Below are 128,696 nucleotides of genomic sequence, written 5' to 3'. Positions count from 1 at the left end.
TGTTGGGGGCAAACCAGGGGTCACTCATGTTTACCTAGTATATGTCCCAGGCAGGTATATCCATACACTTCAGTGTCATAAGAAGTGTCCATTGTAATAAGTTCACCCCAGTGTGTATACAGCATACATACAAATGTCTGTGTCTCTGTGGTTACAGACTACAAGCCAACCCTGTGTACTCTGACCCTACAGTCATAAGTTACCCCCCTCTATTTCTCTTCTGAGGACAGTAAGAAAGGAAACAAGTGGAATATGACTTCTGGATCAGACTACGCATGGTTTGGTTGTAGTCTGTAACCATGGAGACACATGGGTCTGTATAGGAGCTGTAGACACAAAACGGTAGTAGATTTTCTTACCTGCCCTATCTACAATTAACGCTCTCATACATCAGGCCACAGCCTGCAAATAGGATAAGCAAAGAAGCAACTCTATAAAAATATGATACTCTCCTGTCTGCTTATATTCACATTTTACCCACAGGGAGCAGCAAAGGCTTACATAGAGCAGAGGGGTCTATAACAAACAATACAAATAAATCTCCCTGATATTATAATTTATTCATTTTTTTTTTATAAATATCACAATGTTCTGGAGGAGAGAGGAGAAACCTAACACCCTTGTCATGCCATGTAATTACACTCTTGTACATAAGGGGCAGTAGTAGTTATATTCCTGTACATAGGGGGCAGTATTATAGTAGTTATATTCTTGTACATAGGAGCAGTATTATAGTAGTTATATTCTTGTACATAGCAGCAGTATTATAGTAGTTATATTCTTGTACATAGGAGTAGTATTATAGTAGTTATATTCTTGTATATAGGAGTAGTATTATAGTAGTTATATTCTTGTACATAGGAGTAGTATTATAGTAGTTATATTCTTGTACATAGGAGCAGTATTATAGTAGTTATATTCTTGTACATAGGAGTAGTATTATAGTAGTTATATTCTTGTACATAGGAGTAGTATTATAGTAGTTATATTCTTGTACATAGGAGCAGTATTATAGTAGTTATATTCTTGTACATAGGAGTAGTATTGTAGTTATATTCTTGTACATAGGAGGTAGTATTATAGTAGTTATATTCTTGTACATGGGAGTAGTATTATAGTAGTTATATTCTTGTACATAGGAGCAGTATTATAGTAGTTATATTCCTGTACATAGGGGGCAGTATTATAGTAGTTTTATTCTTGTACATAGGAGCAGTATTATAGTAGTTATATTCTTGTACATAGGGGGCAGTATTATAGTAGTTATATTCTTGTACATAGGAGTAGTATTATAGTAGTTATATTCTTGTACATAGGAGCAGTATTATAGTAGTTATATTCCTGTACATAGGGGGCAGTATTATAGTAGTTTTATTCTTGTACATAGGAGGTAGTATTATAGTAGTTATATTCCTGGGCATAGGGGGCAGTATTATAGTAGTTATATTCTTGTACATAGGGGGCAGTATTATAGTAGTTATATTCTTGTACATAGGAGTAGTATTATAGTAGTTATATTCTTGTACATAGGAGTAGTATTATAGTAGTTATATTCTTGTACATAGGAGCAGTATTATAGTAGTTATATTCTTGTACATAGGAGCAGTATTATAGTAGTTATATTCTTGTACATAGGAGCAGTATTATAGTAGTTATATTCCTGTACATAGGAGCAGTATTATAGTAGTTATATTCCTGTACATAGGGGGCAGTATTATAGTAGTTTTATTCTTGTACATAGGAGGTAGTATTATAGTAGTTATATTCCTGTGCATAGGGGGCAGTATTATAGTAGTTATATTCTTGTACATAGGAGCAGTATTATAGTAGTTATATTCTTGTACATAGGAGCAGTATTATAGTAGTTATATTCTTGTACATAGGGGGTAGTATTATAGTAGTTATATTCTTGTATATAGGAGCAGTATTATAGTAGTTATATTCTTGTACATAGGGGCAGTATTATAGTAGTTATATTCTGTACATAGGAGCAGTATTATAGTAGTTATATTCTTGTATATAGGAGCAGTATTATAGTAGTTATATTCTTGTACATAGGGGCAGTATTATAGTAGTTATATTCTTATACATAGGAGTAGTATTATAGTAGTTATATTCTTGTACATAGGGGCAATATTATAGTAGTTATATTCTTGTACATAGGGGCAGTATTATAGTAGTTATATTCTTGTATGTACTGTAGGTGCAGTATTATAAAAATTATATTTTTGTAGATAGGAAGCAGTATTATAATAGTTATATTCTTGTACATAGGAGCAATTATAGTAGTTATATTATGGTACATAGTAGGCAGTATTCCAGTAGACATAATCTTGTACATAGGGGGCAGTATTTTAGTAATATTCTTGTACATAATAAGCAGTAGTTGTTACTCACTTGCATACAGAGGGCATTATTTTAGTAGTTATATTGTTGTATATAGTGAGCAGTATTATAGTAGTTACATTATTGTACATAGGAGCAGTATTATAGTAGTTATATTCTTGTACATAGGAGGTAGTATTATAGTAGTTATATTCTTGTACATAGGAGCAGTATTATAGTAGTTATATTCTTGTACATAGCAGCAGTATTATAGTAGTTATATTCTTGTACATAGGAGTAGTATTATAGTAGTTATATTCTTGTATATAGGAGTAGTATTATAGTAGTTATATTCTTGTACATAGGAGTAGTATTATAGTAGTTATATTCTTGTACATAGGAGCAGTATTATAGTAGTTATATTCTTGTACATAGGAGTAGTATTATAGTAGTTATATTCTTGTACATAGGAGTAGTATTATAGTAGTTATATTCTTGTACATAGGAGTAGTATTATAGTAGTTATATTCTTGTACATAGGAGTAGTATTATAGTAGTTATATTCTTGTACATAGGGGGTAGTATTATAGTAGTTATATTCTTGTATATAGGAGCAGTATTATAGTAGTTATATTCTTGTATATAGGGGCAGTATTATAGTAGTTATATTCTGTACATAGGAGTAGTATTATAGTAGTTATATTCTTGTACATAGGAGCAGTATTATAGTAGTTATATTCTTGTACATAGGGGCAGTATTATAGTAGTTATATTCTGTACATAGGAGTAGTATTATAGTAGTTATATTCTTGTACATAGGAGCAGTATTATAGTAGTTATATTCTTGTACATAGGAGTAGTATTATAGTAGTTATATTCTTGTACATAGGAGCAGTATTATAGTAGTTATATTCTTGTACATAGGAGTAGTATTGTAGTTATATTCTTGTACATAGGAGGTAGTATTATAGTAGTTATATTCTTGTACATGGGAGTAGTATTATAGTAGTTATATTCTTGTACATAGGAGCAGTATTATAGTAGTTATATTCCTGTACATAGGGGGCAGTATTATAGTAGTTTTATTCTTGTACATAGGAGCAGTATTATAGTAGTTATATTCTTGTACATAGGGGGCAGTATTATAGTAGTTATATTCTTGTACATAGGAGTAGTATTATAGTAGTTATATTCTTGTACATAGGAGCAGTATTATAGTAGTTATATTCCTGTACATAGGGGGCAGTATTATAGTAGTTTTATTCTTGTACATAGGAGGTAGTATTATAGTAGTTATATTCCTGGGCATAGGGGGCAGTATTATAGTAGTTATATTCTTGTACATAGGGGGCAGTATTATAGTAGTTATATTCTTGTACATAGGAGTAGTATTATAGTAGTTATATTCTTGTACATAGGAGTAGTATTATAGTAGTTATATTCTTGTACATAGGAGCAGTATTATAGTAGTTATATTCTTGTACATAGGAGCAGTATTATAGTAGTTATATTCTTGTACATAGGAGCAGTATTATAGTAGTTATATTCCTGTACATAGGAGCAGTATTATAGTAGTTATATTCCTGTACATAGGGGGCAGTATTATAGTAGTTTTATTCTTGTACATAGGAGGTAGTATTATAGTAGTTATATTCCTGTGCATAGGGGGCAGTATTATAGTAGTTATATTCTTGTACATAGGAGCAGTATTATAGTAGTTATATTCTTGTACATAGGAGCAGTATTATAGTAGTTATATTCTTGTACATAGGGGGTAGTATTATAGTAGTTATATTCTTGTATATAGGAGCAGTATTATAGTAGTTATATTCTTGTACATAGGGGCAGTATTATAGTAGTTATATTCTGTACATAGGAGCAGTATTATAGTAGTTATATTCTTGTATATAGGAGCAGTATTATAGTAGTTATATTCTTGTACATAGGGGCAGTATTATAGTAGTTATATTCTTATACATAGGAGTAGTATTATAGTAGTTATATTCTTGTACATAGGGGCAATATTATAGTAGTTATATTCTTGTACATAGGGGCAGTATTATAGTAGTTATATTCTTGTATGTACTGTAGGTGCAGTATTATAAAAATTATATTTTTGTAGATAGGAAGCAGTATTATAATAGTTATATTCTTGTACATAGGAGCAATTATAGTAGTTATATTATGGTACATAGTAGGCAGTATTCCGGTAGACATAATCTTGTACATAGGGGGCAGTATTTTAGTAATATTCTTGTACATAATAAGCAGTAGTTGTTACTCACTTGCATACAGAGGGCATTATTTTAGTAGTTATATTGTTGTATATAGTGAGCAGTATTATAGTAGTTACATTATTGTACATAGGAGCAGTATTATAGTAGTTATATTCTTGTACATAGGAGCAGTATTATAGTAGTTATATGCTTGTACATAGGAGGCAGTATTATAGTAGTTATATTCTTGTACATAGGAGCAGTATTATAATAGTTATATGCTTGTACATAGGAGCAGTATTATAGTAGTTATATTCTTGTACATAGGAGTAGTATTATAGTAGTTATATTCTTGTACATAGGAGTAGTATTATAATAGTTATATTATTGTACATAAGAAGCAGTATTATAATAGTTATATTCTTGTAAATAGGAGCAGTATTATAGTAGTTATATTCTTGTACATAGGAGCAGTATTATAGGAGTTATATTCTTGTACATAGGAGCAGTATTATAGGAGTTATATTCTCGTACATAGGAGGTAGTATTATAGTAGTTATATTCGTGTACATAGGGGCAGTATTATATTAGTTATATTCTTGTACATAGGAGCAGTATTATAGCAGTTATATTCTTGTACATAGGAGCAGTATTATAGTAGTTATATTCTTGTACATAGGGGCGGTATTATAGTAGTTATATTCTTGTACATAGGGGCAGTATTATATTAGTTATATTCTTGTACATAGGAGGCAGTATTATATTAGTTATATTCTTGTACATAGGAGTAGTATTATAGTAGTTATATTCTTGTACATAGGAGCAGTATTATAGCAGTTATATTCTTATACATAGGAGGTAGTATTATATTAGTTCTATTCTTGTACATAGGAATAGTATTATAGTAGTTATATTCTTGTATATAGGGGCAGTAGTGTAATATTATAGCAGTTTTGGTCTTATATGTATTTGGTATTATAGGGCATGACTCGATGTAGCTTATTCTTTGGTTCAGATTATTGGGTCCCCATCAGTCATAAGAACACGGTCACACTTTCCCTATATGAATGAAGGGTTGTTTGCCCATATGATCACCACTTTACTCACTTTTATGGGACTGATGAAAAACACTTATGTATATTAATAGTGTAATAACCCCTTTAATAAAAGAGTCCCCTCCATACGCCTCTGTCCTATACAATAGGTAGGAACACAGGACTAACAATAAAATGAATAACATATATCTACAGTAATAAGGAGGAGACCTGTGCAGGCTTACACCATTTGTGGAGACCAGGATTGGGTCCCTGCCTCTCTAGGGGCCCCAGAGCAGCCACATGGATATCCTCTATGGTACATAATGCCAATATTGGCCATTATAACTTAAAGTCAACTTCACAAACCAATATGGATTTCCTATACTATGAATCAATATAGTCCTGGAAAGTCCAGGAAAACCCCTTTAAAGTTGGATTGCAGAACCCTCAAAATCATGAGTATGTGCCCTTACCACTTAGAAAGATGCAGGTATATTACTTTCATAAAATATTTTATAGTTTATCTCTATGACACTGCTCCAAATCTCCTGCTTTTGGCTTGTTATAGTCATAATAAAATTCAGAACGCCACCACTAGGTGGTGCTCGCCATGTACCAATTTATATAACTCTCATTGAGTTCAATGCAGTGTGCTCCCTCTAGTGGTGGTTGTAGGAGGACAAAGTTTTATCCTTAATCTCTAGGGCTATGCAGGGGATTTGGAGCTTTGTGTCAACTTCAACCACTCTCAAGGTATATTAAAAATAAATAATTGGAGAATTTTCAATATTATGTTTTATAAAGAAAAATCAAGTTTCATTGTAGAAAATCTGAAAATATTGAATATTTTTGTATTTAAATTTTTTTTTCCATAGGAAATAACATAAATTTTGTGGAAATGCAATTCGACCTGGAGTCCCCACATAGGAATATATTGTGTTTAATGTACCCGGGTGACCCTGACCCCTGACCCTCCACCTCTAGTGACTGGGATGTTGTAGTACAAGTAGCCCCATGTACATCAGATTCAGAAAGGACAGTATACGATTGTTCCGTCATCATCTCCGATAAGATGTGTTTGTAAATAGCGCCGCCCTCTCCTGCCAGCGCCACCGCCAAATCCGATATGACTGGCAGCCGGGGGTTTATAATTTTTAATAAATTTCCAATAGGGTCTGCAGCATCGCACGGGCATTTTTAGCATTTTTATGAATGTGATAGATCTATCACCTCCAGGATGTTTCCACTGTCATTTTTATTGCTGTAAACAGATGTGGTTTTTGCATCAAATAAAGGCAGATTTCAGAAACCTCGTGTCCTTTCCGTCACATTGTGTCGTCGTATCGGTCATCGTTCACTTTGGGACAAGTTGCTGTTTGCTCACAGACCTATTCATCATATATGGAACATCAAATAGAAAACAAATGCAAACTTCTACAGCAGCCATTCCCAACCGAGAGCCGCAACAGTCCTGGCGGCATGTACCCTTTAAACTATGGATGCCGAAGTAATTGAATAGCGGGAAGGTTTTAGTGATGTCTGCTCAAGACATGATGCATCGAGTCTCAGAAAAGAAGCAGGAGGACGTCAGAGGCCGGGGACGGGCAAGTGGGGCTCGTTTCTTATTTATACAACCAGTGGTTAACCTAGCCTCTCTGCTGTCTGAGGCGGATGATCAAAAGACGCCCCCACCCCCTTCCCGACTAAATACAGAGGGGGGAGGGTGATGTTCATCTTTTGATCGTCCGACTCAGGCAGCGGGGTGGGGGATCTAGTGGTAACATTACAGTGAATACAATCATAATAATAATAATAATAAATGTTATTTATATAGCGCCAACATATTCCGCAGCACTGTACAATTTGTAGGGTTCAGCAATATTTTGTGGAGTAATACAGATGTCTTCCCACATTTCCCGTCTTCTTTTCCCTTCCCGTCTTCCAGCTGTGACTTGACTCTGTAAAGTTTGAAACACAGACATCTTTGACTCCTCACTTCTTCAAAGTGGCCCCTGCAGCCTATATTATGCCAGACAGTGGCACAATAGACTGTGGGGCATAATAGAGGTTGAATGGGGGGGTCGCTGTGGGGCATAACAGAGGTTACAGGGGCCACAATGGACCCTGCAACCTCTATTATGCCCCACAGTTGCCCACACAACTATTATGCCCCACTGTGGCCCACCCATGAACTATTATTATACTTAGGGGTCTTTTCAGACCCCCAAGTATAATAATCAGAGGCCATGGGGAGGTGAGGGAACATAATAAACAGTTTTACTCACCTCTCCGAGATCCGATGTTAATCCTAGCAGGCTTCAGGCCTGCGTTAGCAGTACCATACAGGCCCGAAGCCTGTGCTAGTAGTAACAGGCTGTTACTGCTAGGACAGGTTTCGGGCATGTATGGTACTGCTAGCAAAGGCTTTGGGCCTGTATGATAATGTCCCAGACGTCTGGGGCATTATCATACGGGCTCAAAGCCTGTGCTAGCAGTAACAGCCTGTTACCATACAGGCCCAAAGCCTGTGCTAGCAGTAACAGGCTGTTACTACTACCACAGGCTTTGGGCCTGTATGGTACTGCTAGGGCAGGCTTCAGGCCTGTATGGTAATGTCCCAGACCATGTGACATCTGGGACATTATCATATAGGCCCGAAGCCTGCTAGGATTAACATCGGATCTCGGAGAGGTGAGTAAAACTGGGGCTCCGATTATTATACTTTTTTCCATGAGGCCACAATTACTTGACTGGAGGCCACTGGAGGACATTATTAGGTGCTTTGGGGCCAGTGCAGGACAATATTTCTTGTCTGGGGCCACTATTACTTTACTGGAGGACATTATTAGTTGCCCAGGGGACACTAGGGAGTATTACTCCTTGTCTGAGAGTTACCGGGGGACATGATGGCGACTGGGGAACATTATCAGATGTTTGGGGCCCATTGGGGAATAGTATTATGTGTCTGGGGCCCCTTGGGAACATTATTATGTATCTGAGGGTCATTGGGGAGCATAACTGTGTGTTGGGCCCCTAAGGGAGCTTTGGAATGGTAAAAGCTAAATTTTTGTAGGTGTTGGGTTTAAAGTATAGGATGTGTATCTTTGAGGATGTATTCACATGATGCAGTTCCAATTGCATCAAAACTGCAATGGGAAAATGCATGCAGCTTTGATTTAGTTTTTGGTGAGGTTTTCTAAATTTACAATTGGAACAAATTTATGTTCCAGCTGAAATTCAAAAACTGTGCTAAAAAAAACAATGTTTTTTTTATTGTTGTCTTTTGGTAAAAATTATTTGGTAGGGGTGCCTCAAGTCTGAAAAGGTTGGGAAACGCTGCTCTATAGGTTAGTGAGCCAGATTCTCAAATTATGTAATATTGAGTAACTACCACTAGATGGCGACCCCTACTGTTAGATAGGAGAGACCATACTGGTAGTCCTATAATATGTGGCTCATTCATCACACATACAGTCAGTCTGCCCTCTTGTGGTAGTCTTTTATTATTACAACTTCATTGACAGAAGTGATATTGACAGCACTGACCATGTAGGGACATAACTTGAGGCGCTGCAGAGGGTACAGTTGCCCCCAGGCCCAGCCTTTAGGAGCTTTTCCCCATATAAAGACACCAGTACTATAAACAATAAGTTATAGTTGGGATGGAACAGATTTTGCACTGGTGCCCCGGAGCCTCATGTTACACTTCTGTTTTCAAGGTCCCACAGACGTCATATAAGATTTTCATGAATCCATTCACAAACTCTATACATCCATATACAGCTCCCCCTAGAGGTGGCCATAAGCAGCCAGAATTTTATCATCCATCATCTGTGCAAAACTAAACTTTTTACGATGTTCTAGCATTAAATCTAAGAAATCATTAAAAATTAACAATATCTTCATTGTACATGAAAATTGAACAAATGACATCAACTAACATAGTATGGCACCACCTGGTGTTCAGCGTGTATAAAATGTGTATGGCAACTTAATTGTGGAGTGATCGTGGATGCACATGCTCAGTCACCTCCCCACGCCCGGGTCTATGTATAGCTATCCTCTGTATTTTGCAGGGCAGCCATTAGGAATTTATGGGATCATTCCTTATAAATGGAGGAATGTAAAACACAGTCTTACATAATGACTGCAGAAATTTTTCTCTTGTCCTGGCCAGATATTCCCCCTCTAGAACATTCAGGGGTTAAGTATAAGGAAATAAGAGTATTGAAGGGGTTTTCCAGGCCCCAAATTGAGTTTTTACACTGATGACACAGAATAGTAATCCTATCCATCCATATGTGATCTGTGGGAATCTGACACCCGGAACCTGCACAGATCAGCTGTTGCAGCCGAAACCTTTTACTGGACTGGCAATGTGTACAGGTTAGGGTGGTACTACAATTCCCTGGACACACTGCTATACAGTGGACGGGGCTGCTGTGCTGATCTTATTATTTGTATAGGAGCGGTGCTGCCCCCTAGCAACTTCTGGTGCCCCCTCTGATCATCCATTTACAGCAGCCCACGTGAATGGGAGCTGAACTGCAGTAACCTGGTCCAGCCACTACACAATGAATGGAGCTATCTGCATCTAGCGCCGTCCATATTTAGATGCCGCTGCCAAACACTGCCAATATTCATCATGGCCAGGCGCCTTTACCAGTAATATCTGTCCAATGTATCTATACCATAGGCCTTGGCACCCCAGGATCAGGGGTGGTAGGTATGGGATTGTGTGGGTGCCCCAATCCTGCCTGATCTTGCCACTTGCTTTGAAAATTCTTCTCTGGTTGCAATAAGCAAAGTCGGCCACTAGATGGAGTCAGAGTACTGAGTGATCTGCTAGTGACACTAAATTCTCTGTTATCAGCCAGAGCTTTTCTATCAACAGGTTAATGAATAATCTCACTGGGATAAATTTTGGGGCTCAGTAAAGTAATAATTATTAAAAAGTAATATATATAATATAAATCAGTTCTCCATGCATTGACTTCCTGCTCAGCAGGGCTGCAGTGTACAGCATGGCGGACAGAGCCGCAGTCTATTCCTCTGAAAAGACATTAGGTGGATATCTGACAGTAAACAATGTGTCTAAGCTGTAGTCGCTGACTCTAGTTGTCCCCTATGGGCGCTGCGACATATCCCCTCTATTTATATAGCATCAGACTTCATAGAGCACAGATCACATTCTGCTTCCAAACAGACTGCGCAGAACAGATCCCGAAAAAAAACGAGTCACAATTCGCACACCATCTGCACGACACCCACGTGTAGCGACGTGTGACAGCTGCACAGAGAATACGCCGCTCCAACGTCAGACTCCTGGTGAGATTTTACAGATTTAATTATTGATGCAATGTCAATCTAAACATGGAGAAAACCGCCAGGAGCGCGGGGTGGGGGACGGCTCTTTAATGGGTATAGCATTTAGGACAAGAAACGTCCACTATGATGTCATAGGATTTCACGGGTGGTTTAAACCCTAGAGCAGGGCCGGTAAAGATTTGTCCCCTTGAGGGTGCCGCCTGGTTTGGGCCTTAAAGGGCTTTTCTGGGATTTATTCATTGATGACTTATCAATATGTGGCACCGATCAGCGGATTGAAGAGACAGTAAGGTTCAGGCGATCGCTGCAGCGTCTTCACTGAATACCAAGCACAGCGCCTGACACTGTTTAATGGCTGTGCTCGGTATTACATCTCAGTCCTACTGACTTCCATGGACATGACATCATTGGCACAGAGAAGAGGCCAAGGCACGTATGAGCACAGATCGGCTGGGGTCCCAGATGTCAGACCCCTGCCCTGCCCTGCGGACAGGTGACATCCCAATTCTTTTCCTTTGGCCTGAGCGGTCACGTGGCAAGGACTTCTGCGGGGACACCGGAGCAGCGGGGACAGGTGAGTATGTTTTCTTTTTTTACCTTCCCCATCTCCTGCCACAATAGTCATTTATTTTTAGGGTTTTTTTTTTTTTTTTACCCCTTTCCCTGCACTGTCTAAATGATATAATAACAATCACGGCAGGACCGTATGAAATAGCGTTTGACATGTGTTACTACTTTTGCGCAGTGCAACCGTCTTTTTTTGTAGGAGTATAAAGGTGTCGGCTCTAGAGGCCTCGACTAGGCCCGATTGCTATGGAAACCCATTGGCACCCCCTTCAGAGATTCTTCTCCCTCTCCACTCAGATGCTGCAGTCACTGCTGACACCTGCTGGTAGGGCGCGGACATAGCACCTGAGACCACCAACTCTGCAGTATACTTTTGGGGCACTTTTCTTTAAATACTAGGTACTAGAGATGAGCGAGTACCGTTCGGATCAGCCGATCCGAACAGCACGCTCCATAGAAATGAATGGATGCACCTGGTACTTCCGCTTTGACGGCGGCCGGCCGCTTAACCCCCCGCGTGCCGGCTACGTCCATTCATTTCTACGCGAGCGTGCTGTTCGGATCGGCTGATCCGCACAGTACTCGCTCATCTCTACTAGGTACCAAAGTAGGAAGGAGTTAAAGATAGTGGTACGTGGAGTATAGGCCCAACGCCTGAGGCTGCACTACTGAGGGATTCTGATATATATATATATATATATATATATATATATATATATATATACATATTATACACACACACACACACACGTAAATAGATACATATACAGTATATATACACTCACCGGCCACTTTATTAGGTACACCATGCTAGTAACGGGTTGGACCCCCTTTTGCCTTCAGAACTGCCTCAATTCTTCGTGGCATAGATACAACAAGGTGCTGGAAGCATTCCTCAGAGATTTTGGTCCATATTGACATGATGGCATCACACAGTTGCCGCAGATTTGTCGGCTGCACATCCATGATGCGACTCTCCCGTTCCACCACATCCCAAAGATGCTCCTCTATTGGATTGAGATCTGGTGACTGTGGAGGCCATTGGAGTACAGTGAACTCATTGTCATGTTCAAGAAACCAGTCTGAGATGATTCCAGCTTTATGACATGGCATTGCATTATCCTGCTGAAAGTAGCCATCAGATGTTGGGTACATTGTGGTCATAAAGGGATGGACATGGTCAGCAACAATTCTCAGGTAGGCTTTGGCGTTGCAACGATGCTCAATTGGTACCAAGGGGCCCAAAGAGTGCCAAGAAAATATTCCCCACACCATGACACCACCACCACCAGCCTGAACCGTTACCGATACAAGGCAGGATGGATCCATGCTTTCATGTTGTTGACGCCAAATTCTGACCCTACCATCCGAATGTCGCAGCAGAAATCGAGACTCATCAGACCAGGCAACGTTTTTCCAATCTTCAATTGTCCAATTTCGATGAGCTTGTGCAAATTGTAGCCTCAGTTTCCTGTTCTTAGCTGAAAGGAGTGGCACCCGGTGTGGTCTTCTGCTGCTGTAGCCCATCTGTAGCCTCAAAGTTGGACGTACTGTGCGGCGTTCAGAGATGCTCTTCTGGCTACCTTGGTTGTAACGGGTGGCTATTTGAGTCACTGTTGCCTTTCTATCAGCTCGAACCAGTCTGGCCATTCTCCTCTGACCTCTGGCATCAACAACGCATTTCCGCCCACAGAACTGCCGCTCACTGGATGTTTTTTCTTTTTCGGACCATTCTCTGTAAACCCTAGAGATGGTTGTGCGTGAAAATCCCAGTAGATCAGCAGTTTCTGAAATACTCAGACCAGCCCTTCTGGCACCAACAACCATGCCACGTTCAAAGGCACTCAAATCACCTTTCTTCCCCCCCATACTGATGCTCGGTATGAACTGCAGGAGATTGTCTTGACCATGTCTACATGCCTAAATGCACTGAGTTGCCGCCATGTGATTGGCTGATTAGAAATTAAGTGTTAACGAGCAGTTGGACAGGTGTACCTAATAAAGTGGCCGGTGAGTGTGTATATATATATATATATATATATGTAAATAGATACATATACAGTATATATATATATATATATATATATATATATATACACACTTTATGAGGATACGGCCATATTTGTTAGCACCACAGCACAATCTGGTGCGCTCCTCCGTCCGCATTCCCTTCTGACACACACCCAGAATCAGACTACACAGGAGTTCTTGTAGTCTGTTACCATGGAGACACCAGGACTATTTTCTTCATTTTTTTTTATTTCACTTTATATGCATTATATCAATAAAACTGTTTTTTTTGCATACATTGTAGACACTCCCTATATAACCAGCCATGTGTAGTCAGGTGCTGGGTCTGTGTTGCTTTGACCATATATTGGACTGCGCAATTCTTATCTCCACAATTCAAGGACACGCTGACTGCTGGCAAAAACTGCGACTATATTTCAGGGTCATTGTGGGAGCGGCGCGTTCCCAGCGCTTTTGGGTGATACTGAAATTCGCTGCTGGACTCCATGATGGACCTTTTACATATTTAGCTATTTCTTAGTTCTGTTTATGGGAAAGCTGGGTGACAAGCAATATGGTCCACACTGAGTATCCCCAAGGGGTTGTCATCCAGAAAGTCTATGGATATATACTATTGTAGATTTGCCTTTCAGGATTCTGGGAAAGCTGAGGAACACGTCCTGTATGGTGTAACAGTGGCCAAAAATGGCAGATCACATAGATCAAAATTGCAAGGTTCACATCATCAGAACGATCCAGCAGACGTTATCTGTTTCCGGGAAAGCTGGGTAAAAACAAATGAACAAGCCAAAGAAGTTGTCACCCAGATTTCCCAGACACCAGAATGGCAGATGAACCTAATGATATAGGAGCAGCAGAAGAAAGTGTAGATGGATTTGTCATTCAGCTCTTAGGAAAGCTGGGTGATGTAACAGAAAGTCCAGTATAAACCACTCGCTCCAGCGGATCAGAAAGCAGGAATCTTTATTAGATATTTCGCGTTGATATATCACATTCATGAGCTCACGTCTGGCAGGAGACACGTCAGTAACATTGCATTGTCATTGCGTTAATTTCTATCATATACACAGTATTGCCCTAGAGATCCCCGATCCCTGCGCTGTCCTAATGGCCCCCCAGGTGATCCCTATGACAGAGGGGGTCCCACTGCACCCCTGAATTATAATGTAATCTGCACCAGTACAGTCTGGAATGTCAATGAATGAGAATACAAATACAGGACTGCCTCTCCCAGAAACAGCGCCACTCTCATCCATAGGCTATATCTGGTATTGCAGCCATACTTGGAAGCTATGCGGAAATGTCTGGGAAAAATAGTCGACCCTGAAAGAGGTGTCAAATTCTCCAGAGCCCTCCGTCCTGACAACATAAATCTTGTATAGATTCAGTATTTATACAGGGGGTCAAATTTAGGGTCTGGATTTATTTAGGGGTCTGTATTAGTTTAGTAGTCTGGTCTGGGGTCTGTATTAGTTTAAGGGTCTGGTCTGGGGTCTGTATTAGTTTAGAGGTTTGGTCTGGGGTCTGTATTAGTTTAGGATGTCTATTCTGGGGTCTGTATAAGTGTGGTATTCTGGTCTGGGTTCTGTATTAGTTTATGGGTCTGGTCTGGGGTCTGCATTAGTTTAGGGGTCTGGTCTGAGGTCTGTATTAGTTTAGGGGTCTGGGGTCTGTATTAGTTTATGGGTCTGGTCTGGGGTCTGTATTAGTTTAAGGGTCTGGTTTGGTCTGTATTAGTTTAGGGGTCTGGTCTGGGGTCAGTATTAGTTTAGGGATCTGGTCTGGGGTCTGTATTAGTTTAGGGGCCTGCATTAGTTTAGGGGTCTGGTCTGGGGTCTGTATTAGTTTAGGGGTCTGGTCTGGGGTCTGTATTAGTTTAGGGGTCTGGTCTGGGTTCTGTATTAGTTTATGGGTCTGGTTTGGGTTCTGTATTAGTTTATGGGTCTGGTTTGGGTTCTGTATTAGTTTATGGGTCTGGTCTGGGGTCTGCATTAGTTTAGGGGTCTGGTCTTGGTCTGTATTAGTTTAAGGGTCTGGTCTTGGTCTGTATTAGTTTAGGGGTCTGGTCTGGGGTCTGTATTAGTTTAGGGGTCTGGTCTGGGGTCTGTATTAGTTTAGGGGCCTGGTCTGGGGTCTGCATTAGTTTAGGGGTCTGGTCTTGGTCTGTATTAGTTTAAGGGTCTGGTCTTGGTCTGTATTAGTTTAGGGGTCTGGTCTGGGGTCTGTATTAGTTTAGGGGCCTGGTCTGAGGTCTGTATTAGTTTAGGGGTCTGGTGTGGGGTCTGTATTAGTTTAGGGGTCTGGTCTGGGTTCTGTATTAGTTTATGGGTCTGGTCTGGGGTCTGCATTAGTTTAGGGGTCTGGTCTGGGGTCTGCATTAGTTTAGGGACTTGGTATTCGGATAGGGAGTTTGGCCTGAGGTCTGTTTTAGTTTAGGGGTCTAGTCTGGGGGTCTGTATTAGTTTTGGGGTCTCAATCTATAGAGGTATTAGTTTAGGGGTCTGGGTTCTAGATTAGGGGCCTGGTCGGGAGTCTGTATTAATACAGGAACCTGAAATAGTTTAGCTCTTAGGTCTTTATTTTGTTACAGGGCCTGTGTGTCTGTATCCATTTTGGGTCTAGTCTGGGGGTCTTATTCACTAAAGTGCCCTTAATACTGTTGATTCATGGTTGGGGCGTTGTCCTACGCCTCGGCCCTCTTCACACATCCCTTAATACATCACCTATCGGTATTCGTCTAAAAAATTGGCAAACACGATGGCAGCCAACACTATTCACTAAACTATGGCAATACCACATACAGCCAGTGGACTAAAGTGGCGCTGTTCCAGGAAACGAGCAATCCCATTTTTCTATTCTCATATAACCCCCTTGAAAGTTGCTTATAAACAGTAGAGCGGCCATTTTGTGGGTAGTGACAGTAATGACGGGGATGCAGCATGGGGGCATCAGTGAGGTATAATAGAGCTCAGGCCTCAGTGATATTACCGGTCTGTGGTACTTTTATAGGTTGCGGGTCCCAAAATGGCTGCCGACTCCATAGTAAGACATGCCTGAGGAAGTGATATACTATATATCAGGGAATTAGCAGAGAGTTCCCTATTAACCCCTTGCGCTGGTTAGTTTATTGCAGGTCATTACCAATAGTTATGCAAAATATTGAATATATCTAATTTACAAAAAAATTTCAATATTACGGGCAAATATAGCTTTAAAGGGAACCCATCCCCAGGTCCCGATATACGCTTACTACTCCTTATGGATACCCTATAGGACAGTCACGCTAAACCTACTCCTAAAGGGCCAATCAGAGAGCACGTAAAATTTCGCCAACAAAAACTGGGTCCCTAAATGAGGTCACATGACACATCCTTATAGCCCCGACTCTGTAAACACAAGAATGGTCTTGCTTGTGAAGATTGGGGCTCAATGCAACACAGGTTGGCAAGGGGCCATTTAGTTAAAGGGAATGTATCACCAAATTTTTTTAAACCAGTGAAATCGATCATTTTTTTTCCGATTTGTTTTGATTTTCCAATTGTAGATTATTTATTGTATGGGGGCGGCCATCTTGCCTGAGCCTCTCCTCTATTCTGTCTTTTAAGGACCAGTCGTGGCCATAGGAAGCAATAGTCCGGAGCCGACTCATTGAGGTCTATGGGAGACATGCTTAGTGCAGGGAGGGGGGAGGAGATAAGCTGTGACATCATCCATTGTCAGTAGTGATGTAATGATGGCTTACTCCTGTTATCTTCTGTCATAATACTGTCTGTGATGTAAATGAGGTGACTGCTGCAAAGAAAACCCCTACAGAATTGGCATGTAGCAGTATATTATTAGGCTTAGCAGTCAGAGTGAAAATTGCACAATTTAGTAATTTTTTTGCAAAATAGATGATGACGTGGAAAATTAATACAATATATGAAAGATTCTATAACACCGAAACTGGGTTTAAAAAAAAATAAGTGATTTTCTGGAGACTGATTCCCTTTTGGTTCTGGTGATCATATCGGGACCCGGGGATAATGAAATCTAAGTACACAGATGATTTTTTGAGTAATTTCTGTTGCCTGAGTAGGAGGAGTCTAAGACAAGTCTGTGCAGCATGTGCAGAAGGATTGGGGGAGGGGGACCGATGACACTTTATGGTAGGCCTTTTAAGGTTACTGACTGCACAGATAGAGCGGTTGTCACAGAATTAAACCGAGAATTTAACTCAAGATATTTTGGTCCCAGCAGCAAAAAGTAGGACTTGGTTGACAGAACTACAAGTTAAACTTTAATGAGAGACTGATGTCAATAGGTCTGCCTTAAATTGCCATTTAAAGGGAGTGTGACCAGAATCTAACATATCAAACTAGCCCCGCAGATAGATCAGTTTGGGCCCCCTGACTCAAACGGTGCTTTCCCCTTGTAAATGGCATCCTCCATTATCAAGATATAGTCATTTTTTCAATATGTAAATAAGCTCTTTGGAGCAATGGCGGCACCCTTGTTGGTTGCAAAAACAGCTGTAACTCAGCAACGGAGGCAGCGATTCGCAAGGGGAAAACACTGTTCGACTCTAGTGACCCTAAGCTATCCATCTGCGGTCTGGGTTGATATGACGGTTTCTGGTGACACACTACCTTTAAGAGGCCCTCTACTCCATAGGAGACCATTGCTATAAATTACACTGGATAAAAGGGGCTCCTTTTTCAGATTTTGTGATGGGGTCAAACTACCCCGCAGTTCACAGCAGACTGCTGGAAAATTACCTGAGGTTACGGAGGCTACAAAGAGGATGATGAGGGTAAACGAGGATAGTCCGGCACTTATACCCAGCCAGCGACATGCGGGTGATGCAGAATTTTGCACCGACTGCAGTAAAGTCCATCAGCTGTTAGTGAAACCGAGAACGATGGGGTAATCTAATCAGAGAGGACACGGCGTCCCCCCAGACAGCGCTCCTTCCCTAAGTCAGGGGATTTATGGTGGCTTTTTATAGCTTATTTCTACACCTAGATGAAACCTTAGTATCCAGTTTACGAAATTTCTCCCACCCGTGCAGTCAACAGGAACCGGTCCTCACCAGGAAACTTTCTAGTAACTATATTGGAAAGTGCACGTCTGTCTGCCAGTACATGACGAGGTTATACTGGGCGCTATCCCTGTCCCTCACAGCGAATGTGACATCACACAATCTCACATTATGACATAACTCAATGCCATTTGAGTTCCAAAAACCGCTACTATAGGGACCGCGTCACAGAAATGCGCCAAAAAACTGGGGTTAGATAGTCATATGGTGTGATCTAGGAGTCACTATGTTTTTTTACATGATGTACAGACAGAGGGCAAGCAGCCCTATAGGTTAAGGCTTCCTCCCCAGGTCAATGGGCCATTTTTGGCGACATTGCAACGCCGTTGGTAGCCTGCACCGTAATAAGACATACAGGTCTAGAACACATGAAGGATCACGGGGTAGTTGAGGCAATTCTCCTGTGTAACATTACGGTATGGGTGGGAGACAAGAAGTAAAGGCCCGAGTTACATGGCACAGGCATTAATAAGCGATCTCTGCATCACAATCCTTCTATCTATATGTAGTGTAAGATTACCAAAAAATATGACTTTTCTTATTGCATTGCCCTTAACATCTTAAAGGGGTTGCACAGGATTAACAAAACATGGCCGCTTTCCTCCAAAAACAGCACCACATCTGTCCAAGGGTTGTGTTGCAGCTCCACTGTAAATGAGAGAGTGATGTAATTCCAGATACAAGACAGGTGTGGTGCGGTTTTTGAAAAAATATCGTGTTTTTTCAATTTTAGATAATCCCTTTAAATGTAAAAAAAAACACCTTTAATTGTAGCATCTACACTAGGCATTTGGTTATGGGCGCAGGTGATCGATGCCTTCACTTGATTACCCAGTAAATTGTCATGGGGTGTGAACGGAAAGTTGCGGTTTTTTTGCGATCCCTTGAGATTAATACATAAATCCATCTGAATTTTTCGCAGGTTTGTACCACAAACCAAAACACAGCACCAGATGTAACACGTGAATTATAAGGTAACAGTGGTATAATGCAAGTTGTCAAATAAAACACTCATATATATATATATATATATATATATATATATATATATACAACGTTTTGGCTTATGAGTAAAGCAATGATTGATCCCGCCCCCGAGGAACTCATTTAACAACATCGTCCATTTCTTTGTTAATAAAGTTTAGCGAAATAAGCAAAGTAAACGGTCCATGCAGCGATGTTCTATGGGATACCCTCTAAGGGATGGAATCAGTGCACGGAACATTTTTGCCAAGTAGGTGGAGGGCTTGTTTCAACAAACTTTATTTACAAAAAAAAAAAATAGACAATTGAAACTTAGAGAGTTTTAAATAAAAATTTACAACTTCTCGCAGGGAAAAGCCACATAAAATATTCATGGATGGGGTAAACTCCTTGCTTTGCTGATCTTGTACGGATTCTGTGTTCTCCATTCAATACTAAAGCAAATTTCTGATTTCTCCAGTCGTTCCTAAAGCAAACTCCCAACATTGTTGCCACTTATAGAGCAGTGCAATGTGGGAGTTTAGTTAGGTCACATGTCTGACCACAGGGCGGAGCTAAATTGATGTCTGTTGCTAAGGGCAACCGGAGGAATTTTTGAACGTGGATGGAGAAAACAAGGTAAAATTACTCAAAATCGGTACAAAAACGGTAAAGCAAATTCAACTTTTTTTCTTATGTAGGTTGTGAGCCCCGTACATTATACATCCCCATCGGTAGGGGAGGAAATCCACCCAAACACGGGGAGCACATACAAACTCCTTGCAGATGTTGTTCCTGGTGGGATTCGAACCCAGGACTCCAGCCCTGCAAGGCTGCAGTGCTAACCACTGAGCCGCCGTGTTGCCCCCTACAAATAAAACTTTTTATGTAGATTTATACTGTGAAAGTTTCTTATAAAAGTAGAATCGCACTATTAATAATCCCGCAAGTAAAAGTCACCGAGCGCAAGAGCTATATACTGGTTAACGTAGAAGTCCACGTTGCTTCATACACCTATGTTACAAGCATCCAATCCTACAGGCCGGACACGGTTTAATGCAGTTTTTGCCTTTTCATATATACGGTAATTCACAGTTCTACAGAAACACAACTGAAAAAAAATAAAATAAAATTCTACACAAAAACATAAAGGAAAAATTCTCTGAACACAGAAAAAAAAATTTATGATGATTGCACCAAAGTTATATCCTAAACACTAAAATCTAGAAATGATATACTGAGTGTATATATAGCTATATAGAAAACAGGTCACATCCTGAAAAAATTTTTGGAAATTTTTGCACTATGTAAAAAGTATGGATATAAAAGAAAGAGAACGAGGTTAAAAAGACAAAAAGTTCATTCGGTCCATCCTTCTATGAACTGGCGTGAGGCATTAAAACTCATTTTTCTAATTAAAGGGGTATTCCTACTTTAAGGATAGGAAAGGAGTCTGACCCCTCCCCACTAACATCTATGGAACGACCCAGTAGGTGAACCCGCAAGGGATTTATGGCCTATCCTTGAAAGAGGAACACTCCGTTAAAGAGCAATTCCAGTCTTAAAGGGTTAGAAAAATATAATTTAAGGGGCACTCCTATTTTAAGGATATGACTGGAGTCCAGCCCTCTCCACAAAAAAAAAAATTCACACTTAGCAGGCATTTTATGGCCTATCCTTGAGATAGGAGTACTCCTTTAAAGAGCAATTCCAGTCTTAAAGGAATTGTTCAGGAATAGAAAAACATGGCTGCCTACTTTCAAACACAGTGTGTGTGGCATCACCGCTTAGCCCCATGCACTTAAATGGAGCCGAGGTGCAATAATGGAAACAACCTGTGGACAAGTGTTTCCCAACTAAAAAAGCAGCCATGTTTTTCTACACCTGGACAACCCCTTTAACTGATTAAATGAAAATCAATATTCTTAAAGGGTCACAAATTTTTCATTTTTGTTAAACAAACTTTGCATACCTCAATAGTACACATGAATAGATGAAACTTTGTAATATAGTCTATTAGAGAAAAATGTTTCATTCTCCATGTATTTGAATGTTTTCATCCTCCCACCTTCTAACCTGACATTCACTCTGAAATCTCTGCTGAATATGGATCGCTTAAAGTCTGACAGACTGCAGTTCACAGAGGTATTGGATTACAGTTCACAACAGAAGGTTATAGAGAAGGGAGGGGAACAGAAGCCCGGTGAAAGAGGGAAAACATGGGCATAGAAAGTTCTGCAGCTAGATAGAAACTTCCTATCTCACCCCAAATGCTTTTAGGAAGTTTTTATCTCACCCCAAATGCTTTTTAGGAAGTTTCTATCTCACCCCAAATGCTTTTTTCACATCCGTACAGGTCAGTAGTTCTCTATAATGTTCTATTTGAATCTGCTGCAGCTTTTGAGTGACAGACAGATTTATTGAGCAGAATCTCCTCTATTTACTGTGTGCAGTATATGGGAGACATCATAGCAGCCAATCTCCAACCGCCAGCTCAGTGAGAACCGAAAACAAAAGATGGAGCCTGCAGAGGGGAAAACTACTTCCACTTGCAGAATACAAATCATACAATGGCGAAATGTAGTGTTAGACCTCATGTACAGACACTATAGCATCGAGTTATGCAAAGATTGTCAAAAAGTTAGACGAGTATTACATAAAACAGTACAGTAATAAAAAAAAAAAATCAGGTTTTATGAATACTAAAATTTTTATTGTGAATGTTCACCCTATCTAGATGTAAGAGGGAACTTAGATTTCTCATTATTCTGGGAGGAGCTTTCTACTGTGCTCACTGGCGCCCCCTGTTGATTGATACAAATAATGGCAAGCGGCGCAGGAAGAGGGAAGAGTCAACTCCTCTCAAATCTATTGAGTCCTTGTCCTGACAACCTAAATACCATTACCAAGCACTGGGCATCTAGAATAATACTGCCCCCTATATGCAGGAATCTAACTTGAATAATACTGCCCCTTATGCCAATATATGGACATAAGTAAACTTCCTTTGGCTGGAATTGCTCTTTAAATGGGGTGACGTGACTGGTAGTGAGTAGGGGGTTTATTGATGAGAATACCCTCGATGTCTCACCCTACGTGATGAATCGCCTATCTTACAGGAGACCGCGTCCTGTATGAGACGTATGATATCATCTGTACTGCTTAAAGGGGTTGTCCAGGATGGGACATGCAGAAACAGCACCACATCTGTCCACAGGCTGTGTTAGGTATTGCAGGCCAGCTCCATTAAAGTAATAGCGGCTGAGCTGCAATACTACACACAAACCTGCGGATAGGTGTGGAGCTGTTTTTAGAAGAATGTAGCCATGTTTTTCCAATCCTGGACAACCCCTTGAATCCTCCACCCCCCTACATTTAGACAGGAAAAATCAGGGGGTTATTAAAAACTCCCAACTAATGCTGTTAAAGTGTTGACGCCATCAATGCTTAGACATTGGACTGAAGACCCCACCTTGGGTAACGTGAGATTTTAGGTCATGTGGCACCAGCGGGGCATGCTATCACCAGTAGCCGGACATCCCCCGAGGAGCCTCCAAATCAATGCTCTAAACATATTTAGGTACAGTAATTGTGTTATCCCTACTTTCCAGGACAGCCCCAATATCCCCAGACAAGTCCCTGCAGAGTCGTCTCATGGGTTTACAGTATAAGCTACATCTCATAACCTCCAAACTGGCCAAAAACAGCACCAGATTGTTATAGATAGTGGTCATAGTATAGCGAGGAGGTCACCCACTCTAACCAGGACTGACTGTTGGGGTCAGATCAATACTTATCCAGGCCGATACCGTAGCGTACGGACTGAGGGTTCCTTTATATAAATATACAGCGTGTATAGCCCGTACATATTCAGGGTGCCCTGGGTGTGGACCATACAGCCAAACCGAGCCCTCCGGAATACATAATATACGTTATAAGATGTGCATGAAATACAAGGACATAGTGTCGAAAAAGCTTCACATAGACCCAGCCTCAAGCAATGCAAAGAAGAGCGGGAACCCTCTCGATGACCATCCCTGGCATCTGTCATTGTAGCCACATCGACCATAAAACCATATTTATAGGGCACCAGCGAAGCAGACGTCACTGCTTCAAAGAAGCAAAATCACGATCAATGCACTGGAGACGAATAGATCCCCGGGGGAAAATGTACCCACTTTGCCAAACTAGTCAAGGATTCGGTTTTTTTTTACTTCTTCTTCCTATAATCGTCTTCATCCCTGCACTCCACGGCCGAAAGGGAGATCAACATCTGGGCCGCGTAATAGGTCGCCATTATGATGGTTCTGGAGCAGGGGACGGGAAAGCAGAATTTGTTGACCGCAATGGTCAGGTCAGACACTACAAAGAGCACGGCGCCAATACAGGCCGATAGTTTCGTCCAAGTCCAGAGGTCATTGCACAGCTGTACGCCGGCAATGGCGCGCCAGGCCATGAAGGCGATGAGAGCTGCATAGACGGCCACCAAATAGGTGAAAGGACCCGAGAGATAAGAGTACAATAAAGAGTAAAAAATGCTGGATATTAGAGCCATCACGGCACCAGTCCGAAGGTCCAATGGCTTCATGCCGAATGCAGAGGAATACAGGATGTGTGTGATGGCGAACATCAGCAAACCTATGAATTGAAGAGAAGAAAGGGTTAAAAGAGCATGTAAACACTGGAGTATATAGAGCACAATATGACTTTACACAGCATGACTCCTCTAAATAAGAACCGACTGGCGATCATCTGATTGCTGGCGATCTGGCAGCTGGAGGTAGCTACAGAGTTTAGTGGCCACTGCTGGAGAATTGTGGTACTGCATGCTGTTTGTGGAAATTCATGACTGAACATGTAATACATGGCCATGCTGAGTCCTCCAGAGCAGAAGCTGCTCTTTACACAGGGTCTTCACCCTAAAAATTCCATATGGTCAGAGGTCGCCCTACTGGACAAAGTATATTATTAAGTTGTATACAATTATTAGACCTTATTTGCATAAACCTGGATCATCTCAATAATCTGCATCTTCATTAAAGACAAAAAGGATTCATTTATATATATTTTTGCAGAAAATGAACTTTTTGTATCCCATTGTATAAAACCAATTACATTATAATTACTAATTATAACATCCAAAAATAACTCCTGATCTGTATTACCCCCGATACTGTCAGCAATAATAATAAAAAAAATTCATTAAAAAAATTTACGCACCCACTCAGAGATTAAGAGAGAAACGTATTGTAATGTAAGTGGGGGAGGGGCAGATTTATAAGGCCCTCTATATACAAGAGCGGGCACAGAAGCCGCACAGAGGCTGCCAGCAATTATATTTCCCAAAGTCCATTCACACCCCTAAATGGGTGCAGAGGGGAAAAAATCGTGAGAAAGGGATTTACTGTCTGAGACTAGTGAATGAGGCTTTTGTGGCATCCAGACTATAGGGCTATGTGCAATGCAAATCTCCGAGGACTGCACAGGACGACACCGAGCTCACCAGGAGGACGATGAGACAAAAGATCAAATCCCAAATATGTCATATACGCTCTATGGGAGACCCCCTCCACTGAGCGGGTTTATTCTCCACTTCTTTTTCATACAAGAATCCATTTCGGACCCCAGAACAGTGCCACACCGGTCCAATGGTTGTATCCGGTGTTGCAGCTCAGCTACACTGAAGTGACTGGGGCAGAGCTGCAATCCCGCACATAACCTCTGAATAGGTGTGGCGCTATTTCCAATCCTGTACAAGAATAAAAGCAGAAGAGTTTAAGGTAAATTGTGAACATCCCCATGGCTGCTCTTCTTGGCACTGTTAGCAGTATAGGGTGCCAAGAATCGCTCGTATTCTGTCAATGAAGAGAGCAGTGGGGCTGAGGCAATGTTATGGCGGCTATTAAAATAGCCCTTCTCATTGCCGTCAGGCTAAAAAAAATAGCTTTATTCGTCTGTGGTGCCGGGAAAAGCAGCCATAGGACTGTTACTAATTTGGGTGACCAACACTCAGTGTATTTCTATAAAGTTGGGTAATGTACTTTTGCCCCCTACAAGGGTAGGTTAGAATATGGGCAGTGTGGTCCGTGGCCTCCCAAAGTGCCCAAATATTTGCTGCACATGGCGGTTATGTAGTGGCAGTTGCCACAAATTCCTTCAGATTTGCACAAATTTGTGCAAGGCCCCTTACTAGAGAAGAACCTGCACACAAGTGGTCACATGACCATATACATGCAGGTCCAGAAGTAAGAGGGCACAACTGGCTAAGTCACAGCTGTAGGGAAGTGTCCTGAATGGAGAATAGGTTAAGGTCTGGTTTTGGGCTGTATTTAGGTGTGTGATCTGGGGGTTCAGTTTGGGGTTGGTCTCACCTGGGGTCCGTATTTATGTAGAGATCTGTTCTTGGATCTGTATTTGCTTAGGGGGTGTTTTGGGAACAGCTCGGGCCTATAGTCTATGTAATCCTGCACAAGGATTGTTTTTTTCACTACTTAGTCCCAGGGTTTTTATAATCCCCCACCCCCAATTCCAGAGACCCCCCCATGAGACTGTGATAACTGATCACCCCAAAGTCACCGGAGACTTTTTATCAAAAATTTGCAAGATTTGCATCATCAGAACCTTACTGGGAATTGAGCAACGACCCCCCTAGAGCGCGATCCTAGAACAGGGTGGGGTGTATATTAACCAAAATCTGCCTGGCTGATAACAGGAAGTGACCGCTTGCACAAAGCAAATCTAGAAAAATAAAGGATGTTTTTGGGACGTGTCAAGGAGAGTAAAGTTCACATTCTGCAGGGTATTACATACTGCGGCCGGCTGATGATAGTGGCAGCCATTATACGGAGGTCACAGGAGCTGAAGAATAACTGGAGGTTTAGTTCATGTCGGCAGAGGAGCGCGCCCGCGTACAATAGGCCTTTGCCGTGCTTCACTCACCATGAACAAAGTAACCCTGTTCCTGCCAGATCAGGAAGGCATCGCCCACCGCCGAGAATATTAATCCTGCAAAGATCCGCTTGGCACTGCGATGGCTGACTAGGAAATTGACCCCGTGGGCCAAAAGGAAAACCCACAAGCAGAATATAGGGAGACACTTGATCAGGGCGCTGAACCAGGACGGGCTGGAGGTCGGTAACCACAAGACAAAGTACACGCAAGTGGCCTTGAAGAACGGGACCAGCTTCGGGCCCTCACACTTGACCTGAGAGAAGAAAGAAAAAAAATCATGTCAGATCTCAAGATGTGGGATCGATAATATGCTGGTGACCCTGCTGCTTCTACTCGTTCCTTAAGCTCAGCACACTCTTCCCCTGAAATACTCTGTGCTGCTTCTTCCACATGATCAGCACATATTCCTCTCCTAAAATACTCTGTGCTGCTTGGGACCTTATTCCTTCTACTTTGTATCTCATAAGACCAATTCATTATTTTCCTGAAATACACTGTGCTGCTGGAGACCCATCCCTAACTACTATGTAACTTTGAGCCTCCCTTCCATTGTTCTCCCTAAATACTCTGCGCTGCTGGTGACTGTTCTTCTTCCTGATCTCCACATTACCCTGCCTATAACATGTCACATGTGATTCTCCCCTCACTAATATCATTGTCCGCTATGAGCACACTTCTATCCTGAAATACTCTGTGCTGCTGCAATTCCTAACATACATTTGGTATGACATGCATACATCTTGGAGACACATAAGCCCGCATAGCCGCTGTAGACACAAAACGGTGGTAAATCTTTACTAAAAACTATTTGCAAAGTTGCTTCTTTTTCCGCTCTAGATGCATTGCAGCAACTGAAAAAAATGGTTGCGAATGTGTACATGGCTTTAACTTGATCCTACAAAGACACAGCCCACCCAGTCTGCAGACCCCATCAATAAAGTTCAGCTACAGAAGGCAGACAGAGCATTGCGCCCCCCAGCCCCCATCACTGGCGGACACAGACGCTCTGTGCACTCGGGATGAATCCTGCTGACGCGATTAATAATTGATTATAGGCACAAATGTCATAATGCATCTGACTGGCCCTCAGCGGGATCAATATCTGCTGTCTGTGCCATCCCAACACTACAGAATCATCCACAATAACATCACAATGAAACGCTCAATGTCAGGCTACAATAATAGCGGCTTTACACCAAGCCAGGTGACTATTTCTATACAGGCTCTATTAAAGGGGATGAATACTTATGAAAACAACATTTGTAATGCTCCACTACATCTGACATAAAGAATGAAGTGATGTTGTGAATAGTCTTGGCTAAATATTCCGTATTGTTTTATGTATACAGCTCCTACACAGATCTATATGTCTCCTTGGTTTCAGACTACAAACAAACCCGGTGTAGTCAGGTCCTGCCGTCACATGTTACTAACTTCCATCTGTCTTCTCTTCCATCATAAAACAAGGATAACATATGACTGAAGGCTCAGACTGCACACAGGGTATATGTGTAGTCTGTTACAATGGAGACATATACATTCATAGAAGCTGTATACACTAAACTGTACATTTCTAATCCAGTCTTTGTAACATTGTTTCATTTACAGATAGAACAAAGCACTGAATTAGATGCAAAAGTCTCCATGCCCTATAGAGGACTAAGGACAGCCGGGTAGGTAGGCGAATGTGGCCATATTACTCTCCGTACAACCTCCAAGGTGCGTTGGGCCACCATTACACTTCTATAGGCCCTACTGTATCTCCCATTTCATACATGGTATGTACCAAGGGATCAGGATGTCGTATACTAGAGATTATTCCTCCCCCAAAGCTTTGCCATATGGCAGCACGTCCGGCAGCAGGGAGCTACAGGCACTCCGTGTGCCTCCATACAGCAGCCTGCACACGGCAAAACCTAGACTGCAGACACCTAGGCTACTTAGGGTCACTTCCCCCACAACGCAGACACTCGGCTATGGTCCTAAATGCCTTGTCTGCCTTATTATTCTATTTTTAGCCCCTCGTCCACTTTAATGACCCTTTTACTGATATTTTTGCATTCTTCGCTCCTGGGATTCTGATACTTAACATTCCTTCTGCTCTAATCCCCTGACACTTACTCACAGGGTCCCAGGAGACACTTTTGTCCCGATACGCCATCTCGGGTGACGCTGGGTAGACTAAATTCTCAGACCGTGGAAAGGGGAGGGGCTTATTGGGTGAGGGGTGGAGTTTGGAGATGGTATACTTTTGTTAAGCTATGTCCGTTGTTCTGATTTATCGTTTCCCAGACTGACAGATTCCTAAGCATTCCCAAGAGCTCTGCTTTCTGTCACTGAATGGGAAGCTAAAAACCTTCACGAACCTATTACATCTCACAGCTGAAGGTTTGTTCCAATAGTAGCCTGTCTACATAATCCTTTGTAAGTAATCCCATCAGTTGCATAAGACTACGGTCACACGAGTGATTAAAATCTGATGTGTATTTTCGTCTCAGAGATCCAAGCCTGTCTATTTTTGGCGGCGCGATTGCAAACTAATCGACGTGGTACAATGCGGCGCCATGTGGAAACTTTGCTATGCTTTTAAACAGGTTACAAAAATCAAAATCGTATGCATAGGATGGAGATTTAGGCTCTGAATCTATCTGAAAACCAACACATGTGAACATACCCCCAAGGGTAAGTCCACATTAGTGGTCAAAGTGAAAATCGCAGAAAGTGACGTGGAAAATTCTTTAAAATATCATAAAAAAATTCTTAAAAATAGGTTTCAAAAACAGGTGTTTTTCTGATGAAACATTCCCTTTTCCGTGTAACTGACTTTCCTTGTGCCCAGCTGTGTCTGGATGGGGTCCAAGCTCCTGAAGTTTCCTCCTGATAAGCAGAACCAGTTCCCCGAGAGCTCAGACAATTCTAAGAAGATCGCGGCTGCCGCAGGCGCTGGGGTGTGAGGCCGGCTACTTCCTATGATATTGCTCCTGACTGCAGAGCCCACGACTAATATGTAACCTCTAGCCCCACTCATGCCCCTTTGGCGTCACTCAATCCCACCCAGTCCCGTTGAGCCCCCTAAACTTTATAATGCACCTTTAGTGACCCCATACAGTATATTGTCACCCAAGTGGCCGTCACACGGTGTAATGTCCCCAAAGAAAACAATGCTTCTTCACTGTGGCCCCCACACAGTATAATACTCCCTCATTGTGGTCCCCCCCACAATATAATGCTCCCTCATGACAGCAAGAGTGACAACCACAACCCCCGCTATCACAACAGTCCCAGTGGCCCTCACAGTGTGTTGTGTTCCAGGGCCACACAGCAAGAACATCACTTTATCACTTTCTCTACATTTCTGGTAAATGTACTGCAGGCAAGTCCGGAGCTGATGAAAACCACAAATCGGTGCTGTAATTCTCTACGTCTGACATGATGGCGCCGTGTGTCTCCACAATGTGCTATAGCTCTGCATTAATACTGCAGTGGGCCACGGAAACCGACAAACCACAAGAAGTGCACAAAGAAATAAACTATTAGATCCCAAATCTTCCGAGAATATAAAGAAAGTCCAGTATTATAGGAAGATTGTACTAGAAGAAACTCTGCTCATCTATCTGTCTCATATCCAGTGGCGTAACTACCGGGAAACAGCAGAGGCAGCTGCCACAGGGCACGGGATATTAGGGGGCCCGGTGACAGCCGCTACTGCTGCGGGTTTTTTTTAAATAGGCCATTACCGGCTGGAGTTACTCCAGCCAGTAACGAGCCCTACTTACTTACTGATCCTGGCAGGGGACGGGATCGGTAAGTGACACCGTGGGCCCCGCAAACATCATTATTATACTCAGGGGTCTTTTCAGACCCCCGAGTATAATGATCAGAGGCAGTGTTACTTACCTCTCCACGCTCCACAAAGGCTTCGGGGCCTACTTGCGTGACGTCTCAGATGTCACATGACCAGGGCCTGTGTCAAAAAAAAGTCAAAAATGCTGCCTCAGCCTTAGGCCATATTCACATAACCTTTCAGTTTTTCGCTGTCCGGTCCCAACAGCGCCCCGGGTCTTTTTTGGCAGATTGCATGTGACCGCAGAGGCCAATCATCGGTGTAAGGAAAGGACGCGGAACATCACTAGCGGACATCACAGGTTCCTATTCTTAGGCCGCTCACATGCGGCAGGGACTTCCCCCGGGGGGCGCTATGGGGACCAGACAGCGGCCCGAGCACTGGAAATCCTGCCGCAATCATAAAATATTCTGGACAACTCCTTTAACATTCGTGAAAAAACATCTGGTTCAGTCCGTTGATGCGCATTTAGGGGCTTATTCACAAGACTTTTTCAAATGGCCTTCAGCCCATGAATATCTATGGGTCGGTTCACATGGCTACCTTTATGTCTGTCAACGCCTTGTGTCGTGTTTATTTGAAGCCTACAGTGGTGACATAACTTTGGACAACCCTCCCTCCACCAAAGCTATCATGGCCACGTAGGCTGGAGCGAAACCGTATCCAGTTCTGTCACAACCATACCCCTGACGGTGACAACACCAGTCTCTACGGTTCACCGCATGGTCAGAATTCGATAGGGGCAGATTTGTGGCTGTTTATGTGAAAAGGGCCCACATTGTCGATATGGAGTTCTTGGTATCATTGTAACGGTTATGGTGTAACATTGTCCGAAACAGCAAAAATTTTTTTATTGAAAGCACAATTGACATATTTTTAAATAAAATTTTTGCATAAAACAAAATTGTGATTTTTTTACCCAAATATGTTTTGGACTATTTTCTCTATAATTAGTATCGACGATCTGGGCCCTTTTCACGTAAACAGCCACATTTATTAAAATGGGCGAAAACCCCCTCCCTGAGGAGCGTTGGCGCTATACACGGGGTATACATGAGGTCGAGCTGCCGCCAGACCAGGATGAACCAGTTATTACGGTCACTTGTATCATCAGAACGCGTATTATGGGGTTGCAGGTTGCAGACATTATCCCCCCACCTGATACCCATAATCCCCATCTGACATAGGAAAATCACATCCGGACAACTGATGGATTTATAAGGTTGTATAAGGCTTCTTAAAGGAGAAGCGTCATCATACAGCTTATCACATACAGATCCGGCGGCGGCGGCTGAGATTGCGTTTTATAATCCTTTTCCCGTTATCTATATAATGGTGTTAGTCATAGAGTAAATCACATCATCGGTCACAAGTCTTTATCACCACAGGAAGGGACATTTAGAACTGCATTTACATGGCCGTCCTGTATCTCGTATCCTAGGTTTGCCTGTAAAAACATCATCATAATATACGTCAATGGAGAATTTCTATAAAAAAAAATACCAACCTGCAAGTCTCGTGTCTGGCCTAAGTGGGGAGGCTGACTGATGAGAATATCTACCTTCTCCGCTCACAGGGATTGTCTCAGCTGGGTGTGTTAGGAATCGCAAGGCTCCAGCTGCTGCAGAAGCGCCTAGTAAATGGCCCAAACCATTACAATAAGCAACTGCTTCAGAACCTCATAGTACGTGGCCAGGAATGTTATAATAACCAGCTGCTGCGGAACCTCATAATACACCACACATCTGCTGCAGAACCTACACAGACCTACAGCTGTAGAATCTCATAATACACTGTTCACCTGGTGCAGAAAACTACCTGCTGCAGAACCTACACAGACCTAGAGCTACAGAACCTCATAATACAGCACACATCTGCTGCAGAACCTACACAGACCTACAGCTGCAGAATCTCATAATACCCTGCACAAAAAGCTGCAGAATCTCATAATGCACTGTCCACCTGGTGCAGAAAAATACAGACCTCATAATGCACTGAATACATGCTGCAGAACCTCATAATACAGTCTACCTGCTGCAGAACTTACACAGACCTACAGCTGCAGAACCTCATAATACACTATCCACCTGCTGCAGAACCTCATGATACAATGCACGCCTGCTGCAGAACCTACACAGACCTACAGCTGCAGAACCTCATAATACACTATCCACCTGCTGCAGAACCTCATGATACAATGCACGCCTGCTGCAGAACCTACACAGACCTACAGCTGCAGAACCTCATAATACAGTCTACCTGCTGCAGAACCTACACAGACCTACAGCTGCAGAATCTCATAATACACTATCCACCTGCTGCAGAACCTCATTATACAATGCACGCCTGCTGCAGAACCTCATAATACAGTCTACCTGCTGCAGAACCTACACAGACCTACAGCTGCAGAATCTCATAATGCACTACCCACCTGCTGCAGAACCTCATTATACAATGCACGCCTGCTGCAGAACCTCATAATACAGTCTACCTGCTGCAGAACCTACACAGACCTACAGCTGCAGAATCTCATAATGCACTATCCACCTGCTGCAGAACCTCATAATAAACCTGATGCAGCACCTACACAGACCTACTGATGCAGTACCTCTTAATTCACCGCATATGTGCAGCAGAACGTCATAATGCACTGCACACCTGCTGCAAATCTCATAATACAGTCTACCTACTGCAGAACCTACACAGACCTACAGCTGCAGAACCTCATAATACACTATCCACTTGCTGCAGAACATCATAATGCACATCCTAACTAATTCCAACAACCAGAATACATACAGTACATACACCCCACTTATCTAGTTTGGATCTAATTCCGGTTCGGCCTAAAAACCTTTAGGCTAAGGCCCCATGGTGCAGAAACACAACTTTTTTTGTTGCAAATTTTGCTGCGGTTTTTTGAGCCAGAACCAAGAGTGGCTACAAGAGGAATGGGAAATATTTAGGAAGTTCTTATACTTCTACCTTGTGTTCAGTCTACTCCTGGCTTTGGCTCAAAAAAAACTGCAGCAAAACCTGCAACAAAAAAAGCCACTTTTCTGCAACATGCAGCTTTAGCCTTACAACCGCACTGCGTGAACCTGATATAATACTGCTGCACAGTGCAGACATGACACGCCACCGCTGCCTTTGCATTTCTGGAAATGCTCTCAATGTCCTCAATGTCTTAAAGCCAAAGAGTCCAATGATGCAGAGGACTGTGAAGATGCAATGATCAGACTCGCGGCCCGCACCGTTATTACAATTATTGCTATTAAGTCCGAAACTTTTCGCAGTGTTGATTAATAGAAACATCCTGAAAATCTCCGCCATCTCCCCCCCGACTAACACCCCCTTTATGCAGATGCCGAGGCACGTAATATTCCGTGCACAATCATTCAGAGCCTTGTGAAAGGAAGGGGCGCTATAAATCTGGCCGGCAATGTTTCATCCAGGCTGAATAAATAGATACAAAGAAAGTAATGCACAAAATGTACCGCACGTAACGGCAGTAAGGGCCACAAATCACCGCGCAATATACGGCTGATGGAAGAACGGCTGCAATGCAGAAGAGTAAAGTGAGGCGAACATATCAGGAGATGCAGTGAAGACGCCACTGGAGTAGCAGAGTACAGAGCTTGTTCATAAGGGTATGTTCACACGGGACAGATATACTTCCGATTTTTTTAGATGAGAAATCCTCTACAAAACACAATATGCAACGAATTTTGCTGCAAATAACAGGTCTTTTGCTTAGTAAATCAAGTCCTGTATGGGCGAACCCTTAGGCTAAGGTTTCTCGTTGCAGAAATGCAGCTTTTGGGGGGATGAGGGGAGGATGGGGGTCCATATATTGGACCCCTCCAATTACATATTGATGACCTATCCTAAGGACATGTGGGGGTGGGAAAGGGGATGTGGTTGGCAAGCTCTGGACCCCCCCCCCTTCTTTATGCATCCCAAAATCCCAGGACCACAAAGAGATGGGGCCTTTACAAATTTGGAAAATTCTCAGGGAAAATAAGGTGTGGCTTAAATAAGGGGGTGGTGCTTAAAGGAGGGGTCTCCTCTCTATAAACCAAAATGGGAAGTCAGTTTGTAAGATTTCTATGTCCACCTTGTACTACTACATGTTTCCTACAGAGGAGCAATCCACAAAATCCTAATAGACTGTGTTATACTTAGTTCAGGGCCCGAGGAGGCGGAGCAGGACTGAGACTTAAAGGGTTCGTTCTGTCATCATAACAATTTATCTCCTATCTGTAATGTGTCTGATCACCGCTGGAATACCCTCCAATCACAAGTGACCCTTTAATAAAGCTCCGCCCCCTAAATCAAAATGGAGAACTTTAGGACCCAGATTTCCTTTGCAGTGTTTCTTTTTTTTTAATCTTTATCTTAATTCTGGGTGTCCCTTTAAAAAAAATAATGGCCGCTTCTTCTATAAATAGTGACAGGCGTCTAGTTTATACTATTTATGTCCAAGGTTAAAAAAGAAATATGAGGGGTCAAAAAGACTCTGGAAACTGTTAACCCTGAACAGACCAGGCTCGCTGGTGCGGTTTTATGATTGGCGCCTGCTGTTTGGTATAACACATGAGTACCATGGTCCGTGTTCTCCGAGACATAAGTATTAGACCCCCCATTTTCTGCGGACAGGACGTATCACGTCCAAAATCCAATCCAACCGGTGGCTAGCCATCTATTCAAAACTACAACTCCCAGCATGCCCTGACCATCAAAGAGCATGCTGGGAGTTGTGGTTTTAGAACAGCTGGAGAGTCCCAGGTTCGAGATACAAAAGGTTATTGCATCTGTTCCTGGGAAAGCTGGGTAAAAATCCAATATGGCCTCCATTACAGTTTTCATATATTTGCCACCCAACCCGTTCCTGTGTATGACCAGACCTGTGACCATTCAGGTATGTAGGAAAGCTGGGTGAAAGCTTTAATGCTGACTATAATATATAATCCTACTTTTTCAATGTTGTAAAGCAGAAGAGAATTTTTAATAACTTCATAGAAGAAAAAGTAAGAATTTAATATGTGTGAATGTTAATCCGGGGAGAATGTAAAATATAAATCCGCCATTGTGTCAGCGGAAAACTGTACAATTGTCAAGTCATGACACGTCTAGGACAAAAGACCGCGACTTGCGACAAATCCCTACCCATGGGACCCCCAGCAGTCATAAGAATGGGGATCTACAAGTTCCCCCGAGCGCCCCATGAGAATGCAGTGTTGTTACATATGCTCGGCCTGGCTGCATTCACTCTCAAGCGACTATCTGTGGCCGTACCATAGAAGTCAATGGAGCATTCATGTCAAGTGGGGCACTTGCGGGCCCCTGCTCTCGTGATCAATGGGGTCCCAGCAGTCAGACCCTCATAAACCAGGCATTGATTCCAACTAAAGTGATGGATTTCTGACAAATGATGTGTCAAATTCACGACAACTTGCGGGTCATAACGCAACAATATTTACCATTGCAACCTTGCAATCTTATATTGGGCAAGCACAAATCGCTGGGCGCCCCTAGCCATAAAATGCCCTCACTGAGGTCAATATTACCTGCGTATGCAAATAGCTCGCCCTAGTGGTGGCTACAAATAGACACAATCTGTAGCAGGGCACAAGTTTTGCTATGGGTCCCTGTGATTTCTGTGTACACCCCAAGCTTCGGGATATCCGGAATGGCACCAGCATCTGTATTGACCTGCATGTCCTTTGGTGCCTACAAGTTTTCTGACTTCCTTCTATCCTCCAAAAACCTACTGGGGAGTAAAAGGGGTTTTCCAGGCTTAATAATTGCTGATGTATCCATACAATATCCCCTCAATTAAAGATCAGGAGTCCGACACTGGGACCGCTACAGATCAGCTGTATACCAAGCACAGCGCCGTACAGTGTCTAGTGGCTGTATCTAGTATTACAGCTCATCCCCATTCACTTGGGAAGTGATCAGGCCATATGACCAATGAACGTAACATTGACTAGTGCTCCAATGTTTAGGGTGTAGGACCCCCAAGGATCTTCGATTATAATGCCCCAGAAAACCCAATCTTAATGCATGACACATAGGAGTGGATTAGAGTGTAAGCTCCTGGGTACAGGGCCCAATGTGACATGAGTCTGTGTACAGCGCTGCAGAATATGTTGGAGCTATACCAGAAAATGAATAATACATGGGCTTCCTCATTTCACATTGGAAATTTGCAGGAGTATAAACCACAAGCACATGACAGCGTTCCGGCAGCGGCGCTTTTTCTTCTCTCCTGCAAATGTTCTCTAACTAATGACAAGCAGGGATTTATTGAGGCGAGCCGGCCCCGCACCAGGCGCAGATATTAATTCACTCTAATGTAGAGCGGGATTGATCCGGGTAAATTAATATTGGCACAATGATCCAGACAGCTCTTCAGATTACCCAGCCACAACCGGTGCCAGCAGCAGGGGGAGATAAGCGGGGGAGGGGGCAGGATAAGCCAACCAACCCACCCCTCCCCATTTACCACCACGATGCAGCCCTGGCATGGACATCAGATGAAAACCCCGGTCACACTGTCCATTATACGACGGCTATTATTACTATTCGCTGCAGTCCTGCGGCACGCTCGGCTTGGCACATTGTCACAGACCGAGCGCACAGCGCAGGATAAGTTGTTTGTCTTCGATGCAGTAGGGAATAGGTAGGAAGAGGAGGATGAGGGGCAAGCGCAGCGCTGCAGGATCTGTGTCAGGAGTCGGCTCCGAGCACTATATTGTCATTAAGTTAATGCATCCCATTGCGAGAATCTATTTAGAATGGAATCATAGCTGGAAAATGGGACGCGTCTGCGGCGGAGAGCGAGGGCTTTATTTAAAGAACAGGTCTAGCGCGACACGGCGACATTTAAGTAGCAGTGAAATCCACGATGAGGATAATTTAAAAGCATTAAAAAAAAGTTGCTCGAGATCACAAAAATTCAGTTCTTGCAAACACCTAAAAGCCACCTACGAGTCCCTGAAATGGTGCAAACTTATGGCCGATGGGAGCCACAGACTAAACTCAAGTGCCAACACTGTCCATACAATGTTCTTGGAGGATACAGGGTTGAATTTTTGTATACTGTAGTTGGGATCAAAATATATCGCCAAACCCACTGCTCGCGTTTGGTGGAGGATGGAAATTGGTCTGGGCTGCCATATAGTGCCCTCATAAATAGTAATGCTTCTAGAAGATAAGACGCCCCGTAATATGGCACCCAAGGTTGGGGTTTCTTTAAATTTTTGAATTGACCCCTAAAAGTCACATAGGGTGCAGTTTTAATAATGGCGGCCAATGGAAGCCATAGACTAAGATCATACTAACATCAAGCACTGACCATTGGTGGGATCCACTATTTATCAAATGGATCCCATTCTTGGGGTAAAAACATATCAGCCATGTTTCATATTTACGGCTGGTCCCATTGCCCACACTTAGTGGAGCCCAGAGAACGGTCTTGGGTCTAATGTACATATAATAAGTGTGCCGCCATATAGCGCCCTCATAAGGAGTAATGCTTCTAGACACACTGCATAATGGACCCCAATGGAATATGGTAGTTTTTGTTCCACAACAGCTGAAGCATAAGGAGATACAATATGGCACCCAAGACTCCTCAGGATGAATACGACAACTCTGTCTACTTGCAGAGTTAGTATACGGCTTTTTATATGGGATCTTGGTTCTCGTGCAGGAACTTTGTGGTATATATAAACTTCCTGTTTCGGCAAGGCGGTGGGCCTAGCCATAAAGTGAGAGTGCAGCCTCTTGCATACAGCCATACTGTAGTTCTGTAATAAAGTGCCATTTTGTTCTATAGGTCATTACTACACGTGTGACTTGAGAAAAAGAGGTTCTGCAGCTGCTCATGTTTGTATCTTAAAGAATAATACACCCTAGCTATAAATTATAAGGAATTTTAAGATTTATTTTCTTTTTTCAGCTGTGATCCAGTCTCATAACCACCAAACGTTAGGGGGAGGGGGGGGGGGGGACATACCACATGTGCGTTAGATTCAGCTGGCCAATGGCCCAGCCAGAAAGCTGACCGGTATATATCTGTATACAATGAGATGCCTCTCTATATACAGTAGTAATATGCTAAAGCGCCAGGGCAGCAGTTCATCCATTACAACAGCCTGAGTTTCCTCTAGCTGTTGTAATGTGGCATGCAGTAAGTGCCATAGTCGAAGGCCGGGAGGGAGGGGAGGATGTCTGCAGGGTGAGAGCAGATCAGGAATCTTACAGTGAGGTCTCAGTACCGTCCACTGATGTTTTATTCTGGGATGAGGTAGGGGTGTAATTGTCTTTGCAGCTTGATGGGGTCTGAGATTCAGTTCACTGCACACAAAGTACATGTATGTATATAAACGTGTGTATGTAAGTAAATGTGTGTACATAAAGTATAATGTATATGTAAATAATGTGTTTAAAGGGGTTGTACCAAGTTTTGATCCTCTATTGATAGAAGAAGGGACCAGGTTAGAATTGTGGGAATCCAACCATTGGCACCCCAACAACCCTGAGAAAAGGGGTCTGGTTCTCTCATCCTGATGGAACGGCAGGCTGAGCATGCTACATAGTATTCCCTTCGTTCTCTATGGGTGCGCCAGACATAGCTGAGATCTGTATTAGAGAACAAATGGATCAGCAGGGTGCATGCTCAGACTGCCGCTCCATCAGAATGGGAGAATCGGACCCTTGTTCTAGGGATTGGTGGGGGTTTCAGCGGTCAGACTCCCTTCTACCATGGAGTTACTCCCCATCCTATCGATCAGGGATAACTTCAAAGTGCCGGGCAATCCCTTTAATATGTACATGGATGGGTAATGTGTATACATACTGTGTAATGTGTATATGGTATGTGTATTTATAGGTAAGTAGAAGTCGGTGTAATGTGTAAAAGAGCATATCTGCTTGTGTGTACTTTGTATACATTTCTATAATGTGTATATATGTGGGTGTGTACAATATAAATGCCTGTGTATATAGAGCCATGATGGAAGGGGGGCCCAGACACACATCCTGCACAGGGCCCCTATGTTGTCAATGTTGGCCCCTGCAAAGCTTCATCAGCTCATGGACATGGTGTCGCTACAGTCTCGTATTATAGACCCATACGGTGCCATAGACTTATGAACAAAGCAGACCCAACCTTTCTATTTTGGCAGCACTGCCTGACTATCATGCATATGTGGGTGCGCCAGCTCAGATATTTGGGGGAACAAAGGTCACACCAGCTGGTTTTCAACATACCCAATCCTTTGCTCTTGTGGGTCATACTCCAGCACCGGAGACATCCGCCAGCAGCCTACACCACGCTCCCTACTGAGAACACATGCATGCTCAGAGGAGCCGGGGTCTCATGTGTATGGTTGGCTGAGAGCCATTGAAGGTGTATGGGCACCTATAAGCTCTCCATGAACATCATATGGTGTCTCCACGAGGGATTGTATTCCTCCCTAAGCACAATGCGGATACTGTGTTATGGATCCTCAATGATATTACAGAAGGTCCCAGGACGTCAGCTGACAGCCAGCAAACAAGCCTCGCTCACAGATATTATGCAATCTATGGGTACTGGTCTTTATGTAGGGGATGTCAGATCGCAGATCTAAAAATAAAGCGCTTATATGGGATGTTATATATAAGTAAGTTAATAGGTACAATGTGTCACTGCCTGGTAGAACATTTCTTTGTTGTCAATATGCAAGCTGCCTGGCAGTGATGGGGTTAAAAATCTGTGGGTGACAGCAGAGGGTAGGCAGCGGATCTGCACGTAATGATCACAGTGTATTGGTAGATATTGGGGTCAAATCGATAATATCATTAAAACAAATAAGGGGCCCTATGATAGGGAACAAAATACAATAGTGGCGGAGAGGCTTTGATTTGGAGATTTAGCAGCACCAAAATATCATCCAGTATACAATAGTGATGGTGGTTATGATTTGGGGGTGTCATACCCCCCACTACAGATGGAGAAGCTCCATTGTATCATACAGTATACACTAATGATGGTTATAATTTGGGGGTGTTGGACCCTCCACTACAGATAGAGCAGCATTACATTATCATGCAGTATACACTGGTGGTGCCAATTGTGATTTGGGGGAGTCAGACCCCCCTCTATAGATGGAGCAGCTCCATAGTATCATACAGTATACACTAGAGATCATGGAGATTATGAATTGGGGATGTCGGACCTCTTTTCCCCAGTAAAGATGGAGGCGCATTACATTATCATACAGTATACACTAGTGATAGTTATGATTTGGGGGTGTCGGACCCCCGATTACAGTAGGAGCAGCCCTACATTATCATACAGTGTACACTAGTGGTGGTTATCATTTGGGGGTGTCAGGCCCCCCCCCCCACTACAGGAGGAGCAGCCCCACATTATCACACAGTATACACTGGCGATGGTTATGATTTGGGGGTGTCGGACCCCCCATTACAGTAGGAGCAGCCCCACATTATCATACAGTATACACTAGTGATGGTTATGATTTGGGGGTGTTGGACCCCCCATTACAGTAGGAGCAGCCCCACATTATCATACAGTATACACTAGTGATGGTTATGATTTGGGGGTGTCAGCCCCCCACTACAGATGGAGCAGCCTCACATTATCATACAGTATACACTAGTGATGGCTCTGATTTGGGGGTGTCGGACCCCCGATTACAGACGGAGCAGCCTCACATTATCATACAGTGTACACTAGTGATGGTTCTGATTTGGGGGTGTCGGACCCCCGATTACAGATGGAGCAGCCTCACATTATCATACACTGTACACTAGTGATGGCTATGATTTGGGGGTGTCGGACCCCCCAATTACAGATGGAGCTGCCTCACATTATCATACAGTATACACTAGTGATGGTTATGATTTGGGGGTATCGGACCCCCCACTACAGAAGGAGCAGCCCCATATTATCATACAGTATACACTGGCGATGGTTCTGATTTGGGGGTGTCAGCCCCCCCACTACAGATGCAGCAGCCCCACATTATCATACAGTATACACTAGTGATGGTTATGATTTGGGGGTGTCAGCCCCCCCACTACAGATGCAGCAGCCCCACATTATCATACAGTATACACTAGTGATGGTTATGATTTGGGGGTGTCGGACCCCCACTACAGAAGGAGCAGCCCTACATTATCATACAGTATACACAAGTGATGGTTATGATTTGGGGGTGTCGGACCCCCACTACAGAAGGAGCAGCCCCATATTATCATACAGTATACACTGGCGATGGTTATGATTTGGGGGTGTCAGCCCCCCCACTACAGAAGGAGCAGCCCCATATTATCACACAGTATACACTAGTGATGGTTATGATTTGGGGGTGTCAGACCCCCCACTACAGAAGGAGCAGCCCCACATTATTATACAGTATACACAAATGATGGTTATGATTTTGGGGTGTCAGCCCCCCCCCCCCACTACAGATGCAGCAGCCCCATATTATCACACAGTATACACTAGTGATGGTTATGATTTGGGGGTGTCAGCCCCCCCCCCCCCCCCCACTACAGATGCAGCAGCCCCATATTATCACACAGTATACACTAGTGATGGTTATGATTTGGGGGTGTCAGACCCCCCCCACTACAGAAGGAGCAGCCCCACATTATTATACAGTATACACAAGTGATGGTTATGATTTTGGGGTGTCAGCCCCCCGACTACAGCCGGAGCCGCAGCACACATGAACCTGAGTCACGTGTCCCGTGTTTTCATCTTGTGACACAATACACAACAGTGGGAGGATTTCGCACAACCTGCTCCTCATGTAAACACAGCAGATGTGGCCGTGCAGGGTGAGGGCTCCTGGAGACAACACAACCTGACAAGATGTCAGTGCACAACACTAATCCTATATACAATATGTGCCCGGCAGGCAGGACATGGCATGGACCGATGTGCCAGCTCTGCCAGCCATACTCACCACAGTCACCGGCGACACCATGGCTGCAGCGCTGGATCCCCTCCTAGTCGGTCCCTTCCCGGGGATCCCTCCAGATCAGCGCTACAATGTATCACTGCGATCACCGCTGATTGTTATTGTATCTTCTTTCAGAATGCTGTGACGTCACGGAGGGGCGGGGCTAGGTCTCACTGTGAGGGGCGGAGCTTGTTGCCTGCTCTCAGGTCTCCAGCTGCAGAGCCCTGGCTTTAACCCCTGCTGTTCCACAGGCCTGGCCGACAGCTGCTGCTGCTCCAGCTGGCACAGCTGCCTCAATGGTGAGGACTGAGAACTGCAGCAGACGATAAGAACCTGCTCACTGATACAAAGATAAGAAATAACAGGTGTAGAAAAACATGGCAAACAGCGCCACACCTGTGCACAGGTTTTGTTTAGTATTGCAATCCACTTCCACTGGAATTAATGGTGCTAAGCTGCATTACCACACACAATCTTTAGACAGGTGGAAGTAAGCCGCCATGTTTTCTAGTCCTTGAAATTACCTTTAAGACCAGGGTTATAAATAAGCTATTATGGCTGCTTTAATTTAAAGGAGTTCTACCAAGTTTTGTCACAGTCCCCTGTCAATAGGATAGAACTTTATGTTTGGTGTTGGTCCAACTTCCTAAGAACTAGGGTCAGGCCAAGCATGGGCCCACTGCCGCTCCCATAGAGTGCTCCATCAGGACAGGAGAAGCAGACCCCGTTTTTGGGATCAGGGGGTCCGACTGTTGGAAGAGAACGAACTAAGTATCAGGCACAGGGTGGCCTGCAGCTCCATCAGGAGGGGAGAACTGGAACAACATTCTCAGGCTCAGTGGGGGTCCCAGTGGTTAGACCCCCCCCCTTCTCCTATCAATAGAGAATAACTTCTAAATATGGTTCACCCCCTTTAAGACACTCAATCTTTTCATTTTCTCTGCTTGAAGTGGATGAAGAAAGTCACAAGCGTCTTGAGTATTGAGCATGCCCGCAGCCGCCCCAAAATCTATGGGACTCATGGGATAGTGATGTGCAGAGATGTTTCCATCAACTCCATAGACGGATGAATGATGAGCAAATAATATGACGCGCTCCTTTAAGGTGATTCTTACTCTCCTGTTACAGCTGTTCATGTTACTGTAAATTTATTATCTTATTATATTTGCTTTTGAGCTTTTTATTGATGTTTTCTCGCGTCATCTTATTAATATTTTATAGTTGTTTTTCTCTGTGAGCTAAATGTTTATTACAGATACAGATGGAAGAAGTGTATACAAAGAGGTGATACAGTATATAGGTGTAATATTTATTGTCAAACTGTGTAACTATGTTGGATAAATAATTATACCACTGTACATACATTACATTACTTATCCTGGACTCTGTATGCAGAATTTTGCTATTCGATACTTTGTAGGTTTTCTTTAGTTTGTTACTGTTTTATATATTGTAAAATTTTCTTCTGTTTTTTCTTCAATAAAAATCAAATTTAAAATAAATACATTACTTATCCTGTACTGATCCTGAGTTACATCCTGTATTATACTCCAGAGCTGTGCTCACTATTCTGTTGGTACAGTCACTGTGTACATACATTACATTACTTATCCTGTACTGATCCTGAGTTACATCCTGTATTATACTCCAGAGCTGCGCTCACTATTCTGCTGGTGCAGTCACTGTGTACATACATTACATTACTTATCCTGTACTGATCCTGAGTTACATCCTGTATTATACTCCAGAGCTGCGCTCACTATTCTGCTGGTGCAGTCACTGTGTACATACATTACATTACTTACCCTGTACTGATCCTGAGTTACATCCTGTATTATACTCCAGAGCTGCACTCACTATTCTGCTGGTACAGTCACTGTGTACATACATTACATTACTTATCCTGTACTGATCCTGAGTTACATCCTGTATTATACTCCAGAGCTGCACTCACTATTCTGCTGGTACAGTCACTGTGTACATACATTACATTACTTATCCTGTACTGATCCTGAGTTACATCCTGTATTATACTCCAGAGCTGCGCTCACTATTCTGCTGGTGCAGTCATTGTGTACATACATTACATTACTTACCCTGTACTGATCCTGAGTTACATCCTGTATTATACTCCAGAGCTGCGCTCACTATTCTGCTGGTGCAGTCATTGTGTACATACATTACATTACTTATCCTGTATTATACTCCAGAGCTGCACTCACTATTCTGCTGGTGCAGTCACTGTGTACATACATTACATTACCCAGTCTGTAGCATTCCCGTATACACACAATAGGTTGAAGAATTAGCCAAAGGGTGTTAAATGGTCGGGGATGTTCTTCTAGACTGGAAGGCAAAATCCAGAACCATAATGGGGGTCTTTTTTAATCATGGGTATGGGGTCTCCACTCCTCTGTATACACTGCTGCCATCTTGGTTTGATTCATAATGTAAAATGGAATTAGTTTATGGGACCAAGTAACAAGACAGATTGCTAACAGACAAAGAGCAGACACAAGACCCCCCTCACTGTATACAGCAGCCTCAGCACCTCTTATATACAGTACACATCAGCATTATTGACCGGGACATGAATTGATGATTGGTAGGATGGGGGGAGGTCACTCCAGTCTAAAAATATCCGTCCTTCAGTCTGTGTTCCTGATCAAAAACACTTTAATATTATGGCCTGTTTGTCCTTGTACAAAGCGCAATGTGTCAGGCTGTGCTGATGGGCTGCAAGACTGCCAGCAAAAAGGGAGCCGGTGTTTACATTTAAAGGGGCACGACACTTTAGCAGGTTATTCCAAGGATGGGGTATCAATATACGACACTCAGGACCCCCACTCATCAGCTTTTTCAAGAGGTAATGGTGCTTACAAGTGTTACAACCTCATCATCAGTCACATAGTACAGCAGCAGCTCAGTCCCATTCAAATGAATGGGGCTGAGCTGCAATACTGAACAGTACCACTACAATATGTATGGCGCTGTGCTTGGTATTAAGTGAAGAGGCAGCAGCGCTCACCCAAACCCTGTGACCTCTTCATCCAGCTTGGTGTCAAATCCCATATACTGTAGGTACTTCCTGGAAAACCCCTTTTAAAAAAGGAGATGTTAGTGATGAGCGCCCCCTATCAGCGGATATAGAGAACTGTAAGGAAGATGCTCACAACAAGGACTAAGTTCCCTCCATAGACTTTCATGCACCAGGGCCCACCATTGGTGTTTGCAGATTTGCACTTTGACTACAGGTCATGTTCTATAGCGTCATATCCATCATTGTATCAGTCATGTGACGTTCCTTTAATAACCCTATACCTACAAGTTGTAAGGTCGCCCTTGGGTAGAGCTGCATCCTAATGTGAATTCTCATCAATGTGTGATGACTGCAGAAAATGAGCCCATTATGTGGCAGCAAGTGCCCTCAGAGCAGCATTCAGCTGTAATACAATCCTCCGCTGTCTCCTTCATCCACTGCTACCTTCATTGTTGTACAGAACGAATAGTCCCCGACACAGCACAGTCTAATTCTAGACCGCAGAGACTCTGTCACCATGCATGGGACATGGAGGAACAAAGCAATAATCATGACGAGCAGGGGCGCACTTAGCCATAAAATAACCCAGGCAATCGAATGGGGCCCCAGGGATCACAGGGGCCCACAGAATTGGGTTGTGTTATAGTTTACTTTATTGGAACAGGTAGCCGCCAATATTTACCCTCCGATCCCCATTCCTATCCAGGGTGGCCACTTTGGCTCTAGCTGGGTATTGTATACTAATTCCGTCATGTGACATCCAGCTGTTATTCTGCATCAATCAAGGGGTCAATATACTGTGCGTGGGCCAATAGAGGGGGACAAATTACTGTGCAGGAGCCAGTAAAGGAGGTATTACAGTATATTGTTTGGGGACCAACATGAGGGCATTATACTGTTTAGGGGCCAATGTAATTCCTGGGAACTGATAAGAGGGCATTATACTATATGGGGGCAACAAACTGCATGGGAGTCAATGGGGACACATTCCCTTTAAGTGATGATTCCCTTTAAGTCTGTCACCAGGTCTCCTTTAATGGCTGGCGTTGTTGATACTTTTTTACATACATTGTGACAACGCTTTACATTCCCAGACAAGCTGCAACATACAGATTACGCAGGAGAAGACAAAGCGACAGCACAAGTGTTGGTTATTGTTTACAACCCCTCACCCCTCTGACTCTCAGGGAGGGGGGGAGGATTTTTAAGGAACCCTTTACAGGCCTGAATTTGCATCGTGCGAACGATTTACAGTGAAGTCAATAGTCAGCATTGTATCCGGGATTTGCCTACTAAGCCTTTTGTGATTCCCTAAAGACAAAAATAAAATCTACCTTTCAGTCGTTCCAATAATTTTTATAGGGATGGAAATCCAGCTTTATTTTTCGTCTAGGCAGTCGGCCGGTCCGTATCTATGGGGTCAAATGTTCCCTAATGCGTGACTTGATGCATACAAAGTGTGTCTTCCTTTCTACAATGGAAATGTTACTTTTACCTACAGCACACCCGCAGGGAGAAAAGGGTATTGCAGAAGAGTTGTGAAAACATTTCTATTTTGGCAAGAACCATGCTGGAGGTGGCCCCTGGGTTTAGGCCATAGATCAAAAAGCACTTTATGGTCGCTGGGTACCATCAACTAGCCACAATAGCAGGATAGGGCACCATCAACTACCCACAATACATCAGTGATGACTAGTGGGAGGATAGTGGATGAGGGTCAGGTTATGGATGATGCATGAACGAACTGGTTTGTTACAAAACTGGGTTTGGCCGAGCCTCAAATTTTGGGGTTCGTCCACTCATGAATCCTTATACTTGCATCATTATTAGAGGGGCTACACATGGTGCCCAGCACAGCTGATGGATACCCTGCAGCTACCCCTTGCGCCTGATACCGAGCTGTCACTGTAGCCGCTGCGGGTTGCGATAACCTCTCCCTCACTAACCTACTAAGGTTGAGTTTCACCAGATGCGAGAGCGGAGGCTCGAGGACTTATCAGGCCATCGCCAGATTCCTCCCTCCCCGGGACACGGGCTCGTGGATTAAATGGATGAAAAGTATTCATTATTCACGATGTTCCAGGTCACCAATCGCTCATCTTAAAAATACTTCTGTACTTTGTGGCGCAGGAAAGAGAAGACTATATATAGCGGAGGAGGATGAATATATTACAATCAATAGTGAGATAAAGTGCTGTGGGGCTTAAAAGCTCAGCCGCGGGGCCTGATGGGTAAGGGCATTGGAAATCACAATCATTAGGAACTCTTATTTATTTATGGGGGGTCCGCTGGTTCCCTGGACCACCTCTTGGCCTGCTTTGAACTCTTGTGGTCAGTCCGCAAGGAGGAACTGCACCGACTGCGTAACGCAAAGGTAGTCATACAAAGTCTAGGGCTATATGGCTCAAGGATGCAACACCTTCACTAATGCAACTTAATAGACTCAAACTGCGACCCAGAAGGTGCTGAGACTGTGACTTCTAGAAGTAAAAAAATCCAGCGTTGCTTGATCTCTACAGCTAGAAGTTGCAGCATCTTCAGGGTCAAAGCTCAATTCTCTTACATCAGTCTTTGGTCGCACAACAGAAGTCACAGTCAATATCGTTGTGTAATCCTAGACTCACCCCATGCGATATTTCAACTACTGGGATAACTTAAGAGAGGCCCCAAGACTCTAGAGCAGGAGTCAGCGACCTTTGGCACAACAGCTGCTGTGAAACTACAACTCCCAGCATGCTCCAGTCACAATGATGCATGCTGGGAGTTGTAGCGTCACAGCAACTGGGGTGCCGAAGGTTGAGGATCCACACAAGCAGGACTTTTCTCTCTGCATTTTTTGGGCAGAAACCCGGTGGGCTTCACAAATGCCCTGTGTGAATACATCTCTCTATTAACTTCCCTGGGACTACCTGAGACTGTCAATCTGTAAACCCCATAAAAGAGAATGGAGCAATGGCTGATCACGTGCACAACTGCTCTATTCACATGGGGCACTTGCAGACTCCCCGTTTTTGCAACTTACTCGCTATCCTGTGGATAGGCGATAAATATCATCAATAGGAACAAATTAATGAAAAAATTCTAAATATCTGCTGCCACCACTAGAGGGAGCTAATAAGTTTACTATATAGTGTGTTAGCATCAGGTTCAATATATAAACAACATGCAGTAAGCTCCCCTATGATGTAACTGAATACATAGAGTAACTGAATACAATTCATGACCTATCTGACACCTGGGACCCCTGCGGATCAGCTATTTGAAGGGGCTGTGACACCCTTGCTAATTCCTTACCATCTCACAGTATACTTTATGTGCTGTGACCCCTTCACTGTATACCTGTATACCTTATGATTTATGACCCCTTCACTATATACTTTACGTGCTGTGACCCCTTAACTGTATATCTTACAAGCTGTGACCCCTTCACTGTATACCTTACAAGCTATGACCCCCTTTACTGTATACCTTACGTGCTGTGACTTCTTCACTATATATCTTACTTGCTGTGACCCCTTCACTGTATACCTTACGTGTTGTGACCCCTTCACTATATATAAGATAAGAGATAAGATAATCCTTTAATAGTCCCACAATGTGGAAACTTCACATCTTACTTGCTGTGAGCTCGTCACTGTATACCTTGCGTGCTGTGACCCCTTCACTATATATAAGAGTCCCACAATGTGGAAACTTCATATCTTACTTGCTGTGACCTTGTCACTGTATACCTTACAAGCAGTGTCCAATAAGCATAGGGCCTATGTCCTTGTGATCACAATGTTGTACATAATTCTTTGGGAACTGTACCTTGCAGGTGACTTACATTTACATGATTTTGCATTAAGGAGTTAAACTATGAGCCTCGCCTGGCCGGACGCAGGTGACTCCATTGTGTGCACGGTGCTGCAGATTATGTCTGATCTTTCTGCTTAAATTTCTTTAATGATGGACTCCATGGGCAGTCGGCAGGTTTGAGGTTCAGCGGGCGGTCATGACTTCGCAGGGGGCAGAAGTTGCGCAGTAAGTGTTGACAAGACGCCTGTAAACATAATTAGAGCTCAGGGAGAAGGTTTTCTTGTCTTTAAGGTGACATTACAACAAGACAAGTAACAGAACCTATGTACGCCAACGCATGGGGATGACCCATGAATAAGTCATAGAGATCGGTGACTTTTTGTTCTGTTCTGAAAAGATCTGTCATCGCTGAAGGGTTCGTGCCAATAAGATGCCCCGTGTAAAGCGTAACAAAGGGCATAGAGGGTCAACCGGCTGCATTCAAGGGAACACCATTTTGGTCTTTAACTTCATATGGGTTTGCACTGATTAGATTCTTAAAGGGGTTTCCAGTTCTTTTTTTTTTTTGTCCTCAGGATTAGCCACCAAAAAATGATCAGTGGACCCCTGTGATCAGCTGTATGACAGGGTTGTAATAGTGAGAGAGCTGTGACCTCTTCACTTTGTACATCATGGCCGTGCAATGTAATTACAGCCGTGTCCCATAGAAGTAAATCAGACAAGGCTGTAATTACATTGCATGGCGCATAAGGTATACAATGAAGGTGTAACTGTATGTAAGATATATAGTGAAGGGGTCACAGCTCATAAGGTATACAGTAAAGGGGTCGCAGCACGTAAGGTATACAGTGAAGGGGTCAAAGCACATAAGATATACAATAAAGGTGTAACTGTATGTAAGATATATAGTGAAGGAGTCACAGCACATAAGGTATACAGTAAAGGGGTCACAGCACATAAGGTATACAGTGAAGGGGTCACAGCACAGAAGGTATACAGTGAAGGGGTCACAGCACATAAGGTATACATTAAAGGTGTAACTTTATGTAAGGTATATAATGAAGGGGTCACTGATCAGCTGCTCTTAGACAAGGCCATGTTTACCATCTTCCAAGTGTGCCTGACATTACCCTATTGTACATTTGGTAGGTTAGCCAGAAGTAAAGGATAGAGAGAAGGAAGTATGGCTGCAGGACTGTAGACATCTTTGCCTTCTCCTTATAGTTTGTTACAATGTATCAGTGCAGGTATCAGTCTGACATCCGGGCAGTTTAGATCACACAGGACATCTAGTATTCTGAGCATCTTGCCTCTTGCCATACAATTCCTTTGTGCTTGCATCACTGACCCTAATATCATGAGTCAATATGAGAGATTTTCACCCCAGCAAATATCCAGGGCATAAGGCGTAGAGCGTAGAGCCCTGGACATTGGCTTCTCTAATAAGTGCTGTCCCCGCGGGCTCATGGGCCATTGTTAGTCATTGCCTTTATTCATTTGCTATACCGGTAATCTCCAGGGCCGGACACTACATGCCGAAGCGATGGAACAAAGAACACGAGGTTCTGAGACGTGACCGATGCCGAAAGAGCCAGTCCCATAGGGAGTCCTGGCCTCGAGTCCTCCATCTGGTAGGACATTCTGTAATTTTCAGGCCTGTCAAGTGGAACGACCATAAATTACTCATCTGATTCATGTAAAGTCTTAGAGAGAACTCAGCAGAAGGCAAAAAGTAGAAAAGAATATATGTAATCTGTGCATTGTATCTATTAGTGAACGAAAACTTTTCCTGACTTGCAATGTCTCATAGCTGAAGGGTTGTTACAATTGTATCCAGTTTAGACAATCCGTTCTGGATTTAAAGGAGTTTTCCAGCAATGGACAGACCCGACCAACCAGATACTGATGACCTATAATCTGGATAGGTAAGTCATTAGTATCAATTACCTTCAGGTTCTGGACAACCCCTTTAACATTCAGCATTAGTCACTGTGATAAATCTGATACATTTACATACAACTGTAGCGAAACCTCAGCTGTGAACACAAACTGACAGTGTCGAGTTTTCCATCTGCTTCCTATTGTACAGTGAGCGGTGCGACCTGTCCATGGTGCTGAGACAGGTGATGACTTATCCTTTCATCACATTGTCCACATCACTGCAGACAGTCAGTAAGGCCTTGTACACACAACCGAGGGCGCAGCAAAGTGGGTGCTGATCCCCCGTCAGACGGCACATTCGATCTTGGGCATGGGGCCTAAGGCTCCGTTCACACCCACAGTATGTTTTCTGTTTATAATGGCTACCACAATGCAATTCATTTTACTATCAGAGCTTGATTGATCCTACCGAGATATAATCTAGCCCCTCAAGTTGCTTGCCTTGCAGATAAATAGGTGAGGGTGCCCAGAATCAGCATGAACCCAGCCCTACAGATAGATAGGTTACTGTCACCGGACCCCAGCCCTGCAGATAGATAGGTTAGTGTCACCAGACCCAGTATATCACCCCAGCCCTGCAGATAGATAGGTTAGTGTCACCGGACCCCAGCCCTGCAGATAGATAGGTTAGTGTCACCAGACCCAGTATATCACCCCAGCCCTGCAGATAGATAGGTTAGTGTCACCAGATCCAGCATATCACCCCAGCTCTGAAGATAGATAGGTTAGTGTCACCAGATCCAGCATATTACCCCAGCCCTGCAGATAGATAGGTTAGTGTCACCAGAACCAGCATATCACCCCAGCTCTGAAGATAGATAGGTTAGTGTCACCAGATCCAGCATATTACCCCAGCCCTGCAGATAGATAGGTTACTGTCACCAGAACCAGTATATCACCCCAGCCCTGAAGATAGATAGGTTACTGTCACCAGACCCAGTATATCATCCCAGCCCTGCAGATAGATAGGTTACTGTCACCAGAACCAGCATATCACCCCAGTCCTGCAGATAGATAGGTTAGTGTCACCAGATCCAGCATATTACCCCAGCCCTGCAGATAGATAGGTTACTGTCACCAGATCCAGCATATCACCCCAGTCCTGCAGATAGATAGGTTAGTGTCACCAGAACCAGCATATCACCCCAGCCCTGCAGATAGATATGCTAGTTCAGGTGATCCGAACCTATCACCCTACATGCAGACAGATAGGTTAGTGTGACCTGAATTAAACTTTGTTTTCCTCTTTTAAATTCCTGCCGCCATTGCAAAAAAAATCTGTTTTTGTCAATATGTTAATGAGCTCTTAGCAATGGCATTGTCTTAGTTGCTCCAAACAGCTCATTTGCATAGTGACAAACACAGCAATTTCTCGGCAACAGAGGCAGTGATTCACAAGAGGAAAACACCCTCTGATTCAGGGGATCCTAACCTATCTATCTGCAGGGCTGGGGTGATCTGTTGGTTCTGGTGACACTAACCTATCTATTTGCAGGGCTGGGGGATATGTTGGTTCTGGTGACACTAACCTATCTATCTGCAGGGCTGGGGGATATGTTGGGTCTGGTAACTCTAACCTATCTATCTGCAGGACTGGGGTGATATGCTGGGTCTGGTGACAGTAACCTATCTATCTGCAGGGCTGGGGTGATATGCTGGTTCTGGAGACACTAACCTATCTATCTGCAGGGCTGGGGTGATATGCTGGCTCTGGTGACACTAACCTATCTATCTGCAGGGCTGGGGTGATATGTTGGTTCTGGTGACACTAACCTATCTATCTGCAGGACTAGGGTGATATGCTGGTTCTGGTAACACTAACCTATGTATCTGCAGGGCTGGGGTGATATGCTGGTTCTGGTGACAGTAACCTATCTATCTGCAGGGCTGGGGTGATATGCTGGCTCTGGTGACACTAACCTATCTATCTGCAGGGCTGGGGTGATCTGTTGGTTCTGGTGACACTAACCTATCTATCTGCAGGGCTGGGGGATATGTTGGGTCTGGTAACTCTAACCTATCTATCTGCAGGGCTGGGGTGATATGCTGGGTCTGGTGACAGTAACCTATCTATCTGCAGGGCTGGGGTGATATGCTGGTTCTGGTGACAGTAACCTATCTATCTGCAGGCTGGGGTGATATGCTGGCTCTGGTGACACTAACCTATCTATCTTCAGGGCTGGGGTGATATGCTGGTCCTGGTGACACTAACCTATCTATCTGCAGGGCTGGGGTGATATGCTGGTTCTGGTGACACTAACCTATCTATCTGCAGGGCTGGGGTGATATGCTGGGTCTGGTGACAGTAACCTATCTATCTGCAGGGCTGGGGTGATATGCTGGCTCTGGTGACACTAACCTATCTATCTGCAGGGCTGGGGTGATCTGTTGGTTCTGGTGACACTAACCTATCTATCTGCAGGGCTGGGGGATATGTTGGGTCTGGTAACTCTAACCTATCTATCTGCAGGGCTGGGGTGATATGCTGGGTCTGGTGACAGTAACCTATCTATCTGCAGGGCTGGGGTGATATGCTGGTTCTGGTGACAGTAACCTATCTATCTGCAGGCTGGGGTGATATGCTGGTTCTGGAGACACTAACCTATCTATCTGCAGGGCTGGGGTGATATGCTGGCTCTGGTGACACTAACCTATCTATCTGCAGGGCTGGGGTGATATGTTGGTTCTGGTGACACTAACCTATCTATCTGCAGGACTAGGGTGATATGCTGGTTCTGGTAACACTAACCTATGTATCTGCAGGGCTGGGGTGATATGCTGGTTCTGGTGACAGTAACCTATCTATCTGCAGGGCTGGGGTGATATGCTGGCTCTGGTGACACTAACCTATCTATCTGCAGGGCTGGGGTGATCTGTTGGTTCTGGTGACACTAACCTATCTATCTGCAGGGCTGGGGGATATGTTGGGTCTGGTAACTCTAACCTATCTATCTGCAGGGCTGGGGTGATATGCTGGGTCTGGTGACAGTAACCTATCTATCTGCAGGGCTGGGGTGATATGCTGGTTCTGGTGACAGTAACCTATCTATCTGCAGGCTGGGGTGATATGCTGGCTCTGGTGACACTAACCTATCTATCTTCAGGGCTGGGGTGATATGCTGGTCCTGGTGACACTAACCTATCTATCTGCAGGGCTGGGGTGATATGCTGGTTCTGGTGACACTAACCTATCTATCTGCAGGGCTGGGGTGATATGCTGGTTCTGCTAAAAGACACAGAGAAGAGGTGACACTTTTCAGCTCCTTTATTATCAGTTCGGTGGGCACCATTGTTATCTCATCTTCCTATCTGGAATTGCAGCTGCTCATAACATTATAGCATCACATCCATTTACAGACAGGTAAAGCCGGGGCAAAAACTATGGTTGTGTTGGGATATAACACTGCATTGCGGAGCAGCCCTGGAGTCTGAGAAGTTATATCTAAGGGAATAAAAGCAATATCCACAATGGGTCGTAAATGAAGGAGCAGATGGTCTGGAGGAGGTAGGAGCAGGTGAAGGTCTGGAGATACCTGCAAAGCCCAGCAATTCCCCTGCTCTGTGTAGTACATTAGAGGTGACAAGGTCACAAGGGCGTCCATATGCCTGGACCAGAATGCAGACGTTCGCTTTACACCTTCTCATTTACCGGTTCTCAGCATTTCGTGCTTTTGTATATAATTTTGCTCAGGGACGACAAACCTCCAGAGGTCAAGAAAGACATGAGTGCGAATGAATCTGTTTATTATATCACATTATATATTTGATTATTTTAGAATTTCTATGATTAAAGGGGTTGTCCAGGACCTGAAGGGAATTGATACTGATAGCCTGTCCTGTGGATAGGTCATCAGTACCAGATTGGTCAGACTCCAACACCCAGACTCTGTTTCAATCTGTAAAACACCTTTCTAAACTGGAGAAATCCTTTAAGATGTCGGATATACATGTCTATAATGTGTATTGCCCATTAAGAATCCATATACTGGTCCGTTCTTAAGCGAATTAACCCCTATAGGGCCCGTTTTAGTCTCTTGTAAGGGAATAGAAAAATGTGGCCGCTTTCTCACAAAAACAGCACCACACCTGTCCACAGGCTGTACATGGTATTGCAACCCAGTTCAATGACTGCAATGCCAGATACAACCCCTATAGAAGAGTGGAGATGTTTCTAGAAGTGAGCAGCCAGGCTGGAGCGATGAACTCTGAGTGTAGAGGGTATTTCTGGGGCAGTGACCTGCAGTGATCCCCATTGTGTCCGCACGATTCGCAGCGCTGGGTTATCATTGTGTTGTGGGTTTTCTAGCACAGAGGATCATGTGCTGCTGAGTTAGACGACTGACTCTGCAACTCGCCATCAGCGGCTATCGGGGGGTGAGGAGGGAAGAAAGGCTTGTGGTGAGGACAGAAGTGTCTCATGTCGGCCCCATCCTGCTGAATCAGCTCCTAGCCCCACAATACAATGACACGCAGGGTGGCGGTTACTTCATGACACCCCATCGGGAACCAGAACACCCACATGTAAGGCTTTCTGCTGTGGGGAAGTCAAAAAACATGGTGCACTACAATGCACAACCCCAACCCAAATCTGAACTGTTAGCCCTGTCTTAAAGGGATCCTATCATTCAGAAGCATGTCGGAATAGCCTTAAGAAAGGATATTCGTCTCCTACCTTTAGATGTCTTCTCTGCGCTGCCGTTCCGTAGAAATTCTGTTTTTTGCTGGTATGCAAATGAGTTCCACAGGCCACAAGAAAATGGCTGCTTACTTACTTGTGGGTGAAGTTTTAAAATCAAGGCAAGTCGGACAATTCAGGATTGTTGGCAAGGCCTGAGAGAGAGTGCTGAATAAAACTGTCAACACCTGCAGTCGCCATTAGGGGGAGCTGCCTGTATCTGTGTATAGATCTCCCATTATACCTGTATAGATATATATGCAGTGACAGCAAGTTATACCTACACAACTAATATATTGATGGCTTATGGTCAACATCCAGGAACCCCAAAATGAGCTGGTTGAAGGCTGCAGTGTTCAGGTGCCATGTCATTAAATACCATTTACAGTGCCTTACATTGAACAGTGGCAGTGCCATGGCTGTGGCAGCTGACTTGAATGGGACTGAGCTGCTGATGTGCCATGTGACATCACCAGCACAAGCACAGGGTAGAGGCCGCACTCTCTTCTAAAAGGTGATGGGCAGAGGGTCCTGTGTGTCAAATATTGATGACTGATCCTAAGGATACATCCTTGTGTAAGTCCTGGAAAACCCCTTTAAGCTGAAAGTCCGCAGAGGTGAAAAGCGCTGCGGGAAAAAACGTGATGTGTTTCCGCAACGGTTATTCTTGCAGCGCCATGTGTGGCCTTAGCCCTAAGCCATAACACATTTGGGGAATCCCTCAGTGGGGCCCTTTGTGATTTTCACCCTGGGGCCTTACTATTTCTGTGCACACCACTGACCCCTGAGTATCTTCCCTCATAAAGATGGCTGATACCAGACAATACCGGTTCTGCTGACTTACAGAAGACGCTGATCTAGCTAGGGTTTGCAGGAAGAAACCGCAGAGATGGACGGAGCAGAAGTTCATTGACCTTCCTCTTCTGGGCACGTGAGGCGACCAAGTGTCCCTGCTGATTCAGCAATTGGTTATATATATTATAAAAATATATATATTTTTTTTTTATTTATATTTATTTATTTATTAAAATGTAGATTGGGAGCCCCATACAGTGATCACAATGTACATTTTGTTTTTTCTTCCTATCAGTAGGTCTTTGTAGAATGGGAGGAAATCCACACAAACACAGGGAGAACATACTAACTCCTTGCAGATGTTGTCCCTGGCGGGATTCAAGCCCAGGACTCCAGCGCTGCAAGATTGCAGTGCTAACCACTGAGGCACCGTGTTGCTCCTCCACCTCCCCCCAATTTCATCCCCCCCCCCCCCAGCATTTGTTGGCTGTGGAAGGAAAGGGTTAATAAATAAAGCCCATAAGCAATTGTATGGCAGCTTGTGAGTAGGGAAAGTTTGTTTGTGACCTGAGCGCCCTCTGCTGTCAGAATAAATTACTGCACACAAAGATCGCTGTTGTGTTACTATATTGTTACAATGTTTACAATTAAACTGTAATTATTTATATAATTGTATCCCAGAAAATGTTCCCTCATTTCTGTCTCCACCCCCATCACAAGACAACTTACTATGTATAAAGGCTACCCTGTAGGGTTGAGCCGATTTTGAGATTTCAAGATCGAATTTAAAATCCGATTTCTGATCATTTTCCAGGCGATCCCGATCGTGAAATTTGCTCGATCGCCGATCGGAATCCGATCTTTTCCAATCCCGATCCCTCAACCCCAGTCAATGCTTCTCTATGGGAAAAGTCACTTTTAGGGTTGAGCCGATCTTGAGATAACCTTGATCCCGCTGGAAAAGATCGGGATCGGAATTCCGATCACGATCGTGAAATTTACTCGATCGCCGATCGGAATCTGATCTTTTCCGATCCCGATCGCTCAAACCTACTATCCTATCTATATATCCTATCTGTTCCAGTTTACCTGCCTTACTTACAGATTCTGTCACATGGACAATGGACACCTCAGCAGAACCTAGAAGTCAGCAGGATCCATCAGATGTCATAGGGCGTCCATGACGTGATAGATCCGACACTGCACCGTGGTTAACATCATAAATAATGTTAAAGGGATTGTCTCATTAGGATCACCCAGGTCCATTTGCCTTAAAGGGGCTGTGTGGAAGATAGGTCATCAGTTGGGGCCCCTGGAGTTCTGTTGAGCATTGTGGACCCTTCATTGAATACCAACCATGGCATTGTACATTGTAGAGTGGCTGTTCCTGCTATTTCAGTTCAGTCCCATTCACTTGAATGGGGCTGAGCTGCTGTTGTATCATGTGACCAATAAACGTGACTTCATCAGCACAAGGAAGAGGCCATCATGTTTTCAAACAGCTGATCAGTGGAGGTCCCGACTGATCACATATTGCTCACCTGTCCTAAGGATAAGTCATCAATATAACTCCCAGAAAACCTGTTTTCCCTGGCAGATTGCCCGTCACCAGGAGTCTGACATCTTCTTACTGCTCCCTTCCCACTGAAAACACATATACGCTTACTGAGCTCAGTGTGCATGTGTATGGGGGAGTCAGAAGGAACAGCTGTCCGCCAAACAATCTACTTGTAAAAAGCTATTAGAGGTGTATGGCACCATTATACTAGGTATGTGTATGGCACCATTATACTAGGTATGTGTATGGCACCATTATACTAGGTATGTGTATGGCACCATTATACTAGGTATGTGTATGGCACCATTATACTAGGTATGTGTATGGCACCATTATACTAGGTATGTGTATGGCACCATTATACTAGGTATGTGTATGACACCATTATACTAAGTATGGGTATGGCACCTTTATGCTAGGTATGTGTATGGCACCATTATACTAGGCATGTGTATGGCACCATTATACTAGGCATGTGTATGGCACCATTATACTAGGCATGTGTATGGCACCATTATACTAGGTATGTGTATGGCACCATTATACTAGGTATGTGTATGGCACCATTATACTAAGTATGGGTATGGCACCATTATACTAGGCATGTGTATGGCACCATTATACTAGGTATGTGTATGGCACCATTATACTAAGTATGGGTATGGCACCATTATACTAGGCATGTGTATGGCACCATTATACTAGGTATGTGTATGGCACCATTATACTAGGTATGTGTATGGCACCATTATACTAAGTATGGGTATGGCACCATTATGCTAGGTATGTGTATGGCACCATTATACTAGGCATGTGTATGGCACCATTATACTAGGTATGTGTATGGCACCATTATACTAGGTTCACACCTGCATAGTTGAGAAACAGATCCTATGATGGACATAAGCGAAGCCTGAGGGACTCCATTGACTATAATGTGGTTTGTCGCGTGTCTTTCTGAATGAAGACCCCAATGCGGGGTAAACCCAGCCTTAGGGCCCCTTCACATGGCGTAAGCGCACCGCTCATTTAGACACGTATACACGTGTCCGAGCGTGGCACTTCAAAACAGAGCCCATTGATTTCAATGGGAAGCGCGCGTATATCGGCATATACGCACGCTTCTCATTGAAATCAATGGGCTCTGTTTTGAAGTGCCACGCTCGGACACGTGTATACGCGTCTAAATGAGCGGCGCGCTTACGCCCTTACACACTGTCTACCAATAAGTATTTGGACACCCATGCAAATTTAGATATCTGCGGTCATGATGTACGTCACGCCTTCCACCATTAAATAGGAAACAGCATTGGCGTTAGTCACATGCAAGATGCCACGAAGTGCAGAGTTGTCCGATTTCGAGAAAGGGGTAATTGTGGGGACCACAGAAATGGTCGATCCTTAAGGGACATTACAAGCGAACTGAATTACCCAAAATCAACAGTGGCCTATGTGATTACGAAGTGGGAGGTGAACGGTGATTGTCAGAATGAACCCTAGTTGGCAGACCCCCGAAACTGGGAGATAGAGACCGACGAGTGCTGGCCAGAGAAACGGCACCCAACCGATGGCTCACATACACCAGGAGTGTCACCAGGCATCCGGGAGTATTGTGTCGCTCAATACCATCTGTAAGGAAGCATCTGCTGGGGGCTACCAACTATTATATAGGAAGAAATGTTGTTTTTCCATTCTACTACAGTTAGACAGTGTATGCCTCCATTGCTCCTATGTAAGTGCACAAAACCAAAATCAGGATAAGCAACAAATAAAATCCTGAGAATCTACAACTCCCACCATACCAGACCCGGATGAAGCCTGGTTATGTATCTGACACGACGTCTCTGGCACTCATAGTGTTAAATGTGGGATTAACATTAAAAACTGGTTGTTCTCCTTTAATAAGCAGCAGCGCATATAAAGTGTCTGGGTGTGAGGCCGGAGACGCGGTTACTCACAGCTCTGTCACTCTGCATTTTTGTTGTTTTCCAAACAAAAGAGAGATCATCAAAAACTTGGGTACCCGAGGGGTGGTACACGAGTTCCCATGGGGCTGTGGAGGTAGTGAGAAGGGGGCGCCATGTTTGTTGGCAATGACTCCTGCAGGACGACTATCAGAAAGTATCGGTGCTGTCCTATGTGTTCTCATTCCCCATGCAGATAACCGGGAGAACTGTCTGAAAGCTTCTATATAGTCAGTGAGATATTACTACATTTACTGTACGGTACCAGCAGGGGGCAGAAGAAGATAATTCAGTAGCAGTGATTGGGAACACTATAGATGGTCATATATTTCCAAAATGCGGAATTGGTAGGTTCAGCAGACCTCAGTGTAATGTATATCCCTGCATGGACGTTTCACGGACGAACCCAGCATTAGCGTACCTTGCCCTACTCCAAAAGAAGTGGTCTGACATTTTTTTTTTTATAGTGCTGTTAAAGAGGTCAAGGATATTTTAAAAATTTCACTCGCCTCTCCCCAGTCCTGTGTGTTCAGTGGTCACTGCCAATCACTGGTGACCTCCTCACAAATGGCACATGACAGCTGTTTGTGAATAGGTCTGAGGCCTGAGGTTACCTGGCACAAACAGAACAACACTGATGACATCAGCGGGGAGCCCCGTAAACCGAACACTAGACCTGCTGATGTGCAGAAACAATCCCTATAATAAACCGGCCGGCCCCTATATGTGTATACTATGGCTTTATGTGTATGGTATACAGACAAAGCCCATGCACACAGGGGAATCCGAACAGGAAAATCCAGTCCGTACATCTCTGTTTAGGGACCCAGACTCACTAGATCATGGTCATCAGTGATGCTAGGAATCCCCGTCTCCCCGCAGCCCTAGTGTTCTGTACTGTATATAGTATAGGACTGTGATGGCGAACCTATGGCATGGGTGCCTGAGGTGGCACTCAGAGCCCTGTCTTTGGGCACCCATCCGTGGAGCACATTATACTGTGTGGGGACCACTGTGCAGCAGATTATAATGTGTGGGGGCCACTGTGCAGCAGATTATACTGTGTGGGGACCACTGTGCAGCAGATTATAATGTGTGGGGGCCACTGTGCAGCAGATTATACTGTGTGGGGACCACTGTGCAGCAGATTATACTGTGTGGGGACCACTGTGCAACAGATTATACTGCGTGGGGGCCACTGTGCAGCAGATTATACTGTGTGGGGGTCACTGTGCAGCAGATTATACTGTGTGGGGACCACTGTGCAGCAGATTATACTGTGTGGGGACCACTGTGGAGCAGATTATAATGTTTGGGGGCCACTGTGGAGCTGATTGTACTGTGTGAGGGTTACTGTGAAGCAGATTGTACTGTGTGGGGGTCACAGTGGAACATAAAGCTCTATAAAGCCCCATTCGTATGACCATATTTTGCAGGTCTGTAATTGTGTGCAATAGTGAATTCGCACATTATTAAGGTTACATTGCCATGTTGGCACTTTGTGATAAATTTGAGGGTTTTGGGTTGCAGTTTGGGCACTCAGTCTCTAAAAGGTTCGCCATCACTGGTATAGGACAATAGGCCTGTAGTGAGCCAGGGACTCCTGCCATTATAAATCACTACCATCCAGGAAGCCCAGGTCGGGAAATCCGACTGGATTTTCCAGTTTGGATTCCTCTGTGTGCATGGGGCCTTACTATAGCAATTCCTCAGCACTTAATAAAAGAGTAGGGTTACATGAACACGAACATGTGCCACATACTGGTCTATTTAAGGCTAATGGGCATCCATGTGACATCTGTGTTCTCCACTGACCTGTACACTTCAAGGAATGAGCCTGGAACGCAAAGCGGGAAGCCATACAACCCGTCCTGAGTTTTTATAGCTTACTCCACATAGTGTGCCACTATAAGTTTCACATGTTAGGCCACACCAAGTCCTTGCCCAAGTACACCCAAAGTATTCTTCTACCACTCCAGGGACAATAAATAGTAGTCTGCCTGATCCTGTACCCACCTAGTATGGGCACGGCCTAGAGGGGCTTGTATGAGGTGTTCGGGGATGTATTTCAATCTGCATTACAGGTGTAACCTGCTACAAGACCTAAGACCCTATTACATGGATCAATTATGAGCAACGTTCTCTAGATGTACCGTGACCACCAGACAGCCCTGCAAGACCTGCAGTGTGAGGGAGGAGATGCTAGGCAAGGAGTTGGGACTGATTATATATCTTAAGAGATCTATTCCAATTGCAACAAGTTTTCCCCAATCTATAGGATGTGTCAGATCAGTGGGGGTCAGGAGAAGAGTTTTGTCCCCTGTTCTGAATGTACTGAAGGGCAGACCGGTAAGCACACCACTCCATTCATTTCAATGGGTGTGCCGGAGATAGCCGAAGTACAGCGCTCAACTATCTCCAGCACCCATTGAACTGAATTGAGGGGTGTCCACATGGGCCCAACCAATAATCCATTCAGATCAGGGACATAACTCCCCTGTTCTACTGATCAGTGGTGAGCAGAGCCCCAAAATCTGTAAGTTATCCCCTATTCAAAGAACTTAATAGGGGAATACCCTTTAGGTTAAGGCCCCATGTAGCTGTCCAAAGCAAAAAAAAACACTGCAGGAAAAACTGCGGCAGCAACCCACGTCTGATTTTCCAGCAGTACTTTTCACAAAAAGTAAAACAGAAAACCTTCTGCGCACTTTCTGCTTCCATTATACTTATGGGGAAACCGCCTGCATTTCCGTAAGTAGAATTGACATGCTGTGATTTACAAAACCACAACGGTTTTGGAAATCACAGCATTTCCGCTGTATGTATTTTTCTGCAATCCACTTTGCAGTGAGTGTAAAACGTTGCGGTGCTTACGCCAAGTGAGGCTCCGACCTTTACGGGTTTGTCTTTATGAAAGAGACTCTTTTCGTTAGCGCCAATTCACAGATATTATCCAGGTGCATGTCTGCCCCACATTCAGGATAAGACCACACGGCCACTTTGACAACGACTCTTCGCAATGAGAAAAGATCGCCACATCGGACTCAACAGAATGGAGTCACATTGTGATCCTGAGGGTGTTGCGACTGCGACTACTACTGCACACTGCTTAGATTTTTTGCAACGAGAAGTCATAGCACCTTTGAGTCGCAACTAGAGATGAGCGAACACTGTTCGGATCAGCTGTTCCGAACAGCACGCTCCCATAGAAATGAATGGAAGCAGCTGGCACGTACACTTTGCCGGCGGCTGGTCGCTTAACCCCCCGCGTGCCGGCTATGTCCATTCATTTCTATGGGAGCGTGCTGTTCGGAACGGCTGTGCTGAACAGTGTTCGCTCATCTCTAGTCGCAATGTGACTTCATTCACTTACGACGTTGAATAAAGGGTGTCGCGCTGATCTTGAGTCGCCATGTTACCTTATACTTATTAGTGTTGAGCGAATAGTATTCGTCAAACACATCGCTCCCATAGGAATACACACATTCCTATGGGAGCGAGGTATTCGATGAATACTATTCGAATATTATTCACGCAGCACTCATCCTTATCTACATGGGAACTGTAATGGCGGCCATATTGGTTGTCACGCCGATTTCCCATAAACCTATATAAATCATAACTCTGTATGCGTAAAGAAGAAAGTAGGAGATGGAAGAAAACTGTTCGGAGTCCATCTTTAAAGCCCTATGGAAACTAATCCGTGCGTTCTTACAGGTTGCGATGGGCAACCCCAATCTTCATTTTTCCTAGTTTTTAAAAAAAATCCTGAATATTTTTCTATTTGGGCTCAGTATTCACCTGTCCTCATACCAGAACTACAGTTTTTTTTTTTTTTTTTTTTTTACTTTTCTCCCTCTCAGTCTCAGCAACTTCCGCCAGAGCGGGTCACGTGACCCAGAGCTGCTGGCAGACATGGCGTCGCGAAAGCTTCAAGTTGGGGCGGACGTGACGTAGGCGGCCGCTCATGACGTCAGAGAAGTGGGCGTCCTGTAGTAGTTTCTGGCAGTGTTGTGCGTCACTCCTCAGAGCGGAGTCTCTCGTCCCGCCCCGGACAGCGGCTGCTGGGCTCCGGCCGGGATATCCCCCCTGTCTCTGACCCGACACCTCACCCTGCGGGCCGACATGGATTTTATGAACGTGCTGAAGGTGGCGGCTTCTAAGCAGGGTGCTGATGGCGTCGCGGTAAGTGTGGGGAGGCAGAGGGCGCTGTATGGGGATGGGGGGGTTTGCAACAGCTGAGTGTCATCTGGTGGGGGAGGGGGGACTTGTGGTCAGTAGAGAAAGTAGGGAGGTGGTCACACGCTGCGGCTTTTTTAGTGGCTAGAAGTTGGTTTCTGGTGTGTTTTGGGGCTGTGGGCTTCTTTTGTACGTGAGGGGCAACATATGGGGGTCAGGTGTGGCTGATATTTCACACCATCCTCTGTTTAGGCCTCACCTATATGACGGTATTATATACTGAGGTTGTAATAAGTCTCCTATACTGTCATGTTGTCCGCGGCGGCCAACCACCTACCGGACCTTGGTGTTGTCTAACTACAACTCCCAGCATGCCCTGGCGTTGGCCGGCGCTGACCCCTGCCCTACTGCATGCCCTATGCCACCCTGGGCACATCCTGCGTCGCACAGCTCTGCCAACCAGAACTATAGGAGGGACATTGTATCCAGCACAGAAGTAACAGCTGTGACATTGTAACCGTTTGCTTTTCTATATGCAGTCGCAGCAGAGCATGATGGGATAGGAATGATGGGGGTAGTGATCCGGGGCCCTGACACAGGGGTGTAAGGGTATATTCACACTGTCAGGTTATATCATGTGCATTTAGACTAAGCACAAGTCGCAGTTGTCTGTAACTCTCTTCTCTTGTTATAATCCAGACCAGAACTACATGAAAAACAACCCGCACGTGTGAATACAGCCTTATAATGCGGCGGCGGATGCTTTGCTGCTGGTGTAATGGTGACTGCACGGCGCAGTAATGTGTCCTGTCTCTTTAATACTACACGAGGATCGCTGTGTGGAGGGGGAGGGGACGCTGCTTCGTCAGCAGCTGACTCTCCATATCATCTGCCGTCTCCGTACAACCTGTTGTTAGCACCAGCCACCGCCGCAGCCTGGGTTATTTTCAGCTGCGCCCTGCCACAAGGCGTGCGGTACGGTACTAGAGTTGTGCTGTTGTAATACAGCGCCGATGGAAATCTGTGCACAATTGGGGTAACAACAAGTTGCGCGAAAGTCGTACAACTAAAATATGTCTGACTTGGTCACTTTGGAGTCAGGCAGATATTTTATACGGAGTCTTGGGCGAGTTGGTGACTTTGGGCGCAACTTCCGTTACATAGCTAAAGATCGCCGTGTTAACCTGTGACTAATAAAAGTGAATGGCGTTGCACTGTGACCCCCGATGGTGCTGCGAATTCTAGATTGTGCGCTGCTTTACTTTCCTCCTGTTGCTTGCAAGACACACAACTAAAATATACGTCCGACTTACTGTCACTCTAGAGTTGCGCAAATACTGTGGCTTCAGCTCTGGCTACACGGCGACTTTGACTGCACCTTCCGTTGTGTGATTATAAAGATTGCCACTCCTTCACTAATGTATGTGAATTGTTCGCCCCCCCCCCCTCCCCCCATGAACTCTATTCACTAACCCCTTGTTCACATCTGTGTTGGTTTTCCGTCTGGGGGGAGTCCGCATAGGGACCCCCAGAACGGAATATCAAACGCAAGTGCTGTGCAGTAAAAGCACACGGACCCCATAGACTATAATGGGGTCCGTGTGCTTGTCGCCAGATCTCTGCAGGGATCGTGCGGACAGGATAATAGTTCACAAAATACTTTCCTGTCCGCATGATTCGTGCGGCAAGCACACGGACCCCATTATAGTCTATGCTCACTGCTTTCAATTGCGTTTGGTATTCCATTCGGGGGGTCCCTATGCCGACTCCCCCGGACAGAATACCAACGCAGATGTGAACGAAGGGTAACATTAGACGACCAATAAAGAGGCTGCCACTCATTTGCACCATATTTTAGGGCACATCTTGTGGCTACCATGGTCCAATCCAATGCGAAGGTTGATAGCTGCGGGGATTGCCCTTAATTTCAGCACCGATATCTCTCCGTTATCAGAAGGGCTGAACTGTAAGGAAGGCCCCACCCCGACTGTATAAGGCTATGGGGAGACATGGGTGCTGAAATTAAGGGCACCGATATCTCCAGTTCCAGGGCCCATTCCGGGAAAGCCAACAATGCACTGAATTCAGCACACTGTCATCTTTCTAGCCGTATATAATACCGCATGTCTATGAAGATATTAAAGGTTCTCCGTGTGCCAAATTGGAACGGTTTTTGCAATTCACAGCATTGTCAACTCTATCTACAGAAACTCTGGAGGTTTCCCTATAGGTATAATTGAAGCCGAAAGTCCGCAGAGGAAACCTGCGCACGTTCTGAGAATATCGATGCAACAAATAAAAAATGCATTGCATCTCCTGTAGTGCTTTTTGGCTTGTCACGCTGTGTCGGGCTCTAGGACCTTTCATGTCCTCAGGCATATGCGGTTTTATATACTAGAAAGCAGACAGTGCACTTTCCCATTGTGTCCCCTGTTGCTGATGAGATCAGTGCCATAATCTCGGCACCGATCTCTCCCCTCAGTCTGAAGGGCGTTCATGACGGTCTAGCATCATCACTGGGCTTTGAGGAGACTATTCTTCTCCTACCTTTAGATGTCTTCTCCGGGCTGCCATTCAGTATATAATTTGGTTTTCAGCAGTATGCAAATGAGTTCTCTCGCAGCACTGGGGACGTCCCCAATGCTGCCAGAGAACTCTCCAGCGCCGCTTCCATCTTCTTCAGGAATGGGTCTTCTTCCAGGGCTTGGCTTCAAACTTCTAGGATAGGGAAAAGCCAACTGCGCATGCCTGCCGGCCACAAGAAAATGGCCGCTTACAATACTGTGCAAGTGGTCATTTTCTTGTGGCCAGCAGGCATGTGCAGTCGACTTTGCTCGAGGCCTAGAAGTTTGAAGCCAACCCCCGGAAGAAGAAGACCTTGTTCCTGAAGATGTAGGCGGCGCTGGAGAGTTCTCTCACAGCATTGGGGACGCAGTGCTGTTTGAACGCTGGGGCCCGACCCCAGTGCTGCGAGAGAACTCATTTGCATACTGACGAAAACCAGATTATATACCGAACGGCGGTGTGGAGAAGACATCTAAAGGTAGGAGACGAATAGCCTTTCTTAACGCTATTCCTACGTGTTAGGGACAAAAAATTGACTTAATGATGGGATCCCTTTAACAGCACCGATATTGCGATCAGTATATAAAACCACATCTGCATGATAGCACCTCAGCCATCAAAACTACCTGCGCTTGTTGCTCATGGAGGGTGGGGGCTAGAGAGAAAATTCCAACTGTGTCGGAATCAGTGGAGCAGATCCCAGTAACAGATATTAAGAACTGGAATTGGAGGAGATGGTGAAAGTGCTCATGACTGTATTTATTTCCGTATATATTATCCACCATTATGGATTTCCCTTCTGTGGCGCCGTCTACACCTCTGTGATTTTTTTTCCTGGACTACAAGCAGCAGGTTCTGTTCCCGTCTTTTTTTGCAGATTGTTCTCATCTACGCCTCGCCCTTAGGTGCCTTTCACGGATGGATTTTCTGGTGATCTCATAAATTCCAGTGAGATTTGGCAGTACTTTCTTCATGATCATTTCCACCTACTCGTCTAACCCTAAAGTGTGACCCCGGCCCCAGCTGTACATGTTGTTCCCTTTAAGTTTTACACTTGAGCGAACTCCTTTCCGTTGAGAGGAAGGTGCGGGTGTACAGAGTGAGCAGAGCCCAGTTTGTTGAATTGTTGGTGGTGTGTTTGTTCCTCAGCTGGCATGCACAAGGGGGTGATTTGATGGGTAAAGCCGCCCCCTTGTGTACCCTGGCCGGCCTACACTCTCCTAAATGATGAACAGCAGCGGCTTAATGGTTGCTGACCTCCCCTCCAAAGAGCACTTTATCACTACTGATGGACACATTCCCTCCCGTGTATTCTCCATTCCTTCGCTTGGTGCTGGAATGCTCTGACATGGTGCAGGGTAGTCCTGGGAGCAGAGGCGGAATCCTAAACATACTCGCCCCTCACTCTCTAGGCCAGGGATCTGCAACCTTCAGCTGTTGTGCAACTACACTTCCCAGCATGCACACTGACTTGAAGTGACTGGAGCATGCTGGGAGTTGTAGTCTTACAATAACTTGTGTGCTAAAGGTTGCTGAACCCTGCCTTGGCCACGTACAGTGTGGGGGAGGCCATGCTGGGACATTATAATATATGGGGGAACTAATAGGGTCTAATGTCTAGGTATACTTATGGACCATTATACTATGTAAGGGGTACTAATGGGTTCCCACCTCCCCTAAACCTCCTCTGGAATATCATACATGCATTGCTGAGTTGCACAACATTAATGCTTATTCACATGACGGTTCTCTGGCCATGTGCTTACCGTTGTATTAAAGGGATCCTATCATTGGATACCCTTTTTTCCCTCCCTAACACTTAGAAATAGTCTTAAGAAAGTCTATTCTTCTCCTACCTTTAGATGTCTTCTAAGCGCTGTCGATCGGTAGAAATCTGGGTTTTCTTCGGTATGCAAATAAGTTCTCTTGCAGCACTGGGGGTGTCCCCAATGCTGCGAGAGAACACTCCAGCGCTGCCTCCATCTTCTTCTGGAGTGCCCTCTCCCTGTGTCATCTTCTGTCCTGGGTTTCAATCTTCTAGGCCTCGGGCAGAGCCTAGGCGCATGCCCGGGCCACAAGAAAATGGCCGCTTACACCAGCTTACTGTGTAAGCGGCCATTTTCTTGTGGCCCGGGCATGCACATTTGGCTCTGCCCGAGGCCTAGAAGATTAAAACCCAGGACAGAAGATGACACAGGGAGAGGGCGCTCCAGAAGAAGATGGAGGCAGCGCTGGAGTGTTCTCTCGCAGCATTAGGGACACCCCCAGTGCTGCAAGAGAACTTATTTGCATACTGAAGAAAACTCTGATTTCTACCGAATGACAGCGCGGAGAAGACATCTAAAGGTAGGAGAAGAATAGACTTTCTTAAGGCTATTCCTACGTGTTAGGGAGAAAAAAAGGGTATCCAATGATGGGATCCCTTTAACAGATTACCCTCGGGTGAACACTTGGCCGTAAACAAAGTTCTTATTCACAGCCGAGTGCTCGCCACGTTTATGCGAATAAGCTTTCAAACAGAGTTTTAAAGAGGCCAAATCCTGATTTCAGATCCTAGAAGTGGTGGCTGGGGGTGTCGCGGTCTAGTATTTAGTCTTAGGGGTTTCACCGCGTGTTATATGTGAGACGCGAGTGCAGTGGGTTATAAGTGCAACGTTACTCTCGGTCTAGTCATCTCGCAAGCGAGCTCGAGGAAATCCCTGATCAGCGGCAGATGAAGTTTCTACAGGCCGGCGGTGAGCTGAGATCTCCAGAGGATTGTTCAGACCTAGGATGTGCCTGTAAGCTGCTCCATCTTGTATGGAGTGTTCCTCGGGACTCCCTGTCCGCCATGTCTCTTTATCTGTTTTCGGAATTTCACGTATGTGCTAATGAGGTTACCCTCCGGTGCGTTGGCATCGCGCCTGACTGTTTCACCCAAGCACTGGAATTCTTTAACCCCTTATTGACTTGCGCCGTCATTTCTAGTGGACTTTAAAGATGGCGTCTGCTCAGGGGAGACCCAGTGGCAATGCCCTAGGGTCTTAGAATCAGATCTTACCTGTGCACATAGTTGGTATGTTCCTTATTCCCCCCCTTCCCTTGTATTTGGCGAGTCCTCCTGGATGCCAAAAACATATCAGTGCATTAATTAGTTTCCGGTGCAATTGGGCTCCAGTGTGTACTTGGGATTGGGAATTGATATTCTAAGGTCCTTTGGGGACAGGGACTGATGACGGCCTTTGTACAGCGCTGCAGCACATGTTGGTGTTCTATAAGCTACCTAATAGACCCTGGCTGTTGGCAATGAATGTGTTAAGGCCCGTGCCCGCCATGATTGCTGTGTGGCTGTGTGTATTGTGCCAGCGCTGATGACAGAGTTTCATCATCACCACAGCAACAGATGTGTCCCCCACGGAGCAGAATTCACCCCTGTAGCAATCGGAGCATTGCTCTTCCTCCAGCTGTAGCTATGGCCCGTATTTTAGGTCACCCTGGGGGATCCCTGATCTGCTGGACCTGACCTGATGTCATATGTTATAGACTAGATCAGACCCCATGCACATGAGCAGAAAATCCAATCCAGGCCTGGACTCCTTGCATCAAAGTGAACAGCGATATTCGGAGTCCCTGCCCCGCGACTCTGCCGTCCTGTACTATATACAATATGGGGGAGCCGCGGCCAGGCAGGGATTTCTAGTGTGTACATCGCAACCAGGCAGGGAGTCCAGATTTCCGAATTGAGTTCGGTCCAGCCAACGTATAGACTGGATTTCATGATTCCTCTGTGTGCACGGGCTCCTAATCTGTAATATGGTTCCTCCATTGACTTCACCACGCTGTAAAAACTATAGTCATTTTTCATAGAGGATTCCTTGAACTACTGCCACAAATATTGCCCATTTTTTACCTAATTTTCTACGCCGCAGGTTGTGTCCGCAAAGGACATTTTCACACGCACAGAATTGTGTAAGAATCCATTGATGTTTTACGTGTTACATGTTTCTTACCAAACTAACATAACTGCGGAAAGCACAATTGTGTGTGTGAATAGCGCCCAAGGCTGTCAAGTCATGACCCATGTGACAACGTTGTTACAGAATCTTTATATTCTGCTTCGTCCCTATTTTAATGTTTTGTTTTTTTTATCCTTTACAGAAGAGGTACAGCTTGGCGGTTGGACCCCCCAAGAAAGATCCAAAAGTCAAAGGGGTGCACTCAGCTGCCGTCCAGGCTTTTCTGCGGCGCAAGGAGGAGGAGATGCGGAAGAAAGGTATCAGATTTATGTAGTCTGTCTAAAAGCTGAAAAGGTTTTGCACATGTCGTCTCCTCCTAAAAATAGCGCCACACCTGTGCATGGGTCACAAGTGGTATTGCAGTGCAGTTTCACCTTAAGTGGAGCTCAGCTGCAATACCAGCATATGGACAGATGGGGCACTGTTTCTGGAAGAAAAGAGTCATGTTTTCCTAATCCTAAACATTTCTTTTAGTAGATTAAAGGGATTCTACCATTAAAACCTCTTTTTTTTGTGGATAAGACGTCAGAATAGCCTTTACAAAGGCTATTCGTCTCTTACCTTTAGATGTGATCTCCGCCGCGCCGTTCCTTAGAAATACCGGTTTTTACCAGTATGTAAATTAGTTCTCTGGCAGCGATGGGGGCGGGCCACAGCTCTGAAAATGCGATGGGGGCGTCTCTACTGCTGCTCGAGAACACGATCCTGCGACCCCTCTATCTTCGGCTGGATCCTCCCCTTCTCTGTCGTCTTCCTCCTGCGTCACCTCCTGCGCGGTTGACTCTGCCAGTGAGACACCAGCGAATGCCGGCCGGCGGACATTTTTGGGAGGCCGCTCCTGCATTGAATTACAAGATCAAGAGCGGCCTCCCAAAAATGTCCGCCGGCCGGCATGCGCAGTCGGCTCTACTAGTGTCTCACTGGCAGAGCCAACAGCGCAGGTGTCGGAGGTGACGCAGGAGGAAGACGACAGAGAAAGGGAGGATCCAGCCGAGAATAGAGTCGTCGCATGATCGTGTTCTTGAGCTGCAGCGGGGACGCCCCCATCGCTGTGAGAGAACTAATTTACATACCGGTAAAAACCAGTATTTCTAAGGAACAGCGCAGCGGAGATCACATCTAAAAGTAAGAGACGAATAGCCTTTGTAAAGGCTATTCCGACGACTTATCTACAAAAAAAGAGGTTTTTATTGTAGAATTCCTTTAAACTGGGCTGTCATTCCCATCTTGAATGGATTTCTGCTATGCTCAATCTCATGTACCAGGCGTCGCTGTGTATTAGATATCGAGTCGGTCTACTGTTAAGGATAAAGATATTGTCGTCATTTCCCTCTTACCAGAAACTTGCCAGTAATAAAAAATTCATTAAGTTGGTTCTTATCTGGATCACCAATGCTGGACCACAAGAACAGATAAAAGCGTGACCATGACTGATCCCAAGGGAACCCACTGACTATAATGGGGTCCATTGGGTGTCCAATATTTAGCAGACATCACCGAATGATTCAGGCTTGCAGGATTTTTTGTTCGGGATTTCTCAGACTCGACGCAAATGTGACTTCATCACAGATATGAATGTTGCTTCCAAATATAACAGGATTGCGCCATTACAGAGCTGTACATGTACCAGGGATGAGTCCGACAAGGGCACAGGACTCTTCATACTTGGCTAGTATGAAGACATGAGTTCCCCTTAAAGGGAATCTACAACCCCCAAAATCTCTTCTAAACTCCTGCCAGGGTGTTATGACGTAGCGAACCAAACTTTTATAGGTCAAAGTTCAAGATTAACTTGTAATCTTTGTTCGGTGCGCTTATCTTGTGGCCGTGTCTGTCAGAATACCCGTTTTCGTCTGCATTTGCTGCCTGGAAAAAAAACCGTAAATGCAGAAGTGACTCGGCCTGATTACGGACGCACCATGTATGGGGGAGGGGTGGGAGTTATTACAGTGGATGTTGGAAAGATAAATATGACTTCCATTAACCAAACATCAGTGGTGACATCACCTGAAGTGTGTACTTTAGGTGAGGCGCTGGTGTCTGCCCCAGGTTCTGATGACTTCCTACAAGGAATAACACTGGCAATGGCACAGATGTTCGGGTGCAATAAACTTTTATCTCTTTAGCTATTAGAAAAGGTGACCTTTCCTCTCATATAGAGACGTGGGCTGTAGCTGTGGCATATCGGCGACTCCGGGTGCGCCCTGGCAGACTCCGGGTGTCATGCTGTGAGTTGTAGTTGTGCAGCAGGTTGCACAGCATTGGCCTCACATATAATGATGCAATGAGGGGTAAATGTTGCTTATCGGCTCCTTTTAAGGTAAGTTCACACAGTTTTTTGGACCGAAATTTGAGGTGGAGGCCGTCTCAGGTTCCGGTCCAAAATACGGTTAACTGCGACTGCAGTGCATCGGCATTCAGTCGCGCACTCCGCTCCGGATTTGGCCGAAATGAATGGGCCTAGTCGGGAGGAGGGAGTGTCGAGGCGAATCCACCTGAAAGAATGAGCATCTCTCTTCTAGAACTGACCGGCTCCCATTGATTTCAATGGGAGCCATCTTTTTGGCCAGGATTTTGAGGTGGATATGGCCTCATAATCCTGACCAAAAAAAACCTCTGCATGCACTTACTCTTAGTCGGTTCATCATGGGGAGTATTGGGAGTCGGACCACTACGATCTGTTATTGATGGGCATGTAGAGCCCCTTTACCCTGAGTGTACAGATCAGATAGTTGTCCGCTTCTGTTGTTGTGGACAATGTGGATGACAAGCCTTAGTATTAATGCACCATGGAGTCCTATATTAATTGAGGTCCAATACAAGTGAAAGAAAGTTGACTTCATTTCTTTTTTTTTTTTGTGTGTTCTAGAGCTGGAAGAGAAGAGAAAAAAGGAAGATCTGTTGGCGAAGCGCAAAGAACTGAAACATGACAAGAAAGCAAGAGCAATGGCCTCCAGGACGAAGGACAACTTCAGGGGCTACAATGGGGTTCCAGTGGAAGACAAACCCAGGAAGAGATCGAGCTCCAAAATGGACCAAAGCGACGATAATGAGAACGACGACTACTTAGTAGAAGAAGAAATGTACGAATATTCCCAGAGCGAGTCCGAGCCGGAGGTGGAAGAACCTCCTCCGCCACCGCCACCATCAAAAAAACCAAAGCTTTCCAATGTGAAGAAACCGGCACCTCCGGCAGCCATGAACTTCAACGATCTGCTGCGGCTGGCAGAGAAAAAACAATACGAACCAGTGGAAATTGTTAAAAAAATCGTGAAAAAGAACGATGAGCGACCAAGAACCGCCGAAGAGCTCCGAGAAATCGAGTTCTTGGAACGGAAAAACCATAAACCTTCAAAAACCAATGGCCAAATTGTAAAAGTTAGCAAAAGCTCTTCAGAGAAACATTCCTCCTCTAAGGGAAGTTATTCCGAAGATAAGAAGCTCAAGAGCAGCAGCTCCACCTCGAAAAGTAGTCACCACGACAAAGCCAGGAGCGGAGAGAATGGGACAGTTAAAAAACATTCTGATACCAAGCACAAATCGGAGAAACACTTGTCCGGCTCCCATAGTGCGAAGGTTTCTTCCAAACCTTCATCAAATAAAGAACCTGGTGCTAAACATTCTTCATCTTCCAGACCAGATATGAACGGAAATGTGAATGGAAAACTTCATGGAAGTTCCCGACCCAGTAGCACAAGTTCTACGAAGTTGTCTGGAGCACCCGGGAAGCCACCAGTAGGCACCGGGACAAGTTCCATGCGGCCGTCTGGTGGTTCTAGCTCTTCAAGGCCTTCTGGTGGTTCTAGCTCCTCACAACCTTCTGGTGGTTCTAGCTCCTCACGGCCGTCTGGTGGTTCTAGCTCCTCACGACCGTCTGGTGGTTCTAGCGCCTCACGACCGTCTGGTGGTTCTAGCGCCTCACGACCGTCTGGTGATTCTAGTTCCTCACGGCCATCTGGTGGTTCTAGCTCCTCACGGCCATCTGGTGGTTCTAGCTCCTCACGGCCTTCTGGAGCACCCACATCTAATTCTGGACGGCCATCTGGTGGGTCTGTTACACCCTCTGCCCGGCCAACAAGTAGTTCCAGCTCCTCCAAACCTTCCGGCAGCTCTGGCTCTGTCCGCCCCTCTGGAAGTTCTGCTCGACCTTCTAGCGGGACTGGGTCAAGCAAACCTCACAGCAGCTCTGGGTCATCACGTCCAAGCAGCTCTGGACACTTGACCAGCGGCTCAGGTTCTGCACGTCCATCCAACACGTCTGGATCTAGTCGTCCGACCTCGAGTAACCCCTTATCAAATAGTAAACCCAAAAGTACCCCATCAGGAAAAGAAGGGTCATCAATGCGACCAAATGGAGGACCTATGTTGAGTTCATCTAAACTTGCAGCTAATTCTGGCCCCGGGAGGCCGGGCAGTCAGCTGGCTATGGGACCTGGGTCAAAGCCCAAATGTACTGTTGTGTCTGAAACCATTTCATCCAAAAACTTTGTTCCTAAATCTGGTAATGGACCTGTAAATGGCATGAGACCTGGTGCGGTAAATGGCGTCAGACCGGGACAAGTGAATGGAATGAGACCTGGACCTCCACCGGGGCACAGACCAATGGCTCGCCCTCCAGGTACTCATGGGTTAAATTTTGTATTTGGTAATACTTTGTGAATGTCTATGTTCACCTGCATCGATTCCATGGTTGTAGGTGTCCCTCAATAATAGGTGTTTGAGCCCCCCATCCCACTGGTCACATATTGGTGACCTATTCTCAGGATGTGGTCATCTATATGAGTCCTGGGTAACCTCTTGTGGCATTGGAGACCCCCACGATTGCTGAAATTCAGGGACAGTAGCGCTCGACTGAGCCCCTTCAACTCTCAAAGTGCTTTGTTCCTTTTGATGGGGGTCTCAGCACTTGGACCCCGCTGTTCCTTGATATGTCGTGTGGAAGTCACGTCCTGTCTTTAGACACCTGGGACCCCCTCAGATCAGCTGCTCTGGGACAGTGTGGCTCCTACTAATGTTGACCTGTCAGTGGCCACACTGCTCACTCACCTTACAAAATATAGCAGCGGCCTCAATGTAGTGTATGGGGCAGCACCACAGTACCTAAATCCGCTACTAGACTTTGTACACTGATCTGCCGGGGTCCTGGGTGTTTGACCCTCACATATCTATCCTAAGGACAGGTCATCAATATTATAAAGTGGGTATCCATGCTTTAGATGGCTGGTCGTACGCTTATCTGGCTGACTGATAGTCCACCTGTATACAAGTAAACTCAATGGGGAGGGGAATAAGCTGCTTCCAGAAACTTTTGTTAGAGGACAAAGGATCGGACATGTTGAAGTCCAACATGACTGATCTTTCTACGGCAGAGTTAGGGCACCCACATACACATAAGGTGGTCTTCCGGTATGTATGGACACGATGACAGTGATGCTCTTTACATGTCTGAGGTGCTATGTGGCATTATGAAGGGGTATGATGTACTAGAGGGGAGCTTAACGGGGGTCTTCAGGCCAAATAATTGATGACCTATCCTCAGTTAAAGATGAGCTGGGATTACCCAACGTGCTCTCTGCCGATCAGCTCATTGTATAGTGGCTGTGTTTGGTCAGGCCATTCACTTGAATGGGACTGAGGTGCACAGGCCCCTTCAATACATAGTATAAAGGATAGACTTGTCGTGTTTCCGATCTTCACAAGCCGAACCTCTGTGCTTAGTGATTCGTCTCTTTGCAGGTCCCCCTCTGCCCCCCATAACCAGCTCCTACAAGAGAAGAATCGATGATGACGAGGAGGAGTACGATTCTGAAATGGATGACTTCATCGATGACGGCGGAGAATCTCAAGACGAGATTTCAAAACACATCCGTGAAATATTTGGCTATGACAGGTCGAGGTAAGCGAAGGCCGTCTGCTCTGGGCTACGGGTTGGGGTCTTACTGTGCCTCCTCAGGCATGGCGAAGATCTGTTGCTGTGCAGGCCTGTGGATGCGGCTGTGTGCACATTAGGTCAAAGGTTCTGTTTGTCTTGAGGTTCAGCCATCGTGTTCTGTCGTCTCCAGGTATAAAGACGAGAGCGACTATGCCCTGCGATACATGGAGAGCAGCTTCAGGGAACAGCAGAAGGAAGAAGCGCGGAGGTAAGTCCACCTGACACCAGAGACAATAGCCAGTCGTCACATTCATGTTCATGGTGGGCGGGGCAGGATAGTCTGCGGTAATGTCTTTTGCTTTGCCAGGGGTAAGGGGCATTTTGGTGTGCACGTCTGCTGTAATGGCTGGGATTGGAGGAAGGTTTGATCCTGGTTATTTAACCTATTGATTGCTGCAGTCAAAAGTTGCCACAGCATGAGACCCTGCAAGAAGTGAAAAAATAAAAGGGTCCTGCAGGGAGGGTCTCCGTACCCTCGCCCCCTCTATGATCAAATATGGGTGAGCTGTCCATAGTAACCATACTATCAGATATAATGGTGTGCGCAGGACAACGCTAGACTGGCAATGAAGGGGTTAGTATAAATCGCAGAAAGCCATAGAACTCCTTTTCCAATGCTGCAACATTAAAGGGGATGTCCCATTGTTAAAGATCATATTCATTAAAAAATGAGCAACGTTTGCCATTTACATGCCGTTAAAACATTTGCTTAGTATGGCGCCACCTGGTGATTACCATATAGCAATGTGCACGTCCACCTAACTGCTGAGTGCTGTGGACGCACATGCTCAGTCACTCATCTCGGAGCAAGGTCGCAGCAGGACACTCAGGTACAGGCCAAGTCTGTACAGTAGGTGGCGGTATAGCTATGCAGGGAAAGTAAGGAGGGGCCATATTGTCAGCTGTCACCGACCGATTCCTATTTCTGACCTCTTGTCTTTTCTCGCAGCCTGCGGTTAGGTATACAAGAAGACCTGGAAGAGATGAAACGCGAAGAGGAGGAATTAAAGAGAAAAGCAAAACTGGAAAAAGCCAGTAAAAAGCCGAAAAACCGATAGCACTGGCTTATAACCCGACAGACATTGTCACATCAGCCCACTACAGCGCAGTTCTCTGCCCTACCACCTGGTGGTGACTGGAGCCCAAACGCAAAGGGAGTTTATCCATTTATTTGCAAAAAAATATATATCTATATATATAATGAATTATCAGATCATTTTAACAGTCTAGATAGAAACTTCTGGAATATTTTAGTTGTCAGAGTTTTTTCGACTTTTTTGCTACAGTATCGCAGGTGAAAACTGGATCTGCCGAACACCCAGGACACGGTGAAGAGCTTGGTTTCTATTTTCTTTTATAAGTATATTAGATATGGATCTTGTTCTGAGAACAGATTGCGGAATAAATTATTTGTACCATATTATAGAGGATTTATCAGCCCGTCCATGTTATCAGCGATGTATTCTGTGTGTGGACATTCGTATAATGTAGTTGTGTACTGTATAGATGGCTATATGTGACGGTTATTATATAACTTGGGTTGTTCACCAGCCTTAAGTGCACTTACCACATGTTACTAGTAGAGATGAGCGAACACTGTTGGGATCAGCCGTTCCAAACAGCACGCTCCCATAGAAATGAATGGAAACACCTGGCACGGCGACCGGCCGCCGGCAAAGTATATGTGCCAGGTGTTCATTCATTTCTATGGGAGCGTGCTGTTCGGAACGGCTGATCCCAACAGTGTTCGCTCATCTCTAGTTACTAGGTGACCTCTGCTGTGTCAAGTATCACTGAACCTGAAATACCACATGACGGTGTATACAATGACAATACAACTATGGGAGAGATTCCTGATACCTGCATCATCTCTAGGATAATCACACAGTATATACACAGATTCTACAGCTTGCACTATATCACGTTATCCTGAGTTACATCCTGTATTATACTCCAGAGCTGCGCTCACTATTCTGCTGGTACAGTCACTGTGTACATACATTACATTACTTATCCTGTACTGATCCTCAGTTATATCCTGTATTATACTCCAGAGCTGCGCTCACTATTCTGCTGGTGCAGTCACTGTGTACATACATTACATTACTTATCCTGTACTGATCCTCAGTTATATCCTGTATTATACTCCAGAGCTGCGCTCACTATTCTGCTTTTATGATTGGAAACGGTCAACCAACAGGTAAATAGATTCCTCTGTAACATTATCTGAGGTTTTATAATGTAAGGGGCAGACTTCAGCTCTGATGCCTGCAGAATTTTGAATGTAGCTCTGGAGTATAATACAGGATATAACTCAGGATCAGTACAGGATAAGTAATGTATGTACACAGTGACTGCACCAGCAGAATAGTGAGCACAGCTCTGGAGTATAATACAGGATGTAACTCAGGATCAGTACAGGATAAGTAATGTAATGTATGTACACAGTGACTGCACCAGCAGAATAGTGAGTGCAGCTCTGGAGTATAATACAGGATGTAACTCAGGATCAGTAATGTAATGTATGTACACAGTGACTGTACCAGCAGAATAGTGAGTGCAGCTCTGGAGTATTATCTAGGATAATACGATGTGTGATTTTCTGGGTGGGAAAATTGGCTTTACAATACCTCAGAATCCAGAGAGTGGTTAAATACTTTATAACACCAGTGTAAGTGGCATCATCTACTGGTTGAAAGGTGGTACTGCATCCTAATAGAGAATTGATGACACTATTTTTTTCTCTTGTATAGCTCCAACCTATTCCACGACGCAGTAACTATTCATCGTACGTGGTCTATACAATTTTCTTATGCAGGTCATGTTGGATTTCAGGTTCTGTGTTACACGGGGCAGTCTCTGATGTTTAGATACAGCGGATTATAACCCGTATCTCGCCCACTATGTGGTTGTATTTTTGCCAAAACCTCAGATGCCAATGAGCCAAACGCCATGCCGCGGGCCAGCTGGCCACAAGGGTTTACCTGTCTGACAGTCGCATTTGTACTCAGGTCTCGCTCATCTGTCTTATGTGATGCAGTAAATATACCGTATTGTGGAGTTGAATGAATGAATTTTTTTTTTTTAACCCCCTCTCCCCCACATTTTATCCTCTATTTCGGGGGTCTTTATGTAGCAGCGCCCCCTCTCTGTTTACAGCTAATTGCACTAACAGTTGTTTTCTTCAATAAACTGAGCGTGTACCGTGTGACCGCCCTAATGTCTATGTACTAATACCACGTTCTGTTGAGAGACCTTATTCAGGCGTTTAGGTTTTATTCACACGTAGCAGGTTTATTGCAACCAGTAGTGGGTACGGCATGTCATAGGGCTCTGTTCACATCTGCATTTGTCAATCCTGTTACCTCACAAAATCTGCCCCAATGCTAGGAGTGGGTTAGCAAGACGCACACGCACTTCGGCTGCAAAATCTACAACAGCAACTGTATGTGGCTCTCGCCTTAAAGGGATGGTTGAGGAATTAGCTATACGGAGGACGAAGACATCCAGAAGCGGATGCTCGATCTATTGTATGGCTGACCTGCTGGGGTAAGGTATCTCTGATCTTATATAACTGAAGAAGGGTAGAGCTGCCGTACCCAGGCATGGCCGCTATATAGGGGTTGTAGCTTTCTGCACCACCTACGTCCTCGGTATACAATACAGACCTGAAGGCAACCTGTTAGGGTCCATGTGTTAATAGTGGTGCCCTATCGTGGCCCAGGAACCTAAAAACTCCTTTAATTCAGTGCCCCGGGTGCATTTCTGGGATGTGCCAGTACTACTAGCTCAGCACCTACTGAAAAAATGTAATGAATGTTCTTAAAGGGACGCTCCGCTTTTAATAATCCCTTCATGTTTGATACATTATTGACAATAAGATGATCACAAATCCGAGTTTCTCCCTGGTTGGCCCCCATTATTCATCTTTAATCAATGGAAAATCCTGACAGTAAGTGCTCACTTTCCCTGGAGCGCCATCACCATTCACCCTATTGTCCAGTAATGGGCGCAATTAAAAAATTTTGGCACAAAACGCGCAAGTCACTGATGGCACAACATGAAAATTGCACTTTTTACTGACACCAAGTAGAAATAATGCACTGTACAGTGGAGGAGAAACTCACACCGCGAGGGAGGGACTGAGTAATGCCAGGTTCACGCTAGCGTACGGGTTTCTGTTGTTCGGGTCTGCTTGGGAGCCTGTTATAGAATATAATGGGGTCTGCCAGATTTCCGCTCAAAATCGGCAGACAGAAGTCCTGCTTGCATAAGTTTTCTCTCTGTATATTTTAAGTGTAATGGCGGACAGAGTCCTCGAACGTTAGTGTGAACCAGCCGTTATGTGTGATGTGTGTGCAGTACTAGTATGGGTTATTGGCGAAATATATGTATCAGGGGTGTGCGGTGTATTAGGACAGGTGCCTGCTGCAGTGTATGAGGGGTGTGCGGTGTATTGGGACAGGTGCCTGCTGCAGTGTATGAGGGGTGTGCGGTGTATTAGGACAGGTGAGTGCTGCAGTGTATGAGGGGTGTGCAATGTATTAGGACAGGTGCCTGCTGCAGTGTATGAGGGGTGTGCGGTGTATTAGGACAGGTGCCTGCTTCAGTGTATGAGGGCTATGCAGTGTATGAGGGGTGTGCGGGGTATTAGGACAGGTGTTTGGTGCAGTGTATGAGGGATGTGCGGGGTATTAGGACAGGTGCCTGCTGCAGTGTATGAGGGGTGTGCAGTGTATTAGGACAGGTGTCTGCTGCAGTGTATGAGGGGTGTGCAGTGTATTAGGACAGGTGTATGAGGGGTGTGCAGTGTATTAGGACAGGTGCCTGCTGCAGTGTACGAGGGGTGTGCAGTGTATTAGGACAGATGTCTGGTGCAGTGTATGAGGGATGTGCAGTGTATTAGGACAGGTGTATGAGGGGTGTGCAGTGTATTAGGACAGGTGTCTGGTGCAGTGTATGAGGGGTGTGCAATGTATTAGGACAGGTGTCTGGTGCAGTGTATGAGGGGTGTGCAGTGTATTAGGACAGGTGTCTGGTGCAGTGTATGAGGGGTGTGTGGGGTATTAGGACAGGTGCCTGCTGCAGTGTATGAGGGGTGTGCGGGGTATTAGGACAGGTGCCTGCTGCAGTGTATGAGGGTTATGCAGTGTATGTGGGGTGTGCGGGGTATTAGGACAGGTGTTTGGTGCAGTGTATGAGGGATGTGCGGGGTATTAGGACAGGTGCCTGCTGCAGTGTACGAGGGGTGTGCAGTGTATTAGGACAGGTGTCTGGTGCAGTGTATGAGGGGTGTGCAGTGTATTAGGACAGGTGTATGAGGGGTGTGCAATGTATTAGGACAGGTGTCTGCTGCAGTGTATGAGGGGTGTGCAATGTATTAGGACAGGTGTCTGCTGCAGTGTATGAGGGGTGTGCAATGTATTAGGACAGGTGTCTGGTGCAGTGTATGAGGGGTGTGCAATGTATTAGGACAGGTGCCTGGTGCAGTGTATGAGGGGTGTGCGGGGTATTAGGACAGGTGCCTGCTGCAGTGTATGAGGGGTGTGCGGTGTATTAGGGCAGGTGCCTGCTTCAGTGTATGAGGGTTATGCAGTGTATGTGGGGTGTGCGGGGTATTAGGACAGGTGTTTGGTGCAGTGTATGAGGGATGTGCGGGGTATTAGGACAGGTGTTTGGTGCAGTGTATGAGGGATGTGCGGGGTATTAGGACAGGTGCCTGCTGCAGTGTACGAGGGGTGTGCAGTGTATTAGGACAGGTGTCTGGTGCAGTGTATGAGGGGTGTGCAGTGTATTAGGACAGGTGTATGAGGGGTGTGCAATGTATTAGGACAGGTGTCTGGTGCAGTTTATGAGGGGTGTGCAATGTATTAGGACAGGTGCCTGGTGCAGTGTATGAGGGGTGTGCGGGGTATTAGGACAGGTGCCTGCTGCAGTGTATGAGGGGTGTGCGGGGTATTAGGACAGGTGCCTGCTGCAGTGTATGAGGGTTATGCAGTGTATGTGGGGTGTGCGGGGTATTAGGACAGGTGTTTGGTGCAGTGTATGAGGGATGTGCGGGGTATTAGGACAGGTGCCTGCTGCAGTGTACGAGGGGTGTGCAGTGTATTAGGACAGGTGTCTGGTGCAGTGTATGAGGGGTGTGCAGTGTATTAGGACAGGTGTATGAGGGGTGTGCAATGTATTAGGACAGGTGTCTGCTGCAGTGTATGAGGGGTGTGCAATGTATTAGGACAGGTGCCTGGTGCAGTGTATGAGGGGTGTGCGGGGTATTAGGACAGGTGCCTGCTGCAGTGTATGAGGGGTGTGCGGTGTATTAGGGCAGGTGCCTGCTTCAGTGTATGAGGGTTATGCAGTGTATGTGGGGTGTGCGGGGTATTAGGACAGGTGTTTGGTGCAGTGTATGAGGGATGTGCGGGGTATTAGGACAGGTGCCTGCTGCAGTGTACGAGGGGTGTGCGGGGTATTAGGACAGGTGCCTGCTGCAGTGTATGAGGGGTGTGCAGTGTATTAGGACAGGTGTCTGGTGCAGTGTATGAGGGGTGTGCAGTGTATTAGGACAGGTGTCTGGTGCAGTGTATGAGGGGTGTGCAGTGTATTAGGACAGGTGTCTGGTGCAGTGTATGAGGGGTGTGCAATGTATTAGGACAGGTGTCTGCTGCAGTGTATGAGGGGTGTGCAATGTATTAGGACAGGTGTCTGCTGCAGTGTATGAGGGGTGTGCAGTGTATTAGGACAGGTGTATGAGGGGTGTGCAATGTATTAGGACAGGTGTCTGGTGCAGTGTATGAGGGGTGTGCAGTGTATTAGGACAGGTGTCTGGTGCAGTGTATGAGGGGTGTGCGGGGTATTAGGACAGGTGCCTGCTGCAGTGTATGAGGGGTGTGCGGTGTATTAGGGCAGGTGCCTGCTTCAGTGTATGAGGGTTATGCAGTGTATGAGGGGTGTGCGGGGTATTAGGACAGGTGCCTGCTGCAGTGTATGAGGGGTGTGCGGTGTATTAGGGCAGGTGCCTGCTTCAGTGTATGAGGGTTATGCAGTGTATGTGGGGTGTGCGGGGTATTAGGACAGGTGTTTGGTGCAGTGTATGAGGGATGTGCGGGGTATTAGGACAGGTGTTTGGTGCAGTGTATGAGGGATGTGCGGGGTATTAGGACAGGTGCCTGCTGCAGTGTACGAGGGGTGTGCAGTGTATTAGGACAGGTGTCTGGTGCAGTGTATGAGGGGTGTGCAGTGTATTAGGACAGGTGTCTGGTGCAGTGTATGAGGGGTGTGCAGTGTATTAGGACAGGTGTATGAGGGGGTGTGCAATGTATTAGGACAGGTGTCTGCTGCAGTGTATGAGGGTTATGCAGTGTATGAGGGATGTGCGGGGTATTAGGACAGGTGCCTGCTGCAGTGTACGAGGGGTGTGCAGTGTATTAGGACAGGTGTCTGGTGCAGTGTATGAGGGGTGTGCAGTGTATTAGGACAGGTGTCTGGTGCAGTGTATGAGGGGTGTGCAGTGTATTAGGACAGGTGTCTGGTGCAGTATATGAGGGGTGTGCAGTGTATTAGGACAGGTGTATGAGGGGTGTGCAATGTATTAGGACAGGTGTCTGCTGCAGTGTATGAGGGGTGTACAATGTATTAGGACAGGTGTCTGCTGCAGTGTATGAGGGGTGTGCAATGTATTAGGACAGGTGTCTGCTGCAGTGTATGAGGGGTGTGCAATGTATTAGGACAGGTGCCTGGTGCAGTGTATGAGGGGTGTGCGGGGTATTAGGGCAGGTGCCTGCTTCAGTGTATGAGGGGTGTGCGGGGTATTAGGACAGGTGCCTGCTGCAGTGTACGAGGGGTGTGCAGTGTATTAGGACAGGTGTCTGGTGCAGTATATGAGGGGTGTGCAGTGTATTAGGACAGGTGTATGATGGGTGTGCAATGTATTAGGACAGGTGTCTGCTGCAGTGTATGAGGGGTGTGCGGTGTATTAGGGCAGGTGCCTGCTTCAGTGTATGAGGGTTATGCAGTGTATGTGGGGTGTGCGGGGTATTAGGACAGGTGCCTGCTGCAGTGTACGAGGGGTGTGCGGGGTATTAGGACAGGTGTCTGGTGCAGTGTATGAGGGGTGTGCAGTGTATTAGGACAGGTGTCTGGTGCAGTGTATGAGGGGTGTGCAGTGTATTAGGACAGGTGTCTGGTGCAGTGTATGAGGGGTGTGCAATGTATTAGGACAGGTGCCTGCTGCAGTGTACGAGGGGTGTGCGGGGTATTAGGACAGGTGTCTGGTGCAGTGTATGAGGGGTGTGCAGTGTATTAGGACAGGTGTCTGGTGCAGTGTATGAGGGGTGTGCAGTGTATTAGGACAGGTGTCTGGTGCAGTGTATGAGGGGTGTGCAATGTATTAGGACAGGTGCCTGCTGCAGTGTACGAGGGGTGTGCGGGGTATTAGGACAGGTTTCTGCTGCAGTGCTCTATACTGTGTTCAGTGCATTTTACTCCCTCATTATAGCCCAGGAGGAGGAGGCTGCAGCTGCCGGGCAGGGTTCTCTGCTCTCGGCTCCGCCCATCCTCCCGTCCCGGGCTCAACAGAGGAAGCAGGAAGAGAAGCCGGAGCTCCGGGAGACGAGATGGAGTTCAGTGCGGAGCTTATGAGGCAGCGGCTGGGGAAGGTGAGACGTGATGGAGGGTCATAGTACCGGAGGGGGAGAGCGTCACGTGACTGCTAACTAGTGCGGGACCGAAACCAGCGTCACGTGACTGCTACAGCTTCATAGAACTAGTACTCTACTGCTCCACATGTCATATAACTAGTACTATACTGATACATATGTCCTATAACTAGTACTATACTGATACATATGTCCTATAACTAGTACTATACTGATACATATGTCTTATAACTAGTACTATACTGCTTCATATGTCCTATAACTAGTACTATACTGATACATATGTCCTATAACTAGTACTATACTGATACATATGTCCTATAACTAGTACTATACTGATACATATGTCCTATAACTAGTACTATACTGATACATATGTCCTATAACTAGTACTATACTGATACATGTCCTATAACTAGTACTATACTGATACATGTCCTATAACTACTACTATACTGCTTCATATGTCCTATAACTAGTACTATACTGATACATATGTCCTATAACTAGTACTATAATGATACATATGTCCTATAACTAGTACTATACTGATACATGTCCTATAACTAGTACTATACTGATACATATGTCCTATAACTACTACTATACTGCTTCATATGTCCTATAACTAATACTATACTGCTTCATATGTCCTATAACTAGTACTATACTGATACATATGTCCTATAACTAGTACTATACTGATACATATGTCCTATAACTAATACTGTACTGATACATGTCATATAACTAGTACTATACTGATACATATGTCCTATAACTAGTACTATACTGATACATATGTCCTATAACTAGTACTATACTGCTTCATATGTCCTGTAACTAGTACTATACTGATACATATGTCCTATAACTAATACTATACTGATACATATGTCCTATAACTAATACTATACTGATACATATGTCCTATAACTAGTACTATACTGATACATATGTCCTATAACTAGTACTATACTGATACATATGTCCTATAACTAGTACTATACTGCTTCATATGTCCTGTAACTAGTACTATACTGATACATATGTCCTATAACTAATACTATACTGATACATATGTCTTATAACTAGTACTATACTGATACATATGTCCTATAACTAGTACTATACTGATACATGTCCTATAACTAGTACTATACTGATACATGTCCTATAACTACTACTATACTGCTTCATATGTCCTATAACTAGTACTATACTGATACATATGTCCTATAACTAGTACTATAATGATACATATGTCCTATAACTAGTACTATACTGATACATGTCCTATAACTAGTACTATACTGATACATATGTCCTATAACTACTACTATACTGCTTCATATGTCCTATAACTAATACTATACTGCTTCATATGTCCTATAACTAGTACTATACTGATACATATGTCCTATAACTAATACTGTACTGATACATGTCATATAACTAGTACTATACTGATACATATGTCCTATAACTAGTACTATACTGATACATATGTCCTATAACTAATACTGTACTGATACATGTCATATAACTAGTACTATACTGATACATATGTCCTATAACTAGTACTATACTGATACATATGTCCTATAACTAGTACTATACTGCTTCATATGTCCTGTAACTAGTACTATACTGATACATATGTCCTATAACTAATACTATACTGATACATATGTCCTATAACTAATACTATACTGATACATATGTCCTATAACTAGTACTATACTGATACATATGTCCTATAACTAGTACTATACTGATACATATGTCCTATAACTAGTACTATACTGCTTCATATGTCCTGTAACTAGTACTATACTGATACATATGTCCTATAACTAATACTATACTGATACATATGTCTTATAACTAGTACTATACTGATACATATGTCCTATAACTAGTACTATACTGATACATGTCCTATAACTAGTACTATACTGATACATGTCCTATAACTACTACTATACTGCTTCATATGTCCTATAACTAGTACTATACTGATACATATGTCCTATAACTAGTACTATACTGATACATATGTCCTATAACTAATACTGTACTGATACATATGTCCTATAACTAGTACTATACTGATACATATGTCCTATAACTAGTACTATACTGCTTCATATGTCCTATAACTAGTACTATACTGATACATATGTCCTATAACTAGTACTATACTGATACATATGTCCTATAACTACTACTATACTGCTTCATATGTCCTATAACTAATACTATACTGCTTCATATGTCCTATAACTAGTACTATACTGATACATATGTCCTATAACTAGTACTATACTGATACATATGTCCTATAACTAATACTGTACTGATACATATGTCCTATAACTACTACTATACTGCTTCATATGTCCTATAACTAATACTGTACTGATACATATGTCCTATAACTAGTACTATACTGATACATATGTCCTATAACTAGTACTATACTGCTTAATATGTCCTGTAACTAGTACTATACTGATACATATGTCCTATAACTAATACTATACTGATACATATGTCCTATAACTAGTACTATACTGATACATATGTCCTATAACTAGTACTATACTGATACATGTCCTATAACTACTACTATACTGCTTCATATGTCCTATAACTAGTACTATACTGATACATATGTCCTATAACTAGTACTATACTGATACATATGTCCTATAACTAATACTGTACTGATACATATGTCCTATAACTAGTACTATACTGATACATATGTCCTATAACTACTACTATACTGCTTCATATGTCCTATAACTAATACTATACTGCTTCATATGTCCTATAACTAGTACTATACTGATACATATGTCCTATAACTAGTACTATACTGATACATATGTCCTATAACTAATACTGTACTGATACATATGTCCTATAACTAGTACTATACTGATACATATGCCCTATAACTACTACTATACTGCTTCATATGTCCTATAACTAGTACTATACTGCTTCATATGTCCTATAACTAGTACTATACTGATACATATGTCCTATAACTAATACTGTACTGATACATGTCATATAACTAGTACTATACTGATACATGTGTCCTATAACTAGTACTATACTGCTTCATATGTCCTATAACTAGTACTATACTGATACATATGTCCTATAACTACTACTATACTGCTTCATATGTCCTATAACTAATACTGTACTGATACATATGTCCTATAACTACTACTATACTGCTTCATATGTCCTATAACTAATACTGTACTGATACATATGTCCTATAACTAGTACTATACTGCTTCATATGTCCTATAACTAGTACTATACTGATACATATGTCCTATAACTAGTACTATACTGATACATATGTCCTATAACTAGTACTATACTGCTTCATATGTCCTATAACTAGTACTATACTGATACATATGTCCTATAACTAATACTATACTGATACATATGTCCTATAACTAGTACTATACTGATACATATGTCCTATAACTAGTACTATACTGATACATGTCCTATAACTAGTACTATACTGATACATGTCCTATAACTACTATTATACTGCTTCATATGTCCTATAACTAGTACTATACTGATACATATGTCCTATAACTAGTACTATACTGATACATATGTCCTATAACTAATACTGTACTGATACATATGTCCTATAACTAGTACTATACTGATATATATGTCCTATAACTAGTACTATACTGATACATATGTCCTATAACTAGTACTATACTGATATTTACATCATATAACTAGTACTATACTGATACATATGTCCTATAACTAGTACTATACTGATATTTACATCATATAACTAGTTCTATACTGATCCTTATATCATATGACTAGGACTGTACATCATGTAACTAGTACTATACTATTGCTCCGTTTTTCTTCTTTCTGTAATCTCCGGTAATGTAAATCTCTATATCCTGTATATACAGACATGTATATGATAGAGATGTTATCTGATTCAGCTCTGCTTTATTCTCGCAGTATAAATTTCGAGACCTGACTATTGAAGAGTTAAAGGATGTCCACCGAGCCTTCCCCACCTTCCTCTATTCCATGGACACCTACAGTAAGTCCCATCCATGACATTATGTACTACAGTCTGAAGCTGCCCAGTAATCTGCTGTATAGCCTGGGCCGTATAAGGATGGTCTGTCTGCTGGACCGCTCATTGATATAAAGGTTTCTTCTTTCTTTTCTTTTCTTTTTTTTTTCCAGCGTTTAAAGACGGATCTCAGAAGGATTTATTGAATCTCTCAGGAACAGTTCCCATGAAGTTCCAGGGTAATAAGAACCTGATAGTATGTAGGCAAGAGAACTTGGGATACAGGATAATGGCAGACTGATACTTAGGGTACAGGATAATGACACGCTGACACTTGGGGTACAGGATAATGACACTCTGACACTTGGGGTACAGGATAATGACACGCTGACACTTGGGGTACAGGATAATGACACGCTGACACTTGTGGTACAGGACAATGACACACTGATACTTGTGGTACAGGATAATGAAACGCTGACACACACTTGGGGTACAGGACAACGACACACTGACACTTGGGGTACAGGACACTGACAAGCTGACACTTAGTATAGAGGACAATGACACACTTGACACTTGGGGGACAGGACAATGACACACAGATACTTGGGGTACAGGATAATGACACCCTGACACTTGGGGTACAGGATAATGACACACTGATACTTGGGGTACAGGACAATGACACACAGATACTTGGGGTACAGGATAATGACACGCTGACACTTGGGGTACAGGATAATGACACGCTGACACTTGGGGTACAGGATAATGACACGCTGACACTTGGGGTACAGGATAATGACACGCTGACACTTGGGGTACAGGACAATGACACGCTGATACTTGTGGTACAGGATAATGAAACGCTGACACACACTTGGGGTACAGGGCAATGACACACTGACACTTGGGGTACAGGACACTGACAAGCTGACACTTAGTATAGAGGACAATGACACACTTGACACTTGGGGTACAGGATAATGACACACTGATACTTGGGGGACAGGACAATGACACACAGATACTTGGGGTACAGGATAATGACACGCTGACACTTGGGGTACAGGATAATGACACGCTGACACTTGGGGTACAGGATAATGACACGCTGACACTTGGGGTACAGGACAATGACACGCTGATACTTGTGGTACAGGATAATGAAACGCTGACACACACTTGGGGTACAGGGCAATGACACACTGACACTTGGGGTACAGGACACTGACAAGCTGACACTTAGTATAGAGGACAATGACACACTTGACACTTGGGGGACAGGACAATGACACACAGATACTTGGGGGACAGGACAATGACAGGCTGACACTTGGAGTACAGGACAATGACAGGATGATACTTGGGGTACAGGACAATGACACACAGATACTTGGGGTACAGGATAATGACACGCTGACACTTGGGGTACAGGACAATGACACACTGATACTTGGGGTACAGGACAATGACAGGCTGACACTTGGGGTACAGGACAATGACACGCTGATACTTGGGGTACAGGACAATGACACGCTGACACTTCGGGTACAGGACAATGACACGCTGATACTTGGGGTACAGGACAATGACACGCTGACACTTCGGGTACAGGACAATGACACACTGACACTTGGGGTACAGGACAATGACAGGCTGACACTTGGGGTACAGGACAATGGTATGCTAACACTTGGGGTACCACTATACACATTTGTCTTCTAGGAAACTCCTATAACATCCCCGTCTGCCTCTGGCTTTTGGATTCTCACCCATTTGCCCCCCCACTCTGTTTTCTGAAGCCGACTCAGAACATGGGGATCCGGGTTGGAAAGCACGTAGATAGTCATGGCCGGATCTATCTGCCATACCTACAGAACTGGAGCCATGTAAGTCCCGGCACATATATAACATATTTATATACATGGAGATCTATCAGTAATGTCCCAAGCTGTGTGCTGTTAGCTGCCGGATTATTCCGTAGGTCTGATTCACATCTGCGTTCAGTATTGCTTGGAGACCCGCTGTACTGAATACCGAACGCAGATGTGAACGAGGCCTTACAATTACATGTATTATGATACTTCATTCCATTATAATAAACTAAAGAGATTTATGAAAACTGGTGCAAAAATGGAGCAGTTGCCCATGGCAATCAATCAGGTTACTGCTTTCATTTTCTAAAGGGCCTCTCGATTTTGAGAACTGGAGTCCGGTTGCTATGGGCGACTAGTTTCTTCACATTGCATCCTTATGAGCGCTCCGATGAGAGCGATAACTGTGTCATGTGACCGCGTGCTGAGTAATTCAGGTCACATGACCACGGTCAGACTGGTTCACTCCATAATAAAGTTACTATACCGGAATTTCCAGTTGTGACCGTGATAATGTGAAGCAAATATTGCAGAAAATAGACATGGACGTGAATTACAGCCGCAGTATAAAATCTTTATATCTTCTCTGGAGGTTTCTAGGCTCAGGTTAGGCCTCAATGGCAGCACAGAATGTGACGTTACTGCAGTAATGGGGAAAGAAGGTCCCGGCTGTCACAACCAAGTCACCGTGATATCTCTATTACTGTCAGTGACAGATGTCGTCATGGAGTTCTATTCTCAAGTGGTTGTAAAGTCTGTGAAGAAGTTGGGTGATGCTGTTGCCAATATGGCCACATTAGAGCTGCCACAGAGCTCTATCTATCTATCTATCTATCTATCTCTTATCTATCTATCTATCTATCTATCTCTTATCTATCTATCTATTTCTTATCTATCTATCTCCTATCTATCTATCTATCTATCTATCTATCTATCTATCTATCTATCTATCTCCTATCTATCTATCAATCATCTATCTATCTATCTATCTATCTATCTATCTATCTCTTATCTATCTATCTATTTCTTATCTATCTATCTCCTATCTATCTCTCTATCTATCTATCTCCTATCTATCAATCATCTATCTATCTATCTATCTATCTATCTATCTATCTCTTATCTATCTATCTATTTCTTATCTATCTATCTATCTATCTATCACATATCTATCTATCTATCTATCTATCTATCTATCTATCTATCTATCTCCTATCTATCTATCTATCTATCACATATCTATCTATCTATCTATCTATCTATCTATCTATCTATCTAGCTATCTATCATCTATCTCCTATCTATCTATCTATCTATCTATCTATCTATCTATCTCCTATCTATCTATCTATCTAGCTATCACATATCTATCTATCTATCTATCTATCTATCTATCTATCTATCTATCTATCATCTATCTCCTATCTATCTATCTATCTATCTATCTATCACATATCTATCTATCTATCTATCTATCTATCTATCTATCTATCTATCTATCTATCAATCATCTATCTCCTATCTATCTATCAATCATCTATCTATCTATCTATCTATCTATCTATCTATCTATCTCTTATCTATCTATCTATTTCTTATCTATCTATCTATCATCTATCATCTATCTATCTATCTATCTATCTATCTATCTATCTATCTATCTATCCCATATATGACTATCATTTATCTCCTATCTAGCTATATTCCTTCCAATTATAAGAAATTGTCTTTAAAGAAATGAACCTATGTATGGGGACAAGCAGTCATTACTGTACCATTGAGATATATGCACTGATATCCATCACTGCCATCTTGTGACGTTCAACCTCTTACAGCCCAAGTCTACAATCCTCGGTCTGATCAAGGAAATGGCAGCAACGTTTGAGGATGAGCTCCCGATGTATTCGCTCTCTGCTGCAGAGGCCGCCAGACAGAAGGAGCTCCTTTCTTTCATCTCTCGGGTCACTGATGGTAAGGACATATGGAGAAGTGGACGGGCTATAGAGACTGGCGCACAGTGCCCCCCTTATTATAACGCAATGTGATTACATCTCCAGGGGTAGGCAACGTAGATGTGAACGCAAAACCCCCCAGTAAAGTGACAGTGATTGGAGGAGGCGACCTGGCGTTGGCTTGTCTACTGGCTATATCTGCAAAGGTAAAAAAAATTCCTTGCATAATTTTCAGAATTTAACAAATTAGCAGAAATTCAATACAGTAAAATTCTAATAATCCAGCGCCTTCAGAACTATGCCAGATTATTGGGATTATGGGGACAGATTACCTATGCAAAGCAGATATTTGTGAACTAGACTGACTTTGCACCCAGATGTGCGACTGAATTTTTAATATAAATTTTTTGTGCAGAGGGCGGCGGACAAGCTTGTTCTTCTTGACATCAGTGACGGAGGATCGAAAGGGGGCGGAGCCACAGACCTGGAACTTTTCTCTATTCCCAATGTGGAAGTCAGTAAAGGTAGGTAAAGGACAAAGAAAGGTCTAAAGGATCAAACTGTGAATTCTGCCGCTCTTAACGTAATAAACCTCCTGCACTATCCTATATTTCAGATCTTACTTCCGTTGCCGGCTCGAAAGTTATAATCGTAACGGTGAATGCGTGGAGTAACGCCCAATCGTATCTGGAGGTCTTACAGAGCAATGTGGATCTACTGCGTGGATTTGTACCCGCCATGTCCTATCACTGCCCGGACAGTGTGCTGATCATCGCCTCCCAGCCTGGTATGAGAAGACCCTATATGCGTATTACTTTAAAGGGGTTTTCTAGGACTTATTAATTAATGACCTGTCCCTACGACAGGGGTTTGATACCCAGGACCTCCACAGATCAGCCGTTTCACAGGCCGTGTGATGTCATGTTCATTGGTCGCATGGCCTGTTTGAAGCTCACTTTTAATACCAAGCATGGCCACTATACAAATGTACAGCGCTGTGCTCTTCTACAGCTGATTGACGGGGTTCCAGGACCCCCACCAATCTTCAGTTGAGGACTGTTATTAATACATTACTTTTTTGGGAAATGAAACTGGGTGATGTTGGGTCTAGAAGACGTCTTGATGTCAAATCTTTATGGGAATTGCATCAGGAGGGTTAGTTATATGGTCGTGTCCTCCAGATGTAATTAAGATCTTTGACGTCATTTCCCCTTGGTTTGCAGTGGAGATAATGACTTATGTGGCTTGGAAACTTAGCGGACTTCCCTACAGACAAGTCATAGGGATCGGTGGTAACTTGGACTCTGCCAGATTTCAGCATATTGTTAAAACATTGGTCAGTTCGTCCGAGGAGTCACAGTCAGGTTGGATCATTGGGGAGCAAGGAGCAGATAAAGGTGAGGATGAAAAAATGTCAGTGTATACGTAACATTAAGTAACTGAGGGTTCCTGTTATATTCTCTATTTATCTATTTATTGTTGCTGTTTGCTTTAGTTTTATAAAGTAGAACATGGAATACAAAAACACTTTGTTAATTGACTTTACGTAGTCAGATCCCCCAATTTTTTTTGTGCAGTGGTTTGTTCTTCCAATTGACTGCTTCTTTGTGGAACAAACCACTGCAGAATGGGGGTTTTGACTACACTGTAAAAAATTAGTAAAAAATAGACATGTGAATTGAATATTGTGGATTTCTTTATGTTAGTGGCGGCCTGGAGTGATCCTGATTCTGCAAATAATCACAAATCTGCAAAATTATATCCCAAACTCTTCCAGGAACAGCTGACAAACAAGTGAGTGTTGGATAATGCATGAGGTCTCTATAAGACTATGTGTGTTTGTTACTGTAGTCATTAATATTTTATTAACCTTTTAGGGCTATGGAGGTCATGAAAGGTAAAGGTCAGAGGTCGTGGTCTATTGGTCTGTCTGTAGCTGACCTCACAGACACCATTGTACAAAATAAGAAGAAAATTCACTCTGTTTCTTCACTTGCTAAGGTAATGACAAATGACTATATTCTTGTTAGTGATTGTTTTGTTGCTTATACATAGTGTTACCAAGCTGTGAAATGGACTAGCCCTTGAAGCAACTTTTTCAGTATCAGCTCAGTCGGGGTCCATTGCCCAGACCTCGCACCGATCAGCTGTGAGCTTTGTATACAAAGTGTGTAGCTGGAAGTAGCTCTGCTCTTCTTAAAGTGAATGGGGGCAAAGCTGCTGCAAGCGACACTGCTATAGTGTAGAGAGCTGGAGCTGTATACAGTGTATGGAGTGCTGTATGCTGTAGTAGTGGTTTTGGGGAACTGCAGCTGTGCCCAGAAATAGGAGCAGAGCGGTATGTGGCTTCAAAGCAGCTGAACGGTGCAGGGTTTGGGTTGCTGACCCTGACCTATCTTATAGTGATGACCTACGCTGTGAATAGATATCATTACCCGTATTGCCTGGGTCTTGGACAATCCCTTTTACCCATCGGCCAGACACCCACCACTGAATCCCAGCATTTTGTCTTCTTTTCCTTAGGGAGTCTTCAACATTCAGAATGATGTGTTCCTAAGCGTGCCATGTGTGCTGGGAGACGGAGGGGTGCTAGGGAACCCTCAGATCCTACAACTTGAAGATCACGTATCCGGCACTCTCCATAAAAGTGCCACCTCTATATATGACCTGCAGCGACAGCTGAGCCTGTGAGATTCATCCGGAGCCGGACTCCATGCCGATGTGTGTGATCTCTGCTGTGCAGAGTCGCTTTCTGAAATTATTTTAGCACATGAACAAGGGACGGGGCTAATTTGCTACTATATATTCCATTACCACTGTGGTCTACGCATGGTCACATCCACTTTGTGCAGAAGATCTTATTGTATTATTGGACTCCATTGTGTTGGTTTGGTCAACTCTTAGTAACTCTGTGTGTCGCTGGTGCGTTGTGATATCTTCCTTACAAATCATGCAAGTGTGAATTACTACATAATGTCCAGACAGCCATGGTCAGAGATCTCCACACTAGATGGCTGGAGATGTCTCTATATAATACACTACATTATATAACTCCAGTACTGATAACCACAACTAAGGAACTGTATAAGCCTGAAACGTGTCAGCTTATGTTCAGATGATGCAGAATGTTTCTGGTGCAAAATCTAGCAAGAATCCGTGGCTAAGTCTCCATGTATTACTTATAGATAGGCCACAATATCAGTTCATTGCACTACAATGGATAAGAGCTGCTGCGGTCCTGCCCTGAAATCGGGGTCTTTGCAGAATTTCATTCACATGTATTGTTCACATTCAATCACAGCAAGCAGAGATCTTGATAAGGTGAAGATATAAAAACTATGTATATACAGTCATTTATGGAAGATTGGAGCGGGCCTGGGATCAAGGCTGCATACGGAAACCAGGAATCTAGACCTGTCTTCTGACTAATGGTACACTTCTAAGTGTGTGTGTGTAAATATATATATATATATATATATATATGCACACATACACAGACTGGCTGCAGTATATTTTTCATGTATTTTTGGTACATTTTACCCTACAAATGTAAACTGTTTTCTTGTATACTGATAACACTGATTGTCTATATCCATTTTTTTAATCTTTGGACCTATGAGGGGTTAATCATACATGAGGCGGGAAATATTTCATTCAGTGAATGGTATACAATCCATGTTGGGGCTATACAGGTCGCGTGCTGTGCTTATGTCAAATCAGTAAATGTATTCCCCCTCTGATCCCCTGAAATTAAAATGAGTGAGGATATGTCCGATTGTATGTAAATTCTATGTACGTAACATTTCAGGTGACAATGCTGTATAGGCTGTTGTATGCTTAGGGCTCGTTCACACAGAGTTTTTTGGCAGCGGATTTTGAAGCAGAATCCGCTGCTAAAAACGTCTCCCATTGACTTCAACTTGCCACTTGCTTCTTTTTCCCGCTAGCATTCCGTTATGGTTAGCCACACAGTATGTTCACACGCGGAATCCATTTTCCACCATGTGAACATACCCTAACTGTACATGAGGAGTATTAATTCTGACTTATTTTATGACTTGTTTTCACCTCTGAGGGCTCAATATCTAAGGGTAAGTTCACATGGGGTTTTTTGGTCAGGGTTTTGAGGCCGTATCCGCCTCAAGACCCTGACCAAAAAGACAGCTCCCAATGGGAGCCACTCAGGTCTTTTTTCCAGGAGCCGTTTTCCCTTGCGATTCGGCCTGAAGAAACTCCCTCCTCTGGACTAAGCCCATTCATTGGGCCTAATCCGGAGCAGAGTGTGTGGCTGGATGCCATTGCTGTCGACTGGCTTTCAGTCGCGGCTACCCGGTTTTTGGATCGGAACCTGAGGTGGCCTCCGCCTCAGGTTCCGATCCAAAAAAACCCGTGTGAACTTACCCTAACTTTCAGTTTTTCCTGAGCTAGATCTTGGAGACTAGTTGCCATTATAGCCACCATAAACAGCACATGGAGAAAACAGGAGATTCCGCTTCTTTACTCCCAAGCAGCAGCAGCATGGAAGACATTATATAGAAGTACTGAACAGTACTGCTGTGCATAAAGCAATTGGGGCTGCCTAGAAAACCTACTATGTGATCCAGACGCTCTCTTCTCCCGCTCCCCTCTCCATAGATGTCTGTGCGCCATTGTAATTTGATACCTATATGGGCTGACAGTTCATCTTGGGAGACCAAGATTGATTCAGAAAGGGCTGAAGATTTTCAGACAGCCAGACTGTGAGGTTCTTGGGATCTGTTCCTGCCCTGGATATTTGCCTAATCTTACAGGACTCCAGGGGGGTCACCCCTTTTGGCAGGAGCCTCTTAGAATTTTCGGAAGAGTTGACAAGTATGAAGAAGGGCAATGGCGCTGTTCAGACTGTCAGCTCATGTAGTCTTCACCATGACACCATTATAAGCAATTACCCCAAAATAAGGGGAGACCTCCTGAACTTCTGGAAGAGTCTGTAGATTTCCCAGGCCTGGTTGATGAAGGGACGGTACGCGTTGTAAATAAAGCTGACCGGTCGCCATGTTCCAGAGACCACTGCTGCCCCCTTTGTTCTATCAGACATATCTCATCTCCTCAACTATCCACTTAAAGGTGCGTATTTTGTCGCCATCTTTCCTAAGGAACTGAGTCTTCCAATGATATGTCGCACCTGTCCTTAAAGGGATACTCCATTTTCTGATGATATTCTTTGTATCGAGAAACGTTACTTTTCCGATACACCTTTGTATTTATTTTTTTCAACTTGGAAGTAAATACTCACGTTTCTAAACTTATAAACGACAAGGAAATGAAAATTCAACATTTATTTACCGAAACCAGAATATCCCTTTAAGAGGGGAAATATACCTCACGTATAATAATTGGGAAATAAATGATAAGCATTGAGTTCTATATAATACAGAAAATTATTGATGATTTATTGTGAAATTCTGGAGTCAGGGAGACTTGCCCTTATTCAACATGGCGGCTGCAGCGCAGATTCCGGTCGCCATGGTTACACACGGCTGTATCCAGGGAAGTGACGTACATGCCAGGAGCGGAAGTCGCAGTGCGGACAGCTGGATTTCCGGTTTTGCTGGGTTTGGTTCTGGAAGTCAGCGGAGAGAAGACGGAGGGTGAGCGGCCGGCGGGACACTCCTCACCATGGCGGTGTCAGAGGCCCAGCTCAAGAAGATGCTGAGCAAGGTGAGGATGGCGCCACCCACAGACGGGTCACCACGGCCAACCCGCGGGATGACGAGTCCGTCACTCTGATGCTCCTCCCCCCAATACTGCATGTCCCCTCCTCACCCCCTGCAATCCCACTATAGCCCTGACTGTCACCCCTGGAGCTATTCTCTGTCCCGCTGTCACCCCCTGGATCTCTGCTGTCTCTGTCCTGTCACCCCCTGGATCTCTGCTGTCTCTGCCCCCCTGGATCTCTGCTGTCTCTGCCCTGTCACCCCCCTGGATCATTGCGGTCTCTGTCCTGCTGTCAACCCCTGGATCTCTTCTGTCTTTGTCCTGCTGTCTCTGTCCTTCTGTCACCCCCTGGATCACTGCGGTCTCTGTCCTGCTGTCACCCCCTGGATCTTTGCTGTCTCTGCCCCCCTGTCACCCCCTGGATCTCTGCTGTCTCTGCCCCCCTGTCACCCCCTGGATCTTCTGTCTCTGTCCTGCTGTCACCCCCTGGATCTCTGCTGTCTCTGTCCCGCTGTCACCCCCTGGATCTTCTGTCTCTGTCCCGCTGTCACCCCCTGGATCTCTGCTGTCTCTGCCCCCTGGATCTCTGCTGTCTCTGCCCTGTCACCCCCTGGATCACTGCGGTCTCTGTCCTGCTGTCACCCCCTGGATCTCTGCTGTCTCTGTCCCGCTGTCACCCCCTGGATCTCTGCTGTCTCTGTCCCGCTGTCACCCCCTGGATCTCTGCTGTCTCTGTCCCGCTGTCACCCCCTGAATCTCTGCTGTCTCTGCCCCCCTGTCACCCCCTGGATCTCTGCTGTCTCTGTCCTGCTGTCACCCCCTGGATCTCTTCTGTCTTTGTCCTGCTGTCTCTGCCCCCCTGTCACCCCCTGGTTCTCTGCTGTCTCTGCCCCCCTGTCACCCCCTGGATCTCTGCTGTCTCTGTCCCGCTGTCACCCCCTGGATCTCTGCTGTCTCTGTCCCGCTGTCACCCCCTGGATCTCTGCTGTCTCTGCCCCCCTGGATCTCTGCTGTCTCTGCCCTGTCACCCCCCTGGATCATTGCGGTCTCTGTCCTGCTGTCAACCCCTGGATCTCTTCTGTCTTTGTCCTGCTGTCTCTGTCCTTCTGTCACCCCCTGGATCACTGCGGTCTCTGTCCTGCTGTCACCCCCTGGATCTTTGCTGTCTCTGCCCCCCTGTCACCCCCTGGATCTCTGCTGTCTCTGCCCCCCTGTCACCCCCTGGATCTTCTGTCTCTGTCCTGCTGTCACCCCCTGGATCTCTGCTGTCTCTGTCCCGCTGTCACCCCCTGGATCTTCTGTCTCTGTCCCGCTGTCACCCCCTGGATCTCTGCTGTCTCTGTCCCGCTGTCACCCCCTGGATCTCTGCTGTCTCTGCCCCCCTGGATCTCTGCTGTCTCTGCCCTGTCACCCCCCTGGATCATTGCGGTCTCTGTCCTGCTGTCAACCCCTGGATCTCTTCTGTCTTTGTCCTGCTGTCTCTGTCCTTCTGTCACCCCCTGGATCACTGCGGTCTCTGTCCTGCTGTCACCCCCTGGATCTTTGCTGTCTCTGCCCCCCTGTCACCCCCTGGATCTCTGCTGTCTCTGCCCCCCTGTCACCCCCTGGATCTTCTGTCTCTGTCCTGCTGTCACCCCCTGGATCTCTGCTGTCTCTGTCCCGCTGTCACCCCCTGGATCTTCTGTCTCTGTCCCGCTGTCACCCCCTGGATCTCTGCTGTCTCTGCCCCCCTGGATCTCTGCTGTCTCTGCCCTGTCACCCCCTGGATCTCTGCTGTCTCTGTCCCGCTGTCACCCCCTGGATCTCTGCTGTCTCTGTCCCGCTGTCACCCCCTGGATCTCTGCTGTCTCTGTCCCGCTGTCACCCCCTGAATCTCTGCTGTCTCTGCCCCCCTGGATCTCTGCTGTCTCTGTCCTGCTGTCTCTGTCCTTCTATCACCCCCTGGTTCTCTGCTGTCTCTGCCCCCCTGTCACCCCCTGGATCTCTGCTGTCTCTGTCCCGCTGTCACCCCCTGGATCTCTGCTGTCTCTGTCCCGCTGTCACCCCCTGGATCTCTTCTGTCTTTGTCCTGCTGTCTCTGTCCTTCTATCACCCCCTGGTTCTCTGCTGTCTCTGCCCCCCTGTCACCCCCTGGATCTCTGCTGTCTCTGTCCCCCTGTCACCCCCTGGATCTCTGCTGTCTCTGTCCCGCTGTCACCCCCTGGATCTCTGCTGTCTCTTTTATCCCTGTTCCCCCCTAGTATCGCTATCGTTGTCTCTGCCCCATCACCCCCTGGATCTCTGCTGTCTCTGTCCTGCTGTCACCCCCTGGATCACTGCGGTCTCTGTCCCGCTGTCACCCCCTGGATCTCTTCTGTCTTTGTCCTGCTGTCTCTGTCCTTCTATCACCCCCTGGATCTCTGCCATCTCTGTCCCGCTGTCACCCACTGGATCTCTGTTGTCTCTGTCCAATCCTCCCCCTTGTATCTCTCTCTGTTCCGCTTCCCTCTCCCTTGTATATTTGTCTCACCGTCTTGCCCCCCCGGATTCCTGTTGTCTCCGTCCTGCCATCTGTCTGTCTTTGTTCTGCGACCTCCCCCCCTGTATCTCAGCCCCACCATCTCACTATCTCTGTACTGTACAGTCACTTCTGGTTGTCTCATTGTATTCCTTCATTATTAGTCGCTGTCTCTTTAAGGCTTGTGTGATGTCACTTAGTCATGTGCTGACTGCTGTGAGTCACCCTGATGTCACTACCTGGCTGCTGTGCCCCGTGTCACCTGACAGAGGAAGCAGCACAATAAACTTACTTATCCGACTGATGTCAGATATTCATAGTGCCTCCTACTGCTCACTATAGGTATCGCCATGTAAATATGGAGCCTTACAGGAAGTGTCCTTGTAAAATAAATGTCTGATGTGTGAGCTTAGCCTCGGGGTGTTTTCCCACGCTCAGGGCACATGATTTTTGGCTTTAGGCCTTATTCACACCGCATTGCTTTCCATCAGTGTTTGTAAGCTAAAACCAAGGGTGGATCAAAATGTAGATCTTGCCATGAGGTGACATGGTCATGGTGCGGCGGTCACGTCGCCACCAATATACAACATAACCTTCCATTATCTATAGTCAGGGGTCGTTCTGTGGGTTCTAAGTAATGTAAACGTGCACTAGCGCCCCCCTCACTCAGTGTTTACAGGGTTGTACAGCAGTATATATCCGCCATCATGTGGGATTCCATAACAAATAGTCATTGGGGATGGTTTCTCATAAGGGGAATATTTAAAGTCCGTTTTATCTCTGCCCCGCATAGGGACGCAATTGGAGGCAGAATCCTGATTTTGGGGTGGAATTCGCCTCTAAATCAGCGGCAGATTCTGTCATGTGAACAGGCCCTTCGCCTTTGTAGTAAGTCTAAAATCACGGACAGGAAAGTTTGGCAAGCGCGACTTTATCATCTGGCGAAGTCGCAACAACGCACACCTGACTGTCCTGCACGGAAATGCAGTGCGATCTCTAAATCTGGCCCCAAAAATTGCATTTTTTTTTTTTAGCAAACATTCATAAATTCCCACCCATGTTCTGTAGAAATTTTTCCCTTAAATTAGGGTGCGTGGGGGACACTGTCACCGCGTCTCACATGGCGGACATTTTGGATGTATCTGATGCAGATGGTGTTTCTAGGATTTTATTGAAGTTGTCATATTTCTGCTTTTTTTCAGTACAAATACAGAGACCTGTCAGTGCGGGAGATCATGAATGTCATCGGGCTCTACAGAGACCTCAAACCCATACCTGACAGTTACGGTATGTGAAGGATCTGCGTATTTTGGGGTGGTCGTAGTGACCTAGCACGCTAAAGCGGATCTCTTATGTCCACAGCGATGGGCGGTATTGTATACTGCTAGAAAGCGTTGAATGCCGGTATGCCATTGATATCAACGCCATTAGTTTTGGAAACTGTGAAGAACGCCCTCAGCCTTGTACTGTACCCGTAGTACTTGTACTGTCATGGGGATGATGGCGGTTTCCTCACAGCTCAGCGGTGACACTAAGCTGTAAGTTCCGCCCTTGTGACACTTTGGTAAATACCCGCAAAGGTATAAATTCAGCGCACTATCATCTTTTTGGCGCTGTATAATACCGCCGATGTCTGAGGACTTCAGAGGTCCTCTTTAAGGATAGGCCTACATGGAGGCTATCACATTGCATAGCAAAAGTGGATCTCTATGTTGTCAAATTGCGGCACGTGACGTTGTGTGACTGCAACACAAGTTGCCAGGGAAGTTTTTATTATCACTTTGCGTTTAAGGTGCGGTCTCGTGCAACTTAAAGGGATCCGATCATTGGATGTAATTTTTTTCTGACTAAAACGTAGTATAGCCTTAAGAAAGTCTATTCTTCTCCTACCTTTAGATGACTTCTCTGCGCTGCCGTTCGGTAGAAATCCGGGTTTTCTTCTGTATGCAAATGAGTTCTCTCGCAACACTGGGGGTGTCCCTAATGCTGCAAAAGAACTCTCCAGCGCTGGCTCAGTCTTCAGGAACATCTTCTCCCTGTGTCTTCTTCCGTCCTGGGTTTCAATCTTCTAGGCCTTGAACCTTGGTGAGAGCCGACTGCGCATGCCCGGGCCACAAGAAAATGGCTGCTTACTCCAGCTTACTGTGTAAGCGGCCATTTTCTTGTGGCCCAGGCATGCACAATCTGCTCTCCCCGAGGCCTAGAAGATTGAAAGCCAGGACGGAAGAAGATGGAGGCGGCGCTGGAGAGTTCTCTCGCAGCATTGGGGACACCCCTAGTGCTGTTTGGCGCTGCGGAGTGTCCGTGGTGCTGCGAGAGAACTCATTTGCATACCGTAGAAAACCCGGATTTCTACCGAACGTTGGCGTGGAGGAGACATCTAAAGGTCGGAGAAGAATCGCCTTTCTTAAGGCTATTCCTACGTGTTAATCTGGAAAAAAAAGGGTATCCATTGATCGGATCCCTGTAAATTGAAGGCTGACTCGCATGTGACAGGTCTGCAGCTTGACTGTATTCTTAAGCTAAGGCTACACAGCAACAAAAAGACACAGAAGTTGGGCCAAAAAAAATAGCAATATATCTCTGTGCTGTTACTTTGTGTTTTCATGTGACTGCGATGAAGCAATAGAAAATCCAAACTTGTTCGCTTTGGGTCACCAGTCACACTTGACTTCTGTTTTGCCGTAGTCATCATTGGAGTTGCATGTAATATATGTGCAGCAGCCAAATCTCAGCTACGTTTTGTCGCCTTGTAGCCTTAGCCTAGTGCCCGGGGGCGCCCTGCAGGCAGAGATGTGATCCTATGTAGAGGGAGGTGCAGGAACCTGCTCTGTGGTTTCATGTGTAGGACAAAGTGGCCTCTGTCTGGTGCTCAGTCACAGATGGGTCGTTCCCTTGCAGTGAGTCATATAAATGTCACCTACAACAAAGGAGGGAACAGAAGAGAAAGACACCCTGACCGCGATCCCATCATCATATTGTGAGGCACATAAGAAAAGGCCTCCTTTATCCTCCTCGTGCAGTTTTCTGTGGGGTGTTCATTTCATCTTCCCCCCCCCACCCCTCCCTCCTTCTACGAGAGTCATCAAAACTAGTGCAAGGGTGAAATAAGACCGAGGCCTCTAGAAACCAGTCACATGTCACCGACACTTAGATGAGGAAATCTGTGACCTCTTTACTGTCGGCATTTACATCACATGGTCCCTGTGCTATCTGTTATTACAGATCCATAATAATAGACAGCAAACCACGTTCATTCCAATGGCCACATTTTTTAGGGATCCATGCTGGGGCAAAAATGGAGCAGGCCCGGTTCCTGTCTGTTTTTGCGGCTCGGCTTGCCCCTTCTATTGATAGGGTCCATGGAAAACATGGATGGTACACTAATCTTATCTGTGTACCATCTGTTCTGTTTTCAGGGACCCTACGGTCATGTGCATGGGGACTTACAGATATACCCAGAGACCCCCAGCTGTCTGAAAATAAGGGTCTAGGGATCCTGTATAGCAGCCATCACCATAGGGGGGCAGTAGCTGCTGCACATGTACAGGGCTGTCCATAATGTCCTATGGTAGCTACAGTAAATGTGGTTCGCACTCCGCGGGATCTGTCAGATCACATTTGTGGGTTGTCGGGTTACAGAATCATTGATATTTCTTTTTCATTTTGCAGTTTTCAATGACGGCACCTGCAGGGAGCTGCTGAGTCTCTCGGGCACTATCCCTGTACCTTATAAAGGTAAGCGCTTCCCCGGCGTCACCTCCAGTCTGAGCCTCCATACAGTCAGTAGCCAAAGCCAATGCAAAAGTGCATGTGGGGGCGCGGCAAAGACATGGGGGGGGGGGCTTTAATATCTGTTTATGTATCTCTGCTATTAGAAGAATCTACAGGTAAAGGAGAAGCTTGATGACTACCTTATGTGTACAGGGGCCTACTGGCTCTTCCTGACACAGAATATAATGGAAATAAAGGATCGGACATAACAAATGTTATCATGTCCCATCCTTTTTTTCCCCAGCAGTTCACTCTTCTACCAATTAAAAAATACATGCATGCTTAGCCGAATCCAAGTGTACATGTGTATGGAGGAAATGTGAGGAATAGCTGATGGTCAAGTGAATTGGTTCAGCAGCTATTGAGGGTGTATCGGCACTCTTAAGGGATTATATGGGATCAGCAACTGCCGTATGCTCAGTATCTGATCAGTGCGGATCTGACGCTCATCACCCCTGCCTTTCAGCTGTTGTAGGGGTCCACGGGTGCTTGTGTCAGCCCTACAGACCTCTTCATTTTATACCTTAGGCCTTCTACCTTCACTCACACATACTGTAGCAGCGTGCACAATATTGCAGCTTTATTCTAGTCAAGTAAATGAAATGAAGCTGCAATACCCTAAACCGCCAATACTAAGTAGACAGCATGCAGCTACACATTGCAGGGCCCATACGAGCAGCATGGACCCTTTAAACAGCTGATCGGCAGGGGTGTTGAATTTGCATCCCCACCAGTATAATATTAATAACCTGTCTTAAAGGGGTTGTACAATCCTACAGGCCTGTACTGATGAATTCTCCATGTCACTGCTGTTACTAATACACAGACGGTCTCGAATAATCTCATTGATTCTCATTTTGTTCAGGTAACACATATAATATCCCCATATGCCTGTGGCTGCTGGACACCTACCCGTACAACCCCCCAATCTGCTTTGTCAAACCTACCAGTACGATGACCATCAAAACCGGAAAACACGTAGACGCTAACGGCAAGATCTACCTCCCATATCTGCACGAATGGAAACATGTGAGTACCAAAGTCATAGGGTTATTAGTAGAGATGAGCGAGTACTATTCAAAGCGGCCGTTTCGAATAGCAATAGGAATGAATGGAAGCAGCCGGCACGGAGACTTGGCCGGCCACTTAACCCCCTGCGTGACGGCTAAGTCCATTCATTCCTATGGGTGCGTGCTATTCGAAACTGGAGTTTCGAATACTACTTGCTCATCTCTAGTTATTAGTATCTGCATTATATAGCCAACTGATAGCAGAACTTCCCTTCCCCCACCAAGTGAGGGTGCTGGGCACTTGTCTCATAGGGGTTATCTGAGGAAACTGTGTGTAGATCTTAAAGGAATTGTCCCGTACTTGAAGGTAATTGATACTGATGACCTATCCACATATCAGGATCAGATTGACCCCATCCCAATTCGCTCTTTTGGCCAATGTAAGCCATTCACTAGGTATAGAGCTGGAAACGGCTCGGCTCCTATTCAAGTGAATGGGAACAGGGCTGTAGTTTCAAGCACCGCTTCTACTGTGTAGCAGTCCATACAGTATGGCAGTCCATACAATGTAGCAGTCCATACAATGTAGCAGTCCATACAATGTAGCGGTCCATACAGTGTGGCGGTCCATACAGTGTGGCAGTCCATATAATGTAGCAGTCCATACAGTGTAGCAGTCCATACAGTGTAGCAGTCCATACAGTGTGGCAGTCCATACAGTGTGGCAGTCCATACAGTGTGGCAGTCCATACAGTGTAGCAGTCCATACAGTGTGGCAGTCCATACAGTGTGGCGGTCCATACAGTGTAGCGGTCCATACAGTGTAGCGGTCCATACAGTGTGGCGGTCCATACAGTGTGGCGGTCCATACAGTGTGGCGGTCCATACAGTGTAGCGGTCCATACAGTGTGGCAGTCCATACAATGTAGCAGTCCATACAGTGTGGCAGTCCATACAGTGTGGCAGTCCATACAGTGTGGCGGTCCATACAGTGTGGCGGTCCATACAGTGTGGCAGTCCATATAATGTAGCAGTCCATACAGTGTAGCAGTCCATACAGTGTAGCAGTCCATACAGTGTAGCAGTCCATACAGTGTGGCAGTCCATACAGTGTGGCAGTCCATACAGTGTGGCAGTCCATACAGTGTAGCAGTCCATACAGTGTGGCAGTCCATACAGTGTGGCGGTCCATACAGTGTAGCGGTCCATACAGTGTAGCGGTCCATACAGTGTGGCGGTCCATACAGTGTGGCGGTCCATACAGTGTGGCAGTCCATACAATGTAGCAGTCCATACAGTGTGGCAGTCCATACAGTGTGGCAGTCCATACAATGTAGCAGTCCATACAATGTAGCGGTCCATACAGTGTGGCGGTCCATACAGTGTGGCAGTCCATACAATGTAGCAGTCCATACAGTGTAGCAGTCCATACAGTGTAGCAGTCCATACAGTGTGGCAGTCCATACAGTGTGGCAGTCCATACAGTGTGGCAGTCCATACAGTGTAGCAGTCCATACAGTGTGGCAGTCCATACAGTGTGGCGGTCCATACAGTGTAGCGGTCCATACAGTGTAGCGGTCCATACAGTGTGGCGGTCCATACAGTGTGGCGGTCCATACAGTGTGGCGGTCCATACAGTGTAGCGGTCCATACAGTGTGGCAGTCCATACAATGTAGCAGTCCATACAGTGTGGCAGTCCATACAGTGTGGCGGTCCATACAGTGTGGCGGTCCATACAGTGTGGCGGTCCATACAGTGTGGCGGTCCATACAGTGTGGCAGTCCATATAATGTAGCAGTCCATACAGTGTAGCAGTCCATACAGTGTAGCAGTCCATACAGTGTAGCAGTCCATACAGTGTGGCAGTCCATACAGTGTGGCAGTCCATACAGTGTGGCAGTCCATACAGTGTAGCAGTCCATACAGTGTAGCAGTCCATACAGTGTGGCAGTCCATACAGTGTAGCGGTCCATACAGTGTGGCAGTCCATACAGTGTAGCGGTCCATACAGTGTGGCAGTCCATACAGTGTAGCGGTCCATACAGTGTGGCGGTCCATACAGTGTGGCGGTCCATACAGTGTGGCGGTCCATACAGTGTAGCGGTCCATACAGTGTGGCAGTCCATACAATGTAGCAGTCCATACAGTGTGGCAGTCCATACAGTGTGGCGGTCCATACAGTGTGGCGGTCCATACAGTGTGGCGGTCCATACAGTGTGGCAGTCCATACAGTGTGGCAGTCCATACAATGTAGCAGTCCATACAGTGTGGCAGTCCATACAGTATGGCAGTCCATACAATGTAGCAGTCCATACAATGTAGCAGTCCATACAATGTAGCGGTCCATACAGTGTGGCGGTCCATACAGTGTGGCGGTCCATACAGTGTGGCAGTCCATACAATGTAGCAGTCCATACAATGTAGCAGTCCATACATTGTGGCAGTCCATACAGTGTAGCGGTCCATACAGTGTGGCGGTCCATACAGTGTGGCAGTCCATACAGTGTGGCAGTCCATACAATGTAGCAGTCCATACAGTGTGGCAGTCCATACAGTATGGCAGTCCATACAATGTAGCAGTCCATACAATGTAGCAGTCCATACAATGTAGCGGTCCATACAGTGTGGCGGTCCATACAGTGTGGCAGTCCATATAATGTAGCAGTCCATACAATGTAGCAGTCCATACAGTGTGGCAGTCCATACAATGTAGCAGTCCATACAGTGTGGCAGTCCATACAATGTGGCAGTCCATACAGTGTGGCAGTCCATACAGTGTGGCAGTCCATACAATGTGGCAGTCCATACAGTGTGGCAGTCCATACAATGTAGCAGTCCATACAATGTAGCGGTCCATACATTGTGGCGGTCCATACAGTGTGGCGGTCCATACAGTGTGGCAGTCCATACAGTGTGGCAGTCCATACAATGTAGCAGTCCATACAATGTAGCAGTCCATACAGTGTGGCAGTCCATACAGTGTGGCAGTCCATACAGTGTGGCGGTCCATACAGTGTGGCAGTCCATACAATGTGGCGGTCCATACAGTGTGGCAGTCCATACAGTGTGGCAGTCCATACAATGTAGCAGTCCATACAGTGTGGCGGTCCATACAGTGTGGCAGTCCATACAGTGTAGCAGTCCATACAGTGTGGCAGTCCATACAATGTAGCGGTCCATACAATGAATCACTTGCTGTATGATAGTATATGAGCATGTGTATGTGGCAATAGAAATTAATGGGTTGACACATTAAGCACGTGGTCATGTGCATGAAGCCTAAAATAGGAATTCTGGAGCAGTTCCTCTGTTATTCCTCCTGAAAAGTTAGGAATAAATTGACGACTGGGTGTCACGAGTTCCCAATCCAAATTTCCAACTTGCAAATATGTCTCCAATACCTCCTGATCCATCTCTTATCTACAATTCTCAGGAAGCCTTTTTATGTTACTCTTCTGGCTTTAGTATTCTTGTATTACTTCATCATGTTATATGTTCTATACTAGCACATTGTCATGGCTGAAGCGCAGCACACTGACACCGCAGCAGATCCCGGCTGAATGAGAACGTGCTGGAGCCGGCACATGGGTATAGAAGGCAGGACAGTGTAGTCACCGCTGTATTCTCTCTCCGCAGCCTCCGTCAGACCTGCTGGGGTTAATCCAGATCCTGATTGTTGTATTTGGAGAGGAGCCACCCGTGTTCTCACGATCTTCTGCACCAGCTCAGTACATGTACCCGGCGACCGGACCCCCCAACAGTGAGTCTTATGTCTGCTCGGTATTAAGTATTGTCCGCCTGATCCTTATGTTATATACAGGTGTATTCTCCGTGCTATGTTTGTGCACTAAGTGACTGTTCAGTTTTTAGTCACTTTATGACTAGGGTTAGTAAAAAAGTCTACTACCCTGCCTGTCCCAGGGGGCTGCACATGTCAGCTGAGATGGTCCAGCCTTTAAAGGGGTGTTCCTATATAGTGATGGTGTATCACTAGGATATGCCATCACTTTATAATCCGGTGACCTTAGGTGACGCCACCAATCCTGAGAATAATGGGACACCATGTTGATTTAGCTCTGTGGCCCTTTGTGAGTTTTCCATGCACTGCAGCGCCCCCAACCACCCAGCTATGTTCAAAACTTTAGACCACTCCATTCACTTCAGTTACCATACCAGTCAGTGCACAGTCATAGTCTGCAAGGACTGGGCCCTTGCAGACTATGATTCATGCGGGCAGTGCGCGGCAAGCACACGGACCCTGTTATAGTCTATGGGGTCCGTGCGCTTTGACAGCACAGCGCTTACAGTTGCGTTTGTATTCCGTCCATGTGGACTTTCCATGGATGGAATACAAAAGCAAATGTGAACCAACCCTTACACCTTTTGGGGCAGCGTGTCCTGATCAGCCTAAATACCAGCCCGTATCGAGCAGTCTGACATCTGTGCTGGCAACATAAGGAGCTGCAAACATTTCTATAAGTCAGTGGTTTACCGGGGCAGCGCAGATTACAGAAATGGCTAAATGTTCTGAATAAGGATTTGTAGCGCTTCATTCTTAAAGGGGACCTGTCAGGTTTATGGATCTTATGGATCCGGGTGTTTAGTGTCTCAAATTGTCCTGTTATAGCGAAATCTGCAATGTATTCACCCATAGATCTTCAGTGAAGCCAGAACGTTACTCTTCATCTTCAGGGCACATGCGCCTGACTTCGAGCACATGCTCCGTGAAGCTGGGGTGTACATGATGTGTCCTGATGTGAGGAGGGGGATGGAGGTCACAGATAGATCATGTCCCAACCAGACAGTATTGGATCGCTTTGTAGGTTGTGTTATCATGGCCGTCTGTTCTTCTCCTATTTTCTTTCATGATTGTTAATTATTACTTTCCTTGTATCTTTCAGCCTCTTACATGCCTGGTGCTATCCCCCCGTACCCCTCTGCGGGTCACCCGTCTAACCCAAGGTACAGTCATATAATATAAGGCAAGAAGAGTGATTGGGTTTAAGGTCTACCATTAAGGTGTATTTAGACTCCATTCACATCTGGACTAAGTGCATCAGAAATCCAAGCCCAACAATGTCTGTGTTCTGTTTCTCTTCATAGCGGGTATCCCGGCTACTATCCAGCTGGTGGGCCCTATCCCCCATCATCCGGCCCTCAGATGTTTCCTCAGCCCCCCGTACCCCATCCCCAGGTTACCAGCTCCGGTAAGTATTAAGCAAGTTGTACTAAATCTGAGTTTCTATGTCTCAGTGTGTTAGTGCCAGGAGATGGCAGCACTTTGATTTTGACACTATTCCACCACTAGAGGGCATCACTCTCCTTATGTATTGGTATTACATGAGGTGATGTCGCCGGTTTAGCTCTATGATTATTATTGGAATTATTTCCCCACATCTTATTATTTCGAGGAGACCTTTAGACGTCTCTTAACCATACAAATTATGCCGCAGCAGTAAACACATCAATCTCTATTGTTCATGGATTTCATAACATGACCGCAGCGATGAAAGTCCGCACTCTGTTCATATCAGCTCCTCAGATATTCTGCCAGTTTCTGCCCAGTGCCAAGTATGGATCCTTGCAAATTGCCATGTTAAGAGCCAAGAAACAAGGATCCATGGTATTAAAGGGAATGTGTCAGCCCTCCAACTACAAGCTGCTGTGGATTTCAGGGCACATCCATGGCCTGGTAGAGGATGCTCCTCCTCATTAATGACATGCACCCTCCGCCAGTACAGGGGATAGGATGAGTCATTTCCAGGGTACGGGTTCTTATTAGAGATGAGCGAGTACTATTCGAAACTCCAGTTTCGAATAGCACGCACCCATAGAAATGAATGGACGTAGCCGGCAGGGGGTTAAGCGATGCTGCTTAAAGTCTGCGTGCCGGCTGCTTCCATTAATTCCTATGGGTCCGTGCTATTTGAAACGGCCGTATCGAATAGTACTCGCTCATCTCTAGTTCTTATGGTTTATGTGGCGGCTGTAAACAGCAGCTCAAGCAACATGGCTGCCTCCAAAACCTCCGCCAACATCTGATTTCCCCATGTCCCTTTAAGCAGATGTGTTGGCTTGGGTTATCGCACATATAAGTTTAACAATGAGAGATAAGCGGACACCACACCTAACTGGCACTGCTTGTCTACCAGAGAAACCTAGGCTCCGATGAATTTAAATCAGACCTATGGTATCCCTGGCTTGCCCCGAGCACATCAGATTGGTTGCAGCCCCCCCCCCCCCCTCTGGTAACAGCTGTAGCCCCTCTGTTACATAATGTAGGTTCACAGCACCGTCCCATATACTGTACTACGGGGCTTGTGTAACCTGACGCCGCCTGCTATAAAGGTTAAGTTGAATTTCAGGCCAGATGGCACAAAGCCTGAAGAGCGGAGATAAAAATGGACTAGTGAAATGTTATGGGGTCATGTTGTGGGCACAGCCGTGAAATGCGGCCTGAATATAAGTATCTGCTGGACTTAAAAAAAAAATAAAAAAAAAATGTATATATATATATATATATATATATATATATATATATATATATATATAGTGTTCTTAGAAACAACTTTACAGATTCTGAGTCGGTGGGTTGAAAGGGGTTTTCCAAGACTTTATATAGGGATGCCCTGTCCCATTCATTGATTGAAAATAGATTTTGCTGCACACACTGTTTTGTGATCAAAGGAATATAGAGATTTATTTTACAATATAGTTAACGCCTTTTGACACAATGCAAAATATTGGCATAGAAAGACAGGCTAGATCAATTGGATATGACGTTTCGGTCCTTAGACCTTCATCAGACGCGATCTAGTGTGGTAGCAGGATCAGTATAAGTGTCTCATGCCTTGACACTTATACTGATCCTGCTACCACACTTTATCGCGTCTGATGAAGGTCTAAGGACCGAAACGTCATATCCAATTGATCTAGCCTGTCTTTCTATGCCAATATTTTGCATTGTGTCAAAAGGCGTTAACTATATTGTAAAATAAATCTCTATATTCCTTTGATCACAAAACAGTGTGTGCAGCAAAATCTATTTTCACTAGTATATTTGGGTCTAAGGACCTTTTTTCGCTAGCACCACATATAATTTTAGAGTGTGCGGTACCATTGACTTTTTTGCCATTCATTGATTGAGACTGAGCTGCTGCTGTACCACGTGACCGATAAGTGTGACGTCATCAGCACAGAGAAGTGGCCACCGCGCTCCTGAGTGCCACGGGCTCTTCAAACAGTGGATCGGTAGGGGTCCCATGTGCCGAACCCCCACAATCATATATTGATGACCTATTTTAAGGGAAAGGCATCGATATCCAATCCTGGAGCATTTTCAATGCTAAAAATATTGATGACCTAGCCTAAAGATAAATCACTAATATCAGATCTGTGGGGGTCCAACACCTGCCACCCCCCATCAGTCATGTGTTCTCAGCAGCTGATGCACAGAGAATGGAGCATGAAGCAGACAGCGCTGTTCTCTGTGTAGTGGCCGAACTGAGTCACTGCAGCTTAGCTCATATTCAAATGAATGAGAACTGCTGTGCAATACCTAGTCTGGCCACGACAGAGTACAGCGCTGTCTTCTTCCTGCTCTATTCTCTGTGTATCAGCTGCTGAGAACAGCTGACTGATGGGGGGGTGCCGGGTGTCAGACCCCACAGATCGGATATTAGTGATCTATTTTTAGGATGTCAGCATTTTTAGCCTGGAAAACCCTTTAACCCCCATTGCAGTGAATGAGACAGAAGCAGAGATTCAGCAATCTGCTCCCCATTCACTTTCCTGGCCCTGGCCGACCCTTAGCACTTCCCTGTGAGTGCTTGCTCACGTGCTGAGTGCATGTTCAGGGCTGGGTGACCTCCTGCTGCAGGGTGAGCTCCTGGTGTGAACTGGCAGCAGCCTGCGGGGTTTTGCAATGCTCTTAGTGACTGCTATAGGCGCGGTCGCCTCGTGTTTTACAACCCGGGCGATAATTTATCTCATATACAGCTGCCGATTGTATAACATCCAGCCATCCAGCCGCTTCGTCAGATGAGATTACAGGATCTGCTATCACCTGGGTTATTGCAGCCTAATGTTCCCTGTTATCGGCCATTATGGAACAGGGGAGAGGCTGTAAAACAAGAGAGGCAGTAAAGCTGGTCATAGGTGTTGCAAGTGCAAGGGCCAAACCGAGGACTGGGGCTGATCAGTTATTGTGTATGGGGGTCTCTGAGTTGATCCATGTGTCCTGCACTAAAGCCCTTGGCCAATAAAGCAGCCCTTTAACCCAGATTATCTGTTGAATGCACTGAGGGGGCGCTGTTTGCACCTATTGAAAAATCTGCTGTCCTGAGAGTGGTCACATGTCACTTCCCAGCATCCCTCATGCCTTACTATGGAGTAATAATATTTGTACATCCCATAGTAATCTGATACTGTCCACTTTTCAGGTCCAGCCCGGGACGGCACCATTGGCGAGGACACAATCCGGGCCTCCCTGATCTCTGCTGTAAGCGACAAGTTAAGATGGAGGATGAAGGAAGAAATAGACCGGGCCCAGGCAGAGCTGAATGCCTTGAAACGCACAGAAGAGGATCTGAAGAAGGGACACCAGAAACTGGAGGAGATGGTCACTCGGCTGGACCAGGAAGTGGTAATGCTTAAAGTCAGCCTTAAAGGGATTATCCAGGATTAGAAAACATGGCTGCTTTTGTTTTCTCGGGAAGTGACATCACCTACGTCGTTCACATGGCAGTGCCATTTGGGACTGAGCCTCAGCCTTCCTACTTGACCAACGGATGTGATGTCACTTACTGAGAAGATGAAAGCAGCCATGTTTTCTAATCCTGGATAAGCCCTTTAATGGACCCTCTTAATCTGTTGGCAGTGGCGCAACGTCCTCTAGACCGGGGACCCGCAACCTTTGGCCCTTCATGATCTGTGAAACTACAAAGGAAAGTCTTTGTATTCTGCCAATTTTGGGGGGATTAGACAAACATGGCTTCTTTCTTACAGAAACAGCGCCACGAATGACCTCAGTTTGTGTCTGGTATTGCAACACGGCTCTTTTGAAGTGGGTGAGGCTGATCTGCAATACCACACACAACCTGTGGACAGATGCGGCGCGCTGTCTGTAACAAAGGAGCTATGCTTGTTAAAACTCAGACAACTCCTTTAATAATCTAGAAATTCTGATAATCCAGCACGTTGCTGGATTAACAGGTAGTTCCCGAGTAATCCATCACCTGCGATATCTTCTGTTTAACTCTTCATCTTCTGCACAGGATCTGATCAGTACATATGCTATAATGTCATCTCTAGGTGTCCATTGCGTCATAATATTCAGTAATCCAGACACGCGAATGCCAGATTATCAGGATTTCGCAGGAGTTTCCTCTTTCATATCACGAATCATAAGTTTTATTTCCTCTCATCAGACGGAAGTGGATAAAAATATTGAAACCCTGAGAAAGAAGGACGATGAGCTGGGCGCGGTGGTGGAGAAGATGGAGAGCCAATCAGAATACAGAGACATAGACGAGGTCATTGTGCCAACAGCGCCGCTCTACAAGCAGATCCTCAACCTGTACGCAGAGGAGAACGCTATAGAGGATACCATCTTCTACCTGGGAGAAGCGCTCAGGCGCGGCGTCATAGACTTGGACGTCTTTCTCAAGGTGCGTGTCTTATTAATACATGTGGACCTCAAGTCTGATACCTCATGCACACTAAGAAATCTGATCTGGAAAATGCAGTCCATGCATTAACCAGAGTCCAGAGAACTGGAGTCCATGCATCATAGTGATCCTTGCCTCACTGCAGCTCTGCGGTCGTATACTGTATACAGTACGGGATGTAGAGCCGCAGCGATCCAGGGCCCTAGGCATTGTGGATCATGGAGACTCCTGGTCTTTGGACAGGAAATCCAGCAGATTATACCACATGCATAGGGCCTAGAAGATTACAAAACTCTACTTGTACAGTTCAGCCCTGATCTATTATTCTGCATTTGGCCATAGGGTGACCACAGTTACACAGGACATGGGACAAGGCGTTATTTCTGATAGCCTTGTGTTTTTAGGATCATACATTGTTAAAGGGGTTTTCCTTACTAATTTCCCTTTTTATAGTGTCTCCGTCTACTGATCATGAGAATGGGGGGTCCACAAGTGCCCCATGTGAGTAGAGCAGTAGTGTATTTGGTCAGCCACCACTCCATTCAATTCTATGGGATTGCTGTTTTGAATGTCCCATATACTTGAATGGAGCGGTGTCCAGGGACCACTCTATTCTCATGGGGCAGTTGAAGATCCCCTGTTTGCGCAAATGTTGGGCCCCAGACTATTATAACCATCATTAATGGGGAGACACCTTTAAAAGAGGTTTCTCAATTGATGACCTGTGCTTAGGAGATCAGCAGGGGTCTGACATCTTGGACCCTCACTGATCAGCCCTTAGGGCTTCTTGACACTAAACCAAGCACAGCACCATATAGTGGCTGTTCTTGTTTTTGCAGCTGGACCCATTCACTTGAATGGGACTGAGCAGCGAAGAGGCCACGTGAATGATGAATGTGACGTCTCAATGCTTGTGAAGCAGAAGCGGTGCTTGAGGAGTGCCAGTCCTGCTTCATGTCTCATGTCATGACTAGAGATGAGCGAATACTATTCGAAACGGAAGTTTCAAATACCACGCACCCATAGGAATGAATGGGAGCGGCCGGCGCGCAGGGTGTTAAGCGGCCGGATGCCGGCTGCGTCCATTCATTCCTATGGGAGCGTGCTATTCGAAACTGCCGTTCCGAATAGTGTTCGCTCATTTCTAGTCATGACCCGTAGGCTACGAACGTGTGCTGCGTACATTTTGCGAGCCCCTAAGTCACCCAGGCCTTTTCTGTTTTCCAGCACGTCCGTCTCTTGTCCCGCAAGCAGTTCCAGCTCCGAGCACTGATGCAGAAAGCCAGGAAGACGGCAGGACTGAGCGATCTGTATTAACATCAACCCCCCACCCTCATTTTTTTTTATTTTATTTTTTTTTTTTGCCTCAGTTCTTGAGATCATTAGCAATTTGGGTTAAATTATTGCAAAAAATGGAAAAATCACAAAAAAAATAAAAAGGTTTGTTTTCCGCTGGTGGGGGAGGCTGTCTCAGAGCGATGCACTTTGTCTTTAGATTGTACTCACGGACAGCGGTAACCAGAAGAGCAGCGGACATCACTGCAACCCATTCCTGGAGGCCACCGGCGCCCCCCTCTGGCCGCTACAAACCCTTGAGCGGGCGGCAGGAGTCTTGGTACAGGTGGGCTCGGCGATGCCGCTACTTCTGTATAGCTTACTAGATTTTCTGGTTACCCATTAGATCATTGTGTAGAGGGCCCAGTATACAGGCCCAATTTGTACAAATATATATTTTCTTTTTTTAACGGGAAAAACTTCTATTTGCTGAGATTTGCCGGCCAAGGATACAAATCGCATCAGTCGCTCCTCAGCACCATGACACCGAAGGAGCAACTGAGTTCTCTTAAAGGGGCACGCAGCAAATCACAGCCAACAGCAGGTTTTCCACAAAGCGCTGGCTTTGCAGAGGCGGCCGCACGTCGGGATTAATTTGCCTGTAATTTGAGCATTTTTGCCCTGTCTATATTTGTATGTGAAGCCGCTGTACAGTGCACCCGGAAGTTCTTGCTGTGCGGACGCAGCAGTAAAATCCACCTGTATGTGAATAATTTTATTAATATGTATTAAATACTAATTCTTTCCCTTGTGTTGCTTTTGTTGAGAGGAGACGGAGCGTTCAGGAAGAATCTGATAGCAGGGAGATGTCTGCAGGTAGATAGACGTAAGGTATAATGGATCGATTCTGTACAGAGGTATTAAAGGGAGCCTATCATTGAATAACCTTTTTTTCGCCCTAACACGTAGGAATAACCTTAAGAAAGGCTATTCTTCTACTACCTTTAGAAGTCTTCTCCGCGCCGTCGTTCTGTAGAAATCCTGGTTTTCTCCTGTATGCAACTGAGTTCACTCGCAGCACTGGGGGTGTCCCCAATTCTGCGATAGAACTCTCCAGTGCCGCCGGGTTTTCTACCGTATGCAACTGAGTTCACTCGCAGCACTGGCGGTGTCCCCAATGCTGCGAGAGAACTCGCCAGCGCCGCCTCCATCTTTTTCTGGAACGGCCTCTCCCTGCGTCTTCTTCCATCCTGGGTTTCAATCTTCTAGGCCTCGGGCAGAGCTGACGGCGCATGCCCGGGCCACAAGAAAATGGCCGCTTACACCAGCTTACTGTGTAAGCAGCCATTTTCTTGTGGCCCAGGCATGCGCAGTCGGCTCGGCTCAAGCACCATTTGTCAATGGGGTTGGTTCCAGTTCCCTACTCATCTGATAGCGGAGTAAACTAAAGGGAAGCCATGCAAGATCCCCTTTGTTCTCAGAATCTGTGGACTGATCATAAAGTGGTGGCTTATCCTACAAATACACCTTCGCTCTATAGGGTGGGAGTAATCCTTTAAAGGGGTTCTCTGTAGAGTATTTCCTCACCTCTCTGGGCTTGGTCACAGCCACTTGGCATGAGCCTCATGGGGTATTTTTTGCCTTCCCTGGATCAACACTGTAGGGTTATAGGTTGGACTTGATGGACTGATGTCTTCATCCAACCTCATCTACTATGTAACATGATTGGAACCAGCCGCATCAGTCTTACTGATCTGGAATCAGGCCCCCACCTCTGTGATACTGATAGTCTATCCTAGACGTCTCTTATTGTATTCTAGATAAACCCTTTAGGCCTCTCGTACACCTAGGGGAGTCCAGACTCCTGGCATCGCAGTGATCAATAATACTAGGCGTCTCTGCCTCCTACTAGGACAGTGAAGCTGTAGGCAAGGAGTCTTAGTATTATGGATCACCCTGATATCTATACTGTATAACTAAGAGGATGAACAGAATCTTCCATTATTCACGTCGCTGCAAAGCACCATGGGACATGTCATACTTGAAAAAACAGAGAAATACTTCACCATGTGCCAAGAAACTCTTGATGTTTACAGAGGGTCAAAGATTAGTGAAGTAAGTGTCCCCAGTACGGTTGGCTAAGAAACCTTGCAGGGAGTGAACAGTCTTCCTAAAGACGATCAAGAACATTGACCCTCACCCCTAAGGTCTTGCTGTGAATGAACACAACCGACACACTGCAACAAACAACGCAGCTGTGTGAGCGCAACATAATTCTGATGCAGCAGTCTCTTCGGTGCGATTCTATTCACATTATTGGTCACATGACCTGTTTGCAGCTCAGTCCCATTTAAGTGCATGGGACTAAGCTGCAATATCATGCACAGCCACTATTGGAGGTATGGCGCTGTGCTTGGTGAGCAGTAAAGAGGCCGCCGTGTGCAAATCTGTTATTGATGGACCAGACCAGATCTCTGGCCTTGAATATCAAGTTCCAAACAAATAAAATCAGAGAAATTCATATATATATTTTTTTATTAGTGCCAAATCCATGTTGCCTTTTAATTTTTCGGGTGTCAGATTTTCAGTTGTAAACACAGGAAATGTTCCTTGCATGGAAGTGAAGACAACATATAAGAAGACACTGATATATTATATATACTCTCATATAGACTCTCTATGTGGTGGCGAGAACATAACGGGTGATGTGACATCATCTATCCGCCCTGTAAACTACCGTCCAGACATTTCCGGATCACCTTTTTATGATCTTCAGACTTGGTCAATGGGTAGAGGTCACTGTACCCAAGAATGGAGTGAAGGCAGCCATGTTGTTGAAGTACAGTAGTCCAGTTAAAGGGGTTTTCCTCTACAAACTGTTCATAGAAAAATCTGACTTAATAAGGCATACAAGGGCGGGTTTTGGTATTGGTGCACCTCCTTAGACTTTGTTGCCCTCAAGCCGGTGGTAATATGGTCATGAGGTTGAGAGTGCGGTCAGCAGAGACAGCCTGGTTGTTAGGGAGATGTCACCTGACACCCTGTGATATGGCTAGTTGTTAGGCAGTGTATTCATAGCAACCACTCAAAATGGAGAATGGGCTTTATTAATCAGATTTTTCCAAAAATAGCTGCGTGGCCCCTTTAACTATGTCCTGCCTTTAGTCCATGGAACAGCTGGGACCGATTGTTCTCTCAGGCTGGGAAGATGCTTGTAATGGACACAGAAATGTGAATTTAAGACACAAGATGATGATGCGTTAATCCCAGAGATAGATAATGTAACCAAGTGCCATGTATGACATAGTATTACACCGCAACAGCCTCTACAGATTGGGGTTTGGCGTCGTCACAAGTACGGATGATTTACAACACATGGGCATTGACCTACTAAAAAGTGCAACGTAAAAACACAGTAAAAAGACGAAAGGACACGAGAACAGAAGAGAGCGGCTTAAAACTGCAACTCCTTCTGGATAGACCATAGAGTGTCAGCGCTCTTCCTAAGACGCTCCTCTTCTTCAGGCTTCAGGGTCATGTTCACCACATCTGTGATACCCTGGTTACCCAGAACGGATGGGATGCTAAGGAAGACGTCCTCCTTCACACCATACATTCCCTGAAAAAGAGGTATATACACTGAATAGTCTGTACATAGAGCAGTACTATAGTAGTTATATTCTTGTACATAGGGGGCAGTATTATAGTAGTTATATTCTTGTACATAGGAGCAGTATTATAGTAGTTATATTCTTGTACATAGGAGCAGTATTATAGTAGTTATATTCTTGTACATAGGAGGTAGTATTATAGTAGTTATATTCTTGTACATAGGAGCAGTATTATAGTAGTTATATTCTTGTACATAGGAGGTAGTATTATAGTAGTTATATTCTTGTACATAGGAGCAGTATTATAGTAGTTATATTCTTGTACATAGGAGCAGTATTATAGTAGTTATATTCTTGTACATAGGAGGTAGTATTATAGTAGTTATATTCTTGTACATAGGAGCAGTATTATAGTAGTTATATTCTTGTACATAGGAGGTAGTATTATAGTAGTTATATTCTTGTACATAGGAGCAGTATTATAGTAGTTATATTCTTGTACATAGGAGCAGTATTATAGTAGTTATATTCTTGTACATAGGAGCAGTATTATAGTAGTTATATTCTTGTACATAGGAGCAGTATTATAGTAGTTATATTCTTGTACATAGGAGCAGTATTATAGTAGTTATATTCTTGTACATAGGAGGTAGTATTATAGTAGTTATATTCTTGTACATAGGAGCAGTATTATAGTAGTTATATTCTTGTACATAGGAGGTAGTATTATAGTAGTTATATTCTTGTACATAGGAGGTAGTATTATAGTAGTTATATTCTTGTACATAGGAGCAGTATTATAGTAGTTATATTCTTGTACATAGGAGGTAGTATTATAGTAGTTATATTCTTGTACATAGGAGCAGTATTATAGTAGTTATATTCTTGTACATAGGAGCAGTATTATAGTAGTTATATTCTTGTACATAGGAGCAGTATTATAGTAGTTATATTCTTGTACATAGGAGCAGTATTATAGTAGTTATATTCTTGTACATAGGGGCAGTATTATAGTAGTTATATTCTTGTACATAGGAGCAGTATTATAGTAGTTATATTCTTGTACATAGGGGCAGTATTATAGTAGTTATATTCTTGTACATAGGGGCAGTATTATAGTAGTTATATTCTTGTACATAGGGGCAGTATTATAGTAGTTATATTCTTGTACATAGGAGCAGTATTATAGTAGTTATATTCTTGTACATAGGGGGCAGTATTATAGTAGTTACATTCTTGTACATAGGAGCAGTATTATAGTAGTTATATTCTTGTCCATAGGGGGAAGTATTATAGTAGTTATATTCTTGTACATAGGAGGTAGTATTATAGTAGTTATATTCTTGTACATAGGGGGCAGTATTATAGTAGTTACATTCTTGTACATAGGAGCAGTATTATAGTAGTTATATTCTTGTCCATAGGGGGCAGTATTATAGTAGTTGTATTCTTGTACATAGGGGGCAGTATTTCAGCAGTTAGAGCTTGTGAAGGTAAGGAACTCTTTCTGACACCATTTCAGTGCTAGCTTTAGTGGGATCTCTTACCTTCACCATTGTGGAAATGGGATGAACACGTCTGAGGTTCTTGAGAGTAGTTTCGGCAAGATCTGCTACTGAGAGGCCGATGGCCCAGGATGTATATCCCTTCAGCTTGATCACTTCATAAGCACTACAAGGAAAAGCAGTAACATTCTGTAAATCACCTTCTCCACTATGTACAAGAGGGCTATGACTGATAAACGGCACTATAAAGCATATGCACTGGTGTCATATAAATACACCATAAATTTATAGTTCATGTTCCCTTAGTATATATTTACCATGATGTAAGTATACATATATACAACCTGTTGCTATCCAGCTGTGGTCAAAATACAACACCTAACAGGCGAGAACAGCCAGAGGTTGTAGACCACTGATATAATATACACACATATATACATCTGCAGCTCAACGGGCCGTGTCCATACAGAACATTACCTGTCAACCACCTGCTTGTGAACCTCCTTCCAGTGCTCCTTATCGTTCTCTGCTCCCATTTCAGGATTCAGGGTCTTCAGACTAACACCGGCGACATTGACTCCACTCCAGACGGGCACTGAAAGGTTAAGGATATTAGGGATCAGGGTCACGTCCTATAGCGCTTCCAGATTTCCATTCACATATGTAGTCCGCTATATAATACACCTAATGTTTTAATATGAGATATCATAACACCTGCGTGCCCAACAATAACCCAGAATATCTGATAATCTGGCACTTGGCGGGTCCTATTAGGTTTCCTGTATGTAGCAGAGCTGTACACTCGCACACTCCGCTACTTCACCCGCTGCTGCCATCTGACATTCAGCCTGGCAGTAATATTTCCCCCTGACCTTTCTGGGCCTTTCAGGGTGAAGGCCGCAGCGTCTGACCTACTTGTGTTACTGACATGACCTTTCCAAGGAGATAAATATAGACTGTGCGTGTCTAAGGTTACGTGAGGTTTCGTCTTAAGATACTGTCTCCTTCCAAGGGGCACACTCACCACTGGAGTCTCCATGTTCACCGATGACCCAGCCGTGACAGCTCAGGGAGTGAATGCCCAACTTCTCCCCCATGAGGTAGCGGAAACGAGCAGAGTCCAGGTTGCAGCCGCTGCCGATGACGCGGTGCTTGGGGAAGCCGCTGATCTTCCAGGCTACGTAGGTCAAGATATCAACTGGAAAAGGGGAAAGAAAGAAGCATTAAAGAGACCCTGCAACTTTGTATTTAAATGCAATCTTGTGCCCCCCACCATTACTTTTTAAGGGGTAAGATTTGATCTCCAAATTATGTGAGATTATTAGGAGACTGGTCATCATCTGGGTATACAGACTAATTCCTCTGGAGCAGTAGCAGGGTATACAGCAGCCACTTATCTCCCATTCAATATACACACACAACATGGACCACAGCACAAGACTCACCAGGATTGGAGACAATCAGCAGGATGCAGTTAGGACTGTGCTTTACAATATTGGGAATGATAAATTTGAAGATGTTGACGTTGCGCTGCACCAGGTTCAGACGGCTTTCTCCTTCTTGCTGACGGGCTCCAGCTGTGACCACCACCAGCTTAGAGTTGGCTGTGACGCTGTAATCTGCAATATCAATAATGGTCATGTTACAGCCGCTCATTCTGTCACCTATCCTATCCCTTTAAGAGCAGCTGGAGACATGCAGTGGTTCTGGATTGTAGGAGGACCATGGTGGTGGACTTTGCCATTAGATTTAAGGCTCAGCTGAGGTGGCCATTGATGTGACCTATACAGGACCACTAGGGTGGTCACCAGTACAGGAATCTTCTGATGGATCGCTTATGAAGGACAGGACACTTAGAGTCTCCTAGGTCCATCACTGACTTACCTTTCCCAGACACAATCTTAGGAGTACGCAGGAAGAGGCTGCCATGTTGTAAATCCATCATTTCACCCTTCAGCTTGTCCTCAATAACATCAACCAGGGCAAGCTCATCGGCCAGATCCTGCAGAGGAAATAAGGAAGGGTATGAAGAAAATCCGGGATCCTAAAGAAACTTCGGACAACTAACCAGATCCGCCTCACCTTTTGCAGGACGCTGATAGCACAGGCCATGCCGACTGCACCAACCCCGACAATGGTGACCTTGCTTTGGGAGACGGCCTGCTCGGGCACCACATTGTGGATCAGCTTTTCCTTGGTACTTGCCATCTTGTTCTGCTGAAATGAGCACAATGCAGACTTAGGACGGGGATAAAGGGCAGCGCGCGTTGTACATTAACCCACAGCCTCGTATTTATAAACAGTAGCCGTACTGGACTCCATACACATCTAGAGGATGAGGAAACGCAACTACGTACTTGATCAGATGATTGCTATGTCAACAAATAAGGACGTCTAGACAACACTGTGCTAAGTATTCACAATTCCACCTTAAAACAGCTGAATAGGATTTTTTCTCGGTTTCTGGGAAAGCTGGGTGACAACTTAGTCGTCATTATTGTTTCCAATAGCCAGGCATAATTGGTAGTCAGGGTTCTAGAAAAGTTGGGTGACTGTCCAAATCCTTGTAATCTAATATGACCGATACAGACCATTCCATAGAGGCCTGACCGCAGTGCAAAACCGCAATGTGTGCCAAATTACGCGCTCAGCTCTGCTACATAGTCACAGGCCTCGGTGTCCCCGCAACGCACAATTTTATAACAGTTTCTTGTGGCTTTTCCTCTCCGAATATTTGGACGTGACCCAAGTGACGGAAGGAAATAAAGGTCGCTATAGTTGCGCAGGCCCTGGACAAGTTTCTACAAGCCACTAAACAACATGACAACACAACGCGCGCCTACTAATCCCAGACGCCGGCCTTTAAGTAACGGACGCCATTTTTGGGCTTTGTTAACTCTCTGAGGGGTTTAAAGGCAGAGCATCGAACCATAGATATGTCATATCGCTCAGGAGCCACCTCAGCCATAACATTGAAACCATCTGCCATGTTGTATACTTAGGCCCATACATGGCCTGTGTGTACCGACACCATAGCTCGCAGAAACATTTTCAGCAATTTGCTTTACAATAGATTTTCTGTGGCATCGGACCTGATGGGTTAACTTTAACTCACCAAATATGTCAGAAAGACTTGGGTGCCTTTGTGTTTAATGGTACTAGTCGCTATATACTGGGAAGACGCCTCAAGCCATTTTGGCAATGCTCTGACCCATTCACCACAATTTAGCCCTTGTCTAAGTCGGCCAAATCCTTTCCCTTCGGCCATACTTCCACATCAAATTTAAGAACCAAGTACGGTATTCACTTGCTGCCTAATATATCGCACTCCGACAGGCGCCATTGCCTAATGGTATTCACGTCACTGGTTTTAATGTTATGATTATAATATATATATATATATATATATATATATATATATATATATATATATATATATACACACATACATACATACACACACATATACATTATATATTATATACACACACACACGCATAGATAGATAGATAGATAGATAGATAGAGATAGATAGATAGACAGATCCATTATAGTCTACGGTTCTCTATAATGAAGTGAAATGATATAATATATCATATAAAACATATATGATGATATCAAATAGGAACATTTTAATATATTTGCTATATTTCTGGGCGAATAGTTTTATAAAATGGACTCCTATTGGTGGAGCTGTGACATATGACGTCACGTACGCAGCACCAGCGGATGTGGATGTTTGTCTTCAAGGACACAGGGATGCGGAGATATACAGCCCCCTCCCCCACGTTGCACCGTCAGGTCGCAGCAAATGAATCCTTCAACCTACACGATTAATGGATACTATAGAAAGGAGCAGAAATTGGAAAATGATGACATTTTGTGGATATTTTTGGTAATCGCCGAAACATCCGCCAATGATGACCTTAGGTCAAGTGATGTGACCTCTACGACCACCACACTGTATGATGGGACTGCAGGGATATTATGACAAGGCGCCGGTGGCTTCCAGCATACCAGTCGCTGTGCTGGGTGATAATCTGATCAGAAGGGCTTAGGCCGGGGGTCACTAACAGGTGGAATATGGTGCAGCTGTCACTTGTGATGCACAGAAGACGGGGATAGGTCAGGTTCTTGCAGGCATGCTGACACTTCTAGTTCCACAAAGCAAAAACAAAAGAGCAGAGGGGACTTGGAAGATTTCTTAATATTCTAAGGAATAATGGTTTCAAGCAAACATCTGCCACACCCCTCACGTCTCCACTCCACCATCCCCAAGGACTGACTCACTGCAAGGAAGCAAGGGCCAAGGGAGGGGGGCGCTGTGCCAAACTGACAAAACCAACCCTTCAGCCATCACTTATTACTCTATATCACTCACTTCAACAAATGTAATCTAGGCTATAAATACTGCGAACTGGCCCGGAAAACAGGGAGATGGGGCATACAACTAGATACATATGGAAATAGAACCCTATAGCAATTATTCTGCACCCTGCCATAAGCAACAAATATAAGGAATGAGTAAAACTGTATGTATAGATGTATACCACCCAGTGCACATTACAGAAATATATCCTTCAGTGTAATGTATACAACACCCAGTGATGCAGGTATTTACCATATCATTGCAGTGTATACTTTTATATCTATTAGTGCAATGTATATAGTGTCAGTGCAATATACAGCAATAAATGAAATATATATATGGTGCAATGTATACAATACCAATGCAGTATACAGATGTATACTCATCAATGCAAATGTGCAGAAGTATATAGCATATAATTACTACTGCAATGTAGAGATTTATACCCATCAGTGCAATGTATATAGTATTAATGCAGTAAACAATGGTCTACCACCCTGTGTAATGTATACATTTATACCTACTGGTGCAGAGTATATAGTATGAGTGCAATATAAATATATACCACCTTCTGCAATGTATATACCTATAGTGTCAGTGCAATGTATATACCTATAGTGTCAATGCAATGTATATTCTTTTTTATATGAATTGTAACATTTGTTGCAATAAAAGTAAACCTATACATAGACCTTCCTCATACATGGATACAGTCAGTGACAATATGGGGCCATCCTTCCAGTATATCTGCAGATACTAGCGCTAGGGGGTCTATCCTCACCTGAAGCCCGCTACTTCTTAGCTCCTCGGCTGCTGCACTGTGCACAGGAGCCCCGGCGGAGGGATACACCTATATATAGAGGGCTGGCCCGGCCGTCAGCGGTGATGCGTTCCCTCATTTGCATATGTGTGAGCGGACGTGCCCGGGCTCAGGTTCTGCGGCAGGCGGAGGGATCTGGCGAGGTTAGGCAGTGAGGAGGCAGGATAAGGATCCGGAGCTGGAGGGGCTTAGGATGCTGAGGGTGGTGGGGGTAGGAAGAAGAGGGCAGGGGCAGAACAGGGAGGGCAGGGGGTAGAAAGGGATATCTACAATGTCCTTCCAGACAAATAACAATGTGCCAGGAGAGATACCCCATCATACTGCTTCCACAGGTGCCCCATAACAGTGTATGATACCCCATAATAATGTGCCTGATGCCCTGTAGCATTATACCAGGCACAGATACTCTTAAAGGGATTGTCTGGCGTCATTCTGTTTAATGGAGACTGCCATAGATAGCATAGTAAGTATACTGTTACCCTAGGAGGTCCCCATACAAAACTGGGGCGCAATACACCCCAGTTCTTAAGATTTCTGGGACACCCAATGACCATCCAGTTATCTTCTGTGTTCTGAATAAGAGGTAACCAAAAAAGCACTTTAATTTTGTCCTCCATAGATCCTCCATAATAGTGTACCAGACACAGATCCCCCATACTAATGTGCAAGACACAGATCCCCCATAATAGTGTACCAGACACAGATCCCCCATACTAATGTGCAAGACACAGATCCCCCATAATAGTGTACCAGACACAGATCCCCCATACTAATGTGCCAGACACAGACCCCCCATAAGTGTACCAGACACAGATCCCCCATACTAATGTACCAGACACAGACCCCCCATAATAGTGTACCAGATACAGATCCCCCATAATAGTGTACCAGACACAGATCCCCCATACTAATGTGCAAGACACAGATCCCCCATAATAGTGTACCAGACACAGATCCCCCATACTAATGTGCAAGACACAGATCCCCCATAATAGTGTACCAGATACAGATCCCCCATAATAGTGTACCAGACACAGATCCCCCATACTAATGTACCAGACACAGACCCCCCATAATAGTGTACCAGATACAGATCCCCCATAATAGTGTACC

The 128,696-nt window shown here is 44.8% G+C and overlaps 5 protein-coding genes across 6 annotated transcripts; 3 read left to right on the top strand and 2 right to left on the bottom strand.

Annotated features, from left to right (window-relative positions):
- Positions 1–21,432: 21,432 nt before the first annotated feature.
- Positions 21,433–42,474, bottom strand: TMEM86A (transmembrane protein 86A). Its single transcript, XM_075281175.1, has 3 exons — positions 42,333–42,474; positions 26,487–26,751; positions 21,433–24,185 (listed from the first exon to the last, which is right to left on the bottom strand). The coding sequence occupies exons 1-3, from the start codon at positions 42,351–42,353 to the stop codon at positions 23,758–23,760; spliced, it is 714 nt and encodes a 237-aa protein (XP_075137276.1). The 5' UTR covers positions 42,354–42,474; the 3' UTR covers positions 21,433–23,757.
- Positions 42,475–64,095: 21,621 nt separating this feature from the next.
- SPTY2D1 (SPT2 chromatin protein domain containing 1) lies at positions 64,096–78,441 on the top strand. The gene is made up of 6 exons (XM_075281168.1): positions 64,096–64,285; positions 70,982–71,096; positions 73,709–75,457; positions 76,576–76,735; positions 76,902–76,979; positions 77,721–78,441. The coding sequence occupies exons 1-6, from the start codon at positions 64,226–64,228 to the stop codon at positions 77,827–77,829; spliced, it is 2,271 nt and encodes a 756-aa protein (XP_075137269.1). The 5' UTR covers positions 64,096–64,225; the 3' UTR covers positions 77,830–78,441.
- Positions 78,442–85,338: 6,897 nt separating this feature from the next.
- Positions 85,339–97,090, top strand: UEVLD (UEV and lactate/malate dehyrogenase domains). Its single transcript, XM_075281201.1, has 12 exons — positions 85,339–85,422; positions 89,464–89,548; positions 89,698–89,763; positions 91,256–91,419; positions 93,240–93,375; positions 93,462–93,562; positions 93,772–93,880; positions 93,973–94,143; positions 94,580–94,753; positions 95,063–95,150; positions 95,234–95,357; positions 95,880–97,090. The coding sequence occupies exons 1-12, from the start codon at positions 85,381–85,383 to the stop codon at positions 96,045–96,047; spliced, it is 1,428 nt and encodes a 475-aa protein (XP_075137302.1). The 5' UTR covers positions 85,339–85,380; the 3' UTR covers positions 96,048–97,090.
- A 1,827-nt stretch (positions 97,091–98,917) lies between these two features.
- Positions 98,918–118,083, top strand: TSG101 (tumor susceptibility 101). Its single transcript, XM_075281202.1, has 10 exons — positions 98,918–99,056; positions 102,753–102,837; positions 105,223–105,288; positions 106,190–106,353; positions 109,972–110,095; positions 111,237–111,297; positions 111,439–111,542; positions 114,777–114,979; positions 115,764–116,003; positions 117,231–118,083. Exons 1-10 carry the CDS (start codon positions 99,015–99,017, stop codon positions 117,318–117,320), a joined length of 1,179 nt encoding a protein of 392 aa, XP_075137303.1. The 5' UTR covers positions 98,918–99,014; the 3' UTR covers positions 117,321–118,083.
- A 1,712-nt stretch (positions 118,084–119,795) lies between these two features.
- LOC142213017 (L-lactate dehydrogenase A chain) lies at positions 119,796–127,629 on the bottom strand. 2 transcript variants are annotated; one of them, XM_075281162.1, is made up of 8 exons: positions 127,545–127,629; positions 124,477–124,608; positions 124,279–124,396; positions 123,840–124,013; positions 123,419–123,592; positions 122,872–122,989; positions 122,437–122,560; positions 119,796–120,897 (listed from the first exon to the last, which is right to left on the bottom strand). In XM_075281162.1, exons 2-8 carry the CDS (start codon positions 124,600–124,602, stop codon positions 120,733–120,735), a joined length of 999 nt encoding a protein of 332 aa, XP_075137263.1. In that variant the 5' UTR covers positions 124,603–124,608; positions 127,545–127,629; the 3' UTR covers positions 119,796–120,732. The 2 variants fall into 2 exon arrangements, with proteins under 2 accessions (XP_075137263.1, XP_075137262.1); XM_075281161.1 differs by having other exon boundaries at positions 124,477–124,611; positions 127,545–127,620.
- Between the last annotated feature and the right edge of the window lie 1,067 nt (positions 127,630–128,696).

This window comes from Leptodactylus fuscus, chromosome 7 (assembly GCF_031893055.1).
Source record: "Leptodactylus fuscus isolate aLepFus1 chromosome 7, aLepFus1.hap2, whole genome shotgun sequence".
In the NCBI taxonomy this organism is placed as follows: domain Eukaryota; kingdom Metazoa; phylum Chordata; class Amphibia; order Anura; family Leptodactylidae; genus Leptodactylus; species Leptodactylus fuscus.
Note: the sequence above shows the minus strand (reverse complement) of the source record. Positions and strands in the feature narration are given on the sequence as shown.

Coding starts and splice junctions, on each gene's coding strand:
- TMEM86A (XM_075281175.1), bottom strand. CDS start 42,353: ATGGTGTCGCCGGTGACTGTG. Junction 26,752..42,332: donor TGGTGTCGCCGGTGACTGTG/GTGAGTATGGCT, acceptor TTCTTCTCTCAG/GTCAAGTGTGAGGGCCCGAA. Junction 24,186..26,486: donor ACAGGGTTACTTTGTTCATG/GTGAGTGAAGCA, acceptor TTCAATTCATAG/GTTTGCTGATGTTCGCCATC.
- SPTY2D1 (XM_075281168.1), top strand. CDS start 64,226: ATGGATTTTATGAACGTGCTGAAGGTGGCGGCTTCTAAGCAGGGTGCT. Junction 64,286..70,981: donor AGGGTGCTGATGGCGTCGCG/GTAAGTGTGGGG, acceptor TATCCTTTACAG/AAGAGGTACAGCTTGGCGGT. Junction 76,980..77,720: donor CAGAAGGAAGAAGCGCGGAG/GTAAGTCCACCT, acceptor CTTTTCTCGCAG/CCTGCGGTTAGGTATACAAG.
- UEVLD (XM_075281201.1), top strand. CDS start 85,381: ATGGAGTTCAGTGCGGAGCTTATGAGGCAGCGGCTGGGGAAG. Junction 91,420..93,239: donor ACCTACAGAACTGGAGCCAT/GTAAGTCCCGGC, acceptor AACCTCTTACAG/CCCAAGTCTACAATCCTCGG. Junction 94,144..94,579: donor GATCATCGCCTCCCAGCCTG/GTATGAGAAGAC, acceptor CTTGGTTTGCAG/TGGAGATAATGACTTATGTG.
- TSG101 (XM_075281202.1), top strand. CDS start 99,015: ATGGCGGTGTCAGAGGCCCAGCTCAAGAAGATGCTGAGCAAG. Junction 99,057..102,752: donor TCAAGAAGATGCTGAGCAAG/GTGAGGATGGCG, acceptor GCTTTTTTTCAG/TACAAATACAGAGACCTGTC. Junction 105,289..106,189: donor TATCCCTGTACCTTATAAAG/GTAAGCGCTTCC, acceptor CATTTTGTTCAG/GTAACACATATAATATCCCC.
- LOC142213017 (XM_075281162.1), bottom strand. CDS start 124,602: ATGGCAAGTACCAAGGAAAAGCTGATCCACAATGTGGTGCCCGAGCAG. Junction 122,990..123,418: donor TGAACATGGAGACTCCAGTG/GTGAGTGTGCCC, acceptor TTAACCTTTCAG/TGCCCGTCTGGAGTGGAGTC. Junction 120,898..122,436: donor CCATTTCCACAATGGTGAAG/GTAAGAGATCCC, acceptor CCTCTTTTTCAG/GGAATGTATGGTGTGAAGGA.